Source organism: Lepidothrix coronata, unplaced genomic scaffold (genome assembly GCF_001604755.1).
Source record: "Lepidothrix coronata isolate B3197 unplaced genomic scaffold, Lepidothrix_coronata-1.0 Scaffold84, whole genome shotgun sequence".
Taxonomy (NCBI): domain Eukaryota; kingdom Metazoa; phylum Chordata; class Aves; order Passeriformes; family Pipridae; genus Lepidothrix; species Lepidothrix coronata.
Window position 1 is genome coordinate 2,255,495 of NW_016690264.1, and position 135,492 is coordinate 2,390,986.

General features: G+C 44.3%; 1 protein-coding gene across 1 annotated transcript; it reads right to left on the bottom strand.

Moving 5' to 3' along the window:
• Positions 1-3,488: 3,488 nt before the first annotated feature.
• On the bottom strand, positions 3,489-77,449 carry LOC108500028 (glutamate receptor-interacting protein 2-like). The gene is made up of 8 exons (XM_017820508.1): positions 77,350-77,449; positions 13,053-13,133; positions 9,755-9,890; positions 8,807-8,952; positions 5,898-5,984; positions 5,535-5,610; positions 4,750-4,895; positions 3,489-3,604 (listed from the first exon to the last, which is right to left on the bottom strand). Exons 1-8 carry the CDS (start codon positions 77,402-77,404, stop codon positions 3,489-3,491), a joined length of 843 nt encoding a protein of 280 aa, XP_017675997.1. The 5' UTR covers positions 77,405-77,449.
• Between the last annotated feature and the right edge of the window lie 58,043 nt (positions 77,450-135,492).

The following is a 135,492-nucleotide window of genomic DNA, read 5'->3' on the forward strand; positions in this document are numbered from 1 at the left end:
TCCAGATTACCTAAAGCCATCCTAAAGAGGTAGGATTAACAAATTTGTTATCACCATTGGACATCCAACAACCAACAGTAGTTGACCCCCACACAAAAGCACTTGCGAAGGACCAGCCATCCACTTTGAAGGAAAGGCCAGCAGAGCCCTCTGAACACCTGATGCCTCCTCAGCCCTTAATTATTCATAGTAAGGCTTTTCCCTTCCAAAGCTATGCTCCACTAAAAATGCTGATGTTACTTGGCTCCAAAGCTTGATGCATGGCTCATTCTTGTTCTCTGATAAATGGGAACACTAATGCAGATCCGGGGAGCTAAGCTGCAGCAAGGTCTTTCCTGAGATTTGTTGAAGGTGCTGAGTCTCTGGAGACAGAAATTTACCTTGGAAATTCCCCTTGGGGATCATCCAAGGGATGTTCAGGCTCTGGTCTACTCACCATGGCCTTTTTCACAGGGGAGGAAGGAGGAGGAATGAGCCACATTAAAGGTTATGCAAGCTTCAAATAAAACAGTGTTTATTCTCTGATGTAAAGGACCACTGGGGAGATCTGCAGGCCCTGGTAAAAAGCACAGTCCTAGTTTAATCAAAAGATGCACAAAGCACCCAGCTAAAGCCTGAGGAAGGTGCACTTAAGCCTTTGTTGGCAAAGGAAGCACCAAGAGACTGAGGATCTATTCCGACAGCAAACACCAGCTATATGTTAGCTTTGCTGCCTGTGTATGTCCAGCACATATCATCTGAAGAGGGACACAGATTTACATCCCTCCAGCTGAAGGGAAGAAGATAGGGAAAATAAAATCATGAAAAGAGCTTGCTGGAGTGTTACACCTTTCTTTGCAGGGAAAATACCAACTGCTCTCTCAGTGTCCAAGCTTCTCAGCTTTACTAAGTGTTTCCCAGGGAGGTCTCAGCATGATGGTGAGAAGAAAAAGCCTCAGGGCCTCAGGACTGAGGTTATCAATAAGACTGTAAGAAACCACAGTCCTGCCTCCAGCCCATGGTCACTTCTCCCACCACACACAGAACGGTCCACCTCACTATTCCTTTTAATTCTCATCTCCAGTGGCATAGATGAGAATTGCTCCAAATCCATTTTATAGAGGCATTTGTTGAGGAAATACCAGCCAAGACTCTATTAATTATTCCAGGGAAAGATTTGGCTCGAATCAAAGGTCAGGAGTCTGCAATCCAGCAATATTTGTGAGGTGTGATTAACATGGGGCTATTACACTCAAGCTAATTTAAAAAGAAACATGGAAGGGACAGAGCAGGCCATGCAATAACTTTACTGTAGGGAGTCAATGGGCACAGCTGCACTGGCACCATGAGGTGTTTCTGCACCATCACATAAAGCTGCAACCTCCCAGGGGGACACGAAGGGCCGTGCAACACCTGCTCACACCCATAAGCTTGAGGGGCACTCACCAGTATTGTGGTTGGATACGAGGGAAACAGAATCTGCTCCAGGCTCTCAGACACCCCAGTGCCAAAGACCCAGGAGAGCTGATCACCTCACCACTCAAAGCTGGGGGTTGGCAGGTGTTTTCTAGGAGATCTTTCAGCAGCTTATTTTGGAGGAAATACTGGGGGCAGGTTTCCTTCTTGCACTAGGTTTCTTTGAGACCTACTTGGCTTTGCTCACCTCCCTAAGGAGGGATGGCTCTTGTAACCAGCCTGGAAAGTGCAATTGCCTGGGGAATAAGTGAGGTGTGATGGTCGGGATGATTTTTCCCTGCTGTAATGTACTTTGGGAGTGCAGAGAAAATGAAAGGGGAAAGGGGAAAGGGGAAAGAGGAAAGGGGAAAGGGGAAAAGGGAAAGGGGAAAAGGGAAAGGGGAAAGGAGAAAGGGGAAAGGGGAAAGGGGAAAGGGGAAAGGGAACTCCATTGCAAATGCAAACAGAATAAACCAAAAACTCCTAGAAGAACCAAACCAGGGAGCTGCCCCCTTCCTGAAACAGCTCTTGTTCCCTCCAGCTTCACAGGCACATGGAGGTATCTGACTTCCTGGGTTCCTCTTCAGGCCCTACCCTCAGCAGACACTGAATTTGTGGTGTTTTGTTTTCTTCTTACCCTCCCTTTTTAAAAGGCCCATAAGATAGAGTGCCACCACATGAAAGCATCTGTTCATTGCAAGGTTTATCTGGCATCAGCAAAGGGCAAAGATTTTCCCAATGCCCAAGGGAAGTGCATGCCCAGTTGGCACTCCTTTTAAATGGAAATGGCAGATTAATTTAATTCCTTTAGTAGTCTTGAGAAATCTCAGCCTATTTGATTAAAAGCCTGCTGTGGCCCCATCCTACTCTGGCCTCTCTGGTGAAATCCCAAAAGCTGGGGGATGCTCAGTGGCAATGGTAAGCAACTGCCATATCCCTCACACCAAGAGCAGGGCTGGCCCCATGCAGCTCTCAATTTTGGCTGGAAAACCACACAGCCATCTGGGGAACACTGTGATTCAATGCTCCCCCACAGAAACCTTGGTCTCTGACCAAGGACAGATGCAAAAAAACAACTTGCCCTCCTCGAGGGTCAGCCCACACCACCCCAGCATGTACAGCTGCAACAGAGAGTGTGATGTAAAAACCTCTATTCTCCCCGGGGATGAACAGGCCAAGCACCACTTTGTGGTGCCCAGCCCCTTCACCAAGTTTTCAAAATAGGAATTAAGAGTGCTTCCTTCGTGCTAAAAACATGCCCACACCACTTTCAGCACCTGCTCTTCTCTTCCCTCATCATCTCCCTGGGCTGGTAAAGAGAATGGCTATGAACTGGGAATGATGTACTCATCTCCCATTGCACTTATTAGCTGTTGCCTGGCAAAACTCTCTGCAGAGACTGTTTTAAGCTACATGTTCTGCATCATCTTGCCTTAAAAGAAAGCAGGACACGTATATCCCTTTACAGGGCTGGGGAGAGCACTCTCCAGGCAGAAATTATCCAAGAAAGGGGCTGGTTTTACATCTTGGGAAGTATCTAGTTCTGGTCCACAATGTAGCAACACAAGATGGAGAATCACTGCACAAAACCCTGCCATGCCTCCATGTTCACACAACCCTAACAGTTTCAGGTGGGAGAGTTACTCAAGAAGAAACACCAAGACACCCCTCATGGCTATTTTTGCTCCAAGTCAGGTTTTAAAACATTTAGCTTTCTGCAACACAGACTCCAGGGGACCACACAAACAATAACCCCCCCAAAGGCCCATTTCCCACACACTTAATTGTTTGCTATTGTTCAGACTTGAAAGCTCTGTGCAAAATCCCACCTTACTTCCACCTGCCCTCTCCCTGGAGCAGCCTGTGAGGAGAGAAATGGATATCCTTTCCTGACCACTGCAGAGTTACCCCAAAACAATCACAGAAAGGTAGAAAATAGGGTTTTCCATCATTTAAATGTTTCCTCTTTATCATGAACACCAGCCAGTTTCTAAAGATAAGCTGCTCCCGTAACATGGCAGAATCCAGGCAGAGTGCAAGCAACTGCCGAGGCATCAGCGTTTGCTTCCAGCTCTCTCGTGGAGAAGGTGTCTGTGTGGCACACGGCTGCCCAGCTCCTGGCAGCCACCTCCCCCAGGGGAGAGCTGGTATGTCCATGCTTGTGGAGCTTCTGCCAAAAGGAAGGGGAAAGTTTGAGGGAAAGAGACTCAACAGGAAGCAGAAAGCCCTCAGGGCTGCCACAGGGAGCTCCCTTATCCTGGTGCAATCCTCTTGCACATTGCATGGAGCGAATTCTGGTGTTCTCAGCTCTCTTTCCCTGGGGGGGACACGGTATCCAACCCTCTCAGCTTCAGATCCTTTTCATTTTCCTCCACACTGACAAATTAGAAAACAACCTGATGTACTCCTATTCCTCACTTGGATTCCAGTCTCAGACTTGCTGTACCGCTTTACAAGATTTGTGGAAAAGACCCCAGCCTAGTCTAGCTCATGGCTCCAGTGGAGGCAGAAACCCCTCTGGAGACATATGCAATATCAAAAACTAACACACAGCTCAATGAGCTTCCAGAACCAACACAGCTTCGAACTCTGTGGTAACCTTAAACTCATTAACAACACTCCCTGCAGTAACAGCTCTGTGCCACAAAGCCAGTTCAAAATGCCTTTACAGTAGCTAATAATAAACCCTTTTCCAGGGCTTGAAACTGAAAATCAAATGAAAAAAAACCTCAACCACCAACCCACTAAACCCTCAAACTTAATATCTACTGCGTAAAATGCTTTTTAGAAATGCCCATCCTCTGCCCTCCAGTAAATTCTGTCTTACTTGGGGTCAATCTGCTGATCACCCCTCATTTATTTCAGAAGCAGATCTGAAGTAACATTTCTAAGAAAAATAGCTCCAGAATTAAGCAGGGTCAAAATTTAGAACCAAAGCCAGAGCAAGTCTCTGCCTGCATGCAGCTCACTCCCCTGCACACATTTAATAGCCCTATTTGCAGTGCTGGCAGAGTGCTCCAACCTCCTTTAACTCTGACTTCTCCTATGCCCTCTTTGCCTACATTACAAAATCCCCTTTTCCCCCACTCCTCTAAAACCACTCATCATTCCTATCGAGACACATCACTGGATAAGAGCATTTCAAATGCATTTAACTAATCCAGCTTTGAACTCTACACCCCCTACACCCATGCTGGCAGCACATTGCTCAGCGATTTTTCCACTGGAACTGAGTACCCCAATTACTGTCTCCAGTCTCACATACTTTCCAGGCAGTCAGTAAAAAAGATGCCATCCCAACCATCTTGTCCTTACCCATGATGGTCACATCATACTCGATCTGGAAGAGTGCCTCCTGGCTGCACTGCCGCAGGATGTTGAGGGCGTCAGCGTGGGTCATGCTGTGCAGAGGGATCCCATCAACGCTCAGCAGCCTGTCCCCAATTTTCAGGGACCCTTCCCTGTAAGAAGCCACAGGCAAAATTATTTTTTTTTTTTATATGTATTTATTTATATTTAGATATATAATCTATATATGTTTATATATTTATCTATATTTCTACAGATAAATTAGCTATATATCTATATAAACAATATATAAATACATAAGTATATATTTTTTGTGTGTGTACACACATGTATGTGCATATGTATACATATATATATATACACACACATATTAAAAGTCAGTTACTCTCATCCTGTAGGAATTGAATACTCATTGGGACAATAGTCTGGTTTATTTATAGTACAAGGCCCATCATACTAAATTATGAGCATGAGTGTAGATAGACTGGCTCCTGCTTTCCAAAATAGCATCAGCGATTCATCTGCACGGGGCTAATGAAGTGGCTGCCTCTGGAAGAGGAGTTTCTGCTTATAACTATAACATCTACACATGAGTCAGCCTGTGAGCACCGGGTCCTTCCACCCCACATTCCACAGGCCCCACACCACCTCTGTCATTCCACACCACCAGCACGAGAAGCCTTGGGGAGGCATCAGCAAGGAGGCCAAGAATGACACACATCCGAGAGCAGGGTGAGAGCTGCAAGTCTGTCTTGTGAGAGCACGTGCCGGAGGTGTGACACGAGCAGTACCTGTCTGCTGGGCCACCCGGCCTCACGTAGGTGAGCACCAGCGGTCTGGACTTGTGCCAGTCTTCATGAGCTCCCCCTGGAATCAAACCGGGAAAGCCAAAAGTCACGGGAGGTTTAAAAGTCTGAATGAGAGTGCTGAGAAAGAAGGGACATTTATCACACAACAGCTGACACAGCCTGAAAGCAAAACGACTGCCCTGGATCAGACAGCTGGCAGTCCTTGAAGGCTGCAATGGATTCTCTCCAGGATATGCTTTTATTGCTCAGCTGAAGTTTATGACATTCACTGTCTTATTTTCCCACTTCCCAAATCACCTCTGCCAGTGCTTGTCCCCTCTGCTTTTCTTTGGAGAAGCTACTAACCTCTCAGAACAAAGCCAAAGCTGTTGCCTTCCTTGTAGAGGGAAACTTCTATGGTCTTGGGAATAATGCCAGCACTGCTTTCTGGCACTAGAGGAAGAGAGAAAGACCCAGTTACCCCCAGATAAACCTTTTCCAACCATCCTGCAAAATGTATCAGAACTCCTCCAAACATCATTGAAATGAAAGTCCAGCACAAAGCCCATACTGTATCTTGCCTATTTGGAGCCAAAAAGAGTCCAACCCAGACACATGAACCTTCATCAGAGCCAACCATCATGTTTTAGGGTGATTTCACCAGTTCAGTGCAGTGCATCTCTCCTCAAATTTGTCTTGGTAAATACTCTGACATTCAAGTAAAACCATCTCGTTTATCAACTGGCTTTAATATGTTCAGCTTTTCTTAAAAGCTTCTGCCACAGATAGAAACTTATTAAAAAAAAACCCAGCAGCAGCATAAGGAATCAAGTCACTGGCTGACCTTAAAGAAAATGAAAATCCCAAATCCTCAGTGGAAAAGGTTGGGTTTTTTTCCCTTACCTCTCATATTTTGGATTTAAAAAAGATTAAGTGAATCTTTAAACTGATCCCAGGGGCAATTCAGTAATTTTATGTTAAATACATAGTACTATTTGTACAAAATACAAAATGTACAAAAGTAAAGAGAAAAAGAAAGAAACTGTTTCTAACCCTTGCCATCCTCTGCTATTTGATGATTTATTGCACTACTGCAGGGAATACGGGACAATTTCCCAGTCTTCTCCATCCAGAACTGCATATGGCATTTCAGCCTGGTCCACTCTGAAAATTCCTAATCTTCAAACCAAGTACCATGAATGGCCACAAGGATAATCAGGAAAAAAAAAAAAAAAGACTAAGAAACTTGACTTCAACCTGGCAAACTGGAGCTGAATGCTGCCCTAGGCACATCCACACTGGCATTTCCCTTGGCTCAGGAGGGGCTTTTTGAAGTGAATCTCCCTTCCATCCTCACTGCCAAGGACCCTGAGGGCTTGCAACCTGCACTCAAATTAGGGTTAAACCAGTCCTTAAGCTAACCCAAAAGACATGGAGTGGAGGCATGGTACCACCCTACAGGCAGACAGCCCTGGGGATCAGGCTACAGCAAGGCCAAATAAACCTCCAAAACACTGTCCCCACTTTGCTCCTGCTGCGGTGCAGACAGCTAACAGGGACACAGCCCAGAAATACTCCAGAAGGGAAAAACTCAGGGCACAGGAAGGTTCACAGATAAGGGGTGATACTCAAATACCAAGAACAGGGTATAAAGCATCCACAAATGAGTTCAGAAACCATCCAATTTCTGTCCTAAGCATCCACACGTGAAGTGCTGCAACAGCCTTTCCTAAGATCAGCAGGAGCAGGGAAACCTAAGCTAGCGTTAATCCGGGACTTGGTTTATTTATGAAAGAGAATGATACGACACAGTGGCCTGAAAACTGGACTTGGACTTGGAAGATCTCTTCCACAGAAGGAGATTACAAAGTGGGGAGAAAAATTCAAACCAACAAGCATGAGCTATTGAATTGCACTGTATTTCTGCTCTTTGCCCAGGGAAAGAGAGAGAGAGAGAGGCGAGTACACACAGCAATAACAAACCCTCACAGCAGATAAAAGCCCACAATGAATTGGAACCAGGCAATAATTGACAATTCCCTGTATTTTGCAGTGCTTCTTTGTTTGGATCGTTCATAAACAGCCCCAATAATGTCACTGGAGAGAAGTCGGTATCTCAGTGTGCTCTTCCTGCTCGTTCAGAGCAGAGGACATTTCACGTCGCTGCTATTGATTGAGCCATGTGGCACTGGTACTGCTCCTCAGCTGGGAAGTACAGCTTATCAGATCCCTGACAGCCAGGCTCACAGACACAGAAAAAGGTTAAGAGTGGTCATGCCTAGGGAGCATGAGAACATGGAAAACTTGAGCCACAGTTGGCTTTAGCAGGGTTGTATGCAAAAGCTCACTAACATTTACAGCAGAACAGAGGGGAATGATGGATAGAGATTCAACTAATCCAGATTAGATTTTTCTCTTTTTTGGGCTTTACATATTCATTTATATCTTGAATACTTTTCATATAAAGGCAGCAGCTAGAGCAAAGCTATGAAGTGTAAGATAGCTTCCTATCTGGGGCAAAATGTTTAGATTTCATTAGTTTTGTTTTTCCTGTCATCTTATTTTTAGTTGTTCTATTTCTTCTGCCCAATCATCCTCTGATTGATTTGGGTAATGGAATGACTAATAACTGGGGAGATTGTTTTCACAGTGGAAAGACTGTGATGAGAAATTGTATCGAGGAATTTGTTTTAATCAGAAATCTCAATCATCAAAACGAATGAGGGCAAGAGCACACAGTCTCCCACATCAGGACACAAGTCCACTGAGTTGGGCTTGGCAGCTCCTGCCAGGGCCCCTTAGCTGGAGAGCAGATTGCTTCAGCTTCCCTTCTGAAAACACATAACACTTCAAAGCATCCTGAGGACTAACAACACTTGCCACAGTTCTGAAAAGAGCATCTGGCAATACATGTTTAAGACTGAATAAAACCTCCCGTAGCCACGCTCCAAAAGGGAAAAAGAAAAACAAGCTGAAGCAGCATCAGGAGGCAGATTGGTCTGTGCTACCAAGTCACTCCGAGGCAAGACAGACCTAATCAGCCATCCCCTGCCGGTGTGCATGAACAGGCACCCACTGTGCTGGAAAAAGCGCTCTGCTCCGACCGCACACAGCTCTGCAGCACCCGCCGCCGCGCTGAGAGCAGATGAAGGCAACGTCAAAATGCCCCTGGACACTGCCTTGGCCATGGCAGCCAATGCACGAGCAAGTCCATCTGCACCCCGAGACAAAAAGCAGCCAGGGAGAGAGAGCAGTGTTATGAGGGAGGAACCCACCGGCTGGCGGAAGCTCATACTCTACTTCCAGCACTACCCTTTCGCCCACGTTTTTCAGCAGGCTTATGATCTCATCATGCCGCAGCTTGGTCAGGTTAATGCCATTCACTGACTTGATGTAATCCCCGACGTTCAGCTGGTCGCTTCTGCAAAGAAATAAAAAGCAAAAAAAAGCAGTGGTAGCACAAAGTCTCTGCTACATCCAGCCTGGGCACGGCTGGCTGGTAACCGGAGGAGTTTTTGAACAAGCCACCAATGCTGGGCTGATCTCAGCTGTCTGCTGTCTGATTGCATGTGTCTGCTATCACAGGGAAGTGCTAAAATTGAAGCCATCTATCTTTCCTGGTGGCAAGTGTTCAGATCTGTACATATAGCAACAATCGCAGCGTACGCGTTCACAACCTCTCTTTTGTTGCTCAGTTCCCATTCATGTAGAGCAATTAGTCAAAGAAAAGCGCACCAAGAGCTGTCTGAAGAAAAAAATCCAGCAGGGAAAAAGAAAACTTCTTTCCTTTTGCCTGTTTTCTGCAAAACTGTTCGAATACTCCTTCCCTTTCTCTGCTTCTTGGAACCTCTCTTTGCCCATTCCTTTTCTGAGCCAATAACGTTACTTACAGATTCAGTATTCAGAGCAGATACAATATTAAACCACTTAGCTTGATCAAGATGTATTGTACCATGCAGCTCTCCTGACAAGGCTGCCTAATTTCACAGAATCCCTAATATCCCTACACAAAATTTCAGAGCTAATTGCACAGAGCATAGGAAATAACTCAAAATAGAAGACGTTCTACTTACTGAAGTAACAACTTTGCATTCTGGGGCACTTGAAAAAAGGGAGTTGGGTGCCAACAACCTTAATTATAACTCTATTCATTCAGTAGTTGGAACATGCAACTATTCATCTCCAGTTCTGCTGTGCTCTCTGCACCCATTTCCATTTCTCACCTTGCAGCCAGTCCTCCTGGCCTCAGATTGGAGACTCTTGGCTTTCCATCTTTGTCTGTACCACCTGAAATGGTTAACCCAAGGGTGCTTCCTTCCTTCTTAATCAGCTCCACGATGGTGACCCCTCTGAACTCCTCTGAAAGATCAGGAATAAAGACAAACATCTCAGTGGAAGGCACATTCCTCCCAGTCCCAAGGACATCTTTTTCCTAGAGGTGGTGGGAAAGAAGACCTGGGATGATTTGTACAAGCATGAAGAGAAAGCATCAGTCTATTTAAAATTAAGTTGTGAAACAGAAGTGTGTCCTGGTAGATCCACAGAAGTGTTTGCATGCAGGGCTGGCAGGCAGGACCAAGGAAGATAAGGCAGAGGAATGAGGGCTTGTGAGAGAATAAAAACCTTGTGTTTCAAGGTGCTGAAGGCAGTGGAAGAAATCAGAACCAGGATTATGGGATCTCAGCAATGGTCTAGGGAGATCACCGCAGGGAATTATGCTTAATATGGAGTGGGGAGGGTGCTAACAGGGCTACATGTCAGGCAGTCACAGTTACATGCTAGGAAGATGCTGTGGACCTGCAGTAGCTGCCTGGATGGACAGAACAGGGTGGATCCTAAAATACTGCGATTAAAAAAATATCTTGAGACATCAATACAGTTGGGAGATAAAGAACATAATGTGAAGAGGGGTAGGATCCTGCAATCATTACGGGAAGGAGGGGGAGACATGACCTGCATTCATTCACAGCAGTTTGCCCATCCATCTGCACCTGGTCCAAGTCACACTCCCTATTACCCACCTCATCTACAGCTGGCATTGAAGACAAGTCACTTTTATGTGACTGGTTCCACATGCACTGCCTGCCATAATACATATGTCCAAGTTTAGGGGGTTAACACCCCCCACCTGCTGCAGCAGTACTGCTCTCTGTGTGCTGCAGGCAGTGTATATTTTACCTTGCTCTAGTCCAAGACAACATTCCTGTCTGTCCAGCACCTACATATAAGCCCAATCTGGTATCAGTTTTGATCCCATAACAGCTCATGTCTGGATTTTACAAAAACAGGGTCCCTAAACTATTCCATCTTCTGGATTTGGCACAGACAAGGGCAGTAAGTTAGCAGGAGAGCCAGCTCTGGCCCAAGGAAAGACCAAGAGCTCTGTAGACTTGGCAAAAGGCAGCTCTGTATTACTCCATATGACAGACCTCACACTCTTTGCTCAAAGGGTGACTAGCCCTGGGGCAAATAGGACAACTTCCACACCTTGCCACCTTCCACATCTTAGAGCCTCCACTAAGAAGCTTTTACACAATTTGTCTACAATGTGATCCATCCATCTCTACTGTCTCCCACAATTTTACAGGAGGAAACCAGTCACCTTCACACAGGGCACCTTTCTCCAAGGCTGTGCAGGAGAAGGTGATGATGGGCATTGGCAGCACATGACAAACAGCTGTCCCACAGATGTGGACTAAAATCCACGCTGCAAATGGCCCAGGAGCTTGTTTGCACAGCAAACCTCACCAGGCTTGGATGAGATGCTGTTTGGTGAGGGAACATTTGAAACCTCTCGCACACTGTGATTTCCAGAGCAAGGCAGGGCCCCTTAAATAACATATTGACAAAGAAGATCCATGCTGGTGCAGGGCTCTCTCCCTCCATCCAAAACACAGCCTCGTTTGGCACTGTGGTGCCTCATCACTAGCACTTTGCTCCTCTGTAAAGTCACCATGACACCAGAAATTGCACCTCAGTTAGAGTCCTGTCATGTACTACCTGTTTTGTAAAGCACTTCCAAGAATAATTTGTGCACTTGATAATGTGAGTAGGGAACCTCTTTGCAATCTAGCGCCAGTCTGGCAGGCGCTTAGGCCCTGCTGGGCACCCATTTAACGTGGCACTGGCAGCTCGTTGTAAAAATGTCAGGTCCATAATACTTCTGCTCTTTAAACTCAGGTTTTGATCCCCTGCCAACCGCAGTAACTTAGTTTTTAATTCACCAACCCAGGATCCCAGGGGCTGCCAGAAACTTTGTTGGGGCTCCCCACCATGCTGGAAGGAACACCATCCGGCACTATCCTGCAAATTTCCTCTTGACTACAGACACGACTGATCAACACAGATGGTGCTGCAAGGGGAGATTATTAGCTCTTCAATAGGGTTTAATTTCGATCCTTGATAAGTGTTTAAAATGAGAACTCCCAGAGTGCAATTACCCACTGTGATGGGTTCAAGGAGAAATCACTGCTTCAAAAAAAGGGAAGTCCCTGAGATCAATGGATCAAAGTAAAGCAATAAGGGATTTTGACTAATGCCTCTATAAATCTACTGCCACTGTCACAGACACACACAGATGTAAAAGTGAGCTGGTTATGGAGGATCTCGTCCTTCAGGACACAGTCTTTGAGTGCCATATAAGAGTAGTCTTGGATTTCTTCTGTTGCTTGGATTTTGCTGCTCAAAGGATCCCAGGGCAGAAAGAGCACACCTGAATTTTGCCCTCCCCATTGAGATGCCTCAAGCTGAGGTCATTGGACATACTGGCTCTTGTGAGCCTCTCCCCATCAGAGCTGTGGTACAGCAGTATTATGTTGCAGAAGCCCCAGAAGACACAGAATATCCCCTAGAACAACTGCTGAAAGATGAAGCAATAGCAAAAGGGCCTCATCCTCTGCAACACACTAAACCAAACCTTGACTGGATCATTAAAAGTCAGAAGTCAAAATCAAGACCTTGGCTTTCCTAAGGAAGGAAATGAGTTGTTCAGAGCAGCCCATCCAGACCTGCTGGCAGACAAAGTTCAGCACCACCAGAGGCAAAATATTATCACTTCACTTCATTTTCAGCCCCCAGAGGTGTTTCTGCATGGGAAGGTTTAGCTCACACAAAAATTTGCTGTGGCTGACTAAATATCCAAACAAACTTAGTCCCACACGGGAAATACAAAGCTTGGCAGATACTCCAAGTCACCCAACAAGCTCAGCTATGGCAGCGCTTCTTCCCTCTCTCCTTTACTGCTGTTTTCTTCTCTGTGGGTGTCAGTCCAGCGCAGGAATCAGTCCTTTCTTGTCTCCCTGTAGCCACTATCAAGGGCTTCACACGAGACAGGGGTTGCACCAGTAACATACCACTCACTGAGACCAGTTACTACCATCCATTTTTGCCCTCCAGGAAAAAGCCTTGCTGATAGATGCACCAAAACTAGTGTTTGGAGGGGTTTACCCATTCTAGGGGTATCCAGGTAAAGTGTAATGGATGCCACAATGTTTTAGGGCAGAAGCTGATCCCCTCCTTTACCTGGGATGCTTTGCCTCCTGGAGACCAGGGCTGCGTCCATCCCACCAGAGTCCTTGCTCCCCTTCGAGTAAGGGCCATCGTCTGTGAGCAGAGCAAACACAGAAGCTGAAATTAGTACCAAAAGCCACAAACAACTGAACCACAGCACTTTAAAAAGTTGTCCTGGTGACACTGGGATTGGGATCACATCTGTATCACAGACTTCAGGCAAGGAAAAACAACACCCAGCCCCAGCTTTGCACTGCACCATGTGGGCTATCCCATCTTATAGAGAGGGAGGGAAGGAAACAAGAAGGCAATAACATTATCTGATTTATTCTTCTTGGAACTAATCCGTTAGGAGAGAACAAAATTCCCTTACTCCTGCAATTATGTGGAAGAGCTGAGGACAGAGAAAGCTGTGGCATTAGTCTCAAGTTTTAAGCCTGTCATTATGCTTGTGAAGAAACTTATAGTCTTTGGAAATGGAGTTATACATCAGGACACTAACGGGGCACTAAATCACTATACTTGAATGAAATTGCCTATTCTTATAGATCCCATTATTTCAAAGTCACATTTTCCTGCTGCTGTTCCAGCCTTTGTACAACATAGAGAGCACCTTCTCTTAAGTGATTAAAAAAAAAAAAAAGCCAAAGAGAGAATAGTATTATGCACTGTAAATGCATCACCCAGCATAAGCTGAAATTTAAAGAATCTAAATATCTTTATATTCTCCTACTGGAACACTCCTACAGAGTTATCACAGAGCTTATTTGCAGAGATCTACAGATGTCATTGCCATCCACCTAAAAATGTCTATTTTTATGGTATTTCCTAAAAAGCCGGTGCTTTTTCAATCAAGAATTTCCAGTAATCATGTAGTATCAAATAACTCCCATTCTCAGTGACCACATTCTTGGATTGCCATTCCAAATTTTTCAATAGCTGTGAAGGTTTAGAAGCTGTACATGACAGTATAAATATGGGTTACTGAAAGCCTTATCCATTTATTCGTGTCCACAGCCCTTAAGTTATATTTAAGTTACAGAGAAGTTTTTTGTCTGGCTCTATACAAAGTGAATGACTTTTGTTCAGCCCCATTCCAGGGGTGTGTACAGAGAGGAGCCAAACCAAATGTTCAGTTGCTGGCAGCCCATTTCCCCCACAAACAGAAAATGATATTGTAAACTGAATCACATGCTCAAGCCCAAGGGCTTAAACACTTTTTAAAAGTAAAATGAAATAAGCTTCCACCTAAAGTAATTAAGAAAAAAAATAACAGAAAAAAATATCCAGTGTTAATTCTTGTTGCCCCAGCTGAAGTAACTTCACAAGTTGATAAAACTCAGTGAAAAGTTTTGGCTTGGTCAACTCTGCACTTTCAAGCATAAAAAGCTGAAAAATAAACAGTATTTAGTTTTTCAGCCCAAATTTTGCAGCCCACAGAAGGACAATGTAGATATCCAGGCCCTGGACTCTCTTTGTGTGTCACTTTGAACGTTTTTTTCATCACCACTAAACTGAAGCTTTCTAATGAAGTAAGAAGTAGCACTTGGCCTGGAGCATCACCAAACTATGCCAAACCACTTCTGCCAAAACACTTTAACTTTGGTACCCAGACATTCAGACCTCTGTGAAACAGGGGAACAAAGCTGTGCTTTTCGAAAAAAAAAAAAAAAAGAGGAAGAACAGGTAGGGTAAAACAGCACTGTCCTGACCATGGAGATCTTGCAGCATTACTCAAAGCTGACAGTGAAAGCAGCAGGTGAGTTACAGCAAGCACCAAGGTGGGCCACTGATTTCAGACAGGTGCTGGTACAGCCTGGAATCATTCAGAGAGCAGAAGGCTTGAACATGAAATTTGCATTTTTAATAGCAATGGCTCTTTGGGTGATGGGGAGGCCAGGGTCAGGGTTAATCTGGGCTTAATGACTCTGGAAAGAAGTTTAATTTAGTTGGGACAGTTTAGCTCCAGCATCCAATTAAAAAAAAAAAAAAAACTATGCCAGCTTTTCTTCAGTAGCTGTTTGATAGTGTTACAAATTCAGAGCTTTCGATTTCTGCCACCATTAGCCATGTTCACCTTATTTTCTCTGCCCAGAAGATTTTTCCTAATATCTTGCCTTACCTTCTCTCTGTCATCCCACCCCTTGCAGAACTGCAGAGTCAGATTAACACAGATAGCTTGGGAGTATAAAGCAAGGTGGCATTTCCTGGGGAGGAGCAGGACAATGTTGATCTAACTGCTCCCTGCCCACATCGCTCAGCCCAACAGCTACAACCTCCCTTTATTTCTTTCCCAAATGCAACAGCACATTGGAAGAGGAACCCCAAACTCAAGATGCCCAGCACGAAGCTGCTTTTTCAGCACTGGAGGTAATTCTGCAAATGGCACCTGCAATACACTCTGAGACATCCTGGGCTGGAGCCTCTCAATGGCTCTGGAGCATCAGTGTGCCTTCGGTCCCACTGGACACTGCATTGGTGAGGACACCCCCGAGTGCAGCTGCCTTCCCCCTGAGAGCACTGCTGACAGCTCTGACCCCAGCTAACACGCTCAAGGCAGCAACGTTCTGCTGCGGATGGGATCCCTGCATTCCTGGGAAACCACGCAAGATGGTTCAAAGCCAGCTCCATAATCTGCTGGCAAACTAAAGCAGTGAACCATCTGTTTCACATAAACACACCGCCCTGGACCAGACAGCCACCAGCACCCTTCTGTGCTTCATTTCCCCATCACAACCCCAATCAGTGTTGATATGAAACCCCAGTTCGCTACTGGTTTCCCTCCCTACCCCAACAGCTGTTGACAAACATGCCTCGGCTTCCCGTTCAGCAAGCAACCGGGTTGCCTGTGCATTAACAACAACTTTCACCACCAGCCAAGTGGTCAAGAGCAGTGACCCGAGCTACAGCCGCTGCCGGCAATTAGCAGCTCCCCGCCCTGCCCCGTCCCACGCTGCTCCGCTGACAGCCCCGTCAGCCGGCAAGTAATTAGCACCACAGCTCCCCTTCCTCTATTGCTTCTCCCTTCCAGACTCAGTTGATTATGTGAAAAATGTTTGGTTTTTTTCACTCATTATCTGGCTAAAGTGTTTGAACAGGAAAGGGAGCTGCCACACGCCGCCTGCCGAAATGGGAATTGGCATTTGCTTGCATGAGCATCCCCTGCCGCGCGGCGCTTTGTTCATTTGCAGCCGATTTCCTGCTCTGCCACTCAAGCTGGTATTAATGGAGTCACTGTTTTATGAGCTTTTTTTTTTTTTTTGTGGTAGGGGTTACTTTGTTGGGTTTTTTTCTTTTTCAAGGAACTCCTTCTCTTTGTGCTCTCAGTTATTTCTCCTGCCTAGCACAGCATCAGTTGGGAGGTGAGGCTGGTAACCAGCCTGATTGCTCAGTCGGCCCAAATCGCAGCACCAGCCCAAGCACTGAAAATTCATGAATCTATTTACTCCCTAAAATTGGGAAAATAACTCTTTTTTTTAACCCTGCACAGGTTCTTTTTGCAAGCAATCAGTGCTGGAGCTATTAGAGTTGTATTTTTCAGGCTTTTTCTCTCACACCAAGAGAGTTGAAAATTTTCCAAAGAAAAGATTGTGTAATTGATGGTTTTGAAGTAGCAATGTTAATGCTGGCTCTAGGTCTTTCAGAAAAGCTCACCAAGGATATAAGACCCTCAATAAAACCGAGAGTGCACCCCTTTCCATATACTGATCCCATGGGAATCTGTGACAACACAGAAAAGTTCCCGTAAGTCTTTGACAACAGTTTTTGCTATTTCAGTGGCTTACTAACACCAGGGAGAGAAGAGCTCCCAAGTCCCTACACCTTCACACAGGGTTCTGAGCTCTCCTCCCCTGCAACAGCAGTGCCATACAGTAGTACATATGCTGCACAGTGATAATAAAGAAGAGATAATCCCCATCTCCTTCCCCAGAAACAACTTGGAAAGATGAAGGAGTAGGAAAAATCTCCTTGCTTTAACTGAAGTATCAGGGCCAGGAAGAAAGGAAGGTCAGGACAAACTCCACTATCTCTGTGAGCACAGGAACCAGTATCTCCTGACATCAGTTAGGTGTCAAGCCAAACTCTGTTAAAAGGGGGAAAAAAAGCTTCTTCTGAAAGAGCACTGATTTAGGAGTTAATTATCCCTGCCTGTAGGGGAAAATAGGAAGGTTTTTTTTTTATTTAGAAGAGTTATTAGTCTATGTTATTAGCAGAGATCACCTCTTAATGAAAATCAGCATTGTCTAAATAAGATTCTGTGGCAATTAGGCTTGAAGTCTGCAAGTTGTTCAGATTCCTGGATCGCTTTAAGACAGTTCCCGCAGAGAAAGTGCATTAATCTTATGGGAAGACCAAGAGGTAAAACCTCCCATTTGTTTAATGGAAAAAAGACAGTTGGAGACAGTTATTTTGCTATAGGGTAATTGCACTCCTTGTTTAGAGAAATGAATACTAAACCAGCATTAAGAACCAAAAGCTTTTCGTGCTAAGGCAAGACAGTATTTTTCGCTAGAATAAAAGCATGAGGCTGGAAGCAGAAACTCAAATGACTAAAACTAAGTGTGATTTGGTCCATTTTGAGGAGAATTATTTTCGTAAGTCAAGGGAGGCATTTATCTGTAGTCAGGCAAAGAGCAGTCAGGGGTACATGAGCGTGGGTCAGGCAGCTAGTGATGATTCAAACTGTGGCCCTGGGAGCTAGTCTCCAAAGCCTGGGGTTTTAAAGATCTCTGAGTGCCTGAAGATGCAGACATGTACTTCAAAAACAGACTATAATCATCTAGCTGTATCTTTAGGCACCTAATCACCTTTAAAAAGTTAGATATTACTAGAAGGAGGGGAAGGGAAAAGTGATATATCCACTCATATCTGTTCTGAATCTCAGATTGGTGTTTAGCTCCCAAATGACACGGCCTGGCCAGGGGCTGGACCATCATCAGAGGACAGTGACACAACCCTTCCACCCCTCCCCAGGCTGGCACTGCACATGGCATCACACACGGAGGCATCTTATGCACCAGTAATGGATCTGGGTTTGATTGCAAGGCTGTACACAACCGACCCTCCAGCTCACTCCCCCCAGGGCAGTTTGGGTTATCTCACCGCCGCCGCAGCAGGTCAGAGACGGCTCTGCATGAGAGTGGCACAGTGGTGGCCATCCATCCTCAAAGCATTAGCCTTTAACACCAGACAAGTAGGTCCAGAGAGGCGAGGACAGGAAAACAAAAAGCCCATTGAATGTTGTTACAAACAGATTGCATGATTTCCCGAAGCTGCTTAATTATGCAGCAAGAGCTCCTCCCATGTCTCTGCTTCAGGCAAGAGACTGTTTGCATGAAGGATCCCACCTTCCCCAAGCCTTCCTCAGTAGGTGGCTTGAATTTTCTTCTGCTCAACTAAATCCACAGCTCCTTAGGCCCTCAGAAATTTGTACATGAGTTCACTAAGGCCAGTATAGATGCTCAGTTCTTTTCCCATCTCTAGAAATGCACTACTTTGGCTCTGTATCATTAAAGAGAATAAATAAATAGAACCCAAACAAATGGATGAAACACATCCGTCAGGGATCTCCAGATTGCTTTTCCTGGAATACTACAAAAGTTGAGCTAAAGCATGATCCTGCCCTATATAAAACTAGCCCAAGCATAGAGCAACAACTACACTAAATCCTTAGGCAAGACAGGCCATGCTCCTGTGAAGTGCTTAGAATAAGAAAAAAGTCCCTGTTGCTTTAGGATTTTGCAGCACAATTTCATTGTCATCACACTGATTTTTGCTGGTTGCATCCAAAAGGAAAAAAAAAACCAACCCAACCTTCAAAGGGCTCAGTGTTTCCTGGGTTTTTATTCTCCAGAAGTTGGGGTGGGGCTTTTGGAAGTATGCCAGTGAAAACCTCAGTACTCATCACAGATCTTCTCCCTTCATCAGCACAGGAAAGCCCCCATGTGATCCTGTCACAGCACTAATTCAGACTCAAGCAGGGCTTTGAAATTCTTTTCCCTTCCTTTGCATCAGAAAGGTTAAAAAATTTCCCTTTTACCAGCAAGCTCAGACTGGAACAAACCAAGTTATTTTAGGAGCAGCTTCTCCCTAATTTCATAAATACATCTATCAACAAATCTAGTACAAATGGCAGAGGCTGCCTGTTGTGAAGAAGAGCCTCATATTTGTCCCTTTACTGGCAACAAATCCCCTCCCAGCACATACACAGGAGGTACTCAGAGACAAATGAGAACTTGGGGAAATGTTTCCTCTTGACTTTTCTTATCACAAATTTCTGAGTGAACAGCCAGAGAACACAGGCAAAACATACAACAACCACACTTGCTGGAAATGAAGTCCTCACCCCAAAGATGGTGACTGAGCTTTCTCTCATTTTCCCAGATAACTCTGGTGGAAAAAGCATTATCAACCTGCTGCCAGTCCCTGTGCCAGCCCTACTGCAATGATGCTGCACCCCCAACCCCAGGCTAGGAACATGCTCCACTGACTGCAGCTTCTTGTGCTATCAGAGGTTGTTGTGGCAGCTCCTCCATCCATTTGTGCAGCTGTTGCTCCTGGCATCCGAGCCAGGAAGAACTAGTCCAAACTTTGAGGTCTTTCCAAGAGGAAGTTGTGCTTCTTAATTTCTTTGCCTTGATAGACACAGCATGAAATTCATCTCCCCACACCCGCCACGTCTCTCCTTTTCTTCTAAAGACTATATTCATTCACCTACCAACCCTTCTCAGGCATGTATAATTTCATAACCACCTGCTGCTTTATTCACAGGAATCAGATCTATGAAAGATATAATAGCCTATTGTTCAACAGAAAACCCGTGCTTTGTTCTTCTGTTTTTTTCTTTTTAATAAGAAACTAAAATTACTTTTAGAGGAATAATTTGTTTCAAGCAATCATTTTCAACTGAAATGCTGTAGATAGTTATTTGCATAGCAGTAGCCTTTATGGGAGCAAGATATGAGCCAGAACATGTACCTGTTGCCAAGCAGGTTGGCTTCCAAGGGATACCAGAGCTTATTTCTTACCCCCTGCAAGCTCTAAGCAGGTACAATACACTTAGTGAAAGAAGATTCCTGCTTCTCATGAAGATGTGAGAAGAGTTTCTGCATTTAGTAAACAAGTAGATGATCTACTTCAGTGTGTATGTGCACAAAGCCCATTTAAGTTGTCTCTGCAGAGAAGCCAGGCTTTGGAGAGATTTAACCCACATCGACTTTCACAGGATATTAAACACCTCCTAAGGACTGATCCAAGTCCCATCTGATAAGAATAAATGCTGGACCCAGCTTGCAGTGCCAACACCTGGTACTCCTCATGCTTTCACTGAATACATGGCATTCCATAAAAAAGCATAAAAGGGAATAAAAGAAAAAAACACGATTTAAGAATCTGCAGTCAACCTGCCATTACAGTCACGTCTTTTATACACCAGAGCCATCACTACAATGTATTTTTTGTCCCCTTTATTGCTTTGGAAGCCAGTACAGAGTAACTTTATTTATCTAAGCACATCTGAGGGAGTGTGTGATAGAGGACCTGGAAGCAGTTCAAAATTTCCACTCGAGCTGTACAAAGAGGTGGAAGAATAAATACTTGAAAAAGTAAATAGAATTTTTTATTAAACCTAGTTTCTCTTTTTTTTCCCCTGGTTTCCTGCAAAAATTAACTTCACCTGCTGTGTGTATATCCATCCACCTACTGTCCTGTTGCACCTCTGGAACTCAGTGGCCAATATCCATCAACCTTGGGGGGAAAGATAGCAGCTTAAAAGAAGATTATAGTCTTATAACTTTCAGTAAAAATGTGTCTTGAGTAGAAAAAATTCAGATTATTTCTCTCAGCAAAGCAAAGAGCTGTTGTGTAAACCAGCTCCAGACCAGCTTCACCACTCCTTTTCCTCTGCATGGTAGGGAGGAGTCCAAGGGATATTGGATACAAAACTGTTGAAAATAAGTGCTCTTTTTGTCTTTTGCTCACAGAGGAGCTTATGTTGTTTTTCTGAAGTAGCCTGTGATTTCATTTCTTTAATTTAAAAGTATCAAGGATGACTCTTTCCCCATTCTGGTGAGGATATGCTTTTGTGCATGAAGTCAGGTTTATTAAGAGCTTCTTGAAGCATTGCATAGGCTGGGTCTTCAGCACAAACAGCTTTTCCCAAAGAAAACCCAAGCATCTTCACTTTTATCCATCTCTTCCAAAGAATCCTCTAAAAACATCCACACCAAGAACATCCCTTTTCACTCAGTGAGCCCTCTCCAGTTCACTTTCCTTAAGTGCTCCTCAGTAATTTCAATTTCTAGTGTTAAAGGATAAAAAGAAAGAGAGAAAGGGATAGAGACTTCCAGCAATCCCTCTCACCCATCCAGGCATTTTCAGGCAGCTTCGTCAGTTTATATTTATGAATGACCTGGTGGCAGGGGAATCCACGCAGTGCCTCATCCCCTTGCAGGTCATTTGCAGGCACAGACACACACAGAGCACTCACAGTAATTTTGTGCATGAGAGACAAGAACAGTGCAGAAACCAACTCAATGAAATTATTATTTCTCAATGATTCTAGTGCCTGAAATGATGTTATTAAAGTTACATTTTCCAGTCAATCTGGCAATTTCTCTTATTAAGCATTGTAGACTGCACTGGGAAGAGTCCAACACTAAGATGGAAAGATGAAATATTGCTGATATACTGATTGCGTTATCTGAAGAAACCACCTTTCAAGAGTAAAAATTAAAGAGGAATAAGATACATTTGCAGACTGATCTTTCGTGAAAGTTATCCAAGTTAGCAATTGTAATATGGTGAGAAGTAACTGATAAAGTCTAACATCACTCCCAGGAAAGAATGCCTCACTAGATACAACTGGGTTTATCAATCTGTGCAGCAGACAGCAGTAAATCCTAGCTGGCAAGGGAATACAATTCTCCCTATTAACTCCACATAAGCTTCCAAACTTTTTCTTGAATGTGAAGGTGCATAAGAAATGCAGCCTGCTGAATCCAAACCCTGAAGACTTCCCGTCTTTCAAGCACCAAATGCCATGCTAAGTGACTGTGGAGTGAAATAAAATAAAAAAGACTGCTCTATTGTGGGTTTTCAATCAAATGAAATTAAATACTGTCAGTTTATTAAACTTTAGCACTTAAATAACTGGTGCCACTTAAGCCTAGCAGCCACTATTACTTATGTGTCTAAAAACCCTGGAGTTAGTCAAAAAGGGAAAACAAGCTTTGTTTTAATGAAAACCATCATAATTGCTTTCACTGCACAGTGTTTGTCTCTAAGCTGCCTCCCAACTACGAAGACTTGTCAGAAGTCTATGCCCAAGCAGGCAAAAGCTTTTATTTTTGACATATCAATGGTTAAACCCTAAAAAAATTATCAATGGCCAAACTACAAAATGTCTGGGTGTCTTGGGTTTTTTACCTACCCTGTCTTACCTAATTCTGGGCTTGGATTCAAAGAGGTCCAGGGAGGTGATGGGAACACAGGACTCAGGAGCCATAGGTAGAGCCAAGAACTGAGCACCCTCATACACAGCCTGGGCAGGAACATGCAGCACAAATCAACAGCTTGGACACAACAGAACATGGAGAAGTCAGGACTTCCATCTTTTGAAATGGAAATCAATTTCCTGCAGTGATAGTTTTAGTAAATTCTTTGACCTATTTTGCCTTTAACAAACTCCCTTTTGGTCCCTACAATGATTGCCTTAAAAATGGTACCCCTTGTCTTTCATCCTCCAAGACCTTACAAAAGAACTGTTAAATCAAGAGGTTGTTAACTTCCCAGGGAGGGAAGGAGTTTAAGAAGTACAAGGTAGTGCTGTAGTGAAGAGAAGGGGAAAAGGCAATCTGATCTGGTGCATGAGCATGGCAGGGGAGCACATAACTCTTCAGTGGAGACACAGAGAGCCAGAATTTGCGAATGAAAGCTCTAGAGATGCGTCTTAGATATTGGAATATGTGCATGTCCTCTTTTTCCACTGAATGTGAAGAATTAACCATCTGGACACTGTGTCCAGAGTGTCTTGTCATGATGGATGGTCCTCTTTCTAAAAATTATTTGTCACTCCTCAGGCAATTCAGAGGATGGTTCACGGGCACTAAACTCTGACCTGTATTATGCAGGGGTTGAGACTGGATTTTGAATGCCTCATTCACAACCCAGTCTTAAAAAAAGCCCAAAAAACAAAACAGGTGAAGGTGCCATTTGGGATGAAATTGGCTGAAAAGAAAAATCCCAGTTCAGTGAACAGGTAATCTTTGTCCATAATAAGTCTTTTCTGCAATCTTGAATAGCCCAAAGCCTCAAATGAAGCAGAAGGATACATCAATATTTCTGCAGCAGAGACCAAAAGCAATGACTGACAAGGTTTCCCTGAGCTACCTTTTTCTGGTTAAAAGATGCTTAATTTCAAACAGAGGAAAACTGGAATACCCACTTCCCAACATATACATGGCTATGAAGTAGAAAGTTAGAGCATGAATTGCTCTAACGGAGTAATAAAAACTGTCATCAGACATCCCTGAGTTTTGTAAAAACTGAAACAACAGGTTTTAATTCTGGGCTTTGCTACAGCCAGATAACTTCTCCCAGTTCAGCAGGTAAATAGTCAAGAGCAAATTTCTTGTGTCAGTCAGTAGACAGAACAACAGAAAACCTACTGGATTCACCACAGAGGGAAGACAAGGTGGCAAAAAGACATTGTGCCAAGATTCAGCCTGGCAATCGTTTATGAAGAGGGACTTACCAAAGGTGTAATACCTTTCTTTGTTTTACTCCTATAGCACTTCCAAGAGAGTCTTTGTTACACAAGCAAATTACATGCTTCCAAGAGCATGTGCAAAGTTTTAGCATCTATGCTAAACTTACAGCATACAATGTGGAAAGCAACTAAAGAATGGTAAACCAATCTTAAGGAAACCTGCTAGAAAATATAACTCCTCGGATCGGGAGGATCAGACGGGAAAAGTCCCGTCTTACAGTGAATCACATCCTGTTTCCCTGCTGATCTCCAGCAGCAGCATCACTTTGACATGGGCAACCCCTGCACCACCAGGATTTAAAAACGAATGGGCAAGGGCCGCCCAGGAGGGCTTTTGCAGGGAAGGTCACCCCACCAAGTGTCCAGGTTAGCACCCTCTCTCTGCTCCCAATTACAAGCCTGCTCTGATTCAGGGAAAAGGCCAAGAAAATGAAATGAGGCATCAAATCTGGAAGATTTGCTGTGCCAGTTCAAGAGGTGGCTGAGATTGATGCAGGTCCATACGTGGTGTGAATCAACCTCAGTGCTGACAGCAATAAGGAAATCCATGCAAACCACAAGGAAATAAAAAAACAACAAATCAAAAAAACCCAGGCAAATCATGCAAAAGGAGAGATGCATTTCACTGCAGTAATCTTTAATAGAAGCATGAGCCAGGGATCAAGAAGTGAAGCAAGAAAACAGATTTAGATAAAACCTAAAGGACGCCACCAGCACTAGCATAAAAAAGTAAAATAAACTATGAGGAGCAGATATCAAAAGTGTCCATGACCTTGTTTGCTACTTCACTGATCCTATCATCTCAACTAGGCTATGGCTTCAGAAGGAGCTATGAAAAATCAGAGCAGTCTGGTGAACCAGGACACCCCTGGCCAAGTGTAGCCCCCAGCCAGACACATGCTCAGCCCCAGGGGCAGCGAGGGCACGGCCAGCACTGCACACACACTGAGCTGGGAGAACAAACCAGCCTGACCCAGCAGAGAGCAGAGGTAGAGTGTCCCCACCTTTCTCTGAAGCAAGGGGGCCCATATCTCCAACAGCTTTTTCCATCATCCCATGAGCCAGTGCACCAAGTTGTCCCACAACCAGGTTTGCCAGCGATGGGGTGATCCCCCAGTTGGAGCCCCCAACTCGCAGTGCAGCCCCCAAGGTTTGGGAGCCCCTTTTAGGAGCACTGCAAAGACAGCTGGTACTGCTGGAAGGTGACATCATGCGAGAAGACATTCAATGCAGTAGGTGGCAAATCAGGTGCTTTATCCCAGATTTGCACTGCATTCTGATGCAAAGTGCTTAAAAGCCAGTGGGAGTCAAGAAATAAGGAAGAAGTTCCAGACAGCATTAACTATTTTAAAAGAAAGATTTCCGGCACCCCATTTAGACTTGTTTTCAGCTTATCCACGAAGCTCTGCTAAACCTTACTAAGACTTAATTCCCATAAATGTGATTCTCTCTCAACGTTCAGACAAGTAGCAATGTTTCAAAAAAAGCATATACCAAATCGTGGGAGTTGGATTATTCATTCATGTGGTAAAAGCCATTATATATGAAAATATACAGATGTTCCCACTTCATGACTGATCTAAACATATGTAGATTTTAGACTCTGACACACAAACCATCTATTATGCAATGGCCCATGTATGCGCCTGGGCTGCTTTTATCCTCAGCTGTGTCAGGAGGATTCATGGGAGCTGTGTGAGAGATGGAATAAGCTTATAGTTAAAAGACGAAAGAAAGTTAAAGCAAGAGCCTCTCTTAAAATGAAAGGAGGGAGGGAGAAGGAGAGAAATCAAAGAGCCAGGGAATATCAGATTCAGCAGGACAACAAGATGAAATATGAAAGTTTCAAAGATCAAAGTTATTTGATGTTGGAACTGGTGCAGCCTGACCTCATCAAATCAGCTGTTTAAAATTTGCCTGAATTGCCCATTAAATCTTGCTTCCAACGAGTCCTGCTCCTGTTTTTGCCCCACTTCTTGCTTCCCATCAAGCCTTGACTTGGCTTCAGGCTCTGCTGACATCCCATCCTCCAAACAGGCTGATGTCCAAAGATCAGCAGAGCACCACTGTGATGAAAGCAAACATCTGTTTAGTATGAACGATGGATGAGACTCCGCTCCAGCAGAGTTATTAATGCACTCCAGCTGTTTTACATAGCTGCCTTCATGCAAACTGTTGTGCCGGTTTCCAGTTGCTTTACATTGCACAGGTGACGCAAAGCAGGCGGAGAACCCAGTCTCAACTATAGACAGCACAAGAATTCCCAAAAGGCATGGAAACTCCTGGTGAAATTCAGAACAAATTGCTGCGAGCTGTGCTCTGCAACCCTCTGAAAGTCTCACAAGAGATGCTCATTCTGGTGAGCAAACAGGGGTAGCTTGGAATTAGCCAGGAGCAGGGTGCCAGCCACAAGGAGCCACAAGTTGGGGAACAGAGACACTGGTTTAAACAGCACTCACGGTTTGGTGAGCGCCCAAGCTCTCCCAGCCATCACAAAATCCGGAGGGACTGGCTCATGGCAGACTCATGCCAAGGACTGAGGAAAAACCATTTTTGCATTGCCCTAGGCAGATACTTGCTCCCCTTTGAACAAGGGAGGGGGTCAAGTCAAGCCTGGGTGAGACAGGGTGAGGAGAGGCTCTCCCTGGGCTGGGTTGAGCAGCCCCAGCAGCACAGCTCCACCTGCACCCCAAACCTGCCTTCTCCCCACGCACCACAACCCGAGGCCAGGCACGTTTATACCAGAACAAGGGCATATCTCTGAAAAGATGCAGCACACACCTGAAAGGTCGCAGCTGGGAGTTTTACAGCTTACAGAGGATGGGAAGTAGCGATAAACTCGGGGAAAATTCAGGTGTAGCTAAAGACCGCAGAGTCTTGGGAAGAGGGGAGACGTATGTGACAGCCCTTCTCCACACAGGAACACAGACCATTAAATGTAATGCTTCACATTATGCTTCCCAAATACCCACTTAATTTTGATTCAACAAGGCTTGTGCTAATAAAAATTAAAGCCAGTAGGTTCCGTCGAGTGTGTAATAGATGTGTGGAAGAGCAGCATGCGCAGGTATATCTAAAATTAACTATGAATACTAAAACTGACTACTTTTCAAACCTCTAGAAGTCTGGGGAACGTTGCAACCACTTGGATACAAGCACTCAGCAGGGTGCTGTGCAAGTGCCTGCCCAGCCTCCCACCTCTTCAGGACTGTAGGGATACATCCTCGCACCAAGTATCTCCTGTTCCCATCATGCTAACCTTCAGATGGAGTCTGGATGTTTCTGAGAGCAGATACTGCCAAGCGCTTACCTCTTGCCAGTGCATGCCAGAACCAAAGGCAGCTGCCAATGATACATTTCCATCACTTTTGCAGAAGTATGGATGTCTATGGGGCCATACTGGTGCAAGAGAGCTGAGTGTGTGCTCAGGGAGATGAGAAGGAAGAGATTGTCTCTGTGAACATTAGATACAGGAGATCCATTTAATGACTAAACACACATGATTGTTTGCTTATAAAACGCGGTGTCACATAAATCTGCCAGGAGCTAATTGCCTATTATAGCTCATGGTGCTGCTCGAGCCGGCTGCTGAATGGTAAAGGGACCTTTAGAAAGCAGGGAAAGCCAGAGGAGCTCCACTTGCCCGCCTCCACCACAGCTTCCAAACGTTTTGTTCTCCAATTCCTGCAAGGTGAATGCTTATTCCACCTCTAAGTAATGGGGTGCCTCTGCCAAGCTCGCTTGAGTGGGAAGGCTGGGGGCAAACTGAAACACAAGGGGGAAGAGGAGTTGCTTTGATTCTTTTTTTAAGTTATTATTACTAAGAATAACAAAATTTTCTCTGTTGCCTCATGCCTCTTGCCCAGCCTCACAAATCACAGCAGGTATCCCAACTGCCTCCGCAGCCAGCTGGGAGCTGAGTAATATTTGCCACCACCCTGATGGCAGCAGTCTCCTCGCATAGCCCAGCTACAGCAGCAAGGAGCAGGGAATTGCAGGGACAGGCAAGGGAGCCATGGACCACAGGGTAACACCTGATTTTGGTGCAAAATAGGAAGAAATGAGCCATGTACCCTCTGTTTCAGTGCTCTTCTAACTTCGCCCTGATTTTAACTCCACAGGTCACCTGGGAGTTTACAAGTCACCTGGGCTGTCTGATCCAGATCTATACATACCTGAGCATCTTCCCACTGATTTCCTGATATTTCAGGTATATCTACCTCAGGACCCCATCTAGTCCCTTCCTACCTCACACTCACACGCACACATGGCTTCATTACGTGCTGCAGAGGGGTCAGCTGAGGGTGAACCTGCCGAGAATGTGCCCCAAGATGCCCCCCTGCTCCCAAAGCTGCAGGTTCGAGGCACTCTGGCAGCACGAGCAACAGAGCACAGCGGCTCATGGCAGGAAGGAACATGATCTGTTTACACAGTAGGTTATATGGGAAATGCATCACATTACTGAAAAAAAGACCTTTAGCAAAACACATACCTTCATCTCATGCCAAGAGTTTAATCCTACCCAAACGGCACCACATTCCACAATGACATTATCCTCTATAAATCACCGGGGCAGGAGCAGGCCACGTCCCTCACATTTCAGGCTGAACTGTTCACTGCAGTAAGGACCCCGTACGGATCAGCCATCATGCCCAGAGTGGGCAAAGAGGGTATCTCCACTGAGATCTCATGGAGAAGCAGATCCACTGCTGGGACAACTCCACCAATGCTGGTGGAACAATAGTGGGGACTGTTAGAGGTTTGGCTCAGACTTTCATCATTTGTACAGTCATACACATGGTTTCTCAAAGACACGAGAGCAGATCCATGACTTATCTCAGCTATTTGGCTGGGAAAAGGTGCTGACTGGAGCAGTGCCATCCCACCCTCTCAGCCTGGGGTAAGAGCTCCCGCAGGGCAGAGGATGGGTGTCCTGAACCTCTGGGCTCCCCAGGCACAGAGAGCTATGAGGACAGACAGAAACTGGGAGGGAAGAATTATTTGGGATATCAAGCAAGTCAATTTACTCAATATCTGCAAACAACTTGGCATATAACCTCCAAAACAGAAGCACACACCAGATCAGAGACCTACATCACTCCTTTGGGGAAAATGAGGATGCAATGAAGCAGAAGAATGCAGCAAGTCCTGTTTTTATCCACACACCTGGGCAGCAGGGAGCCAGATCTTACTCTTACCAACAGTTCTTGCCTCCTAGGACAAAAGCACGTTGATGCTCTTTGTTACTGCTCCACAGCCCTTCTCCCCAGCTGTTCTCCCAAAAACCTGAGCCAGTTCCTAACTTCAAGCTTCATTACAATAAACCACATGAGTGTTAGTTATATATTGAGGTTAGAAGTTAGAGTACTGCTGGGAAGAAAACCACAACTCTTTCCACCTTGCTAACGTGATTTCACGAACCTGCACAATAAGAAAACAGATCAGTTATGAGCTGTGATTAAGTGGATCATCTCTTCATCTCCCAGCTACACTAAATAATTTACAGGGCCATTTTGGGACTGACATGCAAAGCAGTTTAACAATGATTAAACAAAAAAAGTATGAGATTCCATCTTTTCATGGTTTCCAGGTGTTGAGATCAATTTACTTCACAGTAATTTTAATTTCTGGGCCTTTCTTCTCCCTCCTCCCCACAAAACCTACAGCTGCCAACTATGCTGGCATCTACAGCAGCTAGGAAACAAATTTTCCTGTGAAGCAAATTCTTCCAGGATGAATTGAATGAAGGCAGAGCTCATAATTACACATTACTGAAAACATTTCTGTTAAAAAATTGGGGAGATATTTTTATCCACATCTCCAGTTGAAAATCGCTGGGAAAGATGCTTTTGAAAAGCCGTCATCCCCAAGCATGTAATTATCAGATCCTTGAACAAAAACACACGGTCAAAGGAAAAAAAAAATACTTTCATTGAAATAAAAAAATCGGGGGTGGCAATTGTTAGGAATAGAGGGAGAGAAATTCTTCATCCTGTGTGATTTTGCACATTTCAAGTTACCAGACTGATCTGTAAATCCACAGATTAATAAACTTGGCAGCTAAGAACATCAAGCTCAGTTAGTAATTTTTTTTTTGTTACGAACAGAATAATAATAATATTATAAGAAAAAAAAATCAGAGGCAGACTGGCAGTCAGACTGTCACAGAAGCAGAATTTCCTAACGCCCACACAGGCACGCTTGTCTTGAAACTGTATTCTGCCACCTTGAATAGACAGCCGTACAATGACCTGGGGGCCCTATCCTATCAAGGCTTAAGACCATGCCTACCCTGATGGGATTACTCACATGCTAAAAATTATGCAGTAGCTGAACCGACAGCTGAAAAGAGCCTTAAATGTTCTTATGCCTGGTAGCATTCAATTGTCAATTGATGAATGTTGCTAAATATTTATTTTTGCTCTACTTTCTCTCCTCCAGCTCTGCGTCAACACTTCTTTCTGATTATTATTACTTGTTTGCTTTAATTGTTTCTTTTATTTGCAACACCTACATATGCCTACACAGAAAAGCAGAGGCACCCTTCCCTCCAAGTTGCCCAATAACTTTTTCTGACCTTCTGAGTAAAATTGCATAGGATTTCCATCCTTGAGTTATCACAAGCAATAAACATTGGCACCCACACACAATCCATTTTAACAGTCCATTTTCAAAATAAATGAAATCCTATATGCCCTAACATATGCAAACACTTTGGCAGTGCAGTTACTCTTGGCTTCTATGGATTAACAAAACAGAATAAACATTATAAAGAATAATGAACCTGAACACAAAGCCAAGAGCAAGGCTTAAAACACCACATGAAATTCAGTCCCCTTCTATGGGTCTCTCAAAGCCAGAGTGCAACTCTTCCAGCAGTAATGAGATTTTCTTAAGCAGGTTGGCAAGGAGGTTAATGTCTGTGCTGGACACTGGACTCCAATAGTTAGTGCTGGAGAGAAAACTTCAATAGCATTTGTTCAACTGACTCTATGAACAGACATCTGTATGAAATCTGTCTGGCCTTTGCACTGAAAAACACCCTTCTAACAAATCTGTACTAATATGATGTCATGAGCACAACCTTTTAAGATGAAAACCTCTGTAACCTCCATACAGGAGAAATAAAAAAATAATCCATTGTAGGATATTACTTTAGTCTTTTTTCTTCTATAAAAAGCAATTTTGGTGGAATGGGCCATCTCTAGAAAGAGCAATAATTCATTTTGACTGCACAGATCAGCTCATTTATACTTAAGAGTTTAGTCGACAAAACTTTAAAGACCTGGTCATCAAAGTCCTAAAGCCATCAGCAGGTATCCTTAAGACCTTATGAAGGATGGGTAAGACATCATGAGGCTGAGGAACAAAATACAATGTTCAATTTCAAAAATAGAAAACATATGCTATCAGAGTAGGAGCAAGACAATGACAAACCTGTCGCCTTCCCTTTCAGATCCTGGAACTAACCATCTGTACGTGAGCTGCTAACACCAGATGAGGAGGACTAACTGGAAACTTGGATCTACCACGAGTAAGTTGTGCCCACTCAATTTCTTGCCATGAGAGAGCAACATTTCTGGATAGACAGAAAATGCAAGTTGTTATATCTCAATTTTAGAAATGCTTCTGACACTGTTTCATGTTCTATTTTTATAAGTATGTTTGGGAAACAGGATACAGATGATTATGAAGTGTATGCAAAACTGACTGGAAAACCACACACTGAGAAAATTCATCGGTTGTTCACAATCAGAAGGGACAGATGTATTAAACAAAGTTCTGTGTGGGCCCTTCCCCAGTCTGGTACAGCTCCAGGTTTTCACTAAATGACCTGGATGGTTGCAGAGAGATTGATCTTATAAAGTTTACTGACAGTCCATTAAGTTTACTCCAGGTATGAGGGACTGGAAGCAGGCTGGGAAGTAAATTTTAGATACAGAATGATTCATACATGTTTGAAAAAACAGATGTACAATTCAGTAGAGGTGCACACAAGCTACCAGACCTGGGCAAGAACAATCTCATGAATGAAGAATGGGGAAAAACTATCCAAGTGACAGTTAGGAAAGACTTTTCAGATACTGTGGACTGCAAACCAAACATAATTCCACAGTGCCACGTTATATGCAAGAAAAACTAATACCCTGGTACAAGCAAGGTGGATATAGTCTGCAGGATCTGTGAAACCATCATTTCATTTTACTCAGCACTGACAGAAGCCTAATCTTGAATGCAGTGCTCAGATTTGTGTACCACAGCTCAGTAAAGATGTGATCCAGCTGGACTTCATTCAGATTGAATAGCGTAGGCTGGTAAGACATCTAGAAGGCCACAGCTTCTGAAACTGGGGTAAGGGATAAGTTTTCTAAAGAGAAGAGAGGGAGGAGAAAGAAAGTGTTATTACTGAGACATCCAGAATTGTGGTGCACAGAGGGAAGGAGTAATCTGTCATCTATGTTAGGATGGCCATATCGATCAACATAACTGGTCTACTCTGGCCTCAAATCGGGAGGCCTGGAGACACACCATCTACAACGCTGCTGCTTCCTTTGAGAACGCACACAAGATCACTCTGGAGGAGAAAAGACAACGCAGAAAGAATTGTGCCTTGCAGAATATACCACCTAAGGAGTCCCTCTGCTGTGCCTTTTGCAATCAGACATGTCTATCTCATATTGGCCTCATCAGCATGTAACAAATGTGGATAGAGCCTTTCCCAAATCTTCAGTCGCGAAGCCTGGCCATGATGTTAGAAGAGGAAGCAACAGCACCAAAACTGCAGATGCACAAAGCTTTTCCTTAATATTTCAGTCTATTCAATTAATTTGAGCTGACGTGGTGTTCCCAGATGGTAACACAGGTATGGCCTATATTGGCTCAGGCGAGAGGAATAGCCCAGACAAACTCTCTCTGCCCAGTTTTGGCTCAAGGAAATTAAGATCATTGATTCAGACCCAGAGATGTTTGTCTTGGTACGCACACCCCAGATAGTTTTTTTCTTAATCTTTCATTTTACTGCAACTGAGGCAAAGCTGACAAGTGACGTAAGCAGCTCGATGAGCAGGAGTTATATTAAATAGCACTATTGTGATAAATTCTTCAATAAGAAAGATAAAATCTTTCTCCCTAGGAGATTTATCTATGAAGATTTCCTCCTGTCTTATTCTAGCTCCTCACATTAGTTTTCTATCCCTTTCAGGCATGTTTTTCTCTATTTCTCCCCCTGCCTATTCAGAAAGCAGAGAGAGAACAGGGGAGCTGATCCCCTGAAAAACAACAAGCAGGAAGGGACAGAGATCTATTAACAAGTCTCTATTCCTGGACATTCCCACCTGCAAATAAAGGGTGCAGTTTGCTGGTCTGGAAGAAGGGACAGGAAATTTACACTGTTTTCCTTGTTCTGCAGAGAGTCCATCTCACCCTAAAAGCATGGATTCTGATGGCAACAAAAAACCCCACAACTAAAACCAATCAACAAACCCAAACAGAAAAGCACTGAACATCCTTATCTACTACCTTTATTTTTCCTTTGCCTTCCATACAAAACATACTTTAAAAAATAAAAAACAAATAAGTTACCCAAATGCATACACCTGAAAGACAAAGGGTTTTCTGAAGTTACCTGTGCTGTCTTCAATAAACCACTTAACTTGGGCTGATTAGCAGCAGGATCCTCAGCTGGTCACTTGGAGCAGCACAAAGGAGATTCAAGAAGCTCTGTCATTCTGCCCACTCCTGCAGTGATCCTGCAGTAAGGACTAACTAAGGTTTGCTAGAGCAAAACATAGATGGTGGTCCCAGACTTCAGAAAGGCCATGAAGCATTTCAGGGAAGTCCTTCAATGGCAAAATTAGAAGGGTTCTTGTGGAAACACACTATCACCTCCATCAGCAGAGCCACACACAATCTTGGTCTAACCAGATGAAAAACACTTCCCCCACCTTCCATAAAACATCACAGCTAGTTTGCATTTTCTGACCCTTCCATTCTGAAGGACAGACAGAAGTTCTGTATTATTAAATTGTCCCATCAAAAAACTTTTGAGAGTGGCTGAAGGAGAGAAAAGAAATCACCAAGGTGCTAATGATGGTGGGCCAAGAAAGCACTTTTGAAATGTCTGGATGCTTCTTTAAACAATCCATCTGGTTTTGCCTATCGCACTTAAATGCTAAAATGAGTGATAAGATAGCAATTCACTTCATTGCTTCCATTCCAGATGATTTCCAGATGAAGAGATGGGTCTCATGAACAAGCCAGTATCAGGAGAAAAAACACATTACCAAATCAGCTGAGTGGCCAAAAGAGAGCTCCCTTAATGTGTCACCAAAGCCAAACCCAATGTGTTGTAATCAATCCCCCTCAAAGCTCTTTTCTGTGCACTAAAATAACAAAGAAGAACAGGGATGGCAGACATGGAACTAAATGGTTGCCCATCCCTCTCTGTCTTTGCTCTGTGGCTGGTGCAATGGATGGCCTCACCTGTGGGGTGCTGAAGAAGACAGTACCTCCTGGGTGATGAAATCATGGGCTTGGTCCTCAGGAGCACCACCAGCACAAGCTGTGAGGGTCTGACACCAGAGTAAAGAAGGCTTCCTTACCCGCTCAGTGACTGCACCATTCCCTTGTACATGACACAGTACTGACCCAAGGGTCTCAAGAAAGGTTTGGGGCTGACATCAGGAATATTTCTCATTTGATCACCCAGCACCCAGACAACATCGCTGTTTGCAGCAGCACAGTGATCTGGAAGCACCAGATGTCTCTGGTGACATGTTGGAGGAGCTGCATGAATGACCCTGTCTGTGGCTGGTGGCATGCAGGAGACCCCTCCAGCACAGTCAGTGTAAGCCACCTCCAAGCCAGGGGCCCAGCTTATGGCTCAGCCCCAAGAGCAATGGGGAGCTCCTGCCAAATTGTCTTTTGATCTTTTCATGGAACGGCTGCATTCCTGCCCTGTTAAATCACGCACCCAGGCTCCCTCTGCCTACCAGGACTCATCGCCGTGTCTCAGGCAGCTTCAAAATAAGCCCCAGCCTCCAAAATGCTCCTTGCTGTGCTGGAACGGTAGGTAGACACAGCATCTAGTCACCATCCATGGGATTAGGCAACACAGCCAGGCCAAGCTGCTTTACACCTGGTTCATTTTACCCCTCAGATTTAGAGAGGGAAAACAATTTTCTAAAGTTAGGTTCATGCTTTAGGGCATCTTGAGGCCAAGGAGATGACAGTCTCACTACATCACTTCAAACAGTGTAAAATGATTCAGAAACCCTAAATTTCCTCTGTATTTCCAACTCCAATGTCTTTGCTTTCAGAAAGGAAATACTTGCATCAGAGCAGAAGAGCAAGCTCCATGCAGTACATGCAGCTGCAACAAGCAGAGCTGTAGCATGCAACAAAGTACCTGAATATTGCACCCTGTCAGAAATATCAGAGCCTGTTCCTCCTGGAAAGACTGGGGCCAGGATTTGATGTCTGTGCCCTTTGTAAAGGGTGCCCTTCTACACTCCTTTACTCTCTCTTTTCCAGAAATTAAATAGATCTTTTTATACTCCATGGTAATAGTGAACTGCTCACTCAAGGTATCTAAACAGGGGTTAGCAGCTCATTGAAATGGCAGATTTCTAGCAAGAGCTGAAATATTTATTAGACAAGGTAATAGTGGATTACACTGGAGGTGGGGCGATGGCAGTGATCCCACCATGTTCAGCAGAGTCCTTTACCCACGTCTTTCCCCCTAGGCCCCTATTCACCACTGCTGAATGCCCAGCCCATTCACACACTGATCTTGGAAAACAGAAAAGCTACATTTAGATTTTGCTTTTTAAAAAGCCAAAGCGACCGTAAAGGCTCTGCAATATCTGAGGTGCCTTAAGAACAGCCCCTGTGTCTGCTGCCAATCTTCCAGCTGGAGAACGGGAAGCCAGCCTGAAGGGTACTCTCCAGTGGTCACAGAGAGAAATTCTTTACAGAGAAGCAGAGATATATTTTACAAATCAAAGCAATTAAGTTTGTATGCGACGGTTTGGATTTGCAAAACAGTTTCAAAGTAGCACATAAAACTGCTAATGATATTAAAGGTAGTTAAAGGAAATCAGATTAAACAAAAGTAAACTACTGGAGAAGGGGAGGAGGAAAATACGGACAGGCTCACTCACCAAAGTCTGACTGCAAATCCTTTTTCAGTCCACAAAGCATGTCTGCTGTTATCTATCAAATCATTCAACTAATTGGAACAGCCGCTCCGTTCTCTCTCCCTGCCTGCGCTGGAATCCTTTCCCAGCCAGCCCGGGCTCACTCTCGGGCTGCCTCCCGCTGCCGAGTGCGGCTGCAGCGCACACGCTGCTCCCTCACTCCACGGCAGCAAGACCAGGCAGAAATCGTCCTGGGCACTCCAGTTTGCGAGGACTCAAAAATGTGGCAATCCTTTAGACAGAAACGTCTTTACACGGATGTTTAACGTGTGACTCGCCAGTCCTGTGCAGAAATAGGAAAATGAAGGGTATGGGTTTTGGGGGGTTTTTTATAGGGTCCTAAAAATGCCGTGCTAGTTCTCTCGACTCCGCTGGCCATCAGGCATTGCAAAGCAAAAGTTGGAAGCGCAGTGATTAACCGGAACAGCTGGTTGAAGGGGAGGCAGCCACCGAACCCTGACGCTCCGGCAGATGCAGCAAATGTCGAGCGTGCACTTCATTCCCGGCGGTATTCCACCGGTGGAGAGCGGGCATCATCCCATGGAGATGTGCTGGCCCCTTCCTGCCAGAACCCTTCGGTGGCTTTCACGGGGATTTCAGGCGACGGGGGGGGGGGGAATAAAAAAAAAGGCATAAACCGGAGGAAGGCGGTGCTGCGGCGGAGGCACCGCTGCCCCCGCGCTCCGCACCAGCGGCACAACTTGGGCGGCAGCGGAGCCGCGCTCCAGTCCCGAGTTGCAGCAGCAGCAGCAGCAACGGGGCTGAGCGCAAGAAGAGGCTGCGACTGCAGTATTGCCTGACACACTTTCCTCTCCCCCACCCCCTCTTGGCAAGTGCTTGCAGAGCCTCCAGCACCTTTCAAGGCAATGTCAAGCTGCTGTCAAAGCATTACCCTGCCTCCCAAACACACACACACAGTGCTCGTAAGGGAGTATGAGGCTGCAGTCCTGTGTCCTGCCTACAGCATTTGCTGAAAACTCAGTTTAACCCTTTCTTAGGAAGGGTTTCTCAGCAGAGGAACCAGCACGGGCAAAATGCATGCAAGTCCTGTGCTACAATTTGGGTGAGGGGAGACTCTGGGGGCAATGATGGGAACCAGCTGGTCATGGGGAGTCTGGCCCTCCAGGAGAGGATGCTGAATGGCTCCCTCCAAAACTGCTGGTCCTGCACTGTGGGTGGAGATAGGGCATTAGCCTAGTAAGAAATGGTTGTAATGAACCAGTGTCTGCTTCTTTTACTATTGAAATAGAAGACAAAGCAGGCTGATTCATGTTGAAGATACAGAGCATGCAAGGGCATGCCACTGCCCTGGCTGCGGGTCAGTAAGTCTGTCTGCAGGGTACCCAGGGCTGGATCCTGCCTCCAGCACCATGCAGGTCCCCTTCTCAGGCAAGCTGTGAGATGCAAACTGACTGTACCAACCAGCCCATGGCAGTGTTCTCCACAGTCACTCTATTCCCTTGGGAACTGGTATCACCTATAACAGCAAGATTATACCCACAAACAGTAAAGAGAGTGCAAGACAATCATGGTCCAAAGTACAAAAACCATCTACACTTTTGTATGAGGATCCAGTCATGTTTGGGACTGCTACTAGATTTGTGTGAAAGTGGCCAAGAGGTTACGAATTTAGAAGGACGCTCATAGAGAGGCAGCAAGGTTAAGTCTTGCTTCCTTAGGAAACAAAACAGGATAAATCAAAAGGGCATCTGAACTCATCTGAACGTGCCAGCAGAAAATTTTTACAGACCTGGGAACCCTAACTCTGTGTGGAGGAGGAGAACTGGGTTTCAGCCTAATGCCAGGGTTCTTGCTCAGATTGAAATGAAGCAGCATCTCTATTGTGGTTCAAACTCAGCTGTTTCATGCACAGACGACTTATACAAAAGCAATAAAATTACTAACTAATAAAAAACTACTTACAAAAGAGATATTTTGGTCCATAATTTGTTTTTAAAAAGCTGTTCAGTCTGACAATAGACTTAATTAGTAATTGAGGCAAAATTTATAATTAGAAATCTTTTCATACAGCTCTTAATGCTTTTGCTGCAGAGAAATTCCATCTTAAAGGAAAAAAAAACCATCACCAGTTGCACCACAATTAGAAGATGCTAATTTGAGAATAGCCCATTACTTTGGTTGCCATGAAATGGATGTATCCAATATGATGTTTTAAAGAAAAGCTAAAACCAATTGTTTGTCTTTATACCACCATGAAATTCTTCCCAGAATATCTGCTACATTAAGAAAGTGCATGAGAGGATGGGGCTACTATGTAGTTGAAGCTGCTTGTTTTTGTGGATGAGAACTGAATGGAGCTGCCCCATTCCTCTGATGGGGAAATGAAGAAGCATTTGGGCATTTCAAGCCCAGAACTGCTGGTGGCATTTGTTGAGCTGGCTGGCAAGACACCAGCACACCAGGAGCCTGGACAGGATAAAGATGTTTACTCTATGGTTTCTGGCCAAAATCCACAAATGCAACACTTTCTTCATGTTTCAGGTGGTGCTGTATTAAAACCAGTTGAAGTGAACAGCTTGAGCTTCTAATGCAAAAGGGAAAGGATACAACACACACCCCAGCAAAATAAAGCAGACCAGAAGCATATGTTTTGGCATCAAAATATGTAGGTGTCATAAAAGAGCATGAGACATCAACCTAAACTATGGTGAAGAACTCAAGGAACATTATGTAGAGTTTTGATTTTTCAGGAACAGTCTGTGCATTGTCTGTACCTTCCTGACATAAACTTTAAGCTTGTGTGCTCAGAATTAGCAGCTATCCAAAAATTCTCTGGCAATATCAACTACCTACAAGTCTCACCTAAGAATGTCTGGGTTTTACCCACAGACTGTGCCCATTGAAATAAGAAGTTAATTTTGGGGAGGTGGGATGTTAAAAAAGTCTTTTCACAGGAAAAAAAAAAAAAAGAAAACAAAAACATCTCAGTTCTGCTTTCTTGGCATATTCTGATATCCTATTACTATCCCAGCAGGAGAGTGAGTGTAGGGAATGCTTTCTTGGATCCCCCCTTCAGTATAAAATGCTGAGTGGAAAGACAGCACAGGCTGAGGGCAGTCCATGGTTAAAGAGTTTCTGGGTGGTCCCTGCTGGAAACATCCATCCATGCAGGTTCTTGGTTCTTGTCCATACAACTGGAGTGGTAATACCAGTCAACAGGTCACCAGTCTAGAGAAATGGCCATTTACTTTTCTCAGGAACAGGCTGACTTGAGTAAAATTCATTTGCTGTAAGTAAAGAGTATCTGCCCTTACATGCACTGGTAAGTACTAGCACTTAGTTTAGCATTTCTTGTACCCAACACACTGTCCTGCTCTTGAACCTATACATCTTTCCCCAGAGCTAACTTACAAATCCCCCAGAACCTCAGTGGGAGTGATGCTGCAAACCTTACATGGCCTAAATTGGTTGGAATTACATTTACAAAATACACTTTTATGCGAACAAGACAGGGAGGACAGGAGAGGGAAGATCACAGGCTGCTCCGAATATCCATCATGTAGTCCAATGCTTGACAGGTATTTGTTTCTGCCATTTAAACCATTACTTATTTAACCACATCCAAAAGCTTCCTCATCAGAAGTCACAGCGCTGTGGAACACTTCGAGCAAGATCCTGAAATGGACCATTTAGCACTGAACATGCTCTGAGTTCCGGAGAACATGGAGAGAATCTTACATCACTCCACATTAGGGAGTCTCAGGAGACTCTCTGAAGACAGCTGAATGAACGTAATGAACAGTCAGCCACAGGAAAACGATGAGGAAAAACACCCAACCACGCGCTCTCACAGTGCGCAGAGAAACGCCAAAGTTCTAACCACATACCCAATGATATTATTAGCAACAGAAATTGCTTTGGGTTAGGGAAGATTGAGAAGAGACTGACACAGATTTTTCCTACTTCTTTTAAATTCAGATGTTAAATTAAGATTTTACGTTGCCATCTCTTTCTTCCCATCCTGCTTCTCCCATTTAATAACACACGCCTGCACATCAGGGGTCTGCCTGGGGCTGGGGCTTTTCCTGTTCATACTCTTTGTCAAGGCTTGTTTCTGGCACAGCAGACCCAGTGCTTCCAGATGGCTTACTGGGAAAGACAGTTTTTACTGGGAACTCCAAACACCTCTGCACAAAATCAAGACGTTCAGAGAGTCTACACCCTTCCTTGATTAATTTTTGGTTGCAGCAGACAGGGAGGAGGAGGGAGAAGAGGAAGACCCATCACTTTTTTGGTGGAAGAGGCTTCACAGCTGATTACCCAGCTCTCCACTGGCTACACATTTGCTCCATTTCATCTGCTCCAATTTTACATAGTTGTGCTTATTTAGAAACCCCAGACAACTGCATGTCAGCCTCAGGCCTGCAGCAAAGCTCATCTCTGGTCTAAGCAGATACCCTGTTTTTCACATAGAAACCTAAAATGCAATGCACTGTTTTATCAACATATTTTTAAGGGGAATGGAGAATGGGTTTAAAAAAAAAAAAACATTAAGGAAAAGGGTATTTAAACAGTTTAATAATGGAGCCAGAGGAAGAAGTCTGTGATTGTTCTTTCCTTTACATGCAAATTCCACCAGCCAGTCCCAAACGTTAATTTATTACGGGTAATGAACACTGAAAGACAAATTGACCCATCCACCAGGCAATTAGAGCCCTTGCTGCACGCACACATGCAGAGCACCGAGACAGAGAGTGCTGCTAGAGGTATTTCCAAGACCCCCATCCATTCCTTCTACCACCAGAGCACAATAAAATGGTTCCTGCACATTTTTCTGGGTAATCAGAGTAGGACATACCAGGGTTGGGGACTTCAGCGCTGATAAGAGAAACAGTGGAAGACAAATAGGCGGCAGTAAAGTACAAGATCCTTTATTCCCCAGCCAGCTGTAATGATACAAAAGAGTTCGTTCAGGGACCTTGTTAGCAGAGGTCATCCCAACAAAAGTGAATCTCAGCTTTCTGATGATTTTTTAAGCCAAATGGAGATGAGCTTGACAAGACACAGCAATAATTAATGCACCAGGAGGTTAATGATCCACCAACAAACACCAGCCCTGTCAGAGCAAGGTGGGAGTTTATGACCTGGTCCAAAAGGAGCAGAGCTCTGCAAGTTGCCTGCACAGCATCTGAAAGCATGTTCAACACTTTCAGCTAGACAGAGCATATTTCTCCTATTTCTCTCTACTTCTGTGGCTGTATTTTACAGAATAAACACTTTTCCTGGGCAAAATACACATCCTCTTTTGGGGATGCTCCTAACTGGTTTTACTTTTTACCCCCCTCAAATCTTACATAGCAATTTAGCTAGCTGGTATCACACAGCCTTGGGACACCAGTAAAATCCTCAAGCATGTGTATGATTGGAGGAACCATGCAGAAACAGAAACCAAGAGCAATACCAGGACACTGGGGGAAACAAAATGCCTAATAGCTCCCATCTTCCCAGCTTTTACTGATCAATGCACTGGAATGACAGGAAGTGGTTAACAGCTAAAAAACTGTAGGGAAAGTAAGTGTCCAAGTTCTTCAGTGATGAGAGTGGTTTCCAGTTTTAAGGTCATTAAACCACTCCAATTTACAGTGAGTCCATGGTGGCTGCAGTTGGCACTTCAATATCTGCACCAGTGGCTGCCCGGAAGGGCCTGTTTGTGCTCTCTCTTCAGCAGAAATGCTGTTTCTTCTTTATATTTTATTAATATCACCAAGAATGAAAATAGTGATGGGTCTGTGTTAGCAGCTGGCCAGTATCCACCCCCCCTTCCCCACTGTGGGTAGGCAATTTAGGTGAAGAAAGCTCCATCACATAGACCACATTAATCAAAATACGGATGAGAGAAAACATACCCTGTTATGGACCTTTGGACATAGAGAGAAAATAGGAAACTGGCACCACAGCCCTTCAAGAACAGGACACAACCCCGGAGCGCAGTCAGCCCAAAGGACAGCAGGGAGCTGCCCCATGGGAGCAGAGGTGTGAGCCTGTGGATGGGGCTGCAGAGTACATCAACATCCCTGAATCCCTTGCATGCCTGTTACATGCCACAGGAGCTCAGGTCTTTGCAATAGCGGGGACTGAAGGCTTCTTCCTCTTGATTCAAAAGGACCTGGTGCTTGAGCCCAAACAAAAGGCCCTTCTAGTAACACGGACGTGGCCATGCCATATCTTGTCCCAAAAGAGAGAGAGAGAGGCAGTGCTACAGCCTACTGCAGCCTGAAGGACAGGTCTTAGTCAGCATCCAACTCCACTCCTGTCTGCGGGAAGAAAAACCTCTGCATCTTCCCCTTAAAGGATTTATCTTGGCACCAGTCTCTTCAGAGGCAACGCTGCCAACGCAGATGGAAAAATAAGCAAGTGGGTCATCAGTCTTACCAGTTGTCACACAGTTTCTTTTCAATGAGTAGCAGTGTAACAATGCATTAACAATAAATGAAATGCCATGTTAACACTAATTTGCATAGTACAGAGCCACAGTGCTCTGCTTCCTCTATTCTCTTTCACAAACTCTCCTGACCTGCATATGAAACAAGACGAAATTTAATTGCTGGGGCATTCAGTAGAATCATTGAATTCCTGCTTAATGAGGCTTCATTTGTACTCTGTTGCATCAGACACCTTCTCTCCAAGGTGCTGTATTAACTAGTTCAGATGTAAAATATTTTCCAAGGCATATTTTCATATGCACTTCAACAAAGAAATAGCAAGAAAAGCACTGACTGCAAAAGACAATGTATCAGTAGCATGATAAGGCCAGTGAAATCCCAAAAGCACCAAGCCATATTCCTTAAAAAAAGCTTTAATGGCTTTAATATACGCTCTAACGTGCTACCATGCAGTATCTACACTGTGCAAGTCTTCTATAAGAGACAAGGCAAAGCAAGGTGGGACCTGGCCAAGGTCTGTGTGGGAGACAGCCAAGAACTAGGAGCAATACCAATAATTTTTGGTGACTCAGAAAAAGCGCAGGCCATGTTGCACCCAGGAGTCAGAGCTCTGGACAGTTTTGCATTCAGATATCTCATTGAGCTTACCTCATTCAGAAGTCCTTGGCCGTGGAGGTACCTTACATTACATTTCCATGAGAGGTACCTCGGCCTGCATAGCCAAGCAGTTCCCTGAAAGATCAGTGTTTCTTCTCTTTCTTTGCTTTGCTGTAGCACAGCCATGAACTGCAGCACAGGCAGTTGTTGTTGCAGAGTCACAGGTAGTGACCAAAGCCACAACTGCCCCGAAACCCGGCAGGTGACATTAACTCGTGGTAGCATGGGACACAAGGCAGTGCAGCCAGGGATACCCGGCTGAGTGGGGACACAGAGCTGGATGGGGACACGAGCTGGCTGCTGGCTCCAGCCCCAGCCTCTCCCCCACACTGGGTGGGCAGCACAGGCCACGCTGAGCACTGCCAGTGCCACCCTCTGCGGCAGCAGCAGGAGCGCGGGGGGAGCGGATCACAGAAAGCAGACAGAGATGACCCAAAAGGCACTGCAACGCCACAGGGTGCAGCTTTCCAGCGCAGGGTGAAACCAGGTCAGGCTCCCTGGCTGCCTTAGGAAGGCTCCCGGCTCTCCCCAGACGCCCCGAGGAGGATGCGCCGTTCAGAAGTGCTCGAACACGCCTTCGGACAAGGGCTGGTCAGCCGCATGTTCTGGGGAGAGGTGTTTCCATCTGCCGGTTTGGCTCCCGCTCCAGCTTGTCAAAATTTTACCTCCCAAGCTGGGACAAAGCAGAGCCACACACAGCTCCAGGTAACTCCCAAGTGCTGGGGCCAGTGATTTATGAAGTATTTTGGCTTTAGAATATGCGGAGCTCCCCGAGGGACTGCAAATTGCTTGTTACTGCAGGTTTGCAAGATGGGATCAGCCTCCCTGCTCCCATCCGGTCTCCTCGGAACAGTTACAGCACGTTCATAGCAGCGTGTAAAGGTTTATCCTTTCACTTGTGCGTTACAGTAACCTACAAAATACTGCTTAGGGTTCATCCCCAGCGTGGGTCCGGACAGCAGCAGTGGATCCCTGCTAGTTGCAACAGGCCGGGAGATGGACCACAAAGTCAGTTTGCCATTTGCATTCTAAGGGGAGAGAGTGGGGAACAGGGTACGGCGCGAGGCAGTCCTAATTATCCCAGGGTAGCTAATTATAAAGGATGTAAATTGACAGAAATAAAACCACATGGTCAATAATAGTATTTTTTAAAAGCTGGAAATTTTAGCCCATTATCTTTCCAGCTGAAAAGCTTTAATTGAAAATGGCTAATCTTCCAGTGAGTTCAGGAAGGGTTTACAAGCTAATTGCTCTCTTTTCTTTAGGATTAACACTTTGTTCTGTGAATAGGGATGGAGGGCAGCAGATGTGCAGCCTTTACTCTCCTTAATCCAAATGCCCCACTGCCACAGATGCTCCCAACGCTGTGCAGTGGCATAATGGAATCACTTTCTCGCACATAAAGTGGTTGTTCTGAAATGAAATTACAGCTATCTATTAGGAAGGGAACAATAAATTTTCTCCACCACACATTCCCATCATGAAAGACACAACATTGGCCTATAAAAATCCCTGATGGAAGTAAATCTTGCAGGAGAGAGAGCAGCTAACAGATGAATTTACCATTTTCATTTTGTAACTGGTAGTCAGTGTCATTTGGACACAGGCAGAAAAGTCATTAACTCACAGAAGTCAGAGCATGATCCCAAAAACCTCGGGGTGGCTGGGACCTGGGTGCTAAGCTCTAGGGTGGGAGAAGACTTAAAGGAGCCATTTGAGGGAACAACTCCTTTTAAACAACTTTTAAGCATCTCCTTGCCTTCCATTTAAATAGAGAGAATTTTGCTAATCACATGGCAACTACAACCTATTGCTCTTATAGCTCGCAAGTAAAGCTGTTTGATAATCCTGACTATCTGGAGTAGATGGGATTTGCATGACATGAGGAAAACAGGTTGACTTGATAGTGTGATCTCTCTAGGCATGATGCACTTACGGAGGGAGAGGAGTATTCCTAATAACAAAGGTAGAGTGAACTCTATTTCTCAGAGAGAGGGCAGGAAGAGAAAAAGCACATTTAAAGACACATGAAATGGACAAAGTGAGATTGTGGCCATTCAGCTCTTGCTCCTACAGGGCAAGAAGGACTGAGTCCTTCTCCATGTGAAATCTGCATCCCCCCTGCTCAGAAAACCAGGCATCTGGCACCTCCTTGCAAGATCCTGAAGACCAGTCCAAAAGGGGTATCACACCTGTTAGCCAACCAATTTTTTGTATTGCCATTATCAGATCAGGGAAGGCCACAACTTTAGGAGTAACAGTGTGCCAACGCACCCTGCCCAGACTGTAGCTCAGAAAAGCAACAGAGCACCTGGGCCCAAAAGGTGTGGGAGAAGGATGAAGTATTTAGTGTCTGACTCAACAGGAAAGTCAAGCTAATGTTCTGTGTTCTACAGTCTCAGCAGTGCTGTTCAGAACAAGATCAGCACCTTTGAGGAAGGTGCTGGGGAACGGATCCATCCCCACCTGTAAGAGATGTCTAACAGCATCACCAGGGCTTGCTTTAGGATGGCCAAGGAGAAAGACATTTGCCTAGAGAACAGTTCATCTCAAGTCCCTTGAACTAAGTTCCTAACTTTAGCCATCTAAACTAGAGAGAAGATTCATCTCTTTTGACAAAACAGCAAATACAGTTCAGCAAGTGCTTTCCCTATTCCTCCCTGCCCTAAACCCTAGAATTTTCTGCTCAATCACTGTCAAAGAAACATACTCAAACCCAGGAAGAAAGCAGCGCAAACACTACTCATACCAGAGTGTCTCAGTCAAACCCATTACAGCAGAGACAAAAGAGTCCAGGGGATGGTTACCAGACTCAGAAACTTCAAAAGATCAACTAGTTTTTAAAAACTGAATTTCTGTAAATTTCAGCTGAATATTGCCTTTTCAAACCCTTCCTGGAAGAGTCACTAAGCTGCTATCCTAAATCAAGCCTTTCATCAGCTAGAGAAATGGAATATTTAGAGTTCAAATGAAGATGAATTGTTGCCAGTCAGAGCATCATCCTGCATTCAGCAGTGATCTCAACCTTGCACAGTATTTCCTCGACTAAAGGAGAAAACCCTCAAAGCAAGCAGATGACAGACACACATATCATGGGCATGTGACGGTATTAAAATCTAGATGGATGCTGAGATATTAATGGCATGGGTTAGGAGGGGATATTTTCAAAACTCTATTAACCCAGTGACCCGGTTTATGAAAAAGATAACTTCTCATTTGTACCTTTTGATTACATATGAGAAGAGGCAGCAAGTGCTCACTCTCTGCTACCTCAGCAGCCATTCACATGCTGAAACTCAGCAGCTACTGTGCAATAAGGCATTAAAAGTTAGAGATTTGTTCATTATTGCCATAAAGTTTAGAGCAATACTTAGAGTAGAGCCTAAATATTATTTCCCTGTGCTTTTCTGGTCGTTGTTTCTGTTACTCAAAGGCATAGAAACTCCTGCATAAGTTCACTCTCCAGAGCTACATCTCCTCCTCCAAGACCGTATTTCTGTACAAGGGCCACCAGGAACAATATTGAAAGGCTCACAACTGCAAACTTTGTTACTCCACAAAGATGAACACCCAGAATCCAGGCCAGAATCAACACTGGTTAAATTATGGCCAAGAAAACCAAGTTTTGAAGCTGTAACACTTAGCAAAAAGATACTTCGACTGTCTTCTTCTTTTCAAAGAAAAAAAAAGAAGCACAGAGAGAAAATTATTTTCTGAAAGCACTACAAAACCCTAGTTTTGTGATCTCCTATCTTCATATTAGCTGACATCCCTGACACACAGTAACAGACCTACTGCAGAACAGGAACTAGCATTATAGGTCTAAAAAAGCTCCCTAGAAAAAGTATTTCGGAACAGAAATGTTCTGTCCAATTAGTTACAGAATGATGATTTAAGAGTTTTTCTTCTCCAAAATATGTCTATAAGCCCCTTTCACTCAACTATTAATTTGTTGCTAAGAAGCAGCACAAGGCTTAATAGGCCATGGAGACTGGAGTGGAAGTTATGGGTTTGGTTTATCCATAGCTGAGAATTGATGCATGTATGTTGGGGGCAGACAACAAGAAAATAGATCTTGATCAAAATGATCAGCCAGAGCAGTGAAGCCTGCAGGGGCTCTGAACCAGCAAGCAACACCTGAGGGATGGGTCACAACTGGGGCATTAAAGATTCCTCGCAAGATTTCAAGTGCACCCCTGCAGTAACCGCACACTCCTGGAGAGCACTGCATGCAGATGGAGGCCCAGGCATGACTGACTAACAATTACCTACATTTTATGTGGTGTTCCAAAGTAATTAAAAACTGGATTCCTTTAGAAAGAGCATTTGCCTCAAGCTTGTCAGGATGGTTTTTAGGCAGTAGTTGCACCATTGCAAAGGATGTTTGTGATCTGAATTGCAGCCGCATTAAGTACATTATTAAATATACAAAACATCATGCGGCCTGTTATCCCCAGAATGACTCACTCCTGGTGTACAGCAATTTAGCCAGAGGAGAAGGGTAATGGAGGAGGAGAGTGCAAATGCTCTTCACAGGTCATTCCTCTAGCTGCCACATCAGTCCTTTTCCAAAGCCACTCTCTCCTCTCCCTTCTTCATAGAATCGCTTGGGTTAGAAGGGACCTTCTCCAGTGAAAGCCTCCGTCCAGTCTCCTCTGGAAGTGTCGCCATGAAGGAACTCCATGGTCAAACAAAAATACTCCCCTAACATAAGCATTTACATTGGGACCACATGGGTGAGGGAACATCGGTGCCCATGGCTGTGCCTCCTCTCCACTGTGAAAAGGGAAATGGGCACATCCACCCCAGCAGCACCCACACCTACTCATCCTGCCCAGAGCCGGGCAGCTTGGCCTTGTGGCCGGGATTCTCCTCTCTGCAGAGACAACCCAAGTGCACCAGCCTCCCTCCCTGTAAGAAGGTATTTGGCAGGATTTGACGGTTGAGCATAATTCCAGATGAAACATGCCAGACTGAAGGATTTCTGCATAATTAGGAATATAATACTGTATTTAAGAATCTCCTAAATATCCGCAGTTTACAGAGGGCAGAATCCTCAGTGGAAGCCCATCTCTTGTCACAAGGGACTAAAGCTGGCACTAAGTGGATGCAGATCTTCATTTTTTTTAATACCTCAGCAGCCCAAATACAGCAGCCAACAGAAGTTCTTTCCAGAATGGGCCCAAACCCACAGAAGATCTCTTTGATTGGATGCCCCATCTTGGAGGCATCCAGTGTTCCCAGAGCAGCAAAGCAGCTGTGCAGGTACCCAGGCTTCAGGAAAGTTTCTATAGCAACAGGATGCAAAGAGAATTTAGGGGTTTACATGGCACAGCTGATTTACACTATCACAGCTGTGTTTAAGTCATTGAGGCCGAGGGAAAAGCCTGAAAAAATAGATGCAATTCCCTGTTAGAGCAGTTTTGCTGCTCTTCACTTCATCAGCACAACAGTTTTTAAGCCTCACATTTCAGGTTGATAGATCGCTTTCCTGTTGTCTCTGCCAAGGCCCAACTTTGTGTGGATTCTTTCTTTATACTCTAGCTGTTAAAGTCCACACAATCCCAAATTTCCAAGCTTTTAGAAAGACGTAATCCGGACAGTACTGAGAGGTACACTCTTCCCCAGGAAGCAGGTAAAAATAGAGTAGTTACCGGGCAGTATCACTTCTTATTAGAGAAGAACAGACAGTCTTATATTTTTCTAAGTATACATCCAGATTTTCTGCCAGGCAGCAGTGGGCAGCACCATCATCAGCTCTTCTTCCATGGGGCACTGTCATGCATGGGGAGCTGCAGGGGTGGCAAACTTATACCTTGAGACCAGGAACACACTGAGCAGCAGCTGTTTGCCAAGAGGTCACAGATTTAAAGCTGGTGAGGACCTTCCCATGTGTTCTTTCACTAGCCAGCAAACACGCCCCTGCATTAGCTCATCCTCACACCGCTGCAGAGGACACAATTTCCTTGCCTAGTGGAAACGCCAGGACAGAGGTGCCAGCCCCGCCACCTCAATAGGCCAATCTCAATGCTCAGATTAAAAACAAAGCTTTCCTGTCACCCCAGTCCCACCCTGCAGCAGCCACTCCTCTGGATGCTATCACTGCCCTCTGCCCCCCTGGCAGCCTCCACTTTTCCAGGAGGGATGAGTGTGCAGTGCCCACACACAGCACACTCCCACCGTGGAGGCACCGGTACTGTCACTGCAGTTTGCAGCCTTGCAGGGTCCCACCCCAGCACTTTGCCTGTTCCCTGTCCCTGAGCTCTGGGGTGACAGAGCATATTTATGGGCTAAGAAATGAGATGCTTGCCTACGTCATGGGATGGAGGAAACAGCAGCTGCAAAGTTCAACCTGCCATCATGACAGCTATGGCTTTTCCCAAGATAATATTGCTGCCCATTTGCTCTCACAGCTTCCCTTCCTATCCCTTCATCTTCCTGCAAAAAGGGGCTTCCTTGGACTTTTGCAAATTAGGAGTTTCACATTCTTCAGTTTTGAAGCAGCAAAAGTTTCAAAGCAAGTGAGAGGCGACCACCGGGGGCTTTCTCTCACCTGCCTTACAGAGAAAAAGCTCTTAAATGACAGTGTCACAAAACTTTCCTCCCCCTGCAAGTACCACTGCACACCCCCTCCCTGGAAACACTTGCTGGAAGGCAGTTAAAACTTAAAAAAAAAAAAAATCAAATGGTGAAAAGAACAGGCAAGGAAGGCGAAGCATGGGGATTGAGCAGACAGCAGATTAATAGCCTGGCATCTATGGCAGTTTAATAATAGAGCTGTCACAATAGGACAGATTTACTAATTGCAGAGTCATTTGCTATGGATTCCCATCAAGCTGCCATTTAAATCTCTGTGCAGTTTTCAAGATGGCTTTTGAAACTGGGGGGGGGGGGGAGAAGGGACAACGCCCACAGTACTTATGAAGCTAAATTTAGGAAAGCATTGTATTTTCTTACAGATGACAGGGTTGACAAGGAAGTAAGGAAGGAACCACCAGCACTTTGAGCCCAAAGGAGCTGGGGGGAAGGAGGGGACAGGTATTTGTGTCTGGGCACCCCCATGCAACAAGCAGGTCTTACATCTGGGGACAAGGCTCTGACCTCGAACTAAGCCCTGGAGAGTTTTACATAGCATTAACCAGTGACCTACTAATACCTCCAACATCTCCCCAGGCACTGAGCTACAGCTCTGACATGTCTTTTTGCAGAATTAGTCAGGACCAATTTTAGGGGCCAAACGTCATGTTAAACCACAGATAGACGAGTTGTGATCTCTTGAGTCTGTCAGCTTGGAGGATTAAGTTGGTCCTTTCTCTACAGACTTCAAAGTGAGGTGTAAGCTCCTAATTCATGATCAGGTCTGTTCTTATGACACAGACCTGCATTATGCAGCTCAGCCCAAGGCATGCACAGCTGTTTTTGTCAGGGGAGCCTGCTGACAACATGCTGCAGTGAAGGAGTGCCCTGCATGCCACCTCCACAACTTGGCTCTTCTCCATCACATTCCTGAGGCCACCAGTGTCAGCCCAGGAGTGATTCACAGCGCTGTGACTGCTTGGGTCCTCCCAGACTCATGACACCAGGGTTGCAAGAAAATTGAACAGGCTGAGAAATATTTTCAACAAAATGCTTGAGCAACAGATGTTACCTGGGGAAAATACCTCATTCAAATCAAGCCTGATGTCCCTCAGCCTTGACCTGAAAGTTTTCCAACATAGCCTGGAGAGAATTAAAACCAACCCAAGTGCCAGCAAGAGACCTGGTGAATAAGGGAATCCCAGAATGGAAGAATATTCTCAATCAGGAAATTGAGCCTGAAGCTTTACATCCTAGAAGGGCACCCTTACCTTTTGGGAAGGAAAAGGGGCTCGCAACACTAGAAGGAGCAATTCTGTATCCAGCAGTCCTTTGCCCCACAACCCCACTCTCTCCAGCATCACTCTCTGGAACTCATTTCCCCCCAGAATAAAAGGTGGACAGCTATCCTCTGCATCCTTGTTCTTGCATCTGCAGAGGCACCATGAACCACCACCAGGATGGCAAGAGACCCTCAGGCCACTCAGGTGACCACACGCCAGGCTTTGCTTGGTACCACAGGAGAGGTGGTGGGAGATGCTTTTGGGGGCCCCAAGGCAGCAATGCCATCCCACTTCAACCAGCAGCCCAAGGGGAGGCTGTGCCTTTTGTGTCATACATGCTCTCAGAGCTCAACTGAGAGGCTGGTGAAAAGGCCATTTTATTCCACTTTTCCTTTAGGGAAAGAGGGCGCTTTCAGAAGTTCAGCCAGGACTTTGCAGATCATCAACAATTAGCAGCCTACATGGGTGCACAGTTGGGGCTTTCAAGACATTTCAATTCTGCTGTCACTTAATAACCACCCATGACTCAGAGGTCGCTTTCCTCCCACACGCTGTGGCCCAGCACTCCAGATCTTTTTCATCCCTTTGAATCCACTGGTACAGAAGATAAAAATCTGTTAAACAAGACTGCTTTGCCATTGCATCTGCAACTATTCTGTCACACCAAGAGCATGATTTGATCAGGTATTACATTTTGTCCTGGTCTCCAGACTGTTGTTTAAGTGCATTTGCAAAAAGGATGCTGTATTAAAGCAATATAGGACTCTTCCTACACCATCTCTGAGGACAGGACAAGACAGTGCCAGCTCCCATCCAGGCCCAGCATCCTACTCTTGCTGCAGCTGTTTCTAAATGATTTTGGTCTACCAGGAACACATTTAAACATAGATGAGAACTGTTACATGGCATTTTCTTCTCAGAGACACAATCAATCCCCATTTTATACTTAGTAGAGATAAGATGGCTGAAACGTAATTGATTTTATTTTATGGGATGCACTACCATGAGCATCCTTAAACAGAATTCATTTATAATGAACATACAGTACAAGATGAGTCTTCACTGAGACAAATGTCATTGCCTAAGGACAAGTTCAGATCTAAGTAAAATCAGATTCATTTGCTACTCTACATCTTAGACGAGGCTCTTCAGTTGTGTTGAACTAATTCAAGTGTGCCAGCACATGCATTCCCTCTGCATTTCCATCAAGATGAGGGCAATGTTTACCACCAGCTCCCTTGCTAATTGAATGCCTCCCACTGTGCCTATTTCACTTTGGAAAGTCCTTTTCCCTCCGTGTCTTCCTATCAACTCATCTGCGGTACTTGGGAAATATCTCTTCAGGTTTTGCAATGAAATTTGGATCAATGGAAGGTAGGACCACTTCTTGCTGAGCACAGCATCCTGAAGAGCTACCCCAGTGTTCAGGGTTTGGGATGCCTCTCATGCTGCTCCAGTTTGGAGTCCACAGCTGGCAGTCCTACCACCGGTCCCTCCTACATCACCACAGGCACCCATCTGCTCTGGAGGGGAGCTCTCGCTTGTTTAGGCAAGCACACTCCATCACCCTTGGCCCTGGCTGGTGCTGCTGAGAGCTGGCTCTGCTCCAGCAGCTATTGAGACACATCTGCACGCCTGCACTAGCACAGCCCACCCTAAGCACTGCTTTGTGTGAGACCAGACACCACCTCTCTATGGGTTACAAGCCCAAGGAGTTAGTCACCCAGTTAGCAAACCAGAGAGCAAACACAACTAACCAGTGAAAGCAGATTTGGTTTTTTTTTCCTGTGAAAATGCTGGGCTCAGGTAGGGCCAGAAGAGAATTAAAGCAGTGCTTGAACTAAATTAGGGGTGAGTGTGTAAATTTGGGAAGTCCCATTTAAAACAACTTCCAGGACTGAGAAGATAAAAATTAGGGGGGGAATAAAAAGACTAAGAAGAAACATATAGAAAATTACTAAGTGCAAACACACACAAAAACTGAGAGGTTTTTGCAGTTTGCTTTTGCATTATTGGTCATTTTTGGCCCATATTCCTTCCCCCAACCCTTCCTCCAAGTTCGTGCTTCAGTCTTATATTTCTCATGCCGTGCATGGAGCAGGGGAATGAGGGAAGTGAAGGAAGGAGTCAGCTCTGAAGTCTGCAGAGTCTGTGATGCTCCAGCAACACTCTACTGAGTTCAGCCATCACATACTAATACAAGCATGATCAGAAACTGAGTAATTAGAACAGCCTGGAAGGTTAATGGCATGCACCACCTACTATCACCTCATTAGAGCAGGATCCGTAATACAGACACCATACTGCACCTGATTAGTGCAGACTCACACAAGAGATTGACAGACAGCAGAGCTAACTATGAACCCTAATGATGCTGCATAGGGGAGCTACTCCTCAATCACAGAAGAGATTGCCAGCATGACTTGGATGATGGCATGGCTCTGCCTTCAGTTTTACAACCCCACTAAGCTCCCAGGGACAAGATGTTTCTGCTGTGCTTTAGTCGGCTTTAAAACTTTGATCTAATTGGACTCGTGGTGTGGGAAACAGGAACTATCTTCCACCACAGCCCTGCACAGCCCTTGGACCACTGGCCAGTTGTACCTTTCCCTGTGACAGCTTTCCATGAGCAAGGTGAAAACCAGTTCAAGTGAGCAACTATTTCCTTTGTCCTGGGGACAGTCTACAAATTCCCTCATCTTGAGCTTGATGCCAGCAGGCAGCTTATATGGCATCTCTTACCTTCACAGACCACTCTTGGGAAACACTTGGGAGCCTGGGATGCCACTCCATGTGACAGACACCTGTATTCATGGACTTAGAGTGATGGCAGTGCAGGTGGGGAGGATGACCTGGTGGTTTTCTTCAGTCGGACAACGTGCTCAGGGACATGACACAGCCTTGGTCTATTTCAAATTTTCAGTTTCAAGTTATTTCACGTCTCTGATGAACTGGCTTCAGCATCCAGGCTGTGTGTGCAGCCCAGATCCTCAGCGCACGTTTTGTCTCCAGTCAAGGATCCAAGTGGCCACGACTAGGGGACTTCAGTGTCTCATGTGTAGGCACTTGTGTATTAGCAGATCTGCTCTTGATCTGATTCTGATGAAGTTAAAACACAAGTCTCCCCTATCCCAGGATACTCTACACGGAGACAGAGCATATCAGAGGGAGACAAGAAGCTAAATAAAGAGGATTTCCAGAAAGTACCTGCACTGGCAGGATCCCAGAAGTATTGGCTGAACTAATCCAAGTCATTGTTTTCCACTGTCTCCTCCTAACATTCTAAATCTAGAATTTGTTTAGAAGCCTCAAACCCTGAATTTCTCCATTACCTGAAAGTGCCAAGAGCAATGACCAAGAGGTGACCAGGAGGCAGTCTCCCATGACGACCATTCCAGCTCTTTCCAGGCAATGTCACAAAATATAAGCTCAGAATGTGCCAGTAGTAGTAGCCTGCTGAGTATCTGCTCGAAAGATGTGTTCATTGGTAATGACACCTCTGCTATTTTAAATGCAAACAGGACCTGTGATCTGCATTTATGCCATTTGTGCAGTTCAGAGCAGACACTGCTTGGGAAGCCGCCTCCATGCATCATTACCAGCACTGCTCAAGCTACAATGCAGCTGCTAATTAACAATCGATTTATGTTTTCAATTCTAACATCAATATTAACATGAAGCTTTTATTAATGCCATAGAGACACGCCCACAAGTGTAGCACGGGTACCACTGACCTTTCAAAGCGACTAGAAAAGGGTCACAAGAGATATTCTTGTCTTATTTATATATTTCCCCCAGGTAACAATGGTGCTGAAGAGCACAGTCAGAGGGATGGAGTCACATTTATGCCGCCAGCCCAGCAACTGCCACCGCTCCGGCTGCCACCAGTGCCACGGGCAAGGCCAGTTCCGCTGCCCCGTGGTGGGTCCATGAGCTGGAGGAGCTCAGGAGCTATGAGCCAACTCTGCCCTCTTGCGATTACAGCCGGGCTTCAAACCTCTCCCCCTTCCCCGTGCATCTGGGCTCTTCTCCAAAAAGGTACCTAATTCCAGCAGACGTGTTAAAGACCATTTATTTATTGAACTCTCCAGGAGACAGAAGCTGCTGGGTGATGGAGGATTTAGCAGATTCCTCAGCAGAGTTGGAGGCACTCAGGTAATTCCTCCCCCTCTCTGGTAACAGCCCAGACCTCAGGTTTGCTCCCCTCTTTGTAAGAGAGATTTAGCCCCATGTTTGGCAGCGCTCAGCACTTTGCCTCAGGCTGCAGCACTGCAGACACAGGGCTGCCTGTAGGGAGCACGCTGGACATGCAGGCAAGCGTCTAACATCCTGGGCATATCAGGTCAACTAACCTCTAAATAAGGCTAGAGAAACCTCTCCCCAGAACCACATCCTTACCCTTCCTTATCCACCCTCCAAAGCCAAGCCTTCTCCACGATCTATTCCCACATGTTCCATCCCAAGGCAGGGGCTGGCTGGAAATTCAGGACAGGAAAAACCCTCATTTCATCACCTGTGCAACCTCATTTTCCCTTCCTAAAAGCAGCATCAGTCGTTTCAGAGGCTGCTACACCAGGGCTGCACCTAAAGCTGCAAGGCAAAGCAGCGCCGTGATCTGGTCTCGCCTGCAATGCGTGGAGCTCCACGAGGGAGCAGCATGTCCCTTCAGTTGGGAGTGTTGGACTCCACAACTCCTTTTAAAATGGCTAACGGAGAGCTGGAGGAGGAGAACGGGGACAGAAGGAGATGCAGGTTAATATTTTTCTTCTCACACATACATATACAGGGCCACAACATCACCCTGCAAGAAAGAAGGTGCTGCTGTGATGCAGTTGATTATTTCTTGCTTTGATGTCCAGTTATTTACCAGAGCAAATAACTGCTAGATAGTTTAAAAAAATAAAATAATATAAAAAATAATTAAAAAAAAAGTAAAACAATAACAACAAAAATCACCACTCTAAAACCAAACAAAAACCCTAGCTGTCAGGGAGAATCAGGCTCCAGAACAGATTTCAACCCAGCTGCATCAGGCTTTTCAGGATTCACAAATCTGGTATTAAAGTCAGGAGGGCCTGACATGGCCATCATAATAATTTTCTGATAATCCAAACAATCCATTAGAAGAACAGGATACCCCTTATCTTCTTCCTTCCCAGTCTTTGATAGGAAGTGAGCCCCTGTTTTGACATTTGGTTTTGCTGCTCCCCTCACGTAAACTCAGCAAGCCACAAAATTCGTGTGCTAACTTGAATTAAGTCTCACAAAGAGTAGAGAAAGGAAAAGCATCAGCCTCTGAAGTCAGGCCTTTTTGAAGGCACAGAGCACCCAACTACAAGGTGATGGGGAGTGAGTTAAGATAGTTCACACGAGAGCTTCCTGCACCAAGGTATTGATTATGTCAGGAGTAAGATTACACAACGTTACTTCCACTGAGCCTCACACTCAGGACTGCTCAACCAGATCCCTAGTAGATCAGCATTTGTTTTCTGATGATGGAGATACATGAGGTCCTCACACAGTGACAGCAGCAAAGCTTTAGAGCTGGTGAGGACTTCAGCAGGAAACAGTGTAGTGGGCACTGCATAGTGCCAAGGGGGTAAGAGAATAATACAGTGTAAAACAGGAGCAGCACAGGTTATTTGTTGTCAAGATAATACTATTGAGAATATTTAGTTGGTATATGTTGGAAAATGAAAAGTGACCACTGCTTTGTAAAGGATGTTCTAACTGTGGCTGAGCGTGGGAAGTGGAATAAAGCAGGAAGTTGCAAGGCACCCACCTGATAGCTTGGGGATAACCCACAAAATCCCCACCATCAGTTGCTGCACCAGCAAAGGAATGTGGGAGAAACTGCCAATACATTTAAGAGCTAGCAAAATATATACACACATAACTATGTATGTCTCTCCACAGAAGCTCATTACGTGTGTCTCTGGCACATTACATCACCACCACATGTCACTGTTTAGACAAAATGACAAGGAAAGATCCGAGTAAGGGTTTAAAAGTTCTGCCAGGGATCAGAATAATGAAGGATGCCCTCATCAGTGTTGTGAGGGCAAAGAAAAGAAATAGCAATATCCTGGGGGTGAAAAAAAAATAATAAAAATCAGCACTTGCCCCTCACAATGTTGTTTCAGAAAGTGTCTCAAAAAGTCAACCCCAAGGAACAACCACCTGCTGCAGGAGTTACACTTCAGAGCAGACAATTATTTGTAGCTGGAACATTTCCCGGGGCTAATCTGTAGAAAAACCACTCTAAGGCTGCACAGCCCCACTGTTGGGGCCTGGCACAGAATCCTGCTCAGGGTGGCCATGGAGAAGTGTAGGTACTCTCTGGGAAGTGCAGTTTGGTCAGCTCTGCTGTTCAGATAGCTAATGCACAGATATCTGAGTTGGTTGGGTTTTTTTCTCTGATATTCACTAATCTTGCCCTGTTGTGTAAAGGCTCCCTCCTGCATTTCCCCCACCCAGATATACCAGGAGTAGATGGAGCAAGAACTCAAAGGCACAGATGATGATGTGCTGGCTGCCCAAGCCCCTAAAGACATGTACACCCCAGGTAGAGCTGCTCCATGAATTAGCATTGAGTCTCAGATCTGTCAAACTCAATGAGTGCTGACTGATGTAACCTTTTAATTAATGGGTTCTGTCAAAATTATAACAGCCCAAACTACTGCAATAGTTGATGTGGACTGGAGCATCAGCTTCCCCAGTCCCCCTGCTCCCAAAGCCAGCTTCTTACAAAGCCTTTCATCTGCATTTTCTGATTTCAACCACAGGAGTTTAAAAAATCCAGTAAACCCAACTGTGCCATCTCACTCCATAAAACCTCTCTCCCACAGCAATCAATTGAAAGGACAGCTGATGCTTACAGGAGAGTCTTTCAGATCAAAGCACACCAAGCCTGCTTAGACATGCCTGCTTTCCAAAAGGCTTGTCTGTACATCTCCCAATTAGCTCCAACTCTAGCGCAGGTCAACTGCAGATGAAAGGCAGGCATTTAGTGAGCACACCGAACTGCTACGAGACTTCACTTCCCAGCCTCTTACCCAGTCCTGTACTTGCAGCTGCCTTGCTCCAAGACTCTTTACCTGCATTCCCAAAGTATGGATGTCAGCAGGCCAAGGGCAATGGTGTTGTCTTTGGTTGGGACTCCCCAGCATTACACATCCTATATCTTTCTTCCCATGGCACATAAGGTCAGCTAGTTGCACAAGGCATTCCAGGACACTTAGAGAAGCTATGTTTTTTTAATTTTATTCATTACTATTATTATTGCTAAAACAGTAGTTAACATTCCCAGGATGCATGTTGGTCACCCTGCAGCCACTGAACACACACACACACACGCAACAGCACTGGTTCCCAACAATGAGCAGACAAGTTGTTCTCACCAGCCTTGTCACTTCCCTTCCTGGGGGACAGGAATGAACACCATGGCAGTGTGATAGCTTAGCCCCAGTTTGTCCAGAGTCAGCATTAACCCAACAGAGACATTCTGAGCACAGCACCTGATAGGCTTTTTGTTTCTCTCCTAACAATGGCTTAATGGAAAAATCCAATAATAGTTAAGGGTTCTCCCTGCCTACACACTCTAACTCTGATATCCACGTAGAAATAGGGGACACAAACATTCCATGGAGGAATCCCTTTTTGACTTGAAAAAGACATGAAGTCTAGAGATTTTCTACTCCTGCAGAGCCCCATAGTCAGGGGACCTCAATAAGAGCCATGTATTGTGTGTCAGGCAGTTCCTCCATGAAGGGATGTGTTTCCCTCATTAGTGAGATCTCAGTCTCCTGTGGGCTTTGGTAACTTCCAGAGTACATTCCTCTGGAGCATCACTCTCCTTGATGGCAGCAGCACACCATATTTTAACCCCTGTAAAGCAAAGATCAGGTCTAAAAGCCTGAAGATTTCTCACATCCCCAGGCAATTTGCACATGGAGTTGAACTACTGAGTGACATGGGTGCAAGAAGGTCAACAGTCACTCATAGCCCTGCAACTCCACCATGAAGAATAAACCACAGACACAGAGGCAGCAAGTGCTGCTGGCAGAGCACAGGAAGTTTGCTATTAAAAACACACAAAGGTGTATTAATGTTCTACAACAGCGTTATTTAGGAGGTGTTTGGGAGATCTAAGGTCCATAGGAAAGCAGTAAGCAGCAACTAGCTGAGTCACTTGCACATAGCTTGGGAACAGAACAGCAAAGGAGGAAGTGGTAATTGTCAGAAAATATGGGGTGAAAAAAGAATTAAAGAAAAAAAATACCTGCAGTTTAACCAGAGACCCCAGGAAGTAAGACTCTTAATTCCTATAGATTTAAAGGGAAGTAAAAAATTTCCTGTCTTTAGGGGATCCAAATTTGGATGGACTGGGTTACTTATCACATTTCTATTGTATCACTGCGGTAAATTTGTATTCTGTGGCTTCTTGAAGCTGTCCAGCATTCTCAATAATCAGCATGCAAAAGGCTTAGAAAACTACAAATAAATCTTCAGCTAAGGCTCAGCAACACAATACCTGTTAACAGAACAGTGGCCCGAGCCTCTGATCTCTTTGTAAATCCAAACTTCTCCGATACTCACAGGGAAACATCTCCCTACCCCCCTCCCTGCTTCCCACCCCAGAGGATGGGGATGGCTGCAGTCCCTGCACCAGCAGTGCTCTGTCCCCAGACAATTTCTCTGTCAGGAAGAGGATATGAACCTGGAAAGCCTGTGTAACTTTAATAAGTAGTAAAACATCCAGATGCAAAGATTATTCAGTACGTTAAAACATAATTATAGCCAGTTAGGAAGTTAAAGCACAAGCATAATAATTTTAGATCTCCAGAAGACAGAGCAGTGGGTTTGGCTTCCAGCACAGTACATGGCTGCTGTCCATAAGGACGGCAACACAGACACCTTTATAAATGGACAGAGGAACATCCTAAGCTATTTGGAGGCAATTCCTTCCAGTTATTTTATTAAAACCTGCATAGTTCATGTCACCAAGATGTGCAATTCTTAAGGTTGTTTTCCTCTGCCTTAAGAACAGCAGGAATCAAAGGCTTAAGAGAAAACAGAAAGATCAACAAAAAACAGCCCACGCCACAGTGGACCACTCACCACCGCACTGACTCATGCAAGGATTAGATACCAGGAGCAGTTTGCAACCCTAGTCAAGCAGAACACAAAGTCCTACTGTTGCAGGAAAAAAATAAAATAAAATAATTACTTCTTAGGGATGACTCAAGTTCTCCAAACAAGCTCCCACCTCACCAACAATTCGGTCTCTTCAGAAGAAGCCAGAGTGTGCCATCACACTCTGCTCCAGGTATGCCCAAGGAGACAGCTTCCCACTGCATTTTCCCACAAAATACCAGTTTCCACAGCATGCTATATTTTACCATGCTGCTTCCTTCAAAGCATCTAATCAGGACCATCACACTTCAGATACCCCTAGCCACCAACAAATAAAGCTTAAATCCATTGCTTTTAACAGGCAATCCCCATCTCTGGTTATAGGAATAAGCTTCCAAAGGAAATCAGCCTTATTATTAAAAGCCTATAACTAGGGAAGAAGACAGACATGCCACCTCCTTTTCCCCTTCCCAAGTCAAACCCACCAACACCAAAGCAGTCAGGGGATGGCAGAAGTTTTTTTCAGTTAATGAAATATCAGCGACAAGATCTGCAGGGGAGCTTAAACACAAACCTCAGACATGCATCTCGCAACCCACCCTGCTCCCTCCTAGGGAGACTTGAAACAAAATAAATGATGAAAGATAAATTAAGCCACAAAACAAATGAAGACTCCAATCAGCAGTACAATTACCTCGGAGTGCCCTCCACCGGAGGAAGGTCTGTAAGAAGTGCATGCTCCTTTTCCTCAGTCCCGGAGGAGGTGGCAGCATTAGCAGGACCAGCTCTGCTCCACGGCTCGCTCACAAGCACTCCAGCATCCCCAACCTCCTTCCAGCCCCAGCACCACCTCCGTCCAGCCTGCGCAAAGTGCACCTGGTCTGCTCTGCTAACCACTGATGGGGAGTCTGGGGCTTCTCTCTCTCATGCTCTCTCCCTCTCCAAATAAGCAATTAGCATGAATAATTACAGCTCTGATAATAATACCCAGCCACCTTTGAGCAAGAGGGAGAAGACTGTAATTAACTCTTTCCAAGGGATCAGAGGAAGTTGAAATAGCACAAGCCTAATTATCCTCTTCTGGGACACCTCCTGGCTACCCAGAAGCTTCGGAAAGAGTGGGAGGCAGAGGTCAAGTAGCATCCTTTTGGAAATCTCTCCATCCAATGCAATTTTATGTGTCTTCTACCCAAGTGATCATTAGATGTGCAAATTTACACAAAGGGGAAAAGAACCCACAGTTTCTATGTGCCTAATGGGCTGTCCATTCAGAGACTGCTTGCAGCATTATCCTATGACAAATCTTTGGCCACTGAGGACTTCGGAGCCGTTCCCCTGCCAGGGAATATGTTGTGGTGATGTTCAGATCCTCCTGTACACGGTGCAGAGCCTCACCAGCTGGAGGGTTGGTACCACCAACCCTGCCCAGGGCTCAGGAAACCTGACCCCAGGCTGGAGAGAGCACCAGTGCCCACCCTGCAACAGGCTCTCACCATAAACCAAGCACTAAGGCGCTCCCACCCCAGAGCTTTCTACCTGCCTCATCCCCCAGGTTGCAAAGCCAGGGCAAGAACACCTAAATAACACAGGTAAGGACTTGAGATCAGCTCAGGAGAGAAGCCGGGGTGAGCACATTGAATATGCCTTTGCATCAAACTGGCTTTGCCCTCTGCCCGAAGCCTCTCCCGGCAGGTACGTGGGACAGACACACATGCGTGTCCTGCTCCCGTTCCTTCCAAGAAGCAAAACACACTACATGCACCACCCCACCCCCCAGAGGAGTTCAAGTGAGTCAGACTAAAACAATGGATGGTGGCCCTCTGCAGTAACTGCCCCAAGTTGACACAGGCTCTGAAAGGGGGCACAGGTTAGATGGTTGCTGTATGCTCTCCTCATATTACCAAAAAAAGTGATAAAGAAAGTTATTATACAATCCTGTCATGCTTTATTGCTATTGCAGTGTCTGGAGATGTTATTAGAGTGCTGAAGTAGAACAGCTGGGTACACTGCCCTCCAAACACTCCAGTCTCTTATTAAAAGAGCACAGGTTTTGTTAACATCTTTTACTCCATTCACCTGAAATCTTTAAGAGTGGAAAAATTAACATGTTTATGAACCCTTATCACTAGCCTTAGAAAATCTGCTGAAATTTTTATGTCTCTAAGCATTTAAGCATTAATTTTCATATTACAAAGACTCTACATAATTCTTTTATTTATGAAGTCAAGGTGCTCAGGGCACCACAGAATATAATAAAGCATTTTAAAATACAATATAATATAAATAAAATAGTTTCAGATATTTAATGATTTTGAAGGTAAGACTTTACCAAGATGTATATAATGAGTATTTTAAATTTCCTTAGCTCACCTACTTTTATTACAGAACTATCTTTTTTTTCTGCTAATTTCTTGAAAAATGAGAAGGTAAACATATTCTTATAGACAGCCTGAATCCCACAAGTTATTACATGTATTAGTTTCCCTGTAACATGAATAGTTCCATGACAATTAGGTAGACTAAGCAGTGGTATAAATTGAAGCTTATATATTAAGACCCAATCCTTGAAATGGTAACTCTTAATAAACAACATGACCAATATGGCTCAATGGTTATGATACTGGGGTCTTAAAATGCTGTTGTGTTGTGAAAAACTATACCTGGTGTACCCACACGTATGATGCAGCCAAATGTAATTTCAAGAGTTGGTTGAGTTTGAAAAAGAAATGGGTGTTTGGGGCATGGATTTTATTTTTACTATGACCTAATTGCCGGGGCAGCCAGTCCAGCCTCCGCTCTGGATTCTTTCCAGCTTACGTGTTACCCTCGGCATCCCTGACCCAGCGGGCTACTTATGAGCTATTAATGGACACTGGAGGTGGAGGCACACACTACAATTCCCTGACTGGAAATGAGAAGTCTTTCCCACAAGCTGGATGTGGCCCCAGGGACAGGGAGGGCCTCGGTGGCACTCAGCACCACAGTGGTGACAGTCCCCATCACGCTGTGGTGGGCAGACAGGGCTCGCAGGGACCCACTGCTGCCCATCTGGGAGGTGTCTGAGGTCTTGGATCTGAGTGTTGGAAGTGTTATGGTGAGGGCACGTGGACACAGAGGGTATGAACCCCCATGGTTCTGCACTTCACATCTGCATACACAGCCCCAAAGATGGTTTTGCACAGATTTACACCAAAGCACAGCCTTGGGAGGTCAACCAAAATATCCCCAGTGGATCGGGCAGGGATGAGACATTCCAAAATTATAACCTTTTATGGGGAAATTTAAAGATGGTCTTCAATTAACCACTTTGGTTACTACTGATCTTCCTGAACAGGAGTGAGTGATGCAGCCCATTGTAGTCTGCTCTAGACACTCAGTACTGGTTGCCTTCGGGTGCTACTTTGCTAAAACTTTCAATGCTTTCAATTAACATGTAGCAAAACCATTAGTCATGTTGCCTTTCCAACAAATAATTGCTCTTCCTGGCTCCCTTCCAGATCATTGTGAGTTTCCATTTAATTTATGGACTGCTATAAAACATAAAGAAACACAGACTAATGCTTCATCAGCTTCCTAAGCATAAAGTAATTGGCTTTTCCAACACCTTTGGTGGGAAGGGGAGCTGACATTTCATTGTTTTATGGATCTGAAGGAAGGGTGGCTCGTCCAGCAGCAGAGCAGGGCAAAGGACAAACTCTCACATTATGAGTCACATCTGGCACATCCACAAGCACCAGCTCCAGACCCTGCTGCACTGGGATGCGCCTACCTGCCCCTTGGCTGAGCCTCCCACGCATCCCATGGCTGTGCAAGGCACTTGCCACAGAGGCATGAGATGAAAGGAGAAGGATGCAAACATCAGAGGAAGCGGGGAGACTGTGTCATGAAGAAAACACAGCTAATTCCTTGCTAATTATTCAGACCCCAGGCCTCGCCTTATCCAGCAGCTTCACACAGGAAGCACAGCAAAGGATATTTGGGGAAGGAGGAAGGTGCTTTCCAGTACTGGGAGAACCTGCCAGCCCTCCCTGGGCCACCAGTTGCACATGGGCCCATGGCCCTGAGGCCCCAGAGAACAGGTGATAGTTTGGGTGTTGCAAGCTCTCAGCTCACTTGTTTTGAAACACAACCCCAGTACCAACCACAGCACCCACTGGGCAGATTCACCCTACACCTGTCCACACACATTCCGTGCGTGAACACGCACCAGCACACTCAGGAAGCACCCCACACCTGCCCCACCATGGGCATAAGCTCCTGCTGCAGAGAACTGACAAACTTCTCTGTACAAATGGCTACAGATGGCAAATCAAGGCAACAAGCAACACCTCCAAAAACAAAAGGCTGAAGAAGCAACGCTTGGGTGATTACAAAAACTTGAACTGAAAGCTGTTCAAAATGCATCCAAAAGAGAAATGGAAGAGGGCTGCTGAGCCTGACTCCCCAAATAAAGTCTCTTTACTGACAAGTTCATCTCCAATTTGCAAGTCTTGTGTCTGACTGCACCCGGAGTCGATGTCAGCCCTTACACAAGTACCCGCTGGTGAGAGGACGTATCTGGAGGGACAGAGCACTCAGGGACGGCACTCCCACTGCTCCTCACTGACTTTGGTACGTGCAAGAGCTGGGACTGTTGGCCACCCACAGGCAGAGCCCTGGTCCTTGCCCGGCAGCTGTGGCAGTGCCACAGGGCGAGCAGCAGCTCGGGGGCTGACGGGGCTCTTTAAGTGCTGCAGCCTGGACTGCCTTGCTCTGCGCTTCGAGGTGGTGTGAAAGGCTTGCAGGGAAAAGCAAAGAACTGTGAATCTCAGCAGAAATGGGGGTTGTGCTATTATACCCCAGTACCAAGGGAGAAGACTAAATAATTAATCACAAAAGCAACTGAGTGTTAACGAGCTGAGCAGGATCAAACCGCATGGAAGATGCAAAGCCCCCCCAACCCTCTTCGGTGTGCTGACAAGCCTCATTTTAATAACTTGACTACCAAAGCCAAGAGGATACACCACAAATAAATGTATCCCAGCCCTTGATGTCTTGGGCTTGTGCTGAGGATCAGCTTAACACCCCGTTTGCCACCAAGCATGGAAACAGTCCAGAGCTGTGTTTTGCTCGGGGAAGAACTGGGGGAGCAAGGTGTGTCCCATGCTTTGGGTGGTCAATGCAGGGGGCTTCTGCATGTGTCACCCCACTTTCTCTGTGGCTTTAAGGGAGGGGAGGATGTGTATATGGAACAGGAAAAACAAACAAATAATGCTGCTTCGGTGCCATCCCTAAATAGCAGAGTCTGACTATGCAGAACTGAGCAGCAGCGTCCAGGAGCCGGCGGGGATAACAGCCTGTGCACGAGACAGGAAGGGAAATACATGAGCAAGCCTCTCTTGGATGCTCTGTCTAGTCAGCCATGCTGAGGACAGATCACAGAACCATTCTGATTTACCCTGCACACAGTGTATCCATCCATGTGCAGGCTACAAGGCTATAATCTACTAATACTAAGACACAACTAGTAAAACACAATCTACACAGCACAGCATTAGATCACCTCCCTCCCCAGCACACCACATATCAGACCCAGCACAGATCTCTGTCACTCCAGCTTGTGATGGAGATCTTAAGCACTAACATTTGCATCATAGTCCCTTGAGCTATTTTCATCAGGCTTTCTCCATACTACAGTGAGAAAGGATTGTGCCAACTAGGGTGAAAAAGAACATCTGGGCTCCATTGTGCCAACAGCTACAGGAAAACAAACTCTAAATAATTATATATTCTGCTTATACAGCACCATGGCTTCCAAAAGGGCTTTGAGAAGTTAAACTGATAGGCAGGCAATAGGCAGAGTTCTGCCATCCATCACTCAGATGCTACAATCTGAAGGGAAATAAGGATCCTGCTCAATGGCCCAGAAGGAATATATAGACTTGAGGGGTATTTGCACACTCAGTGCAGGATATATGCACCTACCACCTTCAGGGATCCTCTCCAGGAGTTTGTTTTGGCTCTGGTATCTTTTTCCTGTAAAGTCTGAATAGGCTGATTCCTATGCAGCTGAGGGAAGATGATTCAAAGGAGACAGTGAGATCGGCTTTGCTACAGTATCTGTGTGATTGCAGGGCACCAACCTCATGAAAAGACCCACGTGCTGAAGTCAGAATGATGCTTCTGAAAATTCCCTGTAATAAAACACAAAGCTCTCTCTCCTCCACCATGATATCAACATCACAACTCTGGTCAAACTAAGGAAAGTCATAATCTAAAACAGTACTCATGCTTAATGCATTCCCAATATCCAAGTGTAATCCCTATGGGCACCCAAAGATCTTTAATCCTGTGTATTTTATCAGAAAAACACAACAGACTATGAAATTACTTCCTTTGCCTGCATCTCTTACTAAGACTGGAAGAGAACAGAGTGAATTTTGCAGGCTTGTCCATCAAGGTTTGAAAGCCACAAGGTAAACAACAGGGTGAAGATTTACTTGGGACAAGAACCCCGGGAACAATGGGATGCTGCAGGACACATTCGCCATTGCAAAAGCCGATCTCATAGTGCGGGTTGGGGCAGAGAGCTGAGACTTGGTCAGCAATGCAGAATTTACTCAGGCACTCACTGTCTTGGAGAGGCTTTGCTGCAACACTTTAATGATACATGGGCTGAATATTTTGCATTTCTGTGCACAAAACCTCACTCAGCTGGAATGAGGTTGTGTCCCTGGTGGGACATCGCTTACATCAAAATCTCCCTCGCTTCTCAGCATGACTTTCATGTCCCCCCACCATTTTGAAGGCAGAGACATATCTATGTGTGAGGATAGACATATCATTTTTAAACATTCATTGAGCTGGAAGTGTGGAAGATGCCAGCATACGAAGGGTTCAACTGATGTGTAAATGCAGCTCTTTGAAAAGAAGAAGTTGAACACCAAAATTGGTTCAGTGCAGCTAAATTGGTCCCCTAAGGGCCAGTGGTAACAGAAACCTTCAGCCCAAATAAGAGCGAGTGAAATATTCAGCAAACAGCATTTGATGCTTATGTGCAGGAGAAAAAAGTGGTGCAACTGTTGGAAAAAGAAAATATCACGTTACCCCAAGCTACAGTAAAAGTAGCAGATAAAGAGGTTTTTTTGGAAAATACTCTGGGTGTGACAGGGTTCTGGCAACCAGGACCATGGCTAAAGCCAGCACTGGTCCCACCACCCCAACCCATTGCTCGGACTGGGCACCCTCCAGACATTATGGTTCTAAATCATATTCCCCGGGGCAGTGGGGACGCTCAGCATGGACCTGAAATGGGCCCCCAAGGAGCGAACAGAGAGGATTGAGGCTCTGACCCATACCTGAGGGGGACACACATGAAAAAACTTCCTTCTGTGACCCAAAGTCACCTCTGGAGACCCTTATCTGTGACAGGATTTAAGGGTTGATGATATTCTGTCCTTGGGTTGAACTTTACCTGATGGCTACAACCTGATGGAGTGGGAACAGGACCAATCTCTTGGTCTCTCCTTGGCTATTTCCCTATGGAGTACCAGGAGCACGAGCTCAAGACTGCGGCTAATCCACTTGCATTAACAAGCAGTAAAATGGATATGCGGCAGGGTCAGGGGTTGTGTGAGGTTTACTTCACCCCGTGAAGTTCCCAAAATCAGGATACACCTGGCCATGGAGGATTTGACCATCAGCACGTCTCCTGTGCTGCTGGCAACCTCAAACCAGACTGCTCCACTGTGCCAAATGATACCACCTTAGCCAGACAGACCCACAGACAAAGTCTGAACCTGCTCCACAAGAGCTCAGTTCTTAATGTCTTCCAATAAAAATATATCAGAAACACCACCATCATTTTAATTTCCCTGTGAGGGATGCCAGAATTGCTTTTTGTTGTTCAAATCAGTCTGGTTTATCCCCTCTATTTCTCCGTGTTTTCTTCCCAGAAAGGAATGTATAAATACGGGCGCTCTGGTACCTGATTTTCTTGAGTCATTTTAATATCTATTATTATGTTCATTGCTCGAAGACAAAACTGTAAGCAATAGCTCCTTCCTGGGCAGCAAGGGAGTTCATCAAAAACATGACAATAGATTCAAAGAAAGAAAATGCATTAGAAATGAACTGCTCAGGGAAGCAACATTTGCTTTACAGGAGGAACACAGACAGTGTATTATTACTATTTAAATTCCTTGCTTTCTGAAAGGCCTCATCTTTATGACTGTTCAGATACATATCATAGAAATAAAATGGAGTTATTTCTTCCTGTTTAATCAATTGGGGATGATTTTGTTGAAGAAAGACCTTGCCAGTATCTCTGGGATGTAAGACCACGGCTATTGCTAATACATGGGAATAGCAGCTGGTAAGTAAACTAACTGGACACTATTTTATTTTCCAGCTGGGATCACTGAACAGTTATTGGACAATCCAATGCTCAGCTTGAAGCCCTCATTCACAGGCAGAGGAAGAATTATTTCAGGAAGAGAAATCTGTGTTATTGGATTCATATCTCTGGGCTTTTCTTGTTGCACTGGCAGTGGATCTGAGTGGGGAAATAGTTTTTTTCTTGCACAAACGTAACTTTTTTTTGTTGTTTCTGTGATGATACAGGAGCTCTACATGTCATAGTTGATAACCTAAAATAACCTGAAGTGCCAATTCCAACTGCAGATCTAAATCAGGCACATCAGGGATCTGAGCTGGGATCTCTCTGACCACCCAGTCATTGTCTATTTCTCAGGAAAATGTCTCTTTCTTTTTAGTCTGACTTTGATTAGAGAGATCATCTTGGACCCTGGAAGGAGCTTCAAAATTCTACAGATCCTGTGGATCCCTGGGTTCTGACTCTCCCAACTACCTTCATTTCTTAGACCACTCACATGGTTGCAATAGACCGGGCAATAAATTAGATGGAGAGAAAGACTCTGCCTTTCTCACTGCCAGAGGTATCAGCTACATTCCTAATTTCCCAAAACTTCTAGAGATGTGCAAATGTATTTTAAGCAAAACAAGATACATACAAGCAGAGAGGAGGGAAAAAAACACAAGAGTAACATGCAAAGCCTTTGACTGAAAAAGGCTGATATTTCCTTTCAATTACGTGCCAGCCAGCAGAGAAAATCTACATCTTCTCATAGAGAGAGCTGAGCCTCTGGTAACTTCATGTTTAGGCTGAGGTACCTTGGTGAAAATTATGCTCACAGAAAGACACCTCAGCAGGTGTTGGTTTATAATCACTCCTTTAATTGGTGGTTGGCCCCAGTGCAATGGATGCTGATCTATCCAAGCAGCACAGACACAGCAACATATGATGCAAACCACTGCAGGATTCTGGACAAATGCCCAAAGCATTCATTTTCTGCTCATGTATGTTTTCTCAGTGGACAAAAAGAGTGTGTATGAGGACAAAACATTATCTCATGACTGTTCCACTACACTCCAATGCACTCAGATGAGACAGGGCGTATAGGTTGCGAAGATAGACCATTTATTTGAAAAGGCACTTGATTTCCTTTTGGGGTTGTGTTTCTTGAAATAGATTGTTAAAAAAAGTAAATGCAGACATATGTCTTGGGGATTGATATATCATGTGGTGATTTTGTAAGGAGCACAACCATTCCCCTGTGCCCCTCCCTGCTCAGTTACCAAGCCCTGAATTACACACTGCTGTTGATTTCCATGGCTTTGTATGATTAATCTGGCTATACTCTGCAAAGCAAAAAGAGCAATTGGAAGAGAGAGGAAAGGAAATCACTCACAAAAAAAAGTAGGTTACAATAACCCTCAGGAGCTGAGTGAAACCAAGAAGAGGAGAAGAGTTCAGCACTAGGCTGCCAGCCCGGGCAAAGACACAACCCCGACTCCAGCATGTCGGACCCAGTGAGCCTCAAATGCACAACACAGCACATTGAGAGAAAAGTTTTTATAAAGCTATATTAAAAGAAAACAATGGACTTTTTTTTCAAGGACTTAGACCCGAGAATGAGGCACACAGTGCTATTTTCCTTCCCCTGACTAGGGTGGGATGTAACTAGCTCATGCAACAGAGTTCAAAGTGAAGAGAGGGATCCTTTTCAGATCCCCTCCCAACACACTGTGCAAGGAGACAGATCACTCCTTTTAGCCAAGCTAAAGGAGCCAGCATAACATATCCAGGAGGGAGTGGAAAGCTAGAAAAGCGCTTGCTAACACTTGCATTAAGAGAGCAGTTGGTGGTCACCAGATTTGTTGAAAGTAATTGAAAAATTACTGTAATTTCAGCCTACAGCAAGAGCCAATGTTGTTTAGCTTTCTGATTGTATCTGTAACTCATGGAAACATCTTTTTTTGGCCAGACTACAAAAACACAGAAATAAAATACAGACCTTTATACCTTGCCAATATGTAGCCTTGTTATCATTTCCGGACTCCTCCAGAGCCAGAATGCTGAAATCTCACTTCACGTTATTTTTGCCCTCTTACTCTTCTGCAATGCATTGTTAAAATATTTTGCCAGTTAATAAAGCCACTTCATTTTAGCCATTACTATTCAAAGTAATTCCATGAAAGTAAGAAATGAAAATCTATTTCCTTACCAGGTATTTACACTGAGACAGGATAGAAAACCTAGATCTGCCAGCAAGGATATAAAACATCCCATACTAGTAATATCAGTCTGTAGGTAACTTGAGTTCCTGTCTTGCTAGCACTTGTAAAAAGTATATTTTTATAGGTGAATATAGAAGAAAGAAGTTAAGGAAAAAGATTCATTTTTACTGATGTGGGATTATAATTTTGCCTTGTTGCTCCAGATGTCACACTGGAGGCACAGGGCAGCCTGGTGGGAGCCTGAATTTTAAGACTTTAACAAGGACAGGAAAACAGCATTACACAAAATTTACTGGGGGTGCCTGTGGGGTGATTTTGGCCTTTCAATTCTGTCAAATTTAGGTGGACCTTTGCAATTAAAACAAAAGTACTACTGCCACACTGAGAGAGCAGAGCAACTGAGAAGCTAATACAATTTCCTTCACATGGCCCTGGGGCACAGGGGCAGATTGGCCTCCAGACAGACCCACTGCAGATTCCCTGTCAGTTCCAAAGTAAATGAAGAATTGTGATTTGGCACATCCCCACGAGTACACAAAGGCAGACGCCTGTACATGAGGGGAAGAGGTACTACATATTAAAAGCTGTACAGGCACAAGGGATAAGGAGATCAAGGTATTTCCTCACCTGCTTTAAATGCTGCCTTCCAAGCCACTGTGTGTTATTCACTGACTTAGAAGATGGACAAAAATCTCCCATAGCTGTATGTAGGGAATGGAGTCAGGAGGAAAGTAGCTCAATGACAAACAGGGAAAACAACTTTCTTTAGATCCACAGTTTTAATATCCAAACCCTCTGTGGTGATACATATACAATGGCAACAGAGAAACTTCAGACACACCTTATAAGCAGTAAGATGCTAATTCTGAAATAATATTTAAAAATATTGCTTCTATTGGCCTGAGTTCATTGCATCTTACAATTTTGGCAAACTGGGTTTTATTTTAAAAATGGCAACTGTCAAATGACAGTGCCATGTGAATTTGCATTTCTTTCTCTCACACACTCTGCAGATTGTCCAGTGCTGACCTCATGGACGTTCTACAACTTTCCAAATTCAAGGTCCAATTTTCTTCTTTATGATAAAGCAGATTAAATGACATCTGAGTCAAGGAAATTTTTCTCCATTCTCCAAAAATGCCTGTCTGAGCTTGCAAGCCAGAGATGCAAATCAGCAGCACTTCCCAGCCTCAGGGATTGACTCTGTGTGACTGTGATGTGCCCTTGTGCCAGGGGACACATGGGGCAGAGGGTGACATTCAAGGCCCTGCATTCAGTGGGCAAACCCATGCACATAAAACAAGCCTTGGTCAATGACAGGCACTTGCTCCCATCATCCTGGGCTTTTCTCAGCTGAGGCAGCTGGAATAGTTGTCACAGAGAAAACAGATGCCCAGTCAAACTGCCTGCACAAATTGTTAATCGAAGAAATATAAATGAAAGGTATGGGACAGAGCCCCCAGCCCCTGGTTTTAGCTTTAATAACACCCTCAGAAACCCCCGCATGGTTTTATATGCAAAACAGAAAGGATGAATGGGCATGCACAAGGAGCCCAAGGATATCACTCTGGTTTTGCAGAGTTTTACAGACAGGGACAGCAAACCCCAGATTTTCCAAACCACTCCAGCAACAGCCTGTGACCCTCTGTGTATCACAGCAAAGAGCCATCTCACCTCTTCACGTGGTCTAGCACAACTGCACAGCAAGGCTGGGTGGGCTTTCATTCCTCCTGCAACAAAGTACACCTGGGATCTGGGCAGGATTTGCCCCAGGATACCAGCACATACTGTACCTTTCCAGCAGGAAGGGTTAACACCACCTCTGACACACTGTCTTGCACACTGGCTTCCCCACAAGAATTTGTCATCTGCCCCTGGGCTGCAAGGGGCCTTTTTCTTTCCCTTACCCCCCCTAAGGGATCCGCTGCTGGAGCCTGGAGGAAGGAGGAGCCACACAGCACTCAGAGCAGGTGACAGTCACCTGGGATGCTACATCAGGCTGAAAAATGAGCTTCATTTGGAGACATAAATAAAATATGCCCAATCATGAGTTATTAATGAGATATAGAAAGGACTGAAGCATTGCCACACTGACAGGAGAGGAATCACAGCCACTGCCAGCTCAGTTGTTTGGGCTCAGGGAGTTTCCTGTGTTCACCACTGCCTGGTTTTCATTGCTGCAGCAGGAACAGCCCCGCAAATATTCACTGCAGCAGCCTCTAAGATGTCTTCTGCTATGAAACTCACAGGGGAGGATAAATCCTAGAAGGCAGCAATCATCCTAAAGAAAAGGTGGCCAAGCAAGGGCTATAACGTTGCGCTCAGCCTTAGGTTTCTGAAACCATGGGCTCAACATCTGCACCACAGCTGCATTTTGGGGAGAAGTCTGGTTTCTCTGTGTGCTGGTTTGCCCATCTCCTAAATAAAAACTGCTTTGTTTTACTGGTTACTCCAGGCCTGGAGGATAAATGCAGTCATAACAATGGCTGTCTCCTCCAGGAGTAGAAGCTCCACAGGACTTTTCACTCCAACATGTCGCTGTGCAGTGCTCTGGACTTGGCAACACACCACAGGATGGAAGCAGCTTACCTGCTTGCCCTTTTTTTGCCCTTTTTTTTTTTTCCCCTTGTCAACTAGAGGTCTAAAACATTTCTTGTTTTTCTGCAGTGAGCAAATCTTTTTGTGACAGAAACCCAATTGCAGCAACACTCCCTGCTATGAAACACAGCCAGGACGCTTCACAGCGCAATACTGCCGCACAGCAAACAAGGCGCCGCGGCACAAGAGCATGTTCCCAATTCCTGGGATCGATTTCAATGACACCGTTCTCAACAACAACATGGAAATAAAACCAAGCATCTTTCTACACTGAATGGGATGCAGTAACTTCTGTTTAAGGGACAAGTCAGGATGCCTACATGCCCAAACATGGTATCGTTGAAAATCTGGGTCTCATTATAAAAGCTGCTGTTCTAAAACCATTAATTTTATTGCAAGTCTCACTCTATCTGACAGTTTTTCTGAACATATTCCTCTAGTTTATTCCTGGGGGTTTCAGGGTGGTTTTTCTTTGCTTACTTATTTTCTTAGTTCCCAGTCAAACACAAGAGAGGAAGAACAAAATGCAAGAGAAAACATCTACTCGAAAAAAGAAGGTAGTAGACATGACTCAGTGAAGCTTAAAAGGCTGAAAAACACAGAGGTATGTAAAAGGAAAGCAGAACATGTATTTTCTTTTACAAATTGTGATGTTTGGCATGTTCCAGATGACAGCTTTTGACAAAGGAACAGCAAAATTACTTCTATTACATAATTCACACCACACACTAGGAGGAACTAGAGTGGACAAAAATAAGCATGTTTTAAGCTTGAGTGTCTCAAACCAAGTAACCAAGCATTTCCTCTGCCACAGCAGTGGGGTCCAGGCCCCTTAGTGTGTGCTGCTGGCTGCTCAGGCAGCTCCTGGTCTCACCAGCTCTTGCAGAGCATCTCTTCTTCCCTTGGGCTGTGGGCTTTGCAAAGCATAGGAAGCAGTGAGGACACCTTTAAATTGCCTCATTTGCTACTTCTGAATCCAACATATGTATCTGGTTAATTATTTAGCATCTCCACCACTTGTGTTTACTTATTTATAAAATACTGATGATTAGCTGCCATAACTGGGAGCTAGCAGGAAAGGCAACCACCAACCACCTCTCTCCAAAAAGTCCAGTTTGAGCTCAGCTGAATGACAGGCATGGCCAGACTGAAATTGTTTAGCTTTTCTAATGGAAAAACACTCTAATACTGAGAGAAGCTTAATTATTGTACTGGACAAGTGACTGTTTGTTCCTTGGGGTCTTCAGTGGCACCTTCTGCAGAGGATCAAGGGTCCTTGAAGAGGAGTGAGTAGCCCTACAGCTCAGTGGGTTAATGTTGGCCAAAGACAGCCCAGAACTGAGGCAGGGAAGTGCTGCCTGCCCCCAGCCAACTGGATGAACGCCTGATGGATTAACTGTGAATGTTCCTCGTGCCAGGAAAAGCTCAAGGGCTCGGGGAGAGAAGGAAAGCAGGAATCCAAGAGGACTGACAGCGAGAATTTCTCGTGGAAGTGAGGGAATTAGCTGGGCAGGAACAGCCCGAGTTTGAGGGAGGGAAAAGATAATAGCACAGAAGGCAGAGAGTTGGGGGAAAGCTTGCCTAGGAAGTGCCAGCCGGTGGGAAGGGGTCTGTTTTGAAGCGAGAGTAGCAATAAGTACAGGGTGATCAATCCTTATTTCCATGAGGGTGTTTAAAGTTACACAAACATAACAGTATCCACCATAACTGAGATTTAAACATATAACCTTGCAATGAAATTCCAATTAACTTTAGCAGAAGGAGAATACATCCAGCAAGCCTCCAGCTGCAGATCCAGGCAGAGCACATGTTTTTGGGACACTGGGTCACATAAATACCTGGACCAGAGGACAGAGAGGTATCTAGGCTGGGGTATCTGCCATTCTTTCACATAGCCCTCTATAGATCTCTTTGTCCCTTTGTCTTCCTGTCTCTCTCCAAAACAAAGGTGGTGGGAATTTTTAGTGCCAAATAACAAGTGTTTTTACCAGGCCTGATCATCTCCTGTGATGCAACAGACAGATAGTGAGCTTTTGAGCATTTACAAAAGAGAAATGCAGCAGAGTTCATTACTCACTAGCATAAATTCATACCAGCCCCCATCCTTGGTTGCTGCCCAGTCATAATGGGCTCATTCTGGTACCTAAGTGCCTAGGCATCATTTATTTTTGCTCAATCTTTTGAGGATGTACTTTAAACATCCGCTGTCCCAAAATACTGAAGACAAGTAACGATGTCTCTCTCTGGTTGTTCATTTCAAAGCTCTAGTCCCAGAAGCCAATTCCAGCTCAGTTTAATCCTTGATCAAAGCAGTACAATTTAGCATTGGATTAGCGATTCGCTCATTTAAATCTGTCACTAAGAAATGCAGGTGATTTAAGTCAATTCTAAATATTTCAACCAAAGCCACTAAAACTTTATCAGGTAGTACAGGGATAACATTTTTTTTACCTCCATTACAATCTCAGGCTGCATTTCCACAGTGTTTTGCAGGCACAAATGCACTTATTCTCCCTCTGTCAGAACAGTCATTCCTAACTTCCCTGGAAAACCGCAGAAGGAAAACTCATTATGTTACAGCACTATTGCCAGTTCCTTGAGGATGTTTAGCAAAAAAGTTTGCCAGGGAAAAAGAACTGGAAAAACTAATAGGGCACCAAGACTTCTCCTGGTATCTGCCAATCAAAAAGGGACTCCAGGACTGTGTTTATTCCAAGCACTTCCAGGCATCACTCTAGGAGGTGGAAATCTTGCCTTTGCCACTCTGACTGAGAACAGGAAGCTCCTTCCAGTGCAGAGAGAAGCTCATGAAGCCTCCAAACCACAGAGGAGAAGAAACAAAGAAGCATCACGAAAAACTCTCAAAAGTAAGTGATGCCAAATAACCTGTGTCAGTGTGTGTAGCAGCCCTCAGGCTCCTGCTCTCTACTCAGGTCTGTCACCTAGAATTGCCACCTTGACCTGACAAATACTACTTTACTTACCAGGCAAGTCACACACAGGATTTGCACCCCAGACTGAAGGTCTCAGGAACTTCATTGTGTTCAGGCCCTTCCCTTTGCTACCAAAGTTTTGTACCTGCCGGCCCCGACAGAGTTCCTGCGTCAGCACGCAGATCCCTGCATCAGCAAGTAAGTCTCTCTCCCCTTAAGTGAGGCTAACAGCTGCATTTATGCATTCAGTGAAGCCTGGAATCAATAGTATCCGAGTTACACTGAACCCCTAAAAGCTGGTTTGCTTTAGAGGTCCCTATAAAAATGCAGGTCATCTTCCTTCACAGCAAAGGACTTTGATCTGCTGCAGGAGTGCCGCCGGCTGGAGGGGCTTGCGCAGGAGAGCTGAGCTCCCAGCGGTGAGATACGCTCCAGGCTCCATTAAAATGCAAACCTTCCAGAAATCAAAGGCAACAGCGTCGGGACCGAGCACGGGCTGCAGCGCGCCCTGTGAGCCGGGAGTGCAGAGACCATCGAACACTCGCACAACTCATCTGGGGGCGAGGGACCCGCGGATCACAGTCCAGCACAGCACAAACAACTTCTTATCACATGCAATCCTGCAGGATGGTGAGTACAGAAACTGTTCTGTCCCAGATTAATTTACTTTGAAATAAAATATTACTGCTCCTCAAATCTTCTCAAAGTTGATTTTCTCCCCATTATCCTGCCAGGTTTCTCATCCTTTCAACCCACTCACCTCCTGTAAGGAGTGCAGGGAGGGACATGCACCAGGACTCCCTAACAGTCTAGTGAAGTCCAACAAACACCCAAGTGCTTCTCCCTGCAAAGTAACAGCTCCCACACGGGAGGAGGGAAACCTTGTGAGACTGAGGCACACCTAAATCTACTTTACTGCAGTAATAACCATGGCAGATGAATAGAGTAAAAATCCAGAGAGTCAACGGGCAAAAAAAAAAAAATCCAACATCTGAAAAATATAGGACATGCAAAAAATTAAAATAATCCTACTCCCGCCTGCCAATGCACGGGGGTGAAAATCAATCACAGACCACGTAGCTTTTTTCCTCCTGCTCAGCTAAAGAAAAGTAAATGCTCAAGTGAGTCCCCTCCAAGTCCCTCTCACAGGCAGGAGGGAGCTGCTCCGCTCTGACCGTACCTTTGCTCCTCCGTCTCACCACCCCGAGCCGGCACTTGAGCGACACAGCAAACATCTCCCCGACCGCAGCCTCCAGCGCTCCGCTCACATGGCTCTGTGCCGCTGCTCCCTCCGCACCTCTGCCTGCTCTGCGAGGGGCTGCTGGCTCGAAATTAACGTATGATTACTGTGAAATGAGTCGTGCTTTCGGCAGTGGCAGAGGGAGTGAGAGGGAAGGGTTTTTGGGGGGAGGATGGCAAAGGCTGAGCTAGAGGGGGCACAGACCCTTTTCGGTACTTTCAGTGTGGGGCTGTTTTGTTATCTTGTCCAAATGAATAAAATCACACATTGATGTTTTTAAACATATCGCCAGTCTCCTGCTGTTAAGGGCTGGGAATCTGCTACTACATTAACATATTAATTTGCAAAGTAAGATTATTCCTTAGCGCACATGGGTGCATGCTTGCACTTCACCAGAAAGCTAATCCAGAGATTACTGGAGCAAAGGAGACAAAAGCCCTCGATTTTATGGAAGCAGTTCACCAGTTCACAGCACTGGCACAAATGCTGTGGGACTATGTGCTGGTAAGGGCCCCGCAGGGCCAGTCCTGCCAAAGAAACTTCTCTGCAAAAGAACTGTTCATGTCTGCAGAAACCATTGACAATGTCCCATAGACCTAAGAGCAAAGCCACTACCCCAGGGAGGCACAAACCACCTGCTGAACATCAACTTTCCAAACATGATGTATCCTGAGTCCTGCTTGGAAAAGTGGGATGATGGATCATCCTGGAGATTTTTGCTGGTGATGGAGCAACCTTGGAGCAGTTCAGGGCTCTGCCTTCAAACCTGCTGGAGAGGTTTTGTTTCTATAAGCTGTTACATACAGCAGAGAACAGTGGGCAACCCCGGGCAGCACCGCAGGATACAGCTGGTTCTCAGCAGGGGTTATTGGTTAGTCAAAACCACCAAACTTATTTTGAGCAGAATTACCGTGGAATTTAGGGGAAGAAAAAATGGATACCTCACTCTTGACAGGACCACTCTGGGTCCCCACAAGAAGTCAGCCCCGTACACACCCTCACCAGGAGCTCTTGTTGTGGCAGACAGCAGAAGTTTTTTCCCAACCATACCACCAGACTTTTGATTGGTTGGACTGTTGGTGAGACCCAGCACACCCACCTGGAGGGACCAGTGATGTTCAGGAATGCCTACTCTGTGGGCTAAAGAGGAGTTTGAGGGACCCGTACAAGGACGCAAAGCCAGCGTGATGGTCAATTTAGCACACCTGAAAGAAAAGAGGTCCCTTTGTACAGCCAAGTCTAGTGACCAAGGGGACATGAAAAACCAAAAGCCTGTGGGTCATACAGTGCCAAGACACAGTTCATAAAACCCAGGTTAACCCCGCCAAATATAGGCAGCACAGGGGGTGACATACCTATACAACATGTTAAAGTCACCAGCTGAGAAGGTACAGCTCTACCTGTTCTTTTATTCAGCTTACTGTTCCTATATCAATCTCACTTCTCTCACATGCTGTCACCAAAAATCAGTTTTCCAAAGGAATCATTTTCTGGACTGTTGAATGCCTAGGAGAGAACAATAGCAGAGGTTTACCAGTAAGTCTTTATAAAGTTTAGTTACGTTCATTGGTCTTTTCAAGTCAGGGTAGACATGGACTCGCATAGCCTCAAAATGGTAATCTCAGAGCTTCCACAGGTACAGTTTTAGTTTTCTTTGCTTTCAACAAAAAAAAATTAGGACTGTGGTTTGTGTGCCCCTGGTTCCACAAAACATCCTCTCACCACACAGACTCCCCACACTTGCATTCCTGGGCCAGAGAGGCATTAGTGGTAATGGGACAGACTTTGCCTCTCCATGGCAGCACTTTGTAGGTCTGAGCTGCATATGTTAGTGATCAGACATCTCTACTCTCTGCCTCAACACCCCTCTTGCTCTTCATTTCCTCACAGCACACTTCGCAAGTTAGGGAGGATCACACAGCAAAACATGGACTATTCCCACTATTTTTTCACAGAAGGATTTTAGAGAGGCTTTGTGATGGCACATCAGCTCTTGCTGCCTTCCTTGCTCAACCCTGCTCATCCCCACACACTCTTCTGAGAGAACACCCCCTGCTGAGGACTCTGCCTGACCAGTTTGTTACTACTCCCTTTCATCTGACTTTTAGACCCAAATCACATTGGGAGTAGCACTTTAGTTGACCTTTTCTACTGAGCTGATCTTCTCCCAGTGCTTTTTAGCAGCTGAATAAGCTAAATATTCTTCACAGTCTCTATGGGAACTCAGACTGGAGTAGCAGGGGTTCTCAAGTGCTTATTACCATGGTCCCAGGGGAGCTTAAAGGTGCCTTCCAGGAACCCATGGGAAAACTCCAGATCTGTAGAAGAAAGCTTCATTACTAAGCCAATACCTGAGGGCTAAAGGCTGCTCTCAATAGATGGACATCTGGGAGTTTACCAATACAAAGTCTCTGAGCACCTTCCCTAGCCAACATTTCTGCTGATCCCACAGATGACTTTGGAGATTGCAATTAGCTGCCTGCAGCCATTGGTCTGTGGCAACAATACGCTGTGGGTTTCCAGAAGTCTCCTTAGAGACATAACACAGAGTAATTCACCTCTGATGCCTTATCTCAGCCACTGAGTTTTTGGACTTAGTCACCAGGGTCACCCTCACAGTTTTTCGGCTAGAAGGTCACATGCACAGTTTGGCAAATTCAAACTCAGTGATGTAAGTCTGGAACCAAGGGAAAATGTAACACAGACTGACCCCAAGAGTTTTCCAGCAAGGAAGGGGCTATAAGAGATCTGCTCTGAATGCATAGCAGCATTAGTGACACACACAAATGGCAATCCCAAAGGAGCTAACATCAAATTCCAAATTCAGGAATTCCAGTTACAGACCCTCAAAACTCAATAAACCCTCAGTGCCTTAGAGGTCAATCTTGGTATAACAACAAGAGATTTTCTTCTTGATTCCAGCTTGTTTTCTTTAAAATTATTTAGAGTTGAAAGCACTGGCAGGTGTGTGTACATGTATATGAACTCTAGATAAATTTAGATGTAACGTGGGTATTTAAAGCCTTGTACAGAAGACAAGAAGCCTGAGTGTGTTTGCATTGCATGAGAAACATGCACCTGGGGCTGATGCTGGGTTGAGGGATGGGGGCAGGCAATGGGGCTTCTGCTCCTGCTACGGCTGCGAGAGCCCAAGGGGGCTGACAGAGCCCAAATGTTCAATTTCTGAGACAGCCTGAGATCTGACTCCCAGTCCCCATTCCTTCCTCTGTTCAGACTGCTTTTTCTTTCTCCCCTCTACTGAGCACAGGCATCTCCAGTTAATTTCACTGGAGCTGCAGCAGAGGATCTTAGACAGTTTTTCCAATCAAAATATCATTTTGCACCAGATTTTGCCTGCTTTCATGATGCTGAAGTACCAGTCTACCAATAAAACTAAAGGAACCATGCCATTTCATCCTCCTGGGTTCATCACTGGGATTTAAGTGTATTCAGACATAAACCTGAATATTAAGATCCAATTTACCCTCCTCTGAGAGACTCAGAGAACTTCTTTAGTCAGGGGAATTGCCTAGATGTCCCAAGACAATTGGTTTTCCCTCAGAGGAAATTCCAGTTGCAAACAAAACACAGCTGTTTCCCTTTGATACTGAAACAAATGTGTTTTCTGCTCTCCTGCATATAAATCTAATCCTCATTTCAGCTCAGGAAATGACTGTGGGGACACTGGTCATCAACAGTGCACAATAGAAGGAGTGAGAAATGCAGCAATTAAACTAAGAGGATAAAAAAGCATTTGTATAATGGGAAATCTATTACCATTTATCACGTCTGGTATTTGAAGTGGCTCTGCCAAGTCATAGAATCCATTGAAAATAATGCAAGAGATTAATGAAAATAGATATGCACCAAGTTTCAGGAAAATAAAGCAAAACACCATGTGACTAATGAATATACAGAATTCAGAATATATGTACGTACTGCTGCATTTGTCTGTCTGGTAGTGATTACACCTTTTCTATAACAGCAAACTGTGCAGAAATTATAAGAAAAAATCCTGTCTTCTATTCATGCAAACATTTAAAAATATGTATTAGGACAAAATTAAAGGAGCAGAAATTATTCAAAGAAGAGTTCGCATTAAATTAGTTCATTCTTTTCTTGAAGTTCCCATAAAGTTTGTTTCCTTCCTCAGGAATAATAATGTAAAATCCCGTGTGTCTAATACATAGCCTGAAAATTACACACTGTACTAAAGCGTATTTTAGAAGGCAGTATTTCCTTACTAACAGGTGCAGTTATAGCTGAATGTATTAATGTTACAAATAATACTGCCTTTGTGAATTTGTTCAGATCGTTTTCATCTTCTCTTCACTAGTTTAAAGGATGTTCCTGCATTACTTTTTATGTGCTTCAATTCTGTTTATGACTATCAGCACAGTCAGCAGGCAGACCCGTAAAACGGATTCCGGGGAGAAAAATGCAGATTTATATGGAAAAGCAGCCTTTTCTTCTCTTCTTTTGGTACTTGCACACTGTCTGCAAAAAATAAAATCAGTTATTGCCAGCTATTGGCCTAACAGTGTTTTTATCACCACTGTAGATCAGACCGTGTTAAACTGGCTAACCAGAGTACACCTTCCATTTAAAAAGAAAGCAAAATAAACAAGGATCACTACAGATTATTTTGCTCTATAAATAGCGTATGTGGAACTTCTTATTGGAATAATTTCAGTTATCATACAAAAAGTAAGAAATAATCTGCCTTCTTACTACAGCACTTTGTAAAAATCTTGCCTTTAATAGACAGATTTTGATGAACAACTTTGTCCAGCAAAAATACATCAAACAGACTGGCCAACGACAGACTGAAGGTATCTCTCAGAAACACACATGTCATAGTGAATGTTAAGACAAGCTATGCAATTAACAGACAACAGATCCCTCCCTAAGAGTTTGGGAGCTCTTTGAGAGCCACAGAAGCAAATAACAGTGGCCAAACGTGGCATTAAAGCATTTGGAGACAAAAAGTCTGCCTTAGATAAGCAAGTCGGATCAATGGTGAAACAAGAAATCCAATACAGTAATGCCTTGAATCAAACTCAGGATGAGCTGATCTATCAAAATCAGGTATTGCACAGACTCATGGGCTGCTGTGTGTTGGCAAGGAAGCTCTCCTTCCTGATGGGTGAATTCCCACAGAAACACCCGTATCTGCTGTGTAAAGCAGAGCAGCACCACGGTAGCCACAAGGGGCTCAACCCCTCCCCAGAGCAACTGAACAGACCCCAGGCTCCAAGTTTATTGTCTCTTGGAGCCTGTTAAATCAAATCTGCTGCTAACATAGTTGGGGGAAGCGGGTCAAACTGGCAGCTCGGCAAAGCCAAGCTGAACTTGTTTCTCCTCATGTATTGACATTGTCAACAACAAGGATTTGGGAGAAGATGTTCTGCCCACACTGACACCTTTAACTGATTACCCTTAATAAATGATCTCTGTGACAGCATGAACAATGAACAGTTTCACTGGAACCATGCTCAATTAGTAGGCAATTCCCAAAAGGAAACAGCCTAAATTAGGCTTTACAAGTACCTTGCCTGATCCTAATTAGCATGGCTACAGCTTTCCCTGTGCGATGCCACAGCCTCCAACAGAGTAACACCTGGGGGAAGTTTGATGTGGCACTATTAGGTTTAATTACCTTGACAATAACTTACACAGGTGAAAGTCTGTCATGAAGCTGTGTTCAGCAAAAAAGACAAACAGGCTTCAGTCACTAACCCTCACCTTCGATATTTTGAAAGTTCTTATTTTCTGCATCCACAGGCGCCTTCTCTGACACACACTCTGAACATCCTGTGCAACTTTTCACAAACTCACCAGAAGGACACCTCATGAGAAAGGCCATATTTAATTTTCAGCTACATGCAATTATTTCCCTGAATTAGAACTTCTCTAGACCCTCAACCCTCTGTAGCACCAGCTGCAAGAAACCAGCAAGAGGCTCTTAGGAGAAATTCCTAGTTCTCACCGTTGCATTTGCTGAGACTGGGAATGCAGCCATTTATAAGCACCATAGTCCCATAGTTTCAAAAGTAGCACTCATGGGGACTGCACCTCCAGCCCAAGCTGTGGAAATGCTAATGGTTTCTATCTAGATTATACTGAGATTAGAATTCAAGGAAGATGATTTAAAGATGAGTGAAGGCTGAGGGTGAAAGCTGAGTGCTGAGGATGTCTTTCCAGTTGTCCTCTCCATAATTCAACACTCCAGATTGGCAGGAAGACCGAATGCTTAGAATTTTATGGGCACTTTCTGCAATTCAAGTGGGTGAATGGCATTTGAATTTTGTCCCAAAGTTAAGAAGGCAACTAATTTAAACATTTACATCTATGTCCCTTTCTAGAGCTTCCAATTGAGGCCTGTCAGTATTACTTGTAGACATCTCCTCCTACTACAATTAATTTATCAGTTGACAAGAACATCTCAACAACTGTGTAAAAGTATCTTAGAGACTTCCCTGGTAGTATATTTGTGGGGGTGCTTCAATCTAATCAGCATCCACAGCAACCCAAAAGGTCAGGTGATTGATGCTCAGCCCATCTTTTTGTCCTGTTCCTGCACAATATAGAGCATAAGAGGAGCCAGGTCCCTACTTGGAAATGCTGCTGCAAAAGCCATAAATAACAGCAGCTACCCAATGGCAAGAAAATATTGTATACATTTGGAAATGGGGTTAGGAGAGCTGTATTATCCAAAGAGTGGTGACCAATGTGGTACTGCCTATTGCCCACAGTAAGAAGCATGGTCTTGCAGGTGGAACACTGTTGCCAGGATTCAGTCTAAGACCATAGTTTATTTCGCCAGGAAATGCTGAAGCCACCCTTTAATAATTAAATGATACAGAATGTTTGTTCAACCTGTGAATCCATGGACAAGGCATCAGTCTTTCCAAGGAGGCAGCTGAGTCTCCTGAAGCAAGAAATTAAAATAGTCTTATCTCCATGTGCTGTACTGCAACTCGCTCCGACTGCCAATTTACTCGGGAGAATGAAAGGCTCTTGCAAATGCTGACTACAGATGCCAGCCTAGACAGGGGTCACGCTACGACTTCATGTGTGTACTCCCAACAGTCTCCTCACTATATTTTACACTGTTGTTGTGCTAATGAAGCAATTAGCTAGTAACAGCCCAGACGAGTTAGTAAGCCAAAGGCCAAAAGGCATTTCCCTTTTAAGCAGGTTCTCGTGTCCCAGTTTAAGTGCCAGCTGCAGTCCTTTACTGTGAACACAGTTAAAGATAACACACAAATCTGCTACTGAAAGAGCACCGTCAGTCCCAAAATGATGGCAGGAAAGCTGCGATCACTGCAACCAGCAGCTTAGCTTTGAAATTAAAACAGCCTACTTTAGACACTTTATAAAGGCAAAAATATCCACGCAGAATCAGTACTGTTTATGCTAGGAAATATATGTACCTTTTAAAGTAGTATGTTTGTGCTCATAGACTTGCCATTACTAATATTTAGCACCCAGCAAAAAACTACTTTGTTTTTTAAGCAAAAGACTGGAAGATCCAGGTTACACAATTATTAATCAGTAACAGAATGTTCAAGAGGTCTTAAGAACCCATGAAATTGAATTTTATTATTATCATTCAATACATTGCACCAATATTATGTTTCCTTGTGGAAACCTCATCTGGGGGCTTATTTTGCCTACATTTTACAGTTGTTCACATATCACACGGGGTGAGGTTTGAGTGGAAGAGATAAAGGAAGAATGAGCCAAGAGAAGTACAATTATCTCAATTTGAAACTGTTTTACACAGATCCCTTTTCTAAAATATAACCAATAAAGATGTTTTACTCACAAGAACAAATTAATTAGAGAAAGAGCACATTACCTTTATTCTGGTCTCCTTAAATCCAAACCAGATGTCTGCCCAACAGAAAACCAAACAGGTTTGCCTTGGTCTTGTCCAAGTTGCTAGGGATACATGGATGAAGGTTTTGGCCTGTTTTTTTAACAGGATCATTATCCTTGTCCACCATCAAATCTAATGACCAAATCTATGACTGCTGCACGTAACTGGCATTGTTTTTTTATCTGCAAAACAGCCGTACCAGTTTACTCTGGCAGAGAACTTGCCCATCAGTGGCTTGCCCAGTACTACACTGGGAGCCAACAGCAGAGTAGGGAACTGAGCCCAGCCCTGAGTAAATCCATACATCCATCTGAAAAGTCATCAACAATTTTTCCCTACTTTAAGCATTTTTCCATTCACACAAGGCTTGAAATTTTTATCCCATTTTATAGTAGATGCAAATTTGGCAGGCCCTGTGGTTAGCAGACCCAGAGCTGCACCATCACAGAGGTAGCCAAATGGTTGCTCTTCCAAGAACTCACTGCAGTCATCATTAAGTAGAGACTTGTTTGGGAAGTGCCTAAATCATAGTAATTATCATCATGATGGCATAATTAATAATGGATTAAATCTGACCAATTTTGAAAAGCACTTACCATCGATGTCATACTTTCCACTAAGGGAGACAGTTATTTTTGTCATCCAAGGGAGACTTCGAGAACTCCAGCTCTCATGTCTACTCTCTTCAGACTTCATTTCTTATCCCTATTTCTGAAGCGTTTTCCTACCCCCTTTCCCTCATCCAAGAATTGCCACATTCATTTCTCTTAGTAATGCCAAACTCAGCCCTTCACAAAGGCTGTGATTCAGTCTATACCTTATATTTTATGCTAATGTCTAAAAACAATGTCAAAGCTGTGTTTTATAGTCATGGAGCCTGAAACTTTAACTCTCTGTTTGCATTTCCTTATTAGTAGGTTGGTCCCATCATCAGGTGAACAAGCAGGAAAAACACTTGGCTCCAAATGCACCTTACAGGTGGGGCTTCAGATGAATCAGAGGAAAGAAGGTGCTTGGATTTTTCTAAAACTCTTATGTTGCCTGGCTTTGCTTTCTTATTTTTATTTTTTAACTGCAAAAAAGCTGTCAAATAAAGTGCTGCAGAGTATTTTGAGAAGCTAATTTAGCACGTGTCTCTGCTTCACTGGGAAATCAAGCTGTCAGCCTCCAGGCTCACCTGTGCTTGTCTCATCCGCAGACTAATTCAAGATCTGGCTGAAGGACTAAAATCCACAGCTTCTGCAACTACTTGATAAGCAAGCAAGGTGTGGATGCCACCTCTAACCATATGAGCATTTATGTACTTGCTCTTAAATGAAAAAATGGTCTGTTCCGTTAGACATTTTGAGTCGTTTCTTTGGCATTTATTACAGGTGATCTCAAGATGGAAGGACTGGATTGAATCTGATCAGTCTTCTGAAAGCTGAAACCTGCAGCTTTGATTTACCCACTCTCTAGCACTTGGCATTATATGAAACGCGAGAAAGAGGCACACAGAAATTCAAAGAAAGCTTAACAGTAAGGAAGTATATTTATCGGGACAAGATTAAAGAGATTTAAGGAACTCATCTACTTTTCTTTTTCTTTTTCAAATATTAGCCTTTAGCAAAGACATGAAAACATTTGTCTTCATTCTAAAGAGGATATTACCAACTAATTAATTTCTAGCACCAAACAGTCCAAATGAAGAAGGGTTTAATTGCTGAAAACGTTGACACAGAATATTTTCGCAGCAAAATTTATGTGTGGTTACCATGGACTGATTCTGTTTGATCAAAAGCTTTCTCGGTACAATTGTTGTTGCTGGAAGTTGGAGATCCCATAACCACTCATGAGCTTTTAGTCACCTCTGAATCTCCAGTGAATCCCCTTTCCACAGCCACTGCAGGACATGCAGGTGGGATGCCCAGGAGGAGCTATAAATAATGCAACTCCACAACCCCATTACCAAAGAGGGAGATCGGAGATACTGGGGCTTCAAAAGGGCACCTGGCTCCACTTAGGAAGCACAGCTTTCTCCTTTTGCTGGTGCCCTCAGGGGAAATCACTTTGAAAGGTTGAAAAAGGGCAACTCTTTCTTGCTCAATAGACCAGTTTATCTCTTGTGATGTGAGCATAACTGCTAATAACTGCTTCATTTACAGTGCACTCACCACCGTAGGGCACAGGCAGAGAGAGGATTATTAGGGTCTCCAGCCCATTGGCTTTCTCAGGATCCTTTGGCTTTATCTACAAATATCTCTGCCTCAATGGTATTAACCCTGACTTCTTCAGAGCCACACATTAATTCCTGCACTTTGGTTTTCTCCTTTCCACCAGCAACAATACTGCTCCCACTAGCAGAGCACTTGGTGCCAGGTCTCACAGCTGTCCCAAGACCTTCAGAGGTTAAACCTCAGCTGCTTGACTGCTGCTTGCAGTACTCCAGCACCAACCCCCAGACCATGACCATATAGTACAGCACATACACCCAGCCTGGTGCAGATGCTCTACCGAAAGGATATTTTGTCCAAATACATTGTTCAAATCACTTCACCTCTTGCATTCCCATATAAAAAAAGCAAGCATTTATTTAGAGGTTCCTCACACTGTTTCAGTCACCACTGCTTTTACCAAACAACATCTTCACACCTGAGGGCATACAGAGCTCTATAAACAGCCACATCTGAAGACAAGAGGCATAGGAATACACAAATCTCTTTTTCCAGTGTCTGAATTTATGGCTGGAAACTAAACTATCAGCTTTGCAATGAGTTACTGCTGTACAATGAGACCCATGAGATATAAACAGAGAAGACAACCCTGCAGGACAATAAATTGCCACGAACCAAACTGTCATCACAAAATGCATAAAAGCCATGTGAAAACCACCCCGCTGATGGGACACAGAGGGCTCTATGGCAGCTGCTCTTCTGCTGACATGAGGTACAGGGGCCTCTTCCAAACCAAGAAAGGGGGAGACACCATCCCTAGCCTCCACCACCACTGCAGCTCTTCCCATCTCCTCCCCTGCTGAGGGTCTGGGACAACCCCACTGGCTCTCATGAGCTTTGCCCCACTATTTCCAGAGCATCTGGCCCCAAATCCTGCTGATGGAACACTTGCGAAAGGCTACCGAGTTTCAGCAGGCCCAAAGGCACCTAAAGCACACAAACCCTTTGGACAGCCTGGTCATGCAGTTTTGGACTCTTGTTGGTGCAGGGACCCGCTCTGACAGGCACCTATGTTTGCCTTCACCCCAGGGACCAGGTGGAACAAGACCATCTCTGAGCAGCCCATCAGAGATCACTGCAGCTCCTGCTCTCCTCTGCCTGCCAGAGCTGCATCTCTGGGTCCTCACGTCCCTCCAAGTCCAATACTCGTGAACTTCAAAGTCACAAGAAATGCACGAACAATTCTGGCAAGCTCAGCCAGTGGCTTTACAAGGATGGCTTGGTTTTAATTATGTGCCTGGGGGATTTCTTGTGGGAGGATGAAGCAACTAGGTCTGGCATCACTTAGGAATGGAAGGGTAGGAGTTTAACACAGATGATCTGAAAGGCTGAGCAACACCCCTTTGAATGTGTTTATTTAACCTAGAAGTTCAGTAGCCCTGAATTTTTAAGGTAGCTGATACTGGGTGGAAAGTCATGGGAATAAATGTATCTTAGCATTCAAAGGGACTAGAGGGGGAAAAAAATTACCATCTCCAGTATAAATTTTAATTCTCCATAGCACTACACATGATTGGGATGTGAGTTTATATTCAGAGCCCTAGACCAGGCTCTGAATATAAGAGAGAGCTGTGATAGACAGCCCACATGTTTAAGCCACTGACAATCCCCCCTCCCACAGCAAATTTCTCCCTCTGTTGAGGATAACGTGAGATTTTCCCAAACAGCCCCTTTGCTGAATCTGTCTTTCTGTTTAGACACCACAAAGCCAGGCAAGTCAGCACTGCTTTGAAAAGGGAAAGGGGGGAACACAAAACAAAGAAATCCAGAGAGACTGTCCTCAGGGAAATCCAAGGAGCTACAAGAAGATAAAACAAGAGGCAAAGAGGAATCCTTATGAAAATGCATGAGATATGAAAAACTGACAGGCCAATTAAACATGCCTAAATAGGATCAGAGATTATCCCAATGCCACTGTGGTGTCCTATTGTTCTCCACTGTCCCTTTGTTCCCCCTCCTCAGCCTCCAGAGAAGCAGCTCACTGGCACTGGCATCTCCCAACCCCTCCTGCTCATCCCTCTGACCAGAGACAGCCGCACACGTTCCAGGCCCATCAATCCCTGCCTTATGTCTTTGCTTTTTTCCCTGGTCCTTGGCCAGCACTGGCATTCCTGCTCTGTGTGCACTGCTCCTGAAGAAGGAACACGAATGCCAAGAGCCTGCAGGGAGTGGGGGCTGGCTGATGCCTCTGTAAACACCATGCTAATCCGTTTAAGATATTAAACTCCCATATATGTGTTTTTAATAATAAAGGCAACATTTAGATGCTGCCAAGGTATCAGAGAGACAGTAGCAGACACAGAAGAGCCACCTCCACCATATAAACAATGGAAAATGCTCACTTATCTTTTCATGCCACTAGGCCTCCAGGCTGCAAAATAAATGATTGCATTCATTTACATTTTATTGTGGAGATATAACTGGTTGAAATAACTGCCAGCACAGAACCTGACTGTAGGAATGCACTATTTTTCTCCCCATTGGTCTTAATAAATTATTTTCTTTTTTTTTCTGTCAATCCATCTCTATCACTGCTGTTTGGATGGCAGAAGTGCATTAACCCATTACTCATCTTGCATTTAGGAAAAAAAAAAGCTATTAGTTCATTTTTTTAGAAGCCTCAGGCTAACAAACTGTTGCAGAGTCGCAGCAACTGTGAAAGAGGGGGCTCTTCACCTAAAGCATATCCAGGCAGCAAAGCCAAAACATTCTTAGAAAGTCAGAGATTCATGTCCTAAAAACCACTACAAGCCATATAAAAGTCAGCCCATGAGTGACATCTTCACCTTAGCCTTCAGTTATACTTCCCTTACAATCAACAGAGAGGAACAGACTCTCCAGAGAATTGATCCCACAGGTTTGAGATATTTTGGGTCAAGAGGCACCAATTCCTCTCCTTTTCCTGTTAAGCAGCCTGAACCCATAGCTCATAGGGAGAGCTCCACTGTGTACACCCCGTTGAGCTGGACTCAGCCCATCTAACTAGTATTGCCCATACAGGTTGGCATTAACTACAGGTTCAAAAGATCTGTGTCATTTTCTTTTTATCAAAAGAATAACCAAATAAATAAAAATTAACCAAAGCACTTCATATCTCAAGTCAGTACCCAAAAGCTTAGCATATTAAATAGTTATAAGGAATTGGACTGAATATAAAACTGAACCTCATGGGACCATATTCCCAGTGAAAATTTGAGGGTTGGAGGTGAACATTCTCAGCTGACAATTTCCCATTAAAAAAGATAAAGTAAAATATGCAGGGTTAACAATAGAAATAACTGTCAATTTAAGGGTAGCTAATGTTCTCCACTGCCTCCTTGTTTTCTGATACTTACATATTTTCAGGTTTTAATTTCCTTTCTTATCTGTTGATCAATTTCTAACTAAAGATGAGGTAAGAAATATAAAGAAAAGTTTAAACAAAACTATTTGAGTATATTTCACTGGAAAAAATGGTGGCAAAAACACATCTCAGACTCTTGAACTACCCGAGGAGGTGAGAGAGGTAAAAGTTTGGACAACTGGAAGCTGAAGCCGAGAGCAGGACAGTCACCAGTGGTGCTTATCATGGCACTGGTTCAAACCTCAAGCTCATAGGCCAGTGCCCACCCTGCCCCAGTCTGAGTAACCCTGGGCAAGTCCAGTAACATCTCTGTGCCCTGTGTCTCCAGCTGTAAACAAAGCCACTCAGACGCCAGGTCTGGGCAAGAATGGAGCCACCAGATGCTCCAGGACAGAGTCAGAAAAGCAGCTCAACAGAATTAGGTGGGTGAGAAAGAAAAAGAGCGACCCTGTAAAATGTTCAAAAGCTACAACAACACTATTGCAAACAAACTACCAAACGTGACAGTGAAAAGAACAGTGACCTACATTAGACATGAGCGTGGCTTCGTCCTAAGTGTAGTTTCATAAGTGCTTCACGTCCCTTGGATGCTGGCGATGCAGAATGAAGGAAGCTGAGCCTGACGGCCAAGCGCGCAAACCAACACATTTTCCTCTGCTGGGTCACAGCCACCAGCAGAGAGTTCAGACATGCTGGGGACATGTCAGTGAATGCTGTAAACAAGCCTTTTACATGTTCTTTAGTTTTGCTGTTTTATAGATAGACTAAACCAAAAATTATTTTCAATGACATTGTAGCCACAGCCTGATTTGCTTGGAGGATAAGGATGGATATAATGGACCTGGATAGAGACCAACTTTGGCCATAGCACGCTTTTGCAGACAAAAACATCCCTTAGAAAAACAGCAACCTAAATTCATCTATTTCCCATTGCTTTTCTATTGCACAAAAATACAGAATAAACATCCAGGCTTAAATATCTCAAAAATGCAACAATATACATCAAACCAAAATCTCAGTGAGCTACACGTTCTCCTTATGCTTTCAGGAACATGATGTCTCCAGAAAGAAGACCCCCTACTCTTCCCACTCCACAAATGTGCAAAATGCCACCCACGTGAGTAAGGGAAGGTTTATAAAAGGAGACCCAGGAGTCTCAGTTTCCTGTCCTTACCACTTCTCCCACCCATATTTTTCAGCCCTTGAAAAGTACAACAGCAGTAGCTGGCAGTAGGAAACTCTCCTGTCACATGTAAGCAATGACTACCAAACAGGCATGTTATCCCCAGGTGAGCAGGAACAGTCCTGTTTCCTTACCACTGGTACAGAGGTGCAGGTGGCACAAACCACCTGGATCACAGAGTTCCTGGCTCTCCCCTTCCTCCTCCACCCTCAGCTCCTCTCTCCATCTCTTCCTTCTCCTCGATGACTTCTTAAGGATCTTCAGAACCTTGTTCACTTTATTCATTTGGTCTCAGGGCTGCAGAGAGGAGATGGGATCTCCCCAACTGCCGTGTCTCAGCGGCTACAGCTTCCCAGGAAGGAGGGACAGCTAGAAGTAGGCAGGTCACGGGGAGGCACGAAAGCGCTCGTGTATGTGTGCATGTCTCTGTTTCAAAAGCTCCTTTCCACCCAAAGAGAGAGTTTTGAGTGGTGATGGGAGAGGGGGGAGGAGGGAGAGGGATTTCTTTTGCCTCTGTCCATCCACAGCTCTTGCAGACAACAAGAGTAGGCATTTCTTCTCCCTGATGACTCGGGAAAGCTCATAACTCACAGGGGCAGCAGATCCTGTATAGGGTTTTCAATTTCTGGTTTTGACAATACATGCATTCTGGCAGATTTCAAATACTCCTCAGGCAAAAGAGCCAGCATCAGCTCAGAAAAAGCAGTGACTCTTAAAGAATTCTGGCTTCTTTTCAAAGACTAGAAATAGCTAACGCAGACAGCACATAATATCTGCATCTACAAGAAATGCTAAATAACTCTGCGGTCTTGTAGGAAGGAACCTTGACTTTCCTGTACTCACATAATTGCTCACACTTATCCAACACCTTTCAGCACTCGCTTGTTCACCAGCATCTTTGGAAAGAGGCAAATAATTTCTCCAGTTTCCAGCAGACACTGAGGCAATGTGAGGTGAAGTAGCTAGTCAAGACATTTTTAGCAGAACTACTGAACACATCTCTGCAAATAGCTTCTCTTCCTGTTTCAAAGGCTTTGACTCTCTAAACTTTTCAAATAATTTAGAGCTTTTAAATGTTTTTAAATGACCCTCTGGTATTTTTACACAGACTTTAATGGACAACAACGTGCAGCCTATAATGTCCACCCAGGGCCACAGCTGCTCTCAGACCCCATCAAACCACTGAGCAGGATGCAAGAACCCTGTGTCGGAAGCTCTGACGTGATCCCCTGTTCATGGCAACCTCCAAAGACAAAGAGTTCAGGGTCCCTTCCACTACTGCCATCCTGGAACTGCAAACCAAGGCATGGGTGGGCAGTAAGAGAAGTATTCTCCTTGAAAGACTCATTTTGTTTGGTAAATGACAGTTTTCAGAGTCAGGAGGCTAAGTGGAAAATAGCCCTTCTTGGGAAAGGCTGCCTGGGAGTCAGGTGGATGACAGGATGGGGCCCTGAGCAACCTCATCTAATGGATGGCATCCCTGCCCACAGAAGGGACATCAGAACTAGATGATCTTTAAGGTCCCTTCCGACCCAAACCATTCCATGATTCTATGACAAATACACACCTTTACTGCTGCCTTCTCAGCTGTAAACCAGACCATGAGACATGACTTTAGGCAGATGCTTATTAACCCACTTATACCCATGGCAATCAATTGCAGAGGCAGATTATCAGTTCATTAATAGTCAGGTCAACGCTGGGCCAACCTACAAAGGTATTTGGATGCGTGGTTCCTATTTATTTGCAGGAAGAGCTCCCCTTGGAAAACTGTGTTAACTGAAATAGCTCCTGGCCCTGGGGATATGGGGCCCATAGGACACCTTTTTCTCTACCCTGCAGAAATAGAGTCAACATCTAACGAGGAAATACTCATCGTGATCATCTCCTGGCCATTTCAGGGAGGAAAGGTGTTTTTGGGGCAATGACTGCCAGCTTGGGAAGAGCCCTCTCCAACCAGAGCAGTAGGGTCAGTGGAACAGAAAGCACCTTCTCCAAGCAACCATGTACAGGATGGACACAGCTGTGCCTGGCAGCAGGACTGAGAGCCTGTTAATACACCTAAAATTCCATTTAGAGCAACATAATTAAGAACAAACCCTGCAGTAGATAGTATTAATGGATGTACAAATTAAATTATCATGCACTTCATTTAAGGCATTATAAATAGAGCCATTACTCTCACTGCTGAGCAAGATGCAACCCACGCCCACCACCCCTGTGAAGGCCAGCGCAGGGTGGGGCATGGCCACTTGCCACAGCCAGCCTTGTTAACCCTCTGAAGACTGAACTATCAGCACCTAGATGTGGCTGCATCAGCAGTGCCACACAGCAGAACCCAACAGCAGGTTTGGGGGATGATTCTCAGCTCATTAAGGCCCAGAATTTAATGAGTCACGTCTCCAGACAAGCAGCACTGTGCAAAGTGCACCACTCCAGGAAACTGCCATTCCCATGCATCCCTTTGAGGCATAATTCTCCTTCCACCTTTCTCCAGAGCAGCAGGTGATTTGCACTGCCTCCTCTCAGCAGTTTACCTGTCAGAGTTGGCTCAGTACCCAAGAGCAAAGGCAACTCTTCTGCTGAGCAAGGATCTCCCTGTCTCCTCTCCAGGGCAGTAAAGATGTGCCTGCTTCCCCTTCCTCTGTCCTGTTCATGGGCAGCACCCAAATCAGAGCCTGCTCCTGGCAAGTACTCGTCCCCATTTGCATTGGTCTCTGCCTTTTGAGATCTGCCTGCTCTTCCCAGGCGTTAAGGCTCTCACAAATGCCCTGGGAAATGGGCAGGATTCTTGTCCCAGCCTCACACAACGGAGAAAGCCTTTGCAGTGGTTCCCAGATTAGATATCAAGATGGCAGCAGAGTCCCAAAGGGAAGGGGGAGGTACTAGGCAGGCAGCCAGGCTCAAGGGCAATGGGGTCCATAATTCCTGCTAACATGCAAGAGAACCCAACCTTAGTCACCCAGGCAGGGATAGACTTTAGCCCCAGTCCTGTTCCCCTTTGCTCAGGCTCCTTCTTCGCACAATCTTCAGCACACCAGCAGCCTTCCCCAGAAATTCTCCCACCTCCATCTCACTCCTACTCCAGACTCATTCTGTTTCCTCTCTTTTTCTTTGGAGAATAGATGTAATCCTTCATGTACTCCCAATCAGTGAGATTTATGAGTACAATTCCATTTTATTTTGATGGTTAATACTAGCACTAATGCTGCTGTCATGTCTACATAATTAATAACAAAACTAATAATGCCAAACCAATCTAAGAGTCATTTTATTGGTCTTCAATGTCATTAGTTAGAGCTGACATAACCAATTCAAGTTGTCATCCATACTGAGCCACGATTTCTACTTCTGTAAAAAAAAAAACCACAGATTTGGGGCTATACTACAGCCCAGACTCTCAGTCCAGCAAGCAATGCTACAGAGGGTCATCTGAGGGCCATCTCCTTCTCACCTCATTAATATTTTAGAGAGCTGCAGCAATACAGTGAGCAGCAGGAAAGCAAGGCAGCACGGAGCAACACAAAGCATTTTGCTGAGATGACCTCTTGGGGACCAAAAATACAACCTGCATGTTCCCTGTGACTGCAAATGCTGATTGGACTCAGCCCATTCTGCTTTTCCCACCTGCCACTATAAAAGGCAACTAGCCTTGTAGGCTAGTTTTTCATTATTAAGTAATCATAAGATCTCTTCATAACCTGTTTTGAAAAGATTTCTACTTTATGGCCAGCCTGGCTGTTAATCCTGTAGAATGCACTCACACTGCTTCCAAAATTTATTCCACAGTCAGGGCAGCAAGTTGCTGTAGTCATTTGAAGGCCAAAATCACTGCCTCAAAGCACTAAGGATTTAAGAGGTGAGAAAAAAACCTTCAAAGCATCTCACAAACTGCAGTGAGTACTGGGAACACTTTGGTTTCCATTCAAGTAATCACACACTCTTTTTATGTCCTACTCCCACTTAGTTTCACCTTCCACTTCTCACAAATTATCTGAAGCTGTTTGATTTGAGCCAAGATTTGGGTAGATTTCAGGAAAGTTCAATAATAACAGAGTGATATTGCTAAGTTAATGTAAACTATTTACTTCTCCCTCCTTTTCCAATCACAGTCCTGGAGTTAAAGTATAGCTGCCATTAAGTGCGTTCCAAAGCAAACCACACATGTTTCAAATCGGTCTCAATTTAGCAGTTTTATGTTTGTGTTAAATGACAGGGAACAGCATTAGCACAGGGGTCATTACGTGAGTCAGCAGCACGCAGCGACTGCCTCTTGCCCAACAAGACTGAGAAGAGCCGCCTGCTCCACTTCAGCCTGGGCAATCCTCCTCTTCTTCATGCTCCTGCTTAATCTCACCCCTGACAGTAGAGCCCCACGGAAGAGCCTGCTCCCTAACCAGCACTATTATTAGGTATTTCTCAGCACTGGAACATGCCAAGTGATTTCAAACAGGAAGGCAGCCAATAGCACTGCCTCGGTTTTTTATAAAGCATAGGTGTGGCACATCTGCTACAAAAGGGAGGGAGGTTTTCAGCAGGAAGACCCCAAGGAGCAAGGGATGCAGAAACACAGCCCTAACTGCCCATGCCAGGCCACTCAAGTCACAGCTGACAGATTTAACCATACCCAAACCTCTGGCCCGTGTTTTGGCAGGCAACCCTCAGGCAAAACTGAAGGCATCGTTCTCCAGAGGCAGTGCTTGGAACTAAGTTCTCAAAGCCATCACCGAGTGCTGCAGCACCATTCTGGGAAATCACACACAATACAAGCACTGAGACACCATGTCCTCATTCAACCCTGAGCAAATGCCTCCAAACAAGGAGATGCATCCACCTCCAAGTACTATTTCACAGGTAAGCCCCTACCTGAATCCTTCCCTACCACATTATATTCTGCTTGCTGCAAACTCTGAGTTTCTGTGAGGCTTGGTGAGGCTGGAGATAGCACAACACACCGTCTCACTTGCTGCAGTTATGAATCACACCATGCAGCACTGCTGTTAGACTTCATACCATGAAGTCTTCACCTGTTTTAACCCCAATCTGCGCCACTGACCCCCTCTCCAAGTTTCTGCTGACAACCTGCCTTTTCATTCCCTTCCCTTCACTGTTTTCCAGCTGTTTCAAAGACCATGAGAAGCTTTTGAGAAGACAACAACTCGGTGTGTTGCAACTGCTGCATTTCAAGTGAATTAGTTCAGGCTTTTGGCTTTATTACAAAATAATAAACATGACAATAAATCAAGGCAATAGAGAAAGAGGATAATGTTGGAGGTTTGCCACCTGTGTGCAGCATCTTACCAGCTTGACTGCAGCTACAGAAGTGACAGTTGGGGGATTTCAAAATCTTCAAGTAATGAAAGAGCACAGGCCTGGCAGAGCAATTAAGGATTTACACAGCTACTTCCAACCACTCACGCTAAGCTCATGCTTATTTCAAGGAAATGTGGTTTCTGAATTAAAATTGCCAAAAAAAAAAAAGCCTCAGATGATTTTTAAAATACTCCCAATTTTAAAATGATCAGGTGCATACTTGGCTTTCTATTTGTTTATTTTTTCTGGGGCAGAGAAACACTGTCTGTCCAAGAACATCTGTGAAAGAATAAAAAGCTGTAATTGCTTTAGAGACAACAAAACCCACACCAACCACATAAATGAATTTCAGTGCCTGACAGTGGCCATGGTATTTTCACTGCAACAATAACAATGCTGGGACTGGGGAACAGGCAGTAGCCATTTATCATGGGAAATTATTAAACATGGCTGGGTAAAATATGAGCTTATCTGATTCACACATTTTCTTTTCCAGATCCTTTCCTGCAATTACCTTCACTTCTCTCACTTGTTCGATAAGGGTTCACAAGATGTTCCCGCACCTGCAGAGCTCCTCTGGCCTCCAAAGGTTGCTGTGTGATCATAACAGCACCATTAAATAGTCTTTGTCAAGCCTCACTAGGTAAGGTGAAAGCCACAGCCCTGGAAAAGTGGGATGAGATGACATTTGGTGACTGACACATCTCCCAGGTGCCCCTTGGACTTGCAGAGACTGAAATGTATGCTGCAGTGAAGCCCAGGAACATGGAGGTAGACACTTTCCTACTGGAAGAGGAAACCGAGAGACCAGCATAAAATTCTTAAAGCAAATCTCTGGGTCCTGTTTGGTGAAATTTGAATGCTGTGTATCAAGATACAGCTTGTTTAATTTCAGCTCCATAATGCCGTAACTCTGCTTTCGAGTACCATTTCTCAGCACTCCCATGCTGTAGCCCCTCTGAAATTTTATTCTGGTTCAGTAAAGAAACCTGGAAAGGTGACAACTGTGATCCTATGCCAAATACAGGCTGGCAGACAGCTGCCAAAGGAAGCAAGCTTAGAGAAAGGTGGAGTTTTTCTGTAGCATAAAATATCACAAGTGGCACAGCAGCATCCAAGTCTAAAGGGACTGATCCTGTAACCATGGTTTCTTAGTGGAGAATGATCTCTACCCCTTCACAGAGGCAAAAAAACACCATGTGGGTCAAAAATTCTGCTTTCATATGAATCCCTGAGACTGCTAAGTGAAGGACTGGAAAGAAGAAACAGTACTGAGATAACTTAGAAAGAGCAAACAGAGTCAAGTTACACACATTTTAAGACAGGGTGTCTGGAGAACCCTCAATGGAATGAAACTGGAAGCTGCGCTGCCAATCTGAATTCAGCCCAAGGGTGCAGAAGAGGCTTTAACCATCAATGAGTTTGATTATGAGATGTGGGACTCAGTCCAAACCCTGGTGAAATACAGCCTGTGTTTGGCGGGCAGTTCAGATGGAGGTGGGGGATTCTGCACCTTGGAAGAACAAGGGAGGTATTTACTCTGCAGCAGACCAAAGATGTACTCACAAAACAATGTATTTCAGTGGGATGAGGTGTGCACAGTTTGCTCTCCCACCTCCCAAAATGTACCTGTTCTGCAGGTAAACAGACACCACTGCACCTCACACAGGGGTTTTCAGCTCGCTGCCTCACAGGGGATTTACACTGACAAATGTTGTTATTTTGTTATTTTGCAGATCAGAAAGCTGAGGAGGAACAAACCCTATCCCTTCTTCAGTAGTGTCAGGCATGACTGTGAATAATCAGCTTCTCAAAGCCTACTCCCAAGCATTTCAGTTGAAATAGCTCTGGCTGCCTTGCTGTAATCAAGAAATGGAGGCCTGATGCATCTTCTTGCAAGCAGAGGGTGGTTCAGTCTGTAAGAACCTCTGGACAGATCATGGGGATACCACAGAGCTGCCAACTAGCCCCAAAACACCCTTCCTTTTCTTGGCAGGGGAGTCTATGACTTACCAATAGGAGAAGTGAACGTCATCACTTCGGGACATGTGCAAGGTGATGGGCCACACCACATGGTGCCAAGCCAACCCCTTGCAGTCAGCAGGACTTGGGCCTCAGCCACCTAACTAAAAAACAGGGATAAGAACACATTCCACCATCAAGATGCTCTAAGAACAAAAATACATTCAAGACCTCAAAGTACGCAGAGGACAGACACAGTGATCGGGGCTGTAATACAGGGATCTGAGCTTATTTAGGAGGAAAAATAATTTCATTTGCTTCTTCAAATGAAGGATTCCTGTGGCCAGGGTTCAGTCTTGATGAGAGTTGAAAGAGGAAGACTGTTCCCAAGTTTCTCACTGTTCTCTTCCTCTTCCCTTCGCTTCCACACAGGATCTCAGCTTGTGTGCCAGAGCCTCCCAGCTGGCTCATCACTCCGTATTAATTACAGGATCTCCTGACCCCTGAAGTTGCCATCCCCAGTGAGGAGCAGCCAGCTCACTGCTCCTCCTAAACCCCACCATCTTCTTAATGTTCTCAAGAGACCCCATTTGGAAATGAAGTCATGGGCTTATTACAGCTGTTCAGAGGCTCAGCTCTCCCACTCCGGTCCGCAGGGAATTAAAACAAATTACTCTGCAAAGATGGCACTGCCAAGCAAAGCAATACACAGCAATGCTTCTGGCACAAGAGGCTGAGTTCCCTCACCAGCATCTCAGACAGTTAAGAAACAGAAGGAATGGCATTCCTAGACCAACTTTCTCTCTTCCATTTTTATTCATTTTCCCAATGTCTACCCCAGGTCAAACCCAAACCTTAGTGTGATTTCCACTTGCTCTCTGCCACCAATCTGCCTTTGCTTCCATGTCGAAGTAAAGCATCAGCAGGATGGTTAAGGAAGGACATTTCCACACCATGCACTGTCAGTACAGATTATTTCACTCCCCTAAGCTCCTTGGGGGTGTAATTTGCAGGAGGCCCAAATAAAGCAGATGTCTAAACCCCCTGGCTTGCGGAGGCAGGTATTACTAAAGCCTGTCACTAACGGCAGTGAAGTTTAGCATATTCTCTCCAGACATTTAGGTTCAGTCCTGCAATCACCACAGATATAGTCAGGTGAAGTTGAAGGTCTTATTGAAACATAATCACTGCACAGCAGCTCCAAACAAACAGCAGCTCTTACTAAAGAACTTCATGACAGTGAAAACTTCCTGAATTCTATCAGGACTAGGTTTCAGCTCTGCAGCTTCCCCTGTGCCCCCAGAGAAGCATTCATATTTCCAAGCTGCTTGCATTTTCCCAAAATGTGCCATCTCCAGCTGCTTGCAAGGGGTTGCCAGTCCAGTAACAGCACTTGTTACCAGAACTTCAGGATGGAAGTAAAGGAAGAGGCAAGGAGAAGTGTGGGAATGGGAATGAGGAGAGAGGTGAGAGACAAGGGACAGAAATAAAGGAAGTTTCTGATTAAACAGATGCTTCTCCAAAGGACTGGCAAGCTTTAAGAGAACTTTTGATAGAAACAGCTCCATTTTCATGGGCATCCAAGAGAGCCTTGCTACTGGCTGGCTCTGCTGCATTTTTCCAAGTCCACAGTAGCTACAACATAAAAAAATTATCAGAAACCAACTAGTTTGGGGGTCTGTCAGGGTCAGCTCAACAGGGAAGAGGGAGAAGAGGAGGGATAGATGGATCAGGCTGTGCAGGGAGTCTGGATCAAATGAACACTGGAGGCCAGTCGAGAAGGGCGTGCAGTTGTGTTTTCTCTTTGTATGCTACAAACACACACCATGGTGGCCAAGCAGCCTGCTCAGCCCTGTCTGACACTTGCAAATTCATTCCTGGCTTGGGAGCACAGGGATTCATGGAGATGCAGAGGCTGCAAGCCTCCAAAACTGCAAACTGGACTTGACACGAGTTCTCTCAGTCTCCTACCACCTCCCATTGAAGAGCTCAAAGCTGGTAAGTACAACTACAGGTTCATCCAAAGTCCCATGGAAATGCCAGAGAGCAGTCTACTCTCCTGCAAATACATTTCAGTGTTTTCATGAGGAATACCACGAAACTTCAACCTCTTGGGAAAATTTTTTAAGTTTAGATGCATTCCAGTTTAGAATTTGTTTTTGTCCCACAAACCTCAAGAATGATTATGGAAATCAAATTCTCAGTGAGCTTTAATGCAGATAACCTTATCTCCAAACAATTCCTAAATCTCACTTGTTTTCTTCAAAAATATCCAGAGCAGTGACTGCTGAAGGAGAGCAGGAGGCACCACATCCATTTCAAGAGAATTTGAAAAATGCCCTTGTCCAGATGAAGGAGAAAGCTCTAAACTTTTTGGGGAACAAAAATAATAACAAAAAAGAGTAAAGCCTGTGGCAGTTGAGACTCATTATCAGCAACAAACAGCCCCAAATGACATATTTCAAGGTTCCTGGCTGACTCAGCTGTCAAAAGCTGCCATCCTAATCAATGCTTGTAAGAGCACTTACACACAGTGCGGCTTCATCCGAGTCAACAGTCCAGCTCATGACAATTAAACAGAACCACCCGTGATGTAAAAAAACCACCAGTATCATCTTATTTAAAGAAAGATGTGCTGGGTGAGTCAGACCTACACATGAAAATACTGTTTCCAAAACATTCCTCCACTGGAAATTATTCTGGAAAAGGATGGGGAGGAGACACAGATAAGTGAAGAGGAACAAAGAAATATTCATAAGTTTGGGATGAATCCAAAACCTAATTTAACAGCTGGGAGATTCCAAGGGAGAAATTGAAAAGGCAAAAGGAATAGTATTCAAAATGGCTTTTTCTTTTATTACAGGATCTAGAAAACAAATGCAGCATAATGATTTACGTGAGGGTAGAGTTTTTTTCTTCTCCTTTTTTGGTGGCCAAAAGTCTTATTTACACAGTTTGAAACCTACAAACCTCATCTATCATGGAGAGAGGAGGATGTTCTTGTATCTCTCCATTGCACAAGCCACTAATATATGCCAGGAAATGAGAGAGCTCCTGTTCCCTCGTAGGTGGAATAGCAAAGCCAGCCCCTGCTGCCAAGCCACCTTGCTTTGCCTTGGACACACCACCTCTGTTTGCTATGCCCCTCTCCAAACAGATGTGCGCCATGGAGGGGCCTCCTCAAGCCACGTTTATTAAACAGCCAAATAATTTAAAATATCTCAGTTATCCTTAGCTGAAAATAATTCTGTGAGTTGCAGGGGATGGCTGTGCTATTACCAGCTCCAATCCCTGATAACAGCTGATGGACAGAGCCCTGGAAGGGACTAGGAGACATCTGTGAACCCAACGCCCACCCCGTTGCACCACAGCTTGACATGCCTCTTTCCTGTGCTACCAGCAAGGCATTAATTCCTGGTGGAACAACAAGCTCTTCAAGTAATCATGACAAAAAGCATTAATGACCTTGCCTTTTCTCATTTTTTTAATGCATATTAACCACTGCAAGCAATCAACACAGTTAAAACACATATGCAAGAAAACCCCAGTCAAATGACTATCACTCTGTTATTCCAGAAGTTCTGACAGCATCCCATTATGTCAGACTGCATTGGGTAAGGTCATACAATCCATCCTAACCTGACTTACAAGGCAATTAAAAACAAATCCATTTCATGGGCAAACTGCTTGCTAGTCAGCCCTTCCCTGATTCCACTTGGCTTCACAATTTCTTAGGGGTGAAGTGTCCAAGACAAACTAAAAGGAGCAAAGGAGTTATTTATTTAACTTCCTTTCAAGTACACAAAGCATAAAAGTGATACTCTCCTTCAAATCACAGGTAAATAGGTAGGTACCTGAGGTGGGTGATAGCAGAAAGGTTTCCTCGGGGTTGAATAGATCAAACACACAACAAAGGAATTTTGATCCCTTATTTTATTTTTTTCTTTCTTTTAAGCAACATAAAAGCAGGATGACAGCTAGGCTTTGCAGAATGATTGGAATAAAACAACAAATTCCACAAGCATCACCACAGATTGGTACTGCAAACCCACACAGTTCTCAGTCACCACAGGAGGACTACCTCAATCTGAAGCAACGGCACATCTGGAAATAAAGGGCTTTCCTTTTTTATTTTTCAGTAAGAATAGTACAGGAGGTTCCCCAGTTCAAAGATTCCTCCTGCACCTACCTGTTACAGAAGACACAGCTCCAGGCTAGATGCAGTTTGGCTACTTGGATACAGAGAACCTCTCCCCCTCATGTACCACCCCTGTGTTTGGTACATCAGCAGGTAACCTATTTTTCCTGTAAAGAATGGAGTATTAGTCAGCTCAAGAGAAAAGGCATCAAGCTATTTGGGTTGACCTCCTGGGATTCATTGTGCTTTTTCCTCTTTTTTTCTTCCTTAAAGAAGAAAAAAAAAACCAACAAAACCATGTTCAATCCTTACAGTGGACTCAAGCAAAACATCCCTCACTGCCTGGGCCATTTGGAGAAGCACAAGCAGCAGCACAACTGCTCATCTTATCCAACCCACCAGAAGTCATGTTTCAGGCAATTACCAGGATAAGACTCAACTTGCCATTGAGGAAGATGCAGCCCCCCAGGTTTATCTATCACTTTAGTGGGGCACACCAGCAGAAAAGCTCCTGGTGGCACACACACCTCTTGCAGCTTCCGTTTCCCATTTCTGTGCTGTCCTGTAATCTCTGGTGAGAGCTCTCAGCTGTCTCAGGCTAATTTTCCTGTGTCATTTACTGATATCAAAGATGACATGAATGCACTGCTCTTGCTGGTGAAAACTGAGAACAAAACTCATTGAAGAGATACTCACCACCTTCTTCCTCATCCCGAGCAGCTTGAAAGGAGCGAACCTGGCACTTCCAGCAGCCAAAGCAACACAGACACAGACTCCCAAGCGACCCCAGGGCATGCACAGCATTCATACATGTGCAATGTGGGCACCACAAACAGGGTCTCCTCACAGCCACAACTAATAATCACTCACCAAAACATGAATCAGACAATTCTGTGCTGATACAGACTGGGGAAAAAACTGGTTTGCTTTCGTAAAGCTGAGGCATTTCTAACATTTGCTTCTAGCACTGGTCACTTTTCTTTCAGAACTCGAAGCCTCCCAGACAGCAACTGGCCAAACCCAGATTCAATGCAAGGGCTTGCTTTAGCCAAAAGTGACTGTGGAGGTACCTGCTGCTTCAACACACATGAAAGACACTTTTGGTGGGAGAAGAGATGGATTTGCTCATCCTGCGGACAAGACAAGCATTTTGTAACAACTTAAAAAAAAAACCAGAGTTTTTTCGCCAAGCTCAGGGAGTTGAAAGAGGTGAAATGGAAGCTTCACTCCCCTCCTGCAGCCTGACCAAGGCTGTCTTCCTCCCCAGAGTGAACCACAAGGAGGGTGGAAGGTCAGCCTGTGCATTGCAAAGGGCAGGAGGGGCTGCAGCTCTGCACAGAGCACCGTATATTCCATGGATGTACAACAGCTGGGCTGGGGCAGCTGCACATGCCCTGCACAGGGACTGTTAGCAGAACAAATCATGGCAGGAGTGCATTCCTGTTCCCTAGAAAAGTAGCTACTGCGTTTCTTCTGCCCAAGAAAAAAGAAAACTACAGTACTTCAAATGAAAAAGAATCCCTGAGTCCTCAAATATCTTTATAGCTATTGAATTGGGTGACCTGAAAACCACCACTCACTCAATGGAGAAATGAGATTTTTATAAATACATGTATCAGCAAATGAATATTTAATGTTTTCTGTACATATCAGTGTTCAGGGCCTGCAATATTTAAGCTACAAGACTTGTCAGAAAATCTAGTAGCCATGAGATAATTACATCTCTGGGGTATTTTGATCCACAAAGGGCAGAAAAGTGCTTGTATTATCTCAAGTTTGTGATTATGTCATGGTTATCACATTATACAGAAATAGGTTATTGCCAGTAAAAAAAAAAAAAAAACCCTACATGATGACCACTCCATAGCTTTCTTAGCTCAAAATATTATGTTCTTTCATTATCATAAGTAATTACACACTGTACTAGCATGTTGTGATTGCAACTGACACAATATTTGCATTAGAAGCTGCTTTCTGCAGTGAAATACACAATTTAACATACAAGAAATCCTCAGCCTAAAAGATATTTTCTCCTGTTTGTCCCCAAATTAAGACCCAATTATATTTCTATTCAGAAGGAAGCCATTTCTGAAGAGTTCCTTTTAGTTCTTTCTGATATTTCTGAATAAAAATAAATGTCCCCTATCAGCAATATGCTAACATATGAGCTTTAGGAGGAATTCAGCTATACTTAAGTGCTTTGATGAATCAGGACCTAAGACATTTTTTAGATACCATAAGCCTAATTCTGCCCTCTCCTTTTATGCCTGTGTCAATCTGGACTAACCTCATTCCCTTCAACACAGCTAAATCCAGACTGACATCAGCACAGCCAGACCCAGCCCCCTGCTCTTTTTAAGGCTTTCTCACTGCAAAACCCCCAAAAAATTTGTTGCTAGGGCAAATATCTCCCTTGAAACTCCTTGTCCAGCAAAGCCCTACCTTGCAGTTCCAAAGCCTGGCTGGGGCTGCACGTGGGAATGCATCAGAAGACATCACCCAGCGCAGGTTTTCCAGTGCCCTGGACTACTGGAAAATAGCCAGCACTGATGTCAAAGCTTTGCCAAGCCTTTTTTCCATGGTGGATCTAGAGGGAAGGGGTCTGCACACAGGCTAGCAATGTACCCCCTGCTCCTCCCTTTACTAGCCCAGGGATTTGCAGGCACACAACGGGCTGTCCCATGTCAAAGCAATACAATCCACACCCTTGCTATGCCACAAGCAGTGGTGATGGCTGTTAAGAAGCCCACAGCTGTGATTTCCAGGAGTGTTTCTCCCAGCCTTTATAAATAAATGACTTACTGGCTGTTAGACCAGCAAATTGGTACTTCCCATCCATTTCAGAGTGATTTTCACCATCCTCTGACGAGTCATAAGTCACACCCCGAGAAAGGGAGAAAAGATTTACGGGAACTGTGTAGAAAAAAGCAAACAAACAAACCATTTACAGTTTCCTATAGCAGCAGAACAGATTGCAAGGAGCAAAAAAGAACAGCCAGAGTGTCACGCCTGGGATGGTCTGGAGACCGTTTTTCAAAGCCAAGAGACTGGGACAAATCATCCTGGAAGATGAGATTATAATCTCAATGGGTTTCTACCCAGATAAATAAAGCTAATAAAAGGGACTGGGCAGAATCCAGGAAATTTTGCAGAGGGACGAAACAACTCATTGCTTTGTCCCTCTCAGTTCTGGCCTGTTCCTTTACCTTTGACTCAGGATCCAGTCCAAGAGCATCTTGCGCAGAGAACAATAATTAAAAAAACACTCTGCCAAAACAATGAGCAGGATCTGCAGCAACACATTTTTTTGTGTGAGAAAGCATCACAGAAAAAAAATTAATGTTATTGCAAAAAAAAAATCTCAGAGTTATTTTGTATGGGGAAGGAAAAAAAAAAAGGCAAACCCCTCCTGTTCTCTCTCCATTTGCAGTTTGCTTGATGCTGGAGTTGAGCAAACAAGTTGGGGGCTAATCCTGCAAGACACTTAGTGACACACCAGGTGTGACACACCAGGCATTGCATGTTAAGACCTCACACCCCTAATTAATGACTAATTAGATCAGTAAAGCATTCTACCCTGTCCAATGAAGTGAAGAGAGTCCAGCCAAGATTCAGCTCAACAACTGATATATGCTCCACTTGCTGGAAAAACATGCCTTGTGTGGAGCAGGCTCAGATCATAATTTAGCAAGGCACCACCATGCCAGGACACGGGGAACCTGATCTGCTGGCAGACAGGCTGGCCCCAGGCAGCTCCAGGGCTGCCAGCTCCTGCTTCTCTGTGCTCAGAGAGCCATGAGCAAACACTGTCACTGCCTGCATCCAGCCCTGACCGCTCCAGACAGACTGCTCATAAAAACCACATAGAAAAACAGAACCGAGTGCAAGAATATTAAAACTATAAACTGCATTATGAAAGCCTTATGAAATGCACATTTAAGTGTTTTTATTACCTCAATTCTCTGAGTACATAAATACGAAGGTGCACGTTTTTAATTATAGGATATGTACTATTTATAGTCTCGTCTCCTTTCTCTTCAGCAGTTTAATGGTGATAACCAAACTGGCAGCCCTTCCACATGCTGATAGAACCACAGGCCAGGGGCTTGTCAGTGCCCAGTTCACCTCACCCCAGTCAAAGGCTGCTCTAAATCCAAGGTCCCATGTTCCCACGGCCATGCCTCCTCTATAACACCGACCCCTGCAGCATCCAAGTGCTTCACAACTGCTACGAAGCTGAACATCCTCCTCAGAAGCGAGGGGGGTTTCTGCTCTCCACAAAGGTCCTGCTGCACACAGCCACAGATGGCAAAAGGAGATGTTTCTTCTTCAAAAATCCCGTTTCAATTTTTAAGGAAAGAAATAAAAGGAAGTTTCATTTTTCTCTTGATTTGGCCAGCACCTTACAAGTCAGCAAAAGGCTGCTGCATGGGAAATGGAGCAGGTTCAGAGATCCTGCTCTTGAGCATCACAGAGACCATACAGTCTAAAATGCCTTGGTTCTGCACATGCAACTAAACAAGTTTTTTCCTCTGATAAAATTTAGGCCAACACATTCCCCTTGCTCTCTTCCCCGAGAGGCACAAAACATTAATTCAGTCATTTCATTAATTCAGACTTCACACATCAAAGTGAATTGCTCTGGGTTTGCTTCTGGATGGGACTGAAGATGCTCCAAACACCACAGCCCGGTGGGAAAGGGCACCTGAGACCCAGTGTGAATCTGAACACCCCATGGGCAAGGACTGCTTGAAGATGGCCAAGGCTGCTCAGGTGCAACCGAGCACCCTGGGGACCTTGAGCAGAGGAGACATTAGGGGAACTTTTTATCTTCAAAAGGGCAGTTTATTTCAATCTCTTCTTTTTAAAATTCAGTTTTCTATGACAGGTTGCCTGAGCCCTGCTATACAGCTCTCAGGTCCCACAGGTGTCCTGTAGATGCTGTCTAGTTTCCCACCTCTATGAAAATACTACAACAGTAAGTGCACACACAACTATACCTTCCCCTCCTCCCAAATCATGGCTCCCAGTGTGCTGGGAGATACAGCGTGAGGAAGAGCTCTACTGCTGCTGGTCTGGCCCAGGGGGACAGGGGAAACTAAACAAATGGAAGTGTTAGGGGAAGACACACAGGCAGCTCTGGAAAGCAGTGAAATCCAAGCACAGGAAATTCATTTATCACAGAAAAGATTTCAAGTATGAAGAACATGCAAGACATCTCTTTTCTGTGCTGTCAACAGGCTCCGTGTACACGTGATACATCCTGGTCTGTGCTCAGCAGTGACTGCACTGCTCAGTGCTCGGATGGGACAAGAAACAGGAAAGGCTAAAGACCTGGAAACAATGAAGTTTCTTCTGAAGAGAGAAAAACCCGTTTCCCCCAGGAGACCCCTGAACTCATAATCTCCTTCTTGTTTGCAAGAGGGAGAAACCATAGGCACGTTGTCTCTGTTGCAGGAAGGTCACTGTTATTGCTGGTGCAAACCCCAGGCTGTGGTTGCACAGCACTGAACCTGCATTGGAGGTACAGCAGCTGCCCCACCTGTAGAGAACAGGACTGTGTGTTCTTTTCACCATTTTTTGTTTCCCAGAGCCCTCTTGGTTTCTGTAACCCTCTTTCCCCTGCTTTCCACCCTTTGGGATATGCAAAGGTTCTACTAGTGATGCAGCACTCAATCTCCACACACAAAGCTCTCCAAAAGTTAAAACCCTGCTCCTGGAAGCAGCACCAGCCTAAGATCATGTATTCAAACCAAGGCTGTGTATTCAAATCCTCCCTGCTGTCCTACTGAATCGTTACATACCCAACTGCTGTGTCTTCATAGGGCAGGATTTTTAATCCCGTAAGAATAACCATGACTTCATAAACCCACATTTGTCCCACCTAGGAACAAAACCCATCTGAATTCATTGTTAGACCAACTGCAAAATATAGCAGGGAGAAAAGAGAGGTCCTCCCAGAATAGCCTTGTGGCACTCACCTTGGCTGGGGGAAGAGTTTTAAGTCTGTGCCCTGACCAGCTTTAGTACAGTGAATTGAACCTGAATTTCACACACATAATACACAGTACCTGTAACAAGTTTCTGCACATTTCAGATTCTCACCATCTCAGTTTGACCTGTAATTTCACCTAAAAGCAGAGACACTCCCAAGCATTTCTACTCTCAATTTCATCACATCACCACCACACTCTCTGCAGCTCATCCTCATGGAATACAGTGACTGGTAAAATCACAGCCAAAGAGATAAGGTGCAAAAATCCACTGGAAAGAAGAGGTGAGGGACAGAAAGACTAAAGAAAACCCAGAATGCCAAAATTATGCTATAGAAGGGACCCGACCATGAAACTGAGAATAAAAAGAAGCTGCGAAGACTATGATGAAATGATCACATTCTTCCAAGCTCCCTCCTCTGAGTTTCCCAGCTTGTTACAGGGAACAAGAAGCCCCATTCTGGAGAGCTGAACTGAAGGTTGAGTCAGGGAAGACATTTCACACTGCCAAAGAGGAATTTTCAGAAAACACAGGAGGAGAGGGGGGGAAAAGTAGATTTGGGAGAAATAATTAAGCATTTTCCATCAAACTTGACATTTGGCATCTGCTCAGGTGTCTGTTGAGACTTGCTTTGTTTCCAGTTAATAAGTACGACATAATGTGATTTAGCCTTTAGCTAAATAATTCTCAAGAGCCTGGATTCGGGGAGGCAGACAGGCAGGCTCAGGGGTGAGAGGGAGAAGATGGACAGTCTCTTATTTATTTTGCTTTTAACAACACTGCAGGGTATCTGGTTGCACAGCACCATGTGCCAGAGAGACATGCCAGTGCAGCAGTAGAGCCACATCTGAAGTGGATTAGGCCCTGACTAAATAGCATGGCTACAAGTGAGGGCAGCACTGATGAGATTATTCTGCATACCAGGCTCAACAGCCTTGCTGTTACTAGGAATGTTTGTGCTTCTACAAGGTGACTGAAATGAAAGAATTGGTCCAACAACTCATTATATGCATCTTTATTTAAGTGCACAGTCCTCTTTGCCATGTAAAGCCCAACCTTTTCTGGATTCTAGCACTGAGCTTTGTGAATCCAAGCAAATACAAACTAAGGCCCCACTTTAGCGGGGAGAGGTGGAAAAGAAGGATGCTGGTCACTTCCAAGGCACCTAGTAAAGCACAAGTGCCATCCTCCACTCCACAGCTCACAACCTTCCCTGTGTTCCTAGTTCAGCAGGTGGATCTGACCCTGCCACATCAGCAGCAAGCACTGCCCGTTTGCCAGAATGGGCCCAAAGCTCCCCCAGCTACAGCCCACTTGCAGAGGTCTGGCTTTCTGCAGGAAGATGAACTAGTGTTTTTGGGTGCAAAAGCAGTGATACAGTCACGTTATGACCTCATAAGGTACGCAGATGAAGAATAACTACCAGTCAAGAAGATTGCAATTAAGGCTCTTGGCAGGAGGAACAGAGGTGAGCCCTTGGAGGTCACCTTCTTCAGCGATTCACTGGAGCGGAGCGGAGCCCAGGGGTGGGCTTATGTTGCTGAGGTGTAAATTGGCTGCCAGTTCCCATGCTCTTAATTTGCACGATGGAGATGCAGGACTATGCAGCCTTTTCTTGCCCAGCTGTATTCACAACCCTGCCTGTACTGACGGCTTTGCAGGCGGCTGTTCCTTATCAGCTACGTGCTCACAGCAGGGAGGTAATGAAGTATCCCATATCCCCCTCCTCTGGGCTCCCAATGCGTGGGGTGCATGTCCCCCAACACAGAGACAGCTAATTAAAGCAGTTCTCCTTAATCTTTACCTCCCTCCTTGCTCACGTCAACAAATTGTGCCATCCATATTTATGACTGGTTTTTCAAACACAAGGGCTTCTGGAACAGCACAAAAGCATTTTTTTCTGTGGCCCATAACTATGTAAAAAGGGCCAGCCACAGACCCAAGGTAGACATAAGGCACAAGTGCCCAAAACAAACATGCATTTTGGAACAAGAGCATTCACCAGTGGCCAAGATGTGAAGGAGAAAGGAATAAATCACAATGAAAGGGAGAAGAGAAGGATTTGCTCTGAGGTGCTGACTGCAGGCTAAACTGACATCTGCCCTGAGCCCTCCTGAAAGTGTCTTTCATCTGGGTTTCTGTTAAATGCGTGATTCTATTTACATACATCCAACTAATTCAATCAAAACTGAACTCTAAATTGGTCCTCAAGGGAATCCTCAAAAACACTTTTTATCTTCATGCAGAAATGAAGATTAGAAGGAAAACTGGGTTGAAGAACTGTCGTCCCAGCAGCTCAGAAATACTATAAAAATTGCAAGCAGCAGAACCCACCTTGGCTTCAGGCAGGGACACAGCTCAGCACACGAATCACTGAGCACCAGCAAGGGAAGGACAAGGGCTTTGACTTTACGAAGATCCACTGATGTGATGTGAGGTAATGGCCACCTGCACACTCCTGCTGCAGAGTGGCCCAGGCAAGACACCACTCCTGCCTTTCAAGATATCTTTGTCTCTCACCTGACAGCTTCAAGACAAAGGATTTGAAAACCCATAGAAGCACTGAAAAAAAGAGATCAACCAGTAAGTTAAATCCCACCTCTTATCCTTCACAAAGATTTGCTTTTCTTATGTAGTGCTGAGCTCCTCCGACCCTTCTCAAAGCCAAAGTGCAGAGCACGGTATTTTCCCTTCATCCACAGCATGCTAAGTTACACAAGAATTACTCTCCCCTGACTGCTCTATTTTCATCCTTTTAACACTGAACTAACTAAACTTCAGCATGCAATAACTCTACTGGGCTGGAGATGTGGAGAGATCAACTTTATCCTGTGGTAGATGTGGCAGAGGCAGCAGCAAGACAAACCCTTGGTGCCTCACTTGCATAGCCAAGGCTGGTGTTCAGCACCAAAATCCTGCTCTCTCTCAGTCCTTTGCCTCTCCTATCACTGTGTCCAGTTATCACATGTGGATTTGTCCATATGGGAACAGAGACCACCATGACATTTCATACAAAACAACAGCCACACTAGGGCAAGGACTTTTACCTGCAAATAAGCTGGTGACCTAGACTGAAAAGGCAGCAATTCAACTACAACTCCCTTGAAACAGTGATTATGGTATTCAATTAAATTCACATGTTAGAACATTGCCTATTTTTGATGCAGATCTCTCATCCTTGTATAGATATATCTTAAGCAATTTAGTTTGCCTTCACGAAGGACAACCTCTGGGTTGCAGGATAATTTTTGAGTAATTTTGTATAGCAACAGCATTTCCAGTGAAAAGAATACAAGGGTATTAATGCTAGAAAAACCTCAGTTAAAAAGAGGTTGCTATGCTAAGCACTGCTGTATTTGGGCCAGCTGGAAAACAACAGAAAGAAAACTTCATAATGGAAAGACAATACTGGATGAAAATAATTCATACAAAGAAAACTACATCTGCTTTTTTCAGACAGGCTTAGCATAGGTTTTTAAGGTGCTAATGAAAATTGCTAATTAATACCACAAATTCTCCCTTTTTTGCACTTCTTCCTAGGAACAACCACCAACTAAAAAGGACTTGACATCCAAACAATGGCTTTACACTAACCTTAATCCTCTCTTGAATAAATAAGCAAATCTTCAGCTCTTTGGGATTAACTGAACTTTGCTGTCTTCAGCAGCAGGCACACGAGGATATCAAGTAAAGACCAGGAACAGGGCAGGTGTATGTGACACCTGCAAAAAGTCTCCCAAGTTTTAAAGTATCTTCTTGTCTGTGTTCTTCTAAACCTGATCTTGATCAACACATCTCTCTACCAGGCACTTCTTGTAGGTATTTGGAGAAGAGGTCTGTGACCTCCTGGCATTTCTAGCATTCTTTGGAAAGGAATTCTACAAGCTTACTGTGAAACGCTTCTGTTGGTAGAATTTGGCCCACTACCATCATAAAGCACATATAAGGGTTGAGATGTGATATTCTGTAATAGCCTTAAGCAAGACTGGTTATGAAACAGAAGTCAGAATCAAGTAAAATTTGCAATTCTAAAGGAAAAGACAAATGCATTTAATGAAGTACAACGGTATTACCATTACCATTAAATTTTATTGCATTTCTTTGAAAGTTAGACTGACACAAAGGAGCTGACTGCTGCGGAAAAAAAGTATCATATGATGAAATTTTGGGACTGAAACCTTATAAGGCTCAATTTCTGGTCATTAGCTAAATGAAAACATATTGAATTCCTTAATCACTATGAGTAAGTGCAATAAAGACAATGAATTGTGACAGATCTTGTCAGTTGGATCCAAACAAACTACAATAAACCAAACCCATCAAGTCTGCAGTGGCAGCTCCTATGAGGAGCTAAACAAACCCCTGTGTTACCTTAGGATTCAAAGGGAAACAGAAATTAGCAAGATCACAGCAAGAGTAAAGCACTTAACTGCTCTGTGGCCAAAACCACCAAAATAACAAAAACAAAAAAAATCTCAGTTTCTCAGAATGATAACTTTTCAAATCAATAAAAAGAAATTATGCTGCTCTGTTCCTTTTTTCAGAACTGTACCAGCCACTGAAGAGGAATACAAGGCACAGTGACCAAGGTTAAAGAATGTCTTCAGCAGCCACAGACTGCTGAGCAGCTGACCATGTCAACCTCTCCAGATGGGAAGTACCACTGGAGTGCATCAATGCACTTCACTGTTTTCACACTGCAAAAACAGAGGAACTCTCACCTCTTTAGTGCCAGAACTTGTGGAAGACAAGCAACAGCTTTATTAATTTTCTACCTGTGCTCAAGGTAAAGCTGACAAGTCCAGATATTCACCCCAGCATTCCCAGCATAATTTCCCCAGCAGTATGGCACCAGGTCGCCTTTGTGCCTCTCCTAGCCTTGGAAGAGCCTTATCTAGGTGCAGGAAGGGAGGCTATGCTCTACACACAGTTCATCATGCTCAACTTGCTTGGACTTGAGGGTGTTGGTTGATGAGAAGCTCAACGTGATCCAGCAATGTGCATTTGCAGCTCGAAAAGCAAACTGTGTCCTGGGCTGCATTAGAAGCAGGGTGGACAGCAGGTTGAGGGAGGGGATTCTCCTCCTTTACTCTGCCCTTGTGAGACCCCACTCGGAGTACTGTGTCCAGCTCTGGGACCCACAACATGAGAAAGGCATGGACTTGTTTGAGAGTCCAGAGGAGGCCATGAAGATGCTCAGAGGGCTGGAGCACCTCTCCTGTAAAGAGAGGCTGAGAGCTGGGATTATTCAGCCTGGAGAAGGCTCCAGGGAGACCCTCTCACACTTTCTAGTACTTAAAGGGGGCCTACAAGGAACGCCAGAGCAGGACTTCTTACAAGGGCATAGAGTGATGGGACAAGAGGTAATGGCTTTAAACTTTTAAACTGCAAGAAGACAGCTGTAGATTAGATATTAGGAAGAAATTTTTTACTGTGAGGGTGGTGAAGGACTGAAAAAAGGTTGCCCACAGAAGCTGTGGATGCCCTATCTCTGGTAGTGTTCAAGGCCAGGCTGGATGGGGCTTAGAGCAACCCGGTCTAGTGAATGGCATCCCTGCCTGTGGCAGGGGGGTTGGAACTGGGTGATCTTTAAGGTCTCTTCCAACCCAAACTATTTTTGATTCTGTGGTTAAGATACTCTCATCACTGACTGAGGAAGAGGACCCCTAAATGTCCTCTGTTAGGTCTTCTAACAGACTTCTCCTCAAGTCTGCCTAATTTCTGCAGCTACTGACCTGTTTAGGACTGATTATTACTAGACCCAACCAGAACGTGTAACCAATACATAAGCACTTCGTGCCATTCCAAAATCCTTGGTTTCAACCAACATAAAGAGTGATTATGGGGCCCTGTCAGACATTGCTGCTCATGTCTGATACCATCTGGTAAATCTCTCCAGTGGAGTTGTTAAATTATCTTGGAGATTGCACAAGTGCTCACCATGGTGATTTTTGAATGAAGCAGAGCAGAACAGAGTCCTGCAGCCAGCCTGAAGGAAACTGGTGAACAATGCAGCTGACATGTCTCTGTGCTCAGCATCACTTCCATTCCCCCTCCCCTTCTTGTTGGCCTTTCCTTCTACCTGTAGACCTTCTTGCTACCCATACCCAACCCACCAGCACACCACCCCATTGCTTTCCAGTCACTTCAAATGGGGAAAGGCTCCCAGGTTGAACTTAAATAGAGGGGAACATGTATTGCTTGTGATAAAACCCTCTCAAAGAAGTTTTCTTCAGGGAAGAGTGCATGTCCTTACTCCTGTAAGTGGGATCCTTCAAGCAGAAAATCTACCTCTTATCTCATTTGGTCTTTGCACTTCGTGCCTGTATCCCCGCACCCTGTAGAAATTTAATACTGAGCCCAAGGGTTTACTGATCATCTTGCTTGCAGAGTAAAAAACATCCTTGGGACATTAAGGTAAAGCAGCCAAAGGTGAGCTGCTTCAGCTCACCTCTGTAATGGAGATCATTTTCAGGTTTCCAATGAGCCACAAGAGACAATGCTCCCTTAGAAAACCACCTGTCTGTTCCAAGCTTCAATTCCTACAGAGCTGTCTTAGCATTCAGACAGCTGTCATTGCACCAAGGACAAAGGAAAACTACGTTAATAATGATGTATTTATGCTATATTTCCAAAGAGATATTAAAGAACCTGTTTTGCTCCCTGTTTCTAAAAATCAGAACTGCTCAGAGAAACTTCTCAGAAATAAAACAGGTGATTTGCCAGCCTCAGAAACACCACGCTCTGGACTTTGTGGTGTACCAGTCCTCCCCCTCAACACACCTCCCCACATAATTCCAGGTTTTGGCAATCAACATCTTTCAAATCATTAATGAAAAAAATTAACGCAGAAACCCCATTCCAAACCCCAGTTTCTTGACTTAAACAATAACACTGACTAGCACTGTGTGGAAGGTTTAAATTGATTCTATTTTAAAACTAAGTCGTTCACCTTCCACTGTCAGACACATCTTACGAAATATATAAAGCCCTGTGAAGGTCTAGAGGAGACAGCAATCATATTATTTTACTCGATCCAATTTCTATCTGAACACGGCTCAGCGAACACAGCACCAGTCCCAATCTAACGTGGCAGGCAGTGGGAAAGGAGATTGTTTCTGCTGCCTCTTCAGACAGGTTTGTTGCTGAATAGCTGTGTACAAATAAAGGGTAATTGGCAATGATTTTTATTTCTCCTTTTATTTTTATAAGACGGGAATAGAAAAATAAAACCATCTCTATTTAGAAGGTCAATTAGACCAACTTGGAAAAAAGAAAAAAGGTATCAAATTGAGACATTCTTTTAACAGTTTCCCTTTATGTTTGCTGTTTGTCACTGAACAAATTGCTGCTTTTTTGTCTTTATTCTCTTACATACCCTCTTTCCAGCACAAATTACTAATCCTGTACCCAGTACATGCAGTGTGATGCTGCTGCTCTGCATGGGCCCATCACCATTTCTCATGTTGGGAAACCTTCTCCCTTTGAGAACGCCTGGTTTCAGCCCAAAACTATGTTCTGAAATACATTAAATTGAATTCCCAGGGAAGTGAGAAGAAGCCAAATCCACTTCACTCCTCCATCCATCATCCTCCTGTGCTAAAACACAACTCCACTCCCCCTTCCCAGAGCTCTACTTCCTGGGAACAGACCCCCTGCACAGCTAATTGCCCCTCCTTGAAGTTTCAATTGGAAACGCTGCTCTGGCCACATGAAGATGATCTCCTGATACAGGGAGTTCTATATCACAGCTGTAACTCTCCAAGTCACCCTCTCCCATCACTGCAGTTAGGTTGCAGTTGTTACTCAGACAGTTATTTTCCTCTCCTCTGAGTAAAGTCACCCAATTGCTATTATATCAATATTGAGACCCTCTGACTTCTGTGTTATACTTACACTGTGGCTATTATTTGTATGTTTATGCTTTCCTGTGGGTATAGTTACCTGATACTATTATCTGTATAGTTAGTTATACCTTCCTAAGGGTGCACTTACTTCACCAGCCGTATTTAAATAGTCTTCACCGGCTGTAGTTAGGTTGTCAGATTTATATAAATAGTGTGGTTACACCACACAGTCAGCAGGCAATGTTTGCAGTGTTGCAATTATTTATATAGCACCATGATCCCACTGGTATAAATACCTCACTCAGAGGCTGACTTACACTGCTCTGTATATAAATAGTTGGTGGGAAGGTGGCTCTCTATCACACAACTCCTACTTCAGAGGTTCCTACTGCTGGAGACGGGAGTCAGCAAGGGATATCCATACATATCCACAAGGGACGTGTTGACTTTAGAACTCAAAATTTCTCAAAATTCTTTTCCCCAGACACAGAGTTTCTTGCTTTATTCAGTATCATAATTTTCCAGGTGAACTGCTGTACCTGTCTAAAGGACTTGTACTATTTTCATCACTGTGATATCTCAATGCCAAGTCTCATAAGACAAAGTCCACTAACACACAGGCTTAACTAGGAGAAATGAAGTATGATATGACAGCCAACACCACACATGCAGGGAACAGTAAACTGATTAGTTGCTCCTGAAGGATGAGGAGTTTCATTGCTACTGTGCCACCAGGTCATCAACAGAAATGATTATGTTGATGGTCAATACACAGCAGATCAGATCAGAGGTCCACCTAAGCTCATCTTCTGTTACTATACAGCAACCACACATTGCAGCATGAGAAAAAGATGACAACTGAACAAATCTATATGGAATCTTCTCCATCTCTGCCTTCAGTCCCAGTCACTCTTCCACAGCATATATTCATATATTCACACCTCAATTAACATCTGCTCTGCAAGGCCATAAGAGAGAGCTGTACTTGCATAGATGTCTGTAATAGGAGTCCACCAGCCACTGCTGTCTCCTCACTTTCTGCAGGCACCAAGCTCTCCTTGACTTCCATGGGGAAGATTATATTGAGCAACACCTGCTACTCTGTCAGAAGCATTTTCCACTAATACAAGTCACTGTCCTCCCTGACAATGTTCAGATCCACATGTGTCCCAAGAATTGGCAGAAAGGTTTACTACAGCAAGCAAAGCCAGTAGCTCTGCAGAGATTTGATAGTTTGACAGGAGGTCTCCTTAAGGGAGCATCTCAGTGAAAAAAAAATACAGGAGTTCAATGTGATGGGTCTCAAGAGAGAGATGCTTAAATGTTCCACTTTAAAATTGCACGTAAAAGAGTTTGGAGGTGGCATCCTTGGAGCAGAAGTGGCAGGAGACCCTCTACCAGCCTACAAAAGGGTTCACCTCCACCCTTATCTCTGTACTTTCAGTCCACACAAGTCCTCGAAACACTAAAGAAAATGCATTTCTCACCACCATGTTCCAAATCCTCAACTGCTTCAGTCCATAACAGCTGGGGCCAGGAGGCACCATTCGATTACTGGTGACAACTCTCTGCTAACACAGACCATTACTTTTTGCCCAGTTTTCTTTATACTGAGCTCAGTAGAGCGTAATTTCCTGAAAAATATCTTTCAGAAAGGTGTTCAATCATGATCTGAAGGTATCGAGAGATGGTAACTCCACTCTATTCATTACCTCTTTTATCTCAATGATTATTTAATATTACTCCTTAAAACATTCATCACTCTCCTGCTATAGATTTATCTGGCTCTATCTTTCAGCCATTAGTTCCTGTTACACATTTCTCTTCTAGATTCAAGAGCTTTTTAATACCCAGTATTTTCCCATAGTAGGAATATTTATTTATAACCTGTAACCAAGCCCATGCAAAATCATGTTGATAAGCAAACCAAACAGACTCAGATAAATACTCCAAGGTGTACCCGAGCATCTAGAAGATTTTCTGCCTTTGGTAAAACAAAGTTTGAAGCTCAACCATCACTAGGGAATAAAAAGGACTTTTCCTATACATCTGCTGCAGGCTAAGCTACTGGCTAATATAACCCATCTAAAACCTAAATCAGAAGACCTCTCTCAATCTCTCCCTCTCTCTAACATGTTCATGACAAATGGCCTGATGAGAGATTTCTCTCTATATGAAGGAAGAGTTAGTCCCGATTCCTTCATACAAAGTGACCTTCTTTCACAGAGGTATATATGACATTCTCTTGTTTCATCAAGAGGATCCATTAGACGTGGATTCCCTTGAATACCCTTGGATTCAAACTGAATGCTGCCCAAAGGTGTTAGATCACATCCATCAGATAAATGCTTTTTATGCCTGTAGATCTTGTGATACTCAGACAAACGACTGGATCAACCTTTCTGTACATCTTTTAAAAATCAAAAACTTCCATACAGGAAGTTGAACAGTTAAATGTGCTTATCTGCCAGCAGAGAATTTAACCATTCTGAACACAAGGAAGGGCTGCTCCACAAGCCCAGTGCAGCACAGAGCAATGCTGGACTGACAAGCCTCTCCCAGCAGCCCTGGGGTTGCCTCTTGCAGTGTCAATCACTGTGGTGTCCACGTACTGCTAAAATCAGCAGGACTGCCCTCAGCACAACTAAGCAGCTGATTTTGCACAAATTAAATTTGGCAAAGATGTTAAATGTCATGGAGTGAGACACTGAGCAGATTTAGCAAAATGGGGGAGGAAGCTCTCTTTCCATCTCACCAGGAAGCAGGCTTTGAGGAGATTTGGGTGCAATTTGAAGAAGCAGATGATAATACAACCTGATTCTGATTGTAATAGCTTGCTTTAAGTGTTAAATATGTCCCATTAGAAAGAAAAAATTGGCTTGCTACAGGTCTTTTTTCCTCTATTTGTAATTATTCTGGGTACTTTTGCTGATAGCCAAGCCTGGTCAGGTGTGTGGCTCTAACATGGGTTGGCCTGCACAGGTTTCTCAGGTTTGCACACACCCTCTCCCAGCTTCAGCCCAAACTCAGGCGTTTCTCTTGCTCAGCATATGCAAGAAACATTAGATGTAGCACATGTTTTAGACATTATGCTTAAGAGAAATATTCTTTGTCTCTTATCTTCTCCACATTTCCAGTTTTCTGATTTCTTCCTCTGCTCTTTCGTGTTTCTTCTTCAGTTCAGCTAAGCTTATGTTACACCACAAAGCTGACACAAAAAAACAGCAAAATTCTATCCCAACTTATGACAATTGTCACAGAAATTTAGTTCTATCATCCGTGAGCTATCGGTTATTTTTCTTCTCCTATGCAATCTGCCTTCTACTCTGATGCTAAAAAGAAGTCATTACTACCAATACTTTTTCTCTTCTGTGAATACTAGAGATGGGATAAAAATGGCCATTTGATTCAGAGTTTCTTTGGAAAACTGAGGAGATTTCCCTTTCAAATTTCCAGATCCCAACTCTATCCTACAGTTTAGGTTCCTGGTCACTTTGAATTTCAACAAGATTAAAATTATATATTAAAATATACTTCCATTCCATTATTTTCCACATTTCCACATTCACAAAAACCTGGAGAGCAATAGTTCTGACCTCCCCAGTTCTGAGATACGCACACAACCATAATATTTGTAGCACAGCTCACAGTATGTTCATCAGCATCTCAACTAACTCTTCCTGGGTTTCTCGCTGCAGTAAATGAGCTTTTCTTTTACTGCATCCAAAATCTAGGAAAGACCTCCATCTCTGCACACCTGCAAAAAGATTTCTCACAGAAATTATGAAAAAGAAAAAGGAAAATAGGACAGTTTTATGCTTTCATGTCTTTAGAAATGACCCAATAGGCTAGTGCACAGCATGGTTCAGCACTTCAGGCAGTAGGGTTAATGGTCAGGAACATAACACAATGAAATTTATTTTCTCTATGCCATCTTTCATAAAAGAAAGAGGAGTGCTCTAAGGAGTAAGAATTGGAGTTTAATAAAAGCATCTCAAGCCTGGAACTAACAAATATATGGCTCATACAAAATGAAACTGCCATTATGGAGGTCCAAAGGCCCAGACATGAGATCAGTGCCGCTATGGGCCATGCTTTGCTGCACAAAGGCTGTTTGGTGGATGGGATGAAAGTCCTGGAAAAATGCCAAAGCACACAGATCTCCCAGCGGTGATGAAGAGATCCTTACTTAAACCACAGCAGTCTGATCACACACTGGATGTTCAGTTCAAGCAGACCAAGGCTGCTGACCTGCTCTTAGCACGGCCATTGCCACCTCTGATAGCACAGGACAGCATGAGAAATGTGATGTCACATGTTGAAGGCAGCAGATGCTGACAAATGACCTATCAAGAACTGAAACTAAACAAGCAGAGGGGAAGCCACCAACACAGCCTCTGTATGTATGTCCTCCCTATTGGAACCTTGTGATTGAAACTAGTTATCTAGGGGGGGAAAAAAACCCCAAACCTAATTTTACAAAGCCCCTGAGAAGGGGTCTGGTTTTGATCTTTGTTCAATGCCAAGGAAAACAGTTCCAGACTGTAGAGCTTGAACACTTACATAAGAAATGCAGAGGCAGCAGACAAGGCTGACATTTGTGCTCCAGTGATGCCCCAAGGGATTCTGACAGTGACTAAGACAGAACAACAATCACCCCCAGAAGTAAAAATTATTGCAAGGAACAAATTCTCAATATTCAGACTGTGCAGGCCAGCTCTGAGTGAATTCACAGGTTGCTTCTAGCTTGGCTTTGTTTCTCTCTCTGTTAGTGACTGGACACACTTTTCCCATGTGAGAGCCGATATTTTTCAAGCCTCAGTGCTCAATTTTGGGGAAAGATTCACCAGAAGCCTCTTAAAATTAATTCCTCTTGGATGAAACGCACCACTCAGAAGACTGTTGGCATTTAACCTATCAAATTAAAAATCTAAGGGTACTGCCAGAGTGGCTGAGCCTTATGATTTTACTGGGAGTCTCACAACATTTAGTGTTTCTTTTAAATCTGCAACTCCTGAAGGCAAGTAATTATGTAAAAATCTCAGTTTTCATTTTTGAAAAAGTCACGCTTTTAAACTTTACAATTACAAACAAAAAGGCTCTGAAAACATAAACTGACGGTGGCTTAAAGGCTAAGGAATCATAACTCACATCAAGGACTCTAAATGTATTATTTATAAAGAAAAACAATATTTCAGCATCTAAACTCACACTCTGAGGCATTAGGGACAGCAAGCCTGGCTGAAGAGAATTAATTCAGGGGAATGTTTCAGTACTAGAAAATGGAAGGTGGAAGAAGAGTCAAAAACAACTCAATTTTGCACGTGACTAAACAGCCTCAAAAAGCATTATACAAAGTATTTTTCAAAGTTCTAAAGATAATAATAAACAGAAAAATATTAGGGAGACACAAGGCAGTGGAGAACATCAGTGAGGGCAGAGGAAAAACACTGAGACACACCACATGCTTCTTAATCTAACTCAGGACAACTCAACCCATAAGGATTGCTGTTCCAGGTAAAGGTGAACATGCAAAGACGTGTTTAAAGCATTTGTGCATCAACAACAGAGCTATCTGAGCCAGGAAAAGCTACTGAGGGGATTCAGTAACTACATCTCTAGAATATTCATAGGATCTAATTCACTGTTTATCACTTTGGTGTTCTTGCAAGCAAGGGGCTGACTGGCACTGGCTGAAGATGAGGTGCTTTCTCACTTCTGAGCACATCCCGTCATCACTGCCTATGAAACAGCTCCACTGTTCCACCACTTGGTTGGCATTGCTGTGGCAGAGCACCCCACCCTTGCACATACAGCTCCATCCTGCTCACAGGTCCTGCAGCACAGGAGAACCTTCAGAGTCACTGCTGACTTTGGACACTGCTGGTTTCTGGATCTCCAGTTCAACGGGACAAAGACCCAATTCCTGCAATGCAGCACTTTTCACAAAGCATCTGCTATGCTACATCCAAAAGTCCTCTCCCCGTCTGTAATTATTGGTGAGATCCTCAAGTACATTTTCACTTATAGCCAAAGGATAAAACATGTCAAAAGCTCTGAAATAACTTTGGTCCCTGCAGCCCTTTGCCACTCCACGTCACCTAAGTTCATAAATCACTTCTGCAAATATTGCTTTTACATCAGGATTTGAGGTGAGGTTGCAAACACAGCAATAACCCTTCAAAGCAGCCATTTCTACTCCACTTCCTACAGAGGTTTGCAGGAGAGCCAGTAAGATGCTCACCTCATGGACACTTACAATGCCAATTCAGCAGGAAGACGTTCTTTAAGTGTCCAACCTCTTCTGATAACACGAGAGGGTATTTTCAGTTTTAAAAGATGCTATTGAGAGCACAGGCTACCACCTTGTCAGCCTGAAAGGAGCTCTTGAAGTAATGAATGACTCCTGTTGTTCCTACCAAAACAGGGTATCACTCATCCTGACAGCATAATGTATGGGTTCCCCACAGCCATGCAATGCATGGAGGCACCCGTGCAATTCAGAGCCACTTTACAGTAGGGCACTAAGGCATTCATATCTTTATGAAGTTAAGCAAATTCTCTATTTCTTTATTGTTCATTCAACACACAAACATTTAGTCATTACCCAGGTGCCCTTGCATGTCACAAAAAAAAAAAAAATTAGATTTAGCCTCCCAGGCTCCTTTTCCTCCTGAAGAATTTGAAATGCACAGAAGCCAACAGAGCAGTGGAAGGAAAGCTGCTTCATTAGTTACTTTTCAAGGTGAAAAATTAAGGGCAAAATTAAGGAATCTAGTCTCATTTAGATCTGAGGCCCCTCCACACTTGATCCAACTAATAATTAGCAGGTAATAATTAGCAGGTTACTATCTGTAAGCCTCCATTTCACACTGTGAGCTTACAGGAAGCCAGAGGTGGCAACATAAAAACCTACAACACCAAGTGCACTTCAGCTTCTCTAGGACCCAAAACCCCAGGAATTTCCATAACCTCCAGGGTCAGCTTGCCCAGGAAAGGGCTTGGAGCAGTACTCATCAATCTGAATATTGCAGGGCTGGTTAACAATATTAAAGTAAATAAAGAATAGTTAATCAGTAATAGGTTCTCTACAACAGGGTAAAAGGAGGAGCTGAGAGCACAGACACCATCTCCTGAGCTGCAAAAACTTGCCCAGAGAGATGGGCTTTCCCTGAGTGGGAATTCAGTCAAGCCTCCTGTGTTCCTTGGCCAGACACTGACCATACTCTCTGGAATAATAGCAGGAACAAGGCGAGAAAGTATGGGAGGCATGAAAAATCCCACTGAAACCCAGCTCCCTCTGTTGCTTTATCTTCTTTTTCACCTTTTCTGTTCCTCCTGATTGCCCTTCAGCAAATGCTGTGACTGACAGGTACCATCAGCTCTTACACTACCCTCTCCAGGACCATGAAATTGTGAAAGAGCTGCAAATAGAGTAATGAAATAAATACTCCTCTATCTGACCCACCACAGCTCTCACATGACAGCTGCTGCTTTCCAGGCTCATCTTTGTCCTTCTGGCAACAAACATTAAAGAAACATCCTGGAAATTAAAGGCAGCTGAGACAGACTTCGCACAGCTGGGAAGGAGCCCATGGCAAAAGCAGTCCCAAGGAAGCCAGAGACCAATGGTAATACAGAAGTCTGGCTGGTACAAGAGCTGCACAGCCAGCTGACTCCTTCCAATCCCATTGCTTTGGTTCTTCAGCATCTGCACTAACACCAGCACAGAAGAGGGACAAGAGTGCCACCATGCCCCTTTGGTGAGGAAAACCAACTCCCTGAGACCATTTGTTTATCAAAGAAGTTAAAAACTGTGTCATTTGCCATTACTGCTCCTCTTACACCACATTCAGAACATTAGACCTGTTTGTTTATTCAGCACCACATGATTATATGATTGCTCTGATGTGAGGCGAGTGGAGGGAGCTGGAGCATGGGGAAGAGAGCAAGGAGGCGGAATTGCATTTATTTTCACAATTCCTCTTGGACAGAAACTCATTAAAGTTTAACTCACATCCTTCCAAGCAATCATAACACACAAACAGAATGCAATATACAGTGCAAAGGAAGTTCTTCAGGGAAAAATAGCCCAGACTTTGTACAAAGCGGGTGGCACCATGCCCTCAGTTCTCATGCAGCTCCACACCTCCCTCTTTCCAGGAGTCATGAGGCCAGAGACTCATCTCCCAGAAAATGTTATTTTAACCTTGCCCTCCATAATTTTTATATTGTCTGAGTAGACAACCCCCCACACTTCACATGATTAAAGTCTTTCCTGATAAAAGCAGGATGTCTCGCTGCAGTCAGGGTGGAAGGAGGAAAGGGAGATCCAGACAAAACTGAACACAGACAATACACTGCATTACTCAATTGACCGGCATCAAAACCTACCCCTGAAATTGCTCTAGTTCATATTAAAACCAGATGCAATGCAAGTTTGCCCCAGGCTCAGCAAGACATTAACATGTTGAAGGATGGAGGCAGAAGGTGAATTCACATCTGGGTGTTTTTAGTTATTACACAGGGAAAGGACAAAAGGAGAGCAGTCACAGGGAACTTTGCCTGCCAAGGGAAAGTCTGGGCATCTCAATCAAAAACAATCCCCAGAACTGCCATTTGGTTTTCTTTTGACTTTAGGAAAGTCTGAGGACACCTTCATTTTTGACACTAAGGGGAACAGGTGCAGAACAAAGGTGCTTTTGGACCACATACAGTATTTTCTTTCGTTCTTACAGCTGAAACCTGAGGAAGGCAAAGCAAAACCTTGGTAAAGCAGACTCCCAAACCCAGGGTTGGACCACCTAAATTGTGCACAGGTAACAGTTAAAACAGAATGGAAAAGAGAACACTTGGGCTCCCAGGGCTGCTGCCAGCATTTTGAATGTACCTTTACTAGAATTGCTGTTAGATATATGGCAGCAAAGCCCTTCCTCATCACAGCACTCTGTTCCTCCGTGCAAGGCAGGAATGGCAAGGGGAAATGCTCAGAAACACCTCCACACCTGAGCCCAGAAAAATGGGATCCTAGCTCTTACTACCTTTACTTGCATACATCTTAAAACCATTGGAAAATTGATTCAATTTTCCTACTATTGAACTTGTTGGGGGTTTTAAATTTATTTATTTATTCCTCCATATCACTAAACAGCTCATTAAACCCAAGTGTTGGAGGGCACAATTTTAATTAGCCCTTAGCGATCTCTAGGTGAAAAGGGACCCCTCAGAAGTTGGCAGGGATAGTTGCTTGGCCCTGTACATGCTGAATCACAGAATAATTGATGTTGGAAACTGGCACAATTGTTGTCCTCCCTCTCTAACCTTAGGCCATGTGGGGGACTTTCAGGAGTGAGTATGCTGGGGATGTGGGGACACTACCTCAATCAGGAACACCAGAATAAAAGGATCTGTCCTTCGCCTCTCCTGCTGGAGACAACCTTCCCTGGCTGCCACACAGGTAAAGGAAACCACCTACCGCTATTGATAAAGTTTTGGCTTTTTTCCTAACCCTAAAGCTCCCTCCTAACCTCCCCATTCGCTGTTTTAAGCCAGTTCCTTCTTGACCTATTCACTATGGACATGGGGGATGTCCAGAGCTACTCATTTGCTTCTGCAAACCAATCCTGAAAGATTGTTGTACCTGAAAGATTATGCAGTCACAAACAGGAGGCAACTTCAAAATTTAACTGGAAAAATTCACTTTGTATGTGCTTACAGCAGCATTGTTCCACTCTAAAAATGCATACAAAGACAGAAATCATCATCTAGTGAATACAGACATCTTAGCCATTACTAAGTAAAAACATCAAAGGGTATATGGAGAAAAGCAAACGTAATGTATCTGCTCCCTTCAAACTGTAATGAGCATTCTTCCTTGGCCAGAGAGAGCGCCTGCCATGACCATTCTAAACAGAAACATCACCAGGGGAACGTTCATAAAACTGCACCTTTATAAATAAAATCTTGCTCATTAACACAGAACAGAATAAAACATTAGAAGCCTTTCATTTAATCCTTATTTATTATAGATGTAAAATCTGGATCTTGTAGTACTCAGATCCTGCATTCCCAAAGGCATTTCCCAAGCAGGCAGTCGAGGTCCAGCAGCCCTGGAGAAGAAACAGCCTTAACTGCTTATTGCTCTGCTGAGCTTCACACACTGTTTGCTCTTAAATCTCTCCCAATTTCTGCCTGGTGACACTTAATGTTTCTTCAACACTGTCTTTAAAGCATTTCAGCTTGTTGGACAGCACAAAGAACTGAGAAAACAATTACCTTCAAGGTTTAAAGAAAAGAGAGAGAATTCAACTACCACAGTGCAAAAGCACTTGTTAAGCTACGCGTAAGTTTTGCTGCCAGCTCAGCTCAGATTTTCTTCTTTCTATTTCAGATCTTTCATTTCAGACAGCTGAACCTGAATGCCTTGGCCTAAAACTCCTTGCAGAAGCATACTGACCCCCCTCCCCCCCAGCTAATAATCTCTTTTCTCCTCTTCCCTCTCACCTTGATGTATAAGCATCTGTCATTACCCAGAAATCATGAGCACTGAAAAAATAAGCAGCCTTTCAAGTCAGGCAGTCAGCTGCTACTCATGTCCTTCCATGAACTCAGCCTACTTTCACCTCTTTAATTGCCTGCAAAGATTGGAACACGTTTACTGTGCGCTGACTTTGCAAACCACACATTGAAATGGGAACACTTTGGAATAAATGACACTGAAAACTCACAGGTAGGCAAAGAACTCAAGGAACAACCTACAAGCGTGTGAATGAACAGATTTGCTGTGCCAGGATGCCATGGCTCATAACTTAAAGAGGCACAATGCTCCTTGAGCATCCCTGTGCTGGGCTGCGCCCCTTTGTAATTTCCAAGGCAGGAGTTGCTTTTCCCCTGACAAATACCACATGAAATAGCCAGAGATAGTAAGTTATGTCACTATTATGCCCACAAAACAGATGCCATTGGAGGGTAAAAGCAAAAATACTGTAATCAGTCTGTTAGACAACATTGATTTTTGGTGTGCTTTTTTTTATTGCCTATTCCCTTCCACTCTGAAATGTATTATTTGCAATTCTCACAGTGCCTGTTCTACAATTTCTGCCTTGTTCCCCACAAGCAACAACTACTAAAGCATCATTCTAGTAGCGGAATGAAAGTTTTTAGAAACGCAAAGCCAAGCAGGGAGCACAGGGCCAACAACTTTCAAATTATTACTCTTACCACTCAAATAATGAAAAAACGACACAACAAAAAGGCAGCAACAGATACTTAAGCAGCTCCCCAAACCCAGCTAGAGACTGGGGCTCTTTTAACCAAGGAGAACACACACATACACACAAAGAGCATGTTAGTGAAATAGTTGTCGTTGAGCTGATTTGTGGTTGGCCTGTAAACAGGCTCCATTTTTGCAGGCTTGTAGTCCAACTTTGAGTTGCCTGGACAGAAGAAAAAATCTGCTTCCAGAAACACTTAGCAGATGGTTTTTGATTTTTCCCAGGTGCTAAGCACACACAGTTCCCATTAAAGTCTGCTCAAAGTGTAGGAGTGCAGAGCTAGACCATAAATTCTACCTCCCAGGTTACTCCATGTCTAGCTTAGTTATGCTGTGGCTTATTTTGTTGCAATATTGACTTTAGACAATAATTGAAAAAATAAATCACTACAGCTGAGCTGTACACTCAATCTCATTCCTGTTCCATGCTCAGACCAACCTGGATGCCACTGAGCTCTGCTTCATGGGAACTCTTGAACTGCACTATTTTATTAGATGATCTTGAAAAAGAACTAGCAATAGGAGTTTTCTCAAACCTCCTCTCTTACTGCCTCAGCAGGGTTGCTTTTTGCTCTGCAGAGGCATGCTGCTCTTCCCTTCAACTACAGAAGAAACTTCAATCAATAAAGTTAATCTAGGCCTGGAGCAAGCCTTGAGATATTCTAAGAAAACCAAGAGCAGAGAGACTGGGGGAGCTGCTGGAAGGAGGGACCATATAGGTTATATATAGCTTTCTAAGGAGCCTCTGCTGCTTGAAAGAAGTTAAAGCAACTAAGAAGAGACTTGACTGCTAGTGTTTGACCCCAAACCAGCCTCCTGTAGATATGGAACTCAACCTGTGGCACGAGGGAAAAATCCTTTTAAGGGATTCTGCAGAGAGAAGCACCAGCCACCTCCCACAACACCACAAAGAAGATTCAACCCCTCTCATTTCTACAGCAGGCAGGGACTTCAGGGGACACATTGCACTAAATCAGTTTGCATAAGGTCAGAGTTTTTACACCATCACCTCCATTTCTTGTTCTAAAAACAGGAGTACATTTGGACGTGTACATGATATGGGCACAGCTGTAGCCACTGCAGATGTTCAGGCAAATGGGGCTCTGCTTATCTCAGTTGCTGTCTACAACTTTGGAAACCCATTTGTCAGACCCATTCCTCTACCATTAACGTGCACCCAGGAGAGGTACATGGGCAATTTAACAGAGCAACAAAATGCTGCAAGATATAGAACAGGAAGCAAAAAAAAAAAGTCACTTCAAAGTATTAAATAATAGAAAGTATTTGCTACGTTAACAAAATCATTACAATACTCAGAGCGCGCCTGGACAACTGCATTCACATTACACTTAGACAGGCACATATAACACAGCTAAAGGATTTAATCAGACATTGTCAAACACTTGATAATTACCATTTCCAAAAACAAGCTAGTGTCTCCTGTGGGATCTGGAAGACCTCATTTGTCCTTGCTGCAGGAAACACGACCCTGACACCCCCCATCCTCTCAGCTGTCCTACCGTCTGGCCTGACTGCCCATGATTATCCCAAAAGCCAGACAGCAAAGGAGGAAGGGTAGAAAAAAAAATTAAGTCAAATTCATAATTGATGTAGACACGTGATTTACCACCACCAAAAGCTACCAGAGTGGAATGGTATTATGCCAACACTCAGCTAAGGAGAAGGAAGAAATTTGCTGAGAGCAGAAGCACTCAGAAATAGCTTCACCCATGCCCCCTTTTTCTCATTACCCACTTAGAATGAAAGTTTCAGGAGTCTGTTGCTTCCTTTGACACAGAATGAAAGCACTAATAGTCCCCAAGAATGTCACAATTTTCTGCCAAGTTAATGGGGTGGACATGGAATATTTCTTTGAAATACTTACTTTCCATTCTAATTTTCAAAAACATTATTAAATGCAATGACCTTCTAAAAACTAAGGATTCCCAATTTTAAAAATCCTGATATTCTCTTTCCCAAAAAACTAATGTCAGAACAGTGCACTTCCTGTTGCACTAGTTGCTTTTATCAAATTGGTGCCTAAGGCATAAAAGTAACTGTCATTCCCCAAGCAAATATTTCTCTGCATGTGGGCTCCAAGCAGAAAGCTACTAAGTTCATGGTAACAGTCAAAAAGCCAGTGCACCTTAAGACTTGTCCGTATCAGGATCACTGACATGAAAGAGCACACACCAATATTTCTATCAGCAGTTTCAGTGCCTCCAACAGCTTCATGCAAATTCACTTGCATTCAGGCTGTTCCTGGATTATTCATCTTTGGTCTATCCTCTAGGGTTTAACCCAATCTGCTACTGTCTGCCTTATACACAGAATGTTTGGACCAGAATAGATGAGAAAGTGAGTCCTTCAAGACACCACTGGAATTTGGGTCTGCAGAAATGAGTCTTTGGGGCCCCCTAATAACCCCCCAGGACACGCTCTGTATCACACAGACAACCCCTGGTCCTTGCACACACCCCCCCAGGGTCGAGCTGGGCCACACTTGCCACAGTCTGACCCTTGACAACTATTTTCTGAGTGCACAGAGCTAGTCTGAGTCCATAAACATTTCCCCTCTGCAACCTGAAACCAAGATTGGTTTTCCGAAGGTTGACTCTAATCAAATCAAAGTCATTTTCAGAACAGTTTGTGGCAGGGGGAAGCAATCAGATTTTTCATTTCCAGCAGTGAGAAAAGGGCATTCCCCAGCCCACAACTCCCATGGCATCAGCTGTTGGCTGTGGGTACTCTGCCAAACACAGACCAAGAGCAGTTACTCATTCAGATACACTGAGTGCTTGCTTTGTAGTTTCCTGCTTGCTGGTTCTTTTCCTCCCAGTGCTCGTAGGAGATTTCTCAAAAGCTGCCAACTCGTCGAGGAGCACAGGCTACACAGAGACTCAATAGGACTTAAACATTTTAAAGTGTCATACAAAACATGTAACATCTTAGATCTGAACAACCAACTGATGTGATGTCCTCTAATAGCAGCCTGCACAAAAAAGTGAGACATGGACCAAGAGTGGGCTTTGGAGTTAAAACACAGCACTTCCATGAGCTGCTCAAGCATGCCAGCATAGGAGTTATTTTAAAATGTGGGTACAGTCTTTCAAACCTCCCTGTCACGTTGGAGTACAAGTCAGACAGGGAGGGAACTGCTTGGAGTATGTCCTCTCACATCACTGTATCAGAAACAAGAAACTGAGAGAGGGAGAAATCTGAGGTTTGCTCAGCATGGTCTAAAATGAGGAGGATGAATGATCGCTCAGATGCACTTCATCTGTTTTTCTGTGGTCGCTGCTGAAAGACAGCAGAGTCGCACCACACACCTCAGTGTGCTCAGGGTATGTACATCTCAGTTCATCCTGATTCCTGCTGCTGCAGGCACAATGTTTTGCAAGATTTGAGCTCTCAACAAGACACATAGAAGTGAGCAGACCTTAATGAATGATTTTTCTTTCATCTGCCAGCCTGCTCTCCCCTTCTCCAGACCTTCCCATCACAGCCCAACTCAGTTTGCTTCAGAGAGCAGGAAGGACCCCTGTGCACTCAGAGGTGCCGAGTCACTCCACCCATTCCAAAATTACCTGGAGTGTGAAAACGAACCTCAGTCAAGACCAAGAACTCCTTAATATCAACTCCTGACACATCTTTGTATGACTTTTCTAGCCTTGATCAAACATTGGCAAAGACCATCTCCAGGTGCCTTTGGTTGCTGTTGCTTTCCAAGAACTGACTGGCAATCCCAGAGCAAAATTTACACTAATTCAGTAATCGTACCGTATTTATTGAAAGGCTTTTAATCCTGTGAGCAAAGACATTCAAGAGGCTTAAGGAAGGGGAAAGCTGCTAACAGGAGGGCATGCAAAGAGTCACTCATAATGGCATCTTAAGAGGGTCTGCAATCAATGAGATACATATGGCACAGGGAGTCAGATTAAGCACAGCTGTCTTGCTAAAATGATTTGAACTGTGATGTGGGGCATGAAAATGAGGCAGGGATATAAAAGCTTGTAAAAAATTGGGACAAAGATGGAGACAGGTCTGCATTACAATATTAGTCAGGTCACCAATGAACATTTTGAGGCTGAGAGTCAAGCTGTCAGATTCACGGAGGTTCTTCAGATGTTTCGGCTAAATGGGAATTTTCTTGTCATCTGTCAACATTTTGATCTGACTCACTCTTCTTTCTCTTCTCCTCATATGCACTGTGCACATTTTCATGTGTATATGCATGTGCATTTACATTTACATAAAAGTACCTGCATATTCTTGACACACACTGGTTATTCTAAGCCAAGAAAAGAGCATTTTGGCCACAAAGTAGCTGCAGACTGTGCCCTGACAGTGCAATCTTTTCCCTTCCTGTCCTATCAAGGTGCCTTACATTTGATATCCTGAAATCACAAGACATCACTGCCTTTAGAACTGACAGGAGAGCAGTCTTCACAGTCCATTTAACCTCTCTATTCAAATGGCAAATCAATTTTTTGTGATGCAGACATCTGTCCCAGTAGGGACTAAACCAACACTCACCAAATTATTCTTCCCAGATTACAATGGAGCTATCAGATAGTAAAGACTTCTCTGCCAGTGACTCAAGCTTTATTTGAGTCACTGCTGGAAAGATAAAAGCCTCCCCACTTCATGAGACAAATATGAGAAAAATCATCCCCTTGTGAAGAGCAGAGCACACAAAATGTTTCTGCTGGTTCCCAGGGCACAGGCAACACCTGTGAACCTTCTGGGAGCTGAAGTGCTGCTCAGGCACGCTTACATCACTCCTGAAGTTACTCCCAGCATTCAAGGATCTGGGACCATCAGGGTGTTGGAATCATGTAGGAGGTTCACACAGGCTTGCAGAACTCAGCACAGAGCAGAACTTTATCTTTGCTGCACCTGGAGAATGAAAACCAAAGCAAGATTTTCTCCAGAGGTTGTTTTACCAACCTATAATGAAAACTTCACTGTTGAGAGAGGAAAAACCACATTGCCTCTCACCCACTGGCTGAGTATGCACATTTCCTACAGGGTAATACTCTGTCATAGCCAACACAAAGGCAATCCAGTTTCCCTTAGAGAAGCTTGTCCAGGACTTTTCACTACGCAGACCTCCCCAGTTAACAAAAGCCAAACCTCAGAATAATCTTCTCCAAACAATATCAGCACCAACAGCAAGAAACATGCATGGGCATCAACTGCACATTAAATGCATTGAGCAATTTCTGGATTCCCTATCCCCTGTGGCACATAGTCAGGATGACCAGAAAAAGTCAACTCAAGCTGCCACCTCTTCTTCCAGTACCTTAAAAAGCTCACCAATGCCTGGGGGAGACAGTGCCTTGCAGCCACAGACTGACTGCAGGAAAAGCTTCTTAGCCTGAAAAGCATCTCAGCCAGACTTTTTAACTGCAAAGAGTCCAGATTTATCTAAACTGTTGCTCTTTCTTAAAAAAGACAAAATAAAAGAGCACTTGTGCATTGGAAGGATTACAACAAAATTTGACCAGTCCCAATACTTTTCACGATAGTAAGAACTTTATGGTATCCTAATTACTTAAACCACCAACCATCCACCAAAAAGAAGCAGCTTCAGTCTCATTTACACAGAAGACTAAGGCATAACTTCATGCCATGGCACACAAGAGTCGCAGTCCTTTATTAGTTTAGTGCTCTCAGCAACGTCTATCATCAGCCATCGCAGTGTCCTCTGATTGTGTGATTTTAGAGCAGCCTCCAAAGCCATGCAAACCACACCTGTTAAAGTAAAGGGCTTTGGCATGGCCTAGGTAGGAAGGGAGGGCTTGTCAAACAGATGGGCTGCATTTATGTCCTTTGTGCTTTTGATTAGGATTTTAAAATTATAAAAAGGAGCGTATGAGGGAGAAATGGTTGGAGGATGACCTTGAATACAGGAAGAGGTGAGATGCTCAGACCTGTGTTGTGGCAGCCAGTGCTCCCAGCCCCATCAGCCTGCACACTGCTGACTGCTCACCCAGGGGTAAGAGTATCTCCAACACTTTCCTACAGTCACTTCCCTGCCTCAGAAGCAGAAATTACCACTGAGTCACCCTGTGTGCAGTAACTGGGGGAGATAATTCTGCAGTTATGAGCAAAAGGAGGCTGCTCTGTCTGCTCACAGAGAAGAAATAATCTACAAGCGAAGGTCTGCATTAATGTGTCCCATGTTTTTAACTTCTGCCTTAATTCTAAAAATTCTAAAACTGATTTTCTGGCATTTCTCTAGCTCACCCCTATTAATTCTGTATTCTCTGCAGCATCATCTCTCTCCACTCACCATCTTTAATTTATACTCACAGCATTCCCAAGGGAGTGCTATTAGCTGCCCTCCTTACGTTGCAAAAAGGTAATTGAAACACAGAGGCTAAGGTCTGGTTTCAGGCCTACAAGTTCCCACATCTTGCTTTCTTGTGGGGTGTATGTTCCCAAAGATGTAGCCCCAGCTAGGAATCACCTCTGGGTACAAAAATCTCAAATAGTGCTGAGGCTTCTCTTGGTAATTTGTCCAAGGTCTGAGAGAACTTGTGAAAAAGGAGAGAATTAAATCAACATCTCTCAAGTACCAACTTCTCTCTATTAGAGAAACCTCTCTAATAGACCCATCTTCTTATTATATTTCATACAGTTGTGCTTCTTTAATGTAACAGTGACCACTAGTGCACTTGTGTTTCCTGACTCCAAGGACGCACTAACAGAGCTTGGAACCCACTTGATCCTCCACTACCACTCAGAAATCAAACACTTCCTGGTGGAAAATTTCATGCTTCACCACTGCACACAGCTGTGCTGGCACTAGAACCTCCTGGAAATGTTTCTGTAGTCTCAGATGATGTTAATTTTGCTCAGGGCACAGTCCTGCCTGCAAAGGAAATATGAAGCAGAACACCTCAAGCACCACTTACCTGAGAAAAC

Bases quoted from the DNA above. Each gene is read 5' to 3' on its own strand.
- LOC108500028 (XM_017820508.1), bottom strand. From the start codon at position 77,404: ATGTTTGCTGTGTCGCTCAAGTGCCGGCTCGGGGTGGTGAGACGGAGG. The intron at 9,891-13,052 runs GTAAAGGAGGGG...CTGATCTTTCAG, and splicing joins CAGGAGGCAAAGCATCCCAG to AGGAGTTCAGAGGGGTCACC. The intron at 4,896-5,534 runs GTACTGCTCGTG...GGCTTCTTACAG, and splicing joins CCGGGTGGCCCAGCAGACAG to GGAAGGGTCCCTGAAAATTG.